The sequence below is a fragment of the Amblyomma maculatum genome, chromosome 3 (genome assembly GCF_055883805.1).
Source record: "Amblyomma maculatum isolate TAMU_Amacu chromosome 3, ASM5588380v1, whole genome shotgun sequence".
Classification (NCBI taxonomy): Eukaryota; Metazoa; Arthropoda; class Arachnida; order Ixodida; family Ixodidae; genus Amblyomma; species Amblyomma maculatum.
In genome coordinates this window covers 40,461,670-40,605,848 of record NC_139346.1, presented here as the reverse complement: position 1 = coordinate 40,605,848, position 144,179 = coordinate 40,461,670, and the positions used below count along the sequence as shown (strand labels likewise).

At 48.5% G+C, this 144,179-nt stretch overlaps 1 pseudogene; it reads left to right on the top strand.

Annotated features, from left to right (window-relative positions):
* The first annotated feature begins 48,531 nt into the window (after positions 1-48,531).
* On the top strand, positions 48,532-125,680 carry LOC146194629 (uncharacterized; annotated as a pseudogene).
* Positions 125,681-144,179: the final 18,499 nt, after the last annotated feature.

The window sequence follows — 144,179 nt, the reverse complement described above, 5'->3', positions numbered from 1 at the left end:
AAAGAACACGAACGCGCAAGTTGGTTGGTTGGTTCATAGGAAGGGAAAGGTGCAGTATCTGTCACACTTGCTCTGTGGACACCTGAACTGCGCCGTAAGGGAAGGGATGAAGGTGGGAGTGAAAGTGGATAGAGAGAAAGGGGAGCCGTAGTGGAGGGCTACGGAGTAATTTCGACCACCTGGGGATCTTCAACGCGCAGGCACAATTCAGTAAAAAAACTAGTGGACAATTTAATGAAGTGCAAGAACTAAGACAAACCATTCAGACACTCAGGGCGGAAAATGCTGAACTGATACAGAAACTTAACGACCTTATAGAAGAGCTCAAAACCCAGAGAACAGGGCAGACCGACACGAACGCGCGAACAGATGAAACTCAGCCAGCCACCATAGGGCGGCAAGAATTCGCAACTGCCATGGCAGCCATGAGCAACTCACTAGCTAATCTTAGTAATCTCATTTCTAACATTCAAGCAGAGGCGGCAAGAGATAGAGAACGCCTAGTACAATTCACGAGCATGAAATCCAGAGGCAAACCCTATAATAGGCCATTGACAGAGCATGGCGAGGCGCCGTAAGAGCTCGGTCAAGTTGGAAACCCTTGAAATATGACAATGAAACTGCCGCGGGATCAGCAAAAAGCGGGGTCTTCTTAAACAACATATCAAAAATTGTACAGTACCGCCAGACATAATCCCCCTACAGGAAACCGGCTGCTCACCCACTCTCCCGGGTTACTCAACATATGAGGGGCAGAGGGAAAGCAAGGTCGCCACTCTGGTTGCCAAAACTATCACCGAAATCAGACACGACATCGTCGGAACGGACATTGACAACGTTCTTATCGAAGTCATTACCCAAAAGAGAAGTCAAGAAAGCATCTTCCTGTTTAACGTATACAGCCCGCCCAGCCAAAAGAACGCTAGCTTCAGCTACCTGCTGGGCAAGGCAGAACAAGCAGCAGGCAAGAGGGGTCTTCTCATCCTTGGGGACTTTAATGGCATAAAAGCTGGGGCTGTGTCAGAGAAACTCCGAAAGGCAAGGATGTAGCCAGAGAAGTTGATCGCAGAAGCCTCAGCCTAATCACAGATCACACCCAGCCAACGCGAGTGGGAAATAGCATCAACCGCGATTCGTGCCCAGACTTAGTGTTCGTCAAAGGAATAAGGCAGGCAAGATGGTAAAACGACGGGGAGACGCTAGGCAGTGATCACTGCATCTTGCGCATCAAGATAGAAACTCTTCCGATCAGGAAAAATTATGGCCAAGCTAGACTCACACAGTGGGAAGCCTATAGAAAGACCAGGGCGGAGTCCGAGAATACAGAGATCAAGGTCATTAAGGATTGGATAGAGGGTATCAAATCCGACTGGGAAAAAGTCACTAAGAAGTTCACTCTCACCAACAAAACGCCCAACGTGGATAAACATCTCTTACACCTCTGCGATGCTAGACGGGGGTTGCTAAAGAGATGGAAAAGGCAGAAGCACAACAGAAAGCTCAAGCTAAAGGTCGCCGAGGTCACAAAACAAGCCGAAGAATATGCGATGGAGCTCTGAAAACGGGACTGGGACCAGAAATGCAACAATCTACAGGGGACTCTAGGTTTGGCCAAGACGTGGGCATTGCTAAGGGCTCTCATAGACCCAACTAAGACCAAATGTGAAAACCATAAGACAATCCAAAGGACCGCGCACCAATTCCAAGGTACAGACCGGGAACTGCTAGAGAACATCAAGCAGCGATACATCGGTGACGAAACGGGCGCCGAATACAGCTCGCCATACACGGGAGAAGCAATCCCACTCTTGACGAACCCATTACTATAGAAGAAGTCCGACACGCTGTTATATCTGCCACAAAAAACACCACCCCAGGCAAGGATGGCATTACCAACGCCATGATTAGGAACTTGGGCGAGAATTCAATCCACAGATTTACTGAATTCATCAACACACACTGGGAGCAGGGGACCATCCCGAAAGACTGGTCTCATGCGGAAATAGTAATGATTCCTAAATCCGGAAAAACTCCCAGCCTGGAAAATCTACGACCCATTTCATTGACGTCATGTTTGGGAAAGGCATACGAAAGAATTGTGCTTTAGAGGTTGCAGACCCACCTGGAGGACAATGACCTCATGCCGCACACTATGTTCGGGTTCCGAAAACATCTATCAACACAGGACATTCTCCTGCAGATCAAGGAGGAGGTGCTTAACATGGTCCCGAAATACGGAGAAAACATCTTGCTCGCGCTCGACCTCAAAGCGGCATTCGACAATGTCAGTCACAGGGCAGTGCTAGACGGGCTCTGCAACTTAGATTGCGGGCAGAGAATACACAGCTACGTGAAAGCCTTCTTGAGTAACAGAACCGCCACCATTGGAATAGGCGGCATCAGGACAGACACCTTCCCGACCGCCCAAAAAGGGAACACCGCAATGCTTAGTGATATCCCCTATGCTCTTTAACATTGTTATGATCGGCTTAGCAAAAAAAACTCGAAGAAATTGAAAAACCCAGACATGCTATCTATGCTGATGACATCACGATCTGGGTGACCAGGGGATCCTTAGGAGAAAAGCAAGACTGTCTGCAGAGAGCAGCAGACGCTGTCAGCGCATACGCTCGACATTGCGGCCTCGAATGTTCTCCGGAGAAATCTGAGGTGCTCGGAGTCCACAGAAGAGAGTACTATCTGCACAACTCCATAGACATCTACATAGGGGAAAAGAAGATCCCGGAAGTGTCGCAAATAAAAATCCTAGGTATGCGGATACAAAGCAACTGCCGTTTAGATCAAACAATCAGGCAGCTAGCAAGTACCACCGCGCAGATCACGCGAATGATAGCAAGAATCTCCAACAGAAGACAGGCATGTCCGAGGACACATGTAGGCTAGTACAGGCACTCGTTTTAAGCCGAATTGTATATGGCGTCCCCTACCAAATTCCGCTCGAACAGGAAAAAGAACAACTGGGGGCAATCTTGAGGAAAGCCTACAAATGCGCTCTTCGACTACCGGTCAACACCTCGACCGAAAAATTCACTGGGAAACTGGGCATAAACAACAGAAAGCAAGAGCACATCGTGGCCCACCTTCTCGCGCAGAAAATGACTCATGCAGACGCAAACGGGAAGGAACACGCTAAATATACTGGGCATGACAGATGCTTGCAGAGAAATAAACAGCACGGGCAGCATACCGAAAGAAATAAGAGAGATCATTAAGGTCAACCCGATTCCGAAAAACATGCATCCGAAAATACACAAGGCCAGAAGAGAGGCAAGATCCGAGGCACACGAAAGAAGCCTCGCAGGGAAAAAAACATATTGCACGTCGACGCGACCACATACAAAGAACAACGCAGAGCGGTAGCCAGTGTGGTTGATCACCAGCTTAAAGAAGTCAACTGCGCCTCGATCAAGAGCAACAACATTCTCGAGGCTGAGGAAGCGGCAATCGCTCTCGCTATCCGCCACCAGGGTGAGGAGGCTACCACAAAAATAATTGCGGACTCGCAAGAAGCATGCAGAAGGTATAGCAGCGGACGCATATCCTCGGTGGCCATCCGCATACTCAAGGCAAGAAAAATCAGCTTTTCGAGATGCTTCATAACGTGGACACCAGGCCATGAGACTGTCAAAGGTAACCAACGTGCCGACGCCAATGCCCGAACATACGCCAACCGGGGGGCGCACAACGACGGGGAACCGGTCGCAGTCACTAGACGCTATGGAGCCATCCTTAAACATCAAAGAGCCTTAAGGATGCTCTATCCACCTCCCCACGAAGACCTCAATAGAGAGCAGTCGGTTGCTTGGAGACAGCTACAGACTAACACATACCCCAATCTGAGTCTACTCAGTAAAATCCACCACACTACATATGAAAATAAATGCCCACTATGCGGAGAACCCAGGTAGCGCAGCAATGGTAGCACCAACACAGGTAGCACCAATGAACACCACATTGAGGGCCCCACGAACGCCGGGAGAATTCCCTTTGTGTAAATAGTTTTTCATTCATTCATTCACGTCGTTGTTCGGCTAGCGCGGTGCAGCGCAGTAGTTGTTCGAGAGTTTCTACCGCGCCACAGCCGTTACAAACATCACTAGTGGCAAGTCAAGTGCCGCATCCGTCGCTCCCCAGGCCACACACATCCAATGCGTGCACGGAGGATCATTGCGCGTTGCAGCCGAGTCAGCGAGCGGCCGCAGACACTGTGAATGCGCTCACCTCTTGCGATGCGTGGGTCGGGGTGCTTCGTCCGGAGGTGATCGTCGATTACCGCACGCACATCCTCCAAAGCGAGTTGCTCGTCGCTAGGAGGGAGTTCATGTGCTGTGGTCGCGAGCTCGTCGGCACGTTCGTTGCCCTCTATGCCGCAGTGTCCGGGGATCCACTGTGCCCGTATAGCGCAGCCACGCGCCGCCAAGTGCTTGAGACCCGCGCGAATCTGACTCAGCAACAATGAGGCGTTGCTCATGGGCATCAAGAAACGAGGCTGTGTGGCGGATGATGGCCTCCACCTCAGGGGTGGATGTGGGCTGGTTGGAGGATTGCCTCTTTAGTGGAGGGCTGCGGGAAGGGGAGGTGGCGCGGGAGGAAGCATTGGAGGAGATGAACATGGGGGCGGGAAGGGGCGGCGGGGTCTTTTGAGTGACAGGTGGTGGGGGCATTGTGGAGAAGGGGTGGGGACTTGGGGTGCCCTAACAATGCCTGCAGCTGTTGTTTTAGCAGGGCAATCTCCCTGTTTTGGGCAGCGACTCGAGGTTTGAGCTCTTCTTTTTTGAAGTCGGGGGTTGTAGGCTGCAAAGGCCGGCTCACCTGGGAAGAAGCCGATTGGGTGTCTTGGCTCGGCAGTGGCGGAAAAGAGATCGAGCGGCTGCGGGGGCTGCGTCCTTGGTGAGTCCGGGAGTTGGACCACTGGCGGGGTCTAGATGGGCGGGAGTCTTCGGTGGAAGGTTTTGATTGCGGTGGGGTGATGACGTTGACTTAAGGCTGGAGTTGGTTGGAGAGGGACCGGTCCGCGCGCACCGAAGGCCACACGGGCGGGATCCCGTGACATGTGTGTCTTGGCACAAGATGCATTTAGGTGTGCAGTTGGGAGGCTCCCGAATCTCGTGCACGGCTCCGCAGCAAGTGCAGCGTCCGGATCTGGGCTGGGTGCATATGTCGGAGCGATGGACGTAGCTCCAACAATTGGTGCAGGCATCGGCCTTTCGGCGGAAAGAGTGGCAGATAAAAAGGCCGCAGTTGAATGCCACGGTGCGGGGTAGTTTTTTTGTGCCGACGAAGGTGGTCAGGATGGACCGCGTGCTTCCCATATGTCTTGCATCGGCAATGGCATAGGTGTTGCTGGGGTTCACTCCTTGAAGGTCTGCTATGATCTCCTCTTGGCTCTGTTTGTCCACGGCGTTGTAGATTACACCGCGGAGAGCGATGTCAGGAGCGGCAACATAGGCGCGCAGGGGGTACGAATTGGTTTCGAGACGCCACTCAGAGGTTCGGACATATAACCGGGTGCGTTGGTCTCAGGGTGAACTGATAGTGAATGAGTTGTGTTGTGTGGGTTGATACGTACGCGATCTTTTGCACGGGCGGTGGCAGAGTAAACTTTGGCGATGGTACAAAATGAGGTCAGGAGGGCTCCATTAGTAGTGGTGCGGTGGTCCAGGCCGCCGCCGGGGCGGAACACGATCTTGTAGTCTTCTTGTGGAAGTCGAGGTACGGGGACATGGTGACGTAATCTGGAAGTCTTCAGTGATGGCAGGGGCGCTATAGCGGACCTGAGGGGGTCGCTTTGAGGAGTAGCGTCTCCTCTAGGGTAGGTCGAACGCTGGGCCTTAACAATTCGGGTCCAGCGGGGGTCGTCGTCAAATTTTTCAGGAGAAGCGCCGACTTGGTTCTCCATGTCGACGTCTTCGAGGCTACAGCAGCTGCGGCGATGGCTCAGCGGCCGCAGGGGCGGCGTGAGACGCAGCTCTGCACTGCGGACGAAGCGGTGCCACGCCGAACGCTAGGCTTAGCTCGGTTGCTTCGTGTCATAGCCTCCTCTAGGAGGCTACGTTCGTGGCGGGTCAAAGATAAGGTCCTAGTCAACCGGCGGTCAGTTGGAGGAAGCCAAATGAGGTGTAAGGTGAATCCTTGCCCCTTCACGGGATTGCTCACAAATATGGGTGAGTATCCGAGGCGAAATATGAAATCCAGGCGCTGAAAAATACGGATCCCATGCGAGGTACGTTCGCACGCGTTCCGAGCTGTCACGCGGTTCCCGACCACCTAGGTATCTTTAACGTGCGCTGACATCGCACAGCACATGGACACCTCTTCGTTTAGCCTCCATTGAAACGCAGCCGCCGAGGTCGGGTTCTAACGCGGGTACTCCGGCACAGTAGTCGGGCGTCTTACCACTGCACGACCCCGGCGGGGTTCTGACTAGCCTAAATTCAATACTACTGTCATCCTTATGCTAGAGAAGGCGAAATAAAGGACCCCTGAAAAGACATTTATGATTGTATTTTGATGCTACAGGTATTTAGAGGTGGTCGTAAGTGAGCATCGAAATTGATTGATTGAATGTCCTTTATTGAATGGGAAGGCTCATGGCCACGGATGGGGATAAAGGGGAGTAGACACCCTATTGAAAAAACCTATTTGCGGTTTTAATAGGTCCTGTATGAAATAATATGGGAGTATGCAGGAGCCGAAATGGGGCATAAAGGACCCATAAAGACGCATTCAGGACTAGTAGGAGGACGCGCAGGATATGCATATAGGTCCTGTTACTCCTTTTCAGACTCCTTTATCTCCTTTATATCACATGTGGGATATATATTAGGAGTTATCGGAGTTGTGAATAGGTCCTGTGTACCATGATACAGGAGTTGGATGGGCTCCTTAATCAGGATTTGTTTATGGAAGTTTGAAAAGGCAAAGTTTGATATACGCATGCGGTGTCCCCGCTAAATTCAATCAAGAATTAAAAACAAGAAAGCCTTTTTCAAATTTGAATGAAATGAACATGAAAGTTTGTTTTACATTTCGATTTCTGCATGCGCTGCTGTGAGCGCATGCGGTAATTACAATCAACAATCGCTGCACGTCTTCCGACCTTATGACGCACGTTCATATCTGTAACTGATGACGAGTCTGCAATACGGAAGTGCAGGGAATAAATTCGCCTTTCCACATGAACGTAAGTATGTTCGAGCATAACTCAAAACACACGTCGCCGCCTACCGAACCATTCATTGATAGCTGCATATCAACAGCGATGCTTATTTAAGGTTTTGCATATTCAAAGGGAGCGAAGGGAAGTAAAATACCGCCGCCGCTGCTCCGCTGGCAGCATGGGAAGTTAAAAGGTCATGTATATGACAAGCGGATCCGTACGAGATATCTCTGTAGTAGAAAGAAAAATGCGCTCTAACACGGCGAAAAAATAGCCGGTACGTAACATATTCGCATATTCTTAGGTTTACGTGCAAAACACTGATACGTTTGAATGACAGATGATATTGCCTATGTGTATTGCGAGAAAAGAAAAAGGTTCAGCGTGTTTACAGGGCAATTACCACTTTTCATTTTATATTTCACTTATCTCCCGTTTTGTTTCCTTTGCTCTACCCCTCAAATCATTTTTTTTTATGCAAGTATATTAAAAAAAAAAATTCTTTGCTACCCAATTCTTGGCCGATCCCCCTCTGTGGGTATGTGCCATAAGTTATTTGGACAACAACAACAACAACAACAGCAATCGTCGAAGGACGACCGCACGTAAGAAAAAGATGCAAAGTGCGAAACAGAAAATCGCAATAGAAAACGACGAATATAAGCATACAAACCATCTGCCGCCGTTGTGTAGTGGTTAGCGTGCTGGGCTGGTATACGGTGTAATCCGTGAGATCATGGTTCGATTCCTGGTGCGGCAAGATTTTTTTTTTCATTTTTTTTATTTACGTGATTTTTTTATTTACCTGAACGTCTTTTTAGCCTGCATCCTCATTTTCCCCACAACGAGGGGCGCTGACCACATTCGACAATGCACATAGCCTGCGACTCCTACTACTCCTTTTACTACTACCACTCCCTCAACTCCCACAACTCCCATGTCCAATAACCCCATATGAATAGGTCCTATATACAGATTTTTTTCAATAGGGCATAATCTTCATTGTTTAGGTCGTCACTCGAATCACATTGCTCTAACCAGGCCACTAAGCGAGCCATACTTGGCAAATATCATCTGTGTGTTAGCATCAGTTTCTAGAAGGGAACGGTAGTTCAGGCGGTAGGGTTCGATCTCGGGGCGTCCAGTAGAAAAAGCAGGGCATTCCCAAAGTAAATGAGATATGCCGCCGCAGGTTAGAGTCGTACAGTGGGGGCACGTAATCATTTTCTCCTTATACTGACGCCAGCGGGCCATAATACTATATTTGAAAAACTCTGAGTGTTATCTATAATTTGGCGTCCGTGCGCTGTGCGATGTCAGCGCACGTTAAAGATTCCCAGGTGGTCGAAATAACTCCGTAACCCTCCACTATGCTCCCCTTTCTGTTTTTCCACTTTCACTCCCACCTTCATTCCTTCCCTTACGGCGCAGTTCAGGTGTCCACAGAGCAAGTGTGACAGATACTGTGCCTTTCCCATCCTGTAAACCAATTATGTATTATTATTTATTTAGCGATAATTTACAAATCATTTTTGAAAATTGCCGCTCGCAGCCGATTAGGGCGACTCACCACCTTGCGTTTTCTACCGCCCAGTCCATGCGACGTCATCGGGGCGTTTTAGTCTTGGCCATGGCCATATGACTCCACCTGCCTGTAATTTCTGCAATTGTATATTTTAAAATAAGCACTCTTTTTTGTTAAAGTAATATTTTTCGTTATAGTTATCATTGTATAATAAAAAGGAAAGAATTTTGCGCACATCACGTTGAAAACCGATCGCTTCCGGCCGACAGAGATCGGTCTGCTCGCAAAAGCACGTGTTGTCCGGATGTCAGTTTTGAAATCTCGGGATCCCAACTGCTGCTTTGTTTCTGGTTCGAAATGAACCACCATTGCTGTGCAGTTGGCTGTAAAGCCGAGGACAGGAAAGATGTCACAATGCGACATCGTGTCCCAACAAAGCAAAGTGTCAAGCGGGAAAGCTTACTCCAACGCTTCGGACTACCATCGTCAGACAAGCGCCAGGAGCTAAAAGTAGTGGCCGCCACTTTTCTCCTGACGCATTCCAGTACAATCCTAGTTTGACGCAGCAAACTGGTCTCAACGTGAGACGTGAACGCCTAAAATCCAACGCGTTGCCGACGCAGTTTCTCTCTAAAATGGAAAGTATTCTGTGTTGCGAGTTATTGTGGAAACACTCGTAGCATGGCTCGGTCTCGCATGGAAGTGCATGAAGCCTAACGCAAGTTTTGCAGGCGCAGATTCCTTGCGTGCAGACCGCGCAGAAAATGTATGAAAGGGAGGTCGCACCTTGTGCGCGTATAAGGAAAACTGCTAAGGAAAGAAAAATAAGATGAAGCGAGCTGCGCACATTGAACAGTCAATTAACATACACTAACGTAGGCGATCACAATAATCGCAGTATAATTTGCCTGGATGATGCAGTGGGTTAGGGCGGTCGACTGCTGTGCCCAAGGGATTGCGGCCGCTTTTCGGCTGAAGCTATAAGAAAGTATTTGTCCAAGTGAACGGGCACTTGCCTCTACTACCGACAACCAGTCGCAAATATGCACCGAGAGGATAATTGTAGAAGAAAAATCGTGCTCAGTTTACTTTTGGTTGGTTGGTTGGTTTGTGGGGTTTAACGTCCCAAAGCAACTCAGGCTATGAGAGACGCCGTAGTGGAGGACTCCGGAAATTTCGACCACCTGGGGTTCTTTCACGTGCGATGTCAGTGCACGTTAAAGAACCCCAGGTGGTCGAAATTTCCGGAGTCCTCCACTACGGCGTCTCTCATAGCCTGAGTTGCTTTGGGACGTTGAACCCCACAAACCAACCAACCAACCAAAAGTAAACTGAGCACGATTTTTCTTCTACAATTATCCTCTCGGTGCATATTTGCGACTGGTTGTCGGTAGTAGAGGCAAGTGCCCGTTCACTTGGACAAATATTTTCTTATATCCAGTGTGGAAAGCGTTATTTTAACTTCACTAAAAAAGCAAGCTCCACTTACTTATGTCCGCACATGTACATGTGCTGTGCGATGTCGCTCAGTGCTGTGAGGCGAATTTGGTGTGTTCAACCCCGTAAAAAAAACCTAGCTTATAATAAATAATAACACAGTACACTTATAAGAAAACAGACCAGCTGTCGCCCCCCACCGCCCTTCAACCATCTAAAGGAATGCTTATTTTGAAGTGCGTCCAGTCTACTCTTGATTTTTGCCTTTTAACACCTCTACATGCATGTCTTTCTCATTCATGGAGCAGAACATTGAAGGGAAAATGGGCTCGTCATGAGATATAATGAAAGGAGCCAACAGGCTGAGTCCAAGCTAAATATAGGTTTCTTTTTTTAACACTTTTGTGGTTGATATTTATCATAATTATTCCTTTAATGATTATAGGGAGAAATATAATTAATACAATTTGTAAAGAAAAATAACATGCGGTATAAAGATTAAAAAAAAAGTCATCCCCTATGTTTACCTTTTCCTTGCCGGCCGTTGGCTCCTTTCATTCTCATTAATGTGCAGAATAATGAAACAGTCATCAGCGCTATGCTGGTTACGCTGAAATTTCCTTTGTTTTCTTAGCATGGCAACCCATCATCACTCGAAGCCCGAAAGACCTCAGCACTACACAGGTTTCCTCTGGACAGGTTAGCAGTGTGATGACGGTAATAATGACTCATGTATACACTTAAATTTACGCTGCATTGATAGCTTTAGAATATGTTGCACACATATATGATGGCTCTATTGCTAGAATTCTACATGAATTAGTACACCTGTTGCTATGTCTTTATGCTTTCATGCAAATATGTGTTCAACCATCGCTTCAGGCACTACTGGAAGTGAAACGAATACCACAGCTGCCCCGCCGGGGTGGTGCAGTGGTAAGACGCCCGACTACTGTGCCGGAGTTCCCGGGTCGAACCCGACCGCGGCGGCTGCGTTTCGATGGAGGCGAAACGAAGTGGCGTCGTGTGCTGTGCGATGTCAGCGCACGTTAAAGATCCCCAGGTGGTCGAAATTACTCCGTAGCCCTCCACTACGGCTCCTCTTTCTCTCTTTCCACTTTCATTCCCACCTTCCTCCCTTCCCTTACGGCGCGGTTCGGGTGTCCACAGAGCAAGTGTGACAGTTACTGCGCCTTTCCCTTCCTGTGAACCAATTTAATACCACAGCTCTTCCTGTACACGTGAGAATATTTTGGGTAGTTCATTTTGTCCAGTGGATAATGCAAGTTTTTTGACACATGTAATGCTTAATTTTCAACCGTACTGAACAGTTTTGCATCATATTGTATGTAATGGCTTTATTGCCCAAGTAAGTAACTAAGCAAATTAGTACAAGTGTTATGTCTTCATGTGCCGCCATGCACATACTTAACCATCGTTCTGGAAGCAATTAAAATGTAGCTCTTCTTGGAGAGTTCAGAATATTTTGGACTTGAAATAGTTAATTTTGTTCAGTTGATAATTCAAGGCTTTTTTGTGCACTGGCGCACCAAAAAGAAAGGAACACACAGCACACTTATTACTTGGAGTAAAATGAGACACATGACGCTCAAATATTGCTGGATTGGTTTATGGAACAGTGTATTGGTATACTGTCCTGCATTGTGTTTTTTGTTTGTGCTGCTAACATGCCTCCAAATTTTACAGAGGCCTTGAAACTCAACCAGCTACAGTTTGTCTATGCAAATTTTTTAGACATCAGTTCTCCCCTTTCAGAATATTTGTGTATGTGTAGCAGGTTGACTACATTGACACATGCCATTCATAAACAACGACGACGAAAAATTGAACGGGTGAATGGGAGAAGACGAGCTAAATCAGCTCTTGATGCATCTGTTTCATGTACCATCCCTAATATCACCATTTTTGGAATGTCCCGTTTCCAGCGATATCAATACCTAGCTGCTACATGCAATGATCCATTGCTGTCTACAGCCGCATCTCATATACTCATGGAAAGTTCGAGCATGTAAATCACGGCAGTGTATTGCACGCTTCGGATTTACGTTCTCGGTCCCGCTTCTGCTCTCCTTCAGTGCGAGTGCGAAAGGATTTGCCTTGCCTCAAATTTGTCAGTACTTACATAACTACATCACAGCTACTGACAGATTCCCTTGCTAATTGCATTCCAAATTTACAAAATTCCAAATTTTAGCTTCATATTTTTTCTTTCAATAACTTTTGCGATCTTAAATCTTATGTTTTTGTTTAGTTGTCAATTACTTTATTACACTAATTCAGTTTGTGTAGGACAGGAGATTTTGGCATTCCACACTGAACCCTGGCCGATCTCCCTTCGTGGTTATGTGCCAAATATCAAGGAAGAAGAAGAAGACGAAGAGAAGACGACGAAGAGAAACTGCTCCACTTTCGTGCTTACCTGACAGGTTGTTGGTGTTCCTCGTGCCTTCTGTGTAACGTTAAGTTACAAATCTGGACGAGACATTGCCGAGTATCGATCCAGTCCTCCATAACCAACCTGTCACTACGGTGCTTACCCCCATACATCAACGCCTCGGCCGCCGCCTACGTGCAAAGTCCCCTGAATTCGGACCCCTTTCGGCCGCTACCAAGACGACGCAGCCTCAGACGGCCGTACAATCTGCTTTAATGATATCTTAGAGCAGGCTTTCCACGCACATCCTGTGTCATGGCGACTTGTTCGAGGACGCCGAGGACTTGCTTGAGACCTACGAGCGAGTCGCTCAGTACAACGGATGTACAGATGAACGTAAGCTCCACAACGTGTACTTCGCTCTTGAAGAGTCTGCACAGACATGGTTTGAAAACCATGAGGTTTCCTTTCCATCCTGGGCAGCATTCTGTCAAAACTTGAAAGCCACTTTTTCTAGTGCTGACCGCCGGGAGCGAGCAGAAGTTGCGCTAGATTCGCGCAGTCAGCGCCAGAACGAGAGCGTGCATATGTTCTTTAAGGACATAGCACGCCTCTTTAAGCGCGCAGACCCGCAAATGCCAGAAGATAAGAAGCTACGTCATCTGATGCGGGTAGCTAAGCAAGAACCTTTCGCGGGACTGGTGCACAGTCCACTGCGCACTGTGGCGGAGTTTCTCAGCGAGGCTGCGACCATGGAGACAACGCTGAAACACCGGGCCCGTCAGTGCAACCGTGACGTGAACATCATTAGGTCCGACGCACCCCCTGTGCATGTCGGCGGCGACATGGCCGCATTACGCAATCTCATCACTTCCGTCGTGAGGGAGGAAGTGCAAGCTCTCCAGATGCCTTGCAGCACATCCTTTCCTTCACTGGCTGACGTCGTCCGGGACGAGGTGCGTATGGCAGCTGAGCAAGTTGCTGACGTTCCCTATCAGCGCGTTCCCCACCAGACTTTTGACTCGAAACCCACCTACGCGTCCGTCCCACGTAAGGCTCCCCCGCCGGACGATAATATCAACGCCGCAGCTCCAGCAATGAAGCCGCAGGGTCCTCGCATGGAGCCTTGCTACTCCCCTCCGCCAATGTACCAGCGACCCCGTAAAAGTCAAGTATGGCGGCCCCGGGACCGTCGGATCATGTGCTATTATTGCGGTGAAGCCAGACAGCTTTACCAGACGTGCCCATACCGCCGCGTCAATGTGCGGTGTTTCACCTCTGAGGACCCCCACCCTCGTAATGGCGAACGGCCTACTGAGATCGCAAGCGACCTTGCTGCGCGACAGTATCCCGTCACGTCCGGTTACCAAAAGCGTCGGTCTACGTCCCTGACAAGCTACCGTTCGACAAATCCCAACTATTCCCGACGCCGATCTTCCAGCCCTCGACGAGCAAACTAATACCAGCGGCCTTCGGAGGCAGGGTCGCTGATGCCGGGAAATTTAAAGATCCTCCGTCATTATCAGCCGACCCGAAGAGATTTCGCTTGTGTCAGGTAGCGACAGCATCCGGCATACTACCTCCGATTTGTGCGTAACGATTGCTGGAGTGGATGTCACCGCGTCACGGGACACTGGTGCCGATTATTCAGTAATGAGCCGCGTTCTCGCCCGAGAATTGAAGACTTCAAGTTTTGACGCATTGGTCCGGTCCGAAAATTCGCACTGCAGGAAGTCACTTTATTGAACTTGCCGGCAAGTGCACAGCGGGGGTCAGCATCCGCGGTTTTGTGTATGTTAGAGAATTCATCGCGCTGCCTGAGTGTTCGAGACTTGATTCTTGGTCTAGACTTCCTGCAGACCAACACGCTGTCATCGACCTGAAAGAAGCGCGTATTTTTTTCGACGAAGCGAGCTGTGGCGCGCATTGAAAAAGAGGATCCGGGTCTGAACGTTTTGCGTATCTCGACGATGACGTAAGGGTTCCGGCACGTTCTAGTGTGTTGGTTCTTCTAAAGCATGATTTGTTCCACGATTACGAGGGCATCGCGGATGGGTACCTTCCGCTACTACTCGAGAAAGAATTAGCCGTTGCTCGAGGACTCGTACAACTCCAGAACAGTTGTGCTACTGTCCTCCTGACAAATTTTGCTAAGGAGATGCGGCATCTCGCCAAGAACACGGCTGTTGCCGTCCTCCACGATGTTACTGCCTTGCCTCATTTATGCACAGCGGGGCGAACCCTAAAGAAGAGCCCGCACCTTGTCATGCTCTGCAAACCGTTAAAATTAGCCCCGACTTGAGGCCCGATGAGAGGAATCTTCTCTCGGCTCTTCTGAGCGAGTTCGCAGACTGCTTCGCCACAGGCTATAAGATCGGTCGTATTCCTATCGCCAAGCACCGCTTCTTCACCGATGAAATCACGTTACCGGCATGCCAGGGCCCGTACCGGGTTTCTCCTAAGGAACGTGAGGCCATTAAAGCGCAAGTGGATGAAATGTTTGCGGACGACGTGATCCAGCCTTCGACGAGCCCATGGGCGTCGCCAGTGGTCCTTGTCAAAAAGAAAGATGGCACCTTGAGATTCTGTGTGGATTACCGAAAGCTAAATAACGTGACCAAAAAGGACATCTATCCGCTGCCCAGGACTGATGATGCCCTCGACCGACTACGCGACGCCAGGTACTTCTCCTCATTATACCTCAAAAGCGCATACTGGCAAAACTAGGTGTATCAAAGAGACCGCGAAAAGGCTGCATTTGTGACGCCCGACGGCCTATTCGAGTTTAAGGTGCTTCCGTTTGGTCTTTGCTCTGCACCGGCCACGTTCCAACGTATGATGGAAACGGTTGTATCAGGTCTGAAGTGGCAGTCGTGCTTGGTGTACTTAGATTATGTTCTTCTCTCGCGTACTTTCGAGTAACACTTGGACCGGTTGCACATCGTGCTTCAAGCACTCAAAGGAGCGCAACTAACGATCAAGCCTGAGAAATGCCACTTCGCTTTCAAGGAACTACGCTTTCTCGGCCATGTCAGTACACAAGGCGTTCTCCCTGATTCCGAGAAGACTGCCGCAGTGTCAAATTTTCCACGCCCCGCCGACAAAAAGGTACTTTGGCGATTTTTAGGTATTTGTTCTTACTACCGACGCTTCGTCCAACATTTTTCTAAGATAGCTGAACCTCTGACAGAACTAACCAGAGAAAACTTCCCCTTCCTGTGGGGAGGCGATCAAGAACAAGCCTTTCCAGGAGCTGAGAAGCCGCCTACTGAGACCCCTAATATTCGCCCATTTCGATGAAGACGCCGCAACCGACGTACATACTGATGCAAGCAACATTGGCGTCGGGGCGGTACCCATTCAGTGGAAAGGCGGAGTGAACGGGTTGTCGCTTACGCGAGCCGAACACTCTCACGATCGGAGGCGAACTATTCTACAACGGAGGAGTGTCTTGCGGTAATCTGGGCCATCAGCAAGTTTCGACCATATTCGTATAGACGACACTTCCGTATTGTCAGCGAACATCATTCTTTGTGCTGGCTGGCAAGCCCTTAAGACCCGCCTAGACGCTTGGCTCGTTGGTGCCTCTGTCTTCAAGAGTAGGACGTTACTGTTGTTTATAAGTCGGGAGATAAACACCAAGATGCGCATTGCTTGTCACGCGCGCCATTGGACTCCCCTCCAGTGGAAAATGCCGACGAATTTCCCTTTATTGGAGCCATTACCCAATCCCATATGGCTGACCTTCAACTCTAGGACCCGGAGCTGGCGCTGCTCATTGATTACATGGAAGAACGCGGTGGTAGAGTACCGCTTGTTTTTCGTCGTGGCTTGCAGTCATACGCTTTACGAAGTGGAGCTCTCTACAAGCGAAATTTCGAAAGATCAAAAGAAACATTTCAACTCGTAGTACCTACGCACCTACGGCCTACATCTTCAGTGCTTGTCATGACGAAACATCCGCCGGCCACATGGCAGTTAGTCGTATGCTTGCAAAGAATTCGGGAGAAATACTATAGGCCTAAAATATTACCTTCAGTACGATCTTACGTTAAAACCTGCCGTGACTGTCAACGCCGAAAGACCGCGCGTGAAACCAGCTGGATTTCTTCAGCCGATCGCTCCACTGAAAACTCCTTTCCAACAAGTGGGGATGAATCTTCTTGGTCCTTTCCCGAAATCAACTAAAGGAAAGCGTTGTATTGTTGTCGCGACAGACTACTTGACCCGGTATGCTGAGACCGCGTCACTGACAAATGGAACTGCCACCGAAGTAGCAGAGTTTTTTGTCCAAAACATCGCGTTGCGTCATGGCGCTCCGGCTGTTAGCATTACAGACCGCGGGGCAGCTTTTACGGCCCGCCTGACTAAGACTGTGCTGAACCTTACACACACTAGCCATAGACGGGCCACGGCATACCACCAGCAAACTAATGGGTTGGTGGAAGTGCTAAACAGAACTGTGGCCGACATTCTGTCTATGTACGTGGATACAGAGCATAAGACCTGGGATCAAATTCTCTCATATACCACGTTCGCATATAATACGGCACTTCATGAGACGACGCGGCTCACTCCCTTCGAGCTTGTCTTCGGCCGTCGAGTGACCACTCCCCTGGATACAATGCTGCCCGTATACACCGACAACGAACATGAGCTTGACCTGGACGTCGCTAGATTTACTCAGCAGGAGCAAGAAGCGCAGCAGCTGGCAAAGGCAGCGCATATACCTATAACAGCAACTAGACGCTGACCGTTACAAGAAGGGACGGCGCTTCGTTGCCTACCAGCCTGGAGACTATGTCTGGATCTGGACGCCCGTTCGTTATCGTGGGCTGTCTAAAAAATTCCTGCGCCGTTAATTCGGCCCATACCGTGTCCTCCTCCGCCTCAGCGACGTTACTTACGAAGTTCAATCCGCAACCCAAGACCCCTCAAGCCGCAGACGACGCAAATTCACTGATGATGTACACGTCGTCCGGATGAAACTATACCACGGCCGTCCGGCTGACTAATCTTGAGGTTGATGGCACTCAGTTTTGTGTTGTGATATCCCGTACCAACCTAGCATACCATCTGTCAGCTCATAGCATCGAGCAGCACCTTCAGCATCGAGGCGATGCTGCCAAGAAGGGGGGCACTGACACATGCCATTCATAGACGACGATGATGTAGAATAGAACGGGTGATTGGGAGAAGACAACAAAGCGAAACTGTGCTCCGCTTTCGTGCTTCCTGACTGGTTGTTGGTGTTCCTCGGTGCCAGAGTGCCTTCTGTGTAACGTTACTTTACAATATTTGCTTTTTGTTAAGGGAAGTTCACTCTATACAGCACCTGAAATTGAAAGCACGAAAGTTTTCAGATCTGCAACCATCATTATAATTATGAATATCTGTCTGTAGGAAGCATCGCAAGAGCGAAGCAGAGGAAGCAGCTATCGCCCTCGCCATTGCCAGCAGACCGGCCCTTTTCATATTTAGCGACTCTAAGACCTCAATCCGCAACTTTGGAAAGGGTAGAATCTCTTCCTCTTCGCCTAATATCCTTAAGCACTCCTCCCTCCCTTCACGATCTATCCAGCTCTTCTGGGTTCCGGCTCACGCGGGGCACCCTGGAAATGAGGCGGCAAATTCTATCGCTCGCGAGATGACCGACCGAGCTGGCCTCTTCCACCCCGGGATGGACATGCGTGGCTCCATCCTCACCGTTCATTACATCGCCCTCCACTACCGCCACTCCCGATTATCCCTCCCTCCCCCTCACAAGTCCCTCTCTAAAATCGAACAGAATACGTGGCCACATTTACAGGCCCACACTTTCCTCTCCCCTGGACGTCTTGCCCTTATTCATCCTGGTGCCTTTTCGCCCCAATTCACGCTTTGCAGCTCTCCCCGAGCAGACTATGATCACATTCTTTACTCTTGTCCGGCGCATTTTCCCCCTGCCTCCTGGCAAATAAACAGCCCGCCGCTGTGGGAAGCTGCTTTGGCCAACTCGGAGCCGCATATTCAAAAGCGGCTTACGACCTGGGCAACGGTAGTCGCCGCCAAGCGTGACGTGGAGGCCACGACCAGCAGCCGGAAGGCAACCCACTGAACGGCGGCAACATAATTGTATTTATTTTTTTGGCCTTCACTGAATAACGTTTGTACCACCTCCAGTTACTCGCACGCCTACTGTAGCACCACAGTCAATGTGGGAGTGCCGCTGTGTTGTTAAGTCATTATTCATAAAGTTGTAGTAGTGTTGCGAAATTGTGTTAAAGGGAGCTATATGATGGACTACATTAAACGTAGATGGGGGGGGGGGGGGGGGGGGCTTGCCAACAATTCTAAATATATAAAAATTTTTCCAGGTACACAGGTGTCCATTAGACTGTAAATTCTAGTCAGCACAAAGGTTCAAACAGAGAAGCCTTATACCAGAGACGTCGAGGTAGAGGCCGACCAGGGAGCCTGTACAAGTAGAAAAACATACCTAGCTGCAACGGTACTTTCATTTTTTTTTCGTTTCATTTTATTACCCTCAAGCGCATACGCATTACAGAGGGGAGTGGTACATCATATATGATAGAAAGCATATAACACTAAATGAACAAAACATAACAAAGGCTAAACGAACAAGGGAATACAGAACAACGAAAACAATCTTACAATAAAGAAAGTAATGCAAGTGGAATAAATTGAAAACAATCATAAGCGGGGAGAAAACAGCATTATACAGTGAAAAGAACGGCAATGGGAGCAAACAAGCATGAAACAGCAAAAACTGAAATAAGATTATAGTCAGGAAAAAATAGCGTCACGAATCAGCTTCAAGATATTGCATTAGTGATGAGAATGAATCTTGATCTTGGACTAATTCGATATCGGGCGGAAGGCGATCCCACTCTACTGACATACGAGGTGGAAAGAAATGAAAAAGGGCATTGGTATTGCAAGTTATGGCATTTACTTTGTAAGCATGATCGACGCGGGAGGAGCGATACGATGGCTGCGAAATGAAAGTATGCCTCAATTCGTTGTGATGAGAAATTTTGTGAAAAAGGCTAAGACGTGAAATTCTTCTTCTACGCTCGAGAGATGGAAAAGATAGCGTTAGTTTCATTGAAGTTACTCTGCTAGTGCGACTGTATTTGGAAAGAATAAAACGCGCCGAATTTTTTTGAACCATCGCGAGTGAGGATTTCAAGTTCGTGAAACCGGGATCCCAGATTGCAGAAGCATGAACGTACCAATGCGTTGTACATAGTCATTTTAGTCGAAACAGGTGCCTTCGAAATGTTACGGCGCATATACCCAAGCATGCGGTTACTGTTTTTAATAATGTAATCAATATGTTGCTTCCAGCTGAGGTCATTAGTGATATGCACACCCAAATATTTGTACGAAGTAACAGTATCTAAAGGAGTGCTATTCAATACTCAAGCAGGGGTGATATTAGTGCACGACACTCGCATAGCTTTACATTTTTTAACATTTAGGTCCATACACCATGTGCTGCACCATTTAGTTATATTATTGAGGTCAGATTGTAAAGCAGAAACATCGGTGGGTTCAGCAATCTAACGATAAATAACACAGTCTTCGGCAAATAAGTGGATTGGGCAAGTCACACAGTTAGGAATGTCATTATATAAACTAAAAAAAGAAGGGGGGCCAAAACGGACCCTTGTGGTACACCTGACGTAATAGGTGTTGACGGTGAATTATTGTTGTTAGCAAAGACATGCTGTGCTCGACCGATAAGGAAAAATTCTACCCAGGTAAGAAGATGTCCGTCAATATTAAGGCACTTCAGTTTAAGTAGTAAACGACGATGATTTATTTTGTCAAATGCCTTAGAAAAATCCAAGAAAGTCAGTAAGGGTTAGCATGGAGTTTGTAAAACAAAGTAGCTGTGTCTCGCATGAGTATGATTTCCTGAAGCCATGTTGCGCTGGATTGAAAAAAAAGTTCGAGTCAAGAAAACTAGCTAGGTGTGAGCAAATTACATGTTCAAGAATTTTACATGGCATGCAAGTAAGAGAAAGGGGGCGATAATTAAGGGCAAATTGCTTGTTACCGTATTTATGAAAAGGAATCACCTTCACCTGCTTCCTATGTACAGGAAGAGCACCAGTATCTAAAGATTGTTGAAATATTTTTCCAAAAGGGCAGAGAAGTACATGTTTGTTTCTTCAATGAATATTTCATTTATATTGTCAACACCAGAGGAACATGAATGTTTTTGTGTGCTTTGCAATCCCGTCGGCATCTATTGACATTGGATGCATAATCGCATAGCCCGAAAACTGATGCATAATCGTAAGCCTAATATGTTCAGTGTGAACATAATGTCACGTAGTGGTAACAAGGCCGTACACGCCAAAAGAAGACACAGGCGTAATGGTACTGAAATTGACCTTTATTGGGGCTGACTTGCGCCCGCAAAAGAACTAAACAACTCGGCGGCGGCGATAGCAACAAACGTGGTCGTCGGTTGTCGAACAAAGAATGCCCGTCACACTCGTCAACGCTCAATTTAAAGGCTGCTCAGAACAATCTAGATAACATCGCAAACATCTACCAGCACAAGCTGGAACATTGTAGAAAGACACACGAGTGGCCGGAATCTTCGAGACAGATCTCGGTGCATCTTGCGCTACAACGAAACCGATAAAGGTGTGACACGCGACATCGAGCATTAACAAAGAATACAGAACTGATACGCGATCCAGAATCAGAGTGATAAGGCCGTGTGGCGGCGGCTGTTAAAAAAAAACAAATACAGTTTTGAAGGTTTCGCGGCATTACTCCCCCCTTAAAAAACATCGCCTCGATGTTCCAAAACAAAGCAACTTAAACATAAACACTGCGACGTTTAAACACCACACATTCTTTAACGCTTGTAATAAGGCTTCAGTCGTACAACATGTACAATTTCTGGGCGTGCGCGTCGCTGTTGTGATGCTGACGTACCGTCGGGAATGACTTCATGGTCCAGTGGTCCGACGCGGCGAATGATTTTAGGCATGGACTTCCTAAATGAAAATAGGGCTATCATCGACCTCCAATCCAAGTTCATACAGCTCTCTGCAGACAAAGCCATACCAGCTACGACGACTTCGACGCAACACGTCGCTCTAAACGTCCTCGACGGAGAATTGACTGTGCCGCCCCGATCAAGCGTCGCCGTCAGCGTAGGTAGCACAGACATCGAAACCGCTGAAGGCATCGTCGAAGGAAATATTCATTTGCTCTTGGAACGAGGTATCGGCATCGCAAGAGGCATCGCGAAATTCCGGAGAGGACAAGCTCAGGTGCTGGTAACAAACTTCACTGAAGAATACCGGCATCTCAACAAGGGCACGACCATCGTTTTTCTCGACGAATTAGCGGACCTCAAAGACGCATTCGCCCTTCACGACCAACCACTGGAAGACGCACCGGACCAATTCCGTCAGCCCACATTTGACATCAACCCTGAATTGACCCACAGCAGGAAAAACCAGATTCGCAGTCTTCTTCGAAGCTACAGGGAGTGCTTCTCGTCATCATCGAACGTACGACAAACACCACTGGCCAAGCACCGCATTATAACGGACGAACACGACCTACCTCTGCGCCAAAGCCCTTATCGTGTATCGCCGCTAGAACGGCAGGCCATTCGCGATCAAGTTGAGGAAATGCTGCGTGATGACGTTATCCAGCCATCGAACAGCCCCTGGGCGGCACCAGTCGTTTTGGTCAAGAAGAAAAACAGCACACTTCGCTTCTGCGTTGATTACCGCCGCTTGAATAGCATAACGAAGAAGGAAGTGTACCCGCTTCCCCGCATCGACGACTCTCGATCGGCCCTGCAATGCAAGGTACTTCTCATCGATGGACCTGAAGAGCGGATATTGGCTAATTGAGCTCGAGGAAAGAGATCGCGAGAAAACCGCATTCATCACACCGGACGGCCTTTATGAGTTCAAGGTGTTGCCATTTGGCCTCTGCTCCGCACCAGCCACGTTTCAACGAGTAATGGACACAGTCCTGGCAGGCTTACAGTGGCAAATTTGTTTGGTATATTTGGACGACATTGTTGTCTTCTCGTCAAATTTTGAAGACCACCTAAATCGACTGCAGACAGTGCTGGAAGCCATCAAGTCATCGGTACTAACGCTAAAAGCAGAGAAGTGCCACTCGGGCTACCAAGAACTGCGGTTCCTAGGTCACATCGTTAGTAAAGATGGTGTTCGCCCAGCACCTCCACCAGATGTCACGTAGTGATGACAAGGCCGTACACGCCAAAAGAAGACACAGGCGTGATGGTACTGAAATTGATCTTTATTGGGGCTGACTTGCGCCAGCAAAAGAACTAAACAACTCGGCGGCGGCGATAGCAACAAACGTGGTCGTCGGTCGTCGAACAAAGAATGCCTGTCACACTCGTCAACGCTCAATTTAAAGGCTGCTCAGAACAATCTAGATAACATCGCAAACAGCTACCAGCACAAGCTGGAACATTGTAGAAAGACACACGAGTGGCCGGAATCTTCGGGACAGATCTCGGTGCATCTTGCGCTTCAACGAAACTGATAAAGATGTGACAGCGACATCGAGCATTAACAAACAAAGAATACAGAACTGATACGCGATCCAGAATCAGAGTGATAAGGCCGTGTGGCGGCGGCTGTTAAAAAAACAACAAATACAGTTTTGAAGGTTTCGCGGCAATATTGTTTAAAATCGATGCGCACTCTTTCCTAGGCACAGGTAAGAAATCTAAGTAAAGAAGTCTCTGAGTTGCTCTGGGAGTTAGTTACGATGTTCAAAAATTTGATAGGGTTATTTGTGAGCAAGGATGGTAGAGTGTATTTCAAAAAAGTAGATTTTGCAGAAGCGACAGCTTGAGAGTAGGTGTGAGATGCATTAGTGTATGCCTGCCAGCGTGCGGCCGTCTGCTGCAGTTTTGCTGCCCGAAATAAGCGTCTTTTTTTTTTTCGAAAGTCGATTTAAGTACGGATTATGCCATGGCGATTGTCTATGTATTGTTAGTATTTTCTTGGGAATGTAAGCCTCAGTTAAATATGAAATTTTATTGACGAATAGGTCCCAGTTCTCTTGGACAGAACGATGTTCAATTCACTAAGATAGCTATCAAGGAAGAGTGAAAGTTCTCTATTTATCTCTTTAAAGTTTGCCTTTTTGTAATCAAATATAATCGTAGCTGAAGACGCGGTAAAGTTTAGGTAGAAATGAAGTAAAGAATGATCACTTAGTCCCGGCATGAAAATTATTGGGCCTATCATATCAAGGTTACTGGTGAGGATCAGATCAAGAATGTTAGCAGAACACGCGTTGGGCCATCAACAACCTGATCAAAATTGAAAAGGGAGCACATATCGAGAAAAGCTTGACAATTCGAAGAATACGGTGTGCAGGTAGGCGGTGTCGATGTCCAGTTTATTGACGGATAATTGAAATCGCCTAGAAGAAATACCGGGGATGCTGGATAACGAAGGACGACTGTGTTAACCGCGTCATGCAATTTATTCACGAATGTGATGTCGGCATTAGGTGGGCGATAACAGACGCCAGTGATGTGTACTTCACTGTTTGAAATCACGCCGCACCAGAAAAATTCTATGTTGCGTGAAACATTAATTTTGAACGACGTTAGACTAGTAGAAACTGAGAGCAGGGCTCCACTCCCTGGTCTTCCATCTCTGTCACAACGGTAGACATTGAAAGGCTTGGTGTGAGTAAAAATTTTGCTGTCGCTTACACGAACATTTAACCAAGTTTCACTGAGCGCCACCAGGTCGGCATCGCACGAATTGATAGCTGCGTTTATATCATCTCGTTTGCCTAAAATGCTCCGGATATTAGTATAAAGAACCGATATAGGGCGCCGATAGCCACTACCGCTGGCTAATTGTTATGAAAGATGACGCGTGGGACTTGAACTCGAAATGTCTCCCATCGCGCATGCGCGAGCAGCATTGGATGAAGTGGGTCGAACGCATGCAGATGAATCATCGACTGGGCTGAAGAAGAATGATAGCGCAGCCGGGGCAGCTCATTTACACTGACTGTTCTAGGGTCATAAATATATTGACTTTTATTTACAGTTAGTTTGTCGCAGCGAAGCCTTAAGGATGGTGATCAAGGCATTGATTTTGCGAAAGCAGTTAACGTTTTGCCAGCTAGCCTAGTTGCTGCACAATGGTGTGCAGAAACTAAAATGTCATTTGTTTTCAGCTCATCACGATGTGACATTACTTCTTCTTTCGCTTTAAAGTGCGAAAAGTTTATTATCACTGAAGGGAAGTTTTCTTGAACAAAAGGGCCACCAAGGCGGTGGCCCTTTGTCTATTTTGTCCGGTTTAAATTCGGACCCAAAATTGGATGAAAACAAACTAATACATTTTTTTCTGTGTCATTCCACGTTTCATTGCTATCAGGGACGCCATAAAATATTATATTATTTCTGCGAGATCCGTCTTCCATATTATTGATGCGGAAAAGAAGCGCATTATTCTGTTGCGTCGTCACTAATGGTGTCGTTTGTTAACTGAAGTTCTCCTTCGAGACTGCTAACAATGCTGACTTTTGTTTCAACAGAAGCGAGTTGAGTATCAATATTAAACAGCCGCTTTGGTAAACATTCTTGATTGGCTTTTATGTCATTATCAGCCTGCGTCAACATGGCTTGAGCCTCCACTGATGCCTCACAGGCGGTTCTAATAAAGGACAACGCAGCCATGACTTCATTATGACGATGGGCGCACGACGTGCCGTCTTCATCAGCTACCTGAGTCTTCCGCTCTGTACTTTGCTTGCGATTAGGCCCGGGGTTTAGCTCAACGTCACCCGAGCATTGCAACAACATACGCAACACCTCTTTGCAGTAACAACACACGTCATAGAGCCCATAGAGCACGGAAGCAGCAGTAAAAAACGATTTGTTGTTTTCCTAGCATGTAGAGAACACGATTGACCAACCTGGATAACGTGAAGACGACGATCGTTAGCCATGTGCTCTACCGTGCTGCTTCCATGCCCACTGACGTGTCGCGGCTGGCTGTTGGCTTTTAAGGCGTGCGTGGATGATGTTCCTGTTTATGCGGCTGAACCGATGAACAATGATTCCGATCCGACGAAGGCAGTGCCTGGGCTCGAAGAAAGGTCGCACTCCTGAACACGGCATGGCTGCAGGCAGGTAGCGACGTACGGGTCCGGTGCACTTCTGGCCAGGCATGGTAGAAGCCAAGCCAAAACGTGTCGCGGCTGGCTGTTGGCTTTTAAGGCAGGCGTGGATGCTGTTCCTGTTGATGCGGCTGAATCGATGAACAAGGATTCCGATCCAACGAAGGCAGCGCCTGGGTTCGAAGAAAGGTTGCACTCCTGAACACGGCATGGCTGCAGGCAGGTAGCGACGTACGGGTCCGGTCCACTTGTGGCCAGGCATGGTAGAAGCCAAGCCAAAACCTGGATAACGTGAAGACGACGATCGTTAGCCATGGGCTCTACCGTGCTGCTTCCATGCCCACTTGATCCGCTACCACCTGCACCAGGGCACTTTCAACATCCTCGTGGCTCAGCACCCATCCCGATGGAAGTGGAAGACTGTGTGCACTGAAGACGACAAGCCCCTAACTGCAGATAGGGACGTCAGTTATGTGCTGCAGTCTGATGCCAGCTTCTGTAGGTATTGGTGTTTCAACTTCAACTGAGTTTCATTATTTAAAACCAAAAGCCTCAGTTGCAGACAGTCATATTATAGTGCATTATACTGCAACTGTACTTGGGTTGCACTTTTTCAAGCTAGCTATGACAAAGAAATGTCTAGTAGAAGAGTACAAGTATTCAAAATTTCTAAGTTTCGTTCATGACCAGCATAAAAGCGGGTGTCAAACGAAGGGAGAGAAGCATGCTACATTTTTACTGTGGCTTTAACTTTCCTTGTCCCTGTTCATATTGTTTCTACTTTGAAATGGATGTCACCCAACTTTCCATCTACTGCAGCAGGATGCATTAGTGATGTTCACAATTTTTTCAGCCAAATTAGATGCAACCTTGAGCTCTCAAATACCATGCAGTTGCACGAACAATGTTGCAAAGTTCACAAAAAGCCCTCGCTAGCTTCGTTCTTAAAGTGTTACAAAGTCGGGATCAAGACTGCACTGCCGCATGGTGCATGGGATGGAGGGCGTGGTTGTAGTATGGGGAGTGTAGTTTTGCAAGTTGTTAACAAACAAGCACGAACACGGTGGTGACATAGCATCTATGTCATAACCTTTTTCCTGGTTCTTAGGAGCGTGCATATTGGGATGTGAAGAATTGATGCAAGATGCAGAAGGAGCCATTACGTCTTCTTTCCTGTAGTGTTCAGCACGTTCCTGGCGGGCCAAAAAGCAGAAGACGGTGTTGAAATATATCGGAAATAGGCCATTACATACTCGTTATGTTAATAAGAACAAAACGCAAAGCTGGGAGCTTGATTAGCCAGGGGTCTATACCGGCTATGGTAGTTTCATTGGGAAGTGCTTGGTACATGTTCCTGTGGTCTGGTATTTACTGCTATCCCTAGATGCACGTTAAAACAGAACTGCTTTCAGCCACTTTTCTGTATATGGTGGCTAAACCAGGCAAGAAAGTGTCATTTCTGCAATGTTCATTGGGCAAAAAAAGACAGAACGCGACGAGATACATAGACGTGACAGCTATGCTAAGTCACCAATGTGTCACTTGTTCACTCATTCAAACCCTGTGACACAGTCCATTCAAGTTACAGCGTTCATAACTCTCATATATGACTTGACATGATTAAGGATGTGGTAATGCTCACACTGGGTCAACAGATATTGCTTTGTTGACTCTTTAGAGGCCATGCCTCATACATACCTTGAACACCACTCGTCTTGGACGTGATGTTAAGATATGCACAGTTGCTCAAGGTAGCAAAGTTCAATTTTTTGTATATTAAGGTCATCCTATGTCTGCCTAGTGTACATTAGTGCTGTCTTTAGAGCTACTACTGAGCCGTCACTTGCACTTTGCTGTCTGATTTTGCAAAAATATTTGAGCAAGTCACTATGATGTACAAACATGTTTGATTCTGTTGTGAAAAAAATATTGGTTGCATAGACCTAAAGTGTACCTAACTTGACAAGCCATTTTTCTGTTTCCTGTTGATACAACGAAAAAAGCTGTATACCTACTAATAACTTTGACAGCAGCTTTATTTAGCGCAGCATTTTACAGCCAAGACATTCCAAGATAAATATCTACGGCTGCCACATATTAGTTCATAATATTACCAATCACATGGCACAAATCACTGAAGTCACTGAACTTTTTTATCAGCGACCATCAAGATGAAATAGGTCAGTCAGGGATTGAGGAACTTCTCTGCAAGGAGCGAAAATTCCTTGTGTTCGAGGGTTGCCTGCGGCAGCTTCTTCAGAGCTGGACAATGTGCGGGCCAACAATAACTGTTCACTTCAACATGTAGGGAGCCTTCTCACTGTGAAGGGGACATGCTCACTGCAGCATTCTTTCCTTTGAAAAGGCCGAACACAGGTGGGAGGAAAGGATGCAGGAAACGCCCTCCTGACGGCGGGCATCTTATTCTCTTGCTGCGGTATAACTTCAATTCTTCGGTTCCTGCAATCCGTCGGAGTGTGAAGCTTCACAGAGAGGACCTACTACAACTACCGACAGGGCATATGCTACCAGCCATAAATGAGGTTTGATGATAAGGAATATCTCATACAACACTCAAGTCATAGTGTATGTCAATTACTCCATAACTAGATTTCGCATCCTTTCATGATAACAACAAAAGCTACGATGCAACATTTAAACATATACAATGCAGCACATATGCAACAGCAGTGACATTGCAGTGCAATGTACATACATGCTGTGGCACATGTCTGTTGCCTTTGGCTATATGTTAATAGACCAGCTGCATGCTCTAGTACTGAAGAAATCATTTTTGCAATAATTTTTAGTAAATGTGCTGCAAGAAAAGTGAAAAACAATGCAGACTTGAAATCTGCCCCCCTCATCCTTATATGCAGTAAGGAAACCACATCACCACAACTTTGCAGCCTCTAAATTGAACAGGTCCTTCATTGCAGCTTTTTCAGCAAAGGCAAGCAGAACGTGCTGGTAAGCTTGTAGGCACAACAACAGGCCTCGCAGGAGATGGTCGCTACAGCGCAAAGTATATGACTTACAGTGTACTAGTCGGGCAGAATGGAGCCATTTTGCACACTGCACATGTTCAAGTCGCTGAGGTAAGCCCGAGTCAGAATAATATAATGATTCTTTATCAAATCAATTCTATGCTTCAATTTCCTACCCTGCTTCAATTGCTAAAGTGATGCCACACACTACACTTCAGCCAATAATTAAGAGAAAGTGCAAGGCCAGTGAACAAGGATGAGAAACTCAAACGGCATAGAACTGGTTTGGAATCGTCACAATTTCTAACCATTTTTATAATGTGGTAACTACTGTTGACTTGCGCAGTCACCAGAGGTACCAAACAATGTTTCGAAGGAGAAACAATGCGCGATCAAGTGCTTGGCCGCAGTGGCAGATATGGGAATGGGCATTTCTTCACTGACCACAGGTACCATCGAATGTTCTTGAACATGCTAGTCTTCATTACAATAATATATATGTCACTATCATTTCATGAAGTATTTAGTATGATTTATGGAGTCCAATAAAGCAAAACAACTCTATGGGTATAAGGGCCGCCATACTAAAGAGTCCAGTATAATTTCGACTCCCTGGTTTATTTAATGTGCCCTGAAGTTACATAAATGATTTGCATTTATCCTCCACCGAAACAAGGCAGCTGCAGTAGCGAGTGAACACGGGTCTCCTGGCTGTGTAAGTTGCAAGACTTAAGCCAGCAGAATAAACATTTAGCTTTTCTTATTCGAGCAGATACATAATAACCGGCCCAACTTATAGCTGTGATTACCCAAATAGTCTGATTAAGATTAATGTACCATCACTAAGAAGTGCTGTGTTTACCTCTGCTCTTACCATTTGAAAAGGCCTTACAGAGTTCCTTTTCTTCTTTTTTTTTCTTAGACCAGCACCCAGCTATCAGGTGGTACAGCAGAACAAGCAGACCAGGCATGAATCACTGGTTCGATGTCGGGTTAAAGGTAAGGAACCATATTTACCCCTTTCCTTGAGAAGCTTGTAAGCATCTCTTCCCTTGTGAAATGTGCGTCTCAAGAAGACACTGCTTGCCGCCAGCCGCAAGCATGCGATTCGTACAAGATGGATTCAGTGTAGCATACATCACCTCTACTATGTGGATCGATTGGGAAAGGGGAACAAGGATGTGGTGATCAACATATGGTGAAGCTAGTTAAATCATGTATGTAACAAGCAGCGCGGACATGATGGTCTTTACAAGTAGTGCCTACATAAGCCACGTTAGGACAGAAAATGGCTGCAACAAAGTATGTAGCACTTCAGATCCTATATAGAATTTCTACACAGCCCTTTTCGCATGACAGTGGTGGGACTGGCGATGAACCTCTAGTAGCAGGCTGTGTGTCTCTTTCTAAGCACACACCAGGTGAATAAGACTGTCATGTCTGTGCACATTAGTCGGTAGGCAGCTTGCGAATATTTAGTGACAGCCTCGGCCATCTTGCGTTCTCAGCCCTAGGTAGCTGGAATAGTATTTTAGGGCAGCCGTGGTGCAATTTCATCAAAACCTGCAATAAGCTCCGGCAGGCACCCATGATTAGCTTCCGTATGAAAAAGGAAGGGTTTGGAGAAAAATTCAGTTCTGCTAGTACCCGAAACGAGGAACATGTTCACAGTTCGTGACGCGCCTACAGACCTTCCTAGACACATGAGCTGTCGGACACAAAGAAAGAGTACGCAGATCTCTAACCTGATTCTAAAGGAACAGTTCATGTCTACCTGCACCACTCCGCTACAAATATTTTTAAAGAACAGGACACATCCTTCGCGGAAACAGTAGCAAGGGCAGAAACGTATGTGGAGGCCCATGCCTGGTCAAACTTGGGAAAGCGAAGCCCCCCGAAAGACAAGGCAGAAAACGTCCAAGACTACCGAAAGAGAGCAAACTGTTTCAATCATCGGACACGAACAGACGTGATGAAAACAAATAGTTTATTTATGCGCGCACGGGACATCGCCCCGAAAATTTCCGGGCCGCCACCTCTGACAGATTGGGACCGCCCAAGAAATGCCACAAATGCGGCAAGCCAGGTCATCTCAGCTGGATATGCTGGGCAAATGGGGCCTCAAGACAGTAAAAAGGAAAATCTGGAGTCGGCTGCAATATGCATTGAGAACGGATAATTAGAACTTAAGTATGGAGGGAAGATCCCCGTTATCAGTGCTGCTTTAACCAGTAAAGAATACTCAGCCACGGAATACGTACCTGTCGTGGTCGGCATGATTGGGGGCCGGGCAGTTCGAGTCCTGAGATACACAGGCAGTAACAAGGTGGTGATAAGGAAGGACTTGGTATGGAAGGAAGATATCATTGATACGAAGTCTCCAGTTTATTTACTTAACCGCTCGGTCCTAATGCTCCCAGAAGCTTGGGTCGATGTCGACACTCGTACTTTAAGGTACAATTTCTCGCTAAGTGCATAGAGAGTTTATGATTTGGTGCTGGGAAATGGGGAAGGTGCTAGAGCAGTAGACGACCCCGATCCAATCTGACACAAGACAAAAGAAAGCGATACTATTAAGTCCACTGAAGTAAATGATGGAGAGTTAGCGCCTGACAGCGAAAGCACCGCACCCATTTCGGATTCCACTGAAGCTTGCCCAGTAATGACAAGAGTACAGGCGTGCAAGGATAAAAAAGTTGAAAAAGCCTGAAGTCCTGTGTATGCAGCAAAGATTTGGTTTCAGAGCAGGGGCATGACGTGACGTTACACTTGTGCTTCAATCACGTGTGAGTGTCATAAGCGAACAAGGAAAAGGGTAGTCACGAGTTTATCACTGCTAACGGTATCCTTCAGAGGAAATACGTCACCGAGTCCGGCAGAGAGTGCACTCAAGTTGTTGTTGCCCAATAGTACAGATCGGCTATTCTCAAGTTGGCACACTATGGGTTGATGGAAGGCCACCAAGGCGTGAAAAAACTATCCTGAAGCTGCAGAAAGAATTCTTCTGGCCTGCAATGCAGACTGACGCTAAGCGTTTCGTTGCCTCTTGCGATCTTTGACAATGCACCACTCCGAAGGGTTAAACCACACGAGCTCTTTTGGTCCGAGTTCCCGTCATTGAGGCCCCGTTTCAGAGAGTGGCGGTCGACATTGCCCAGTCAACCCGCAATCCGCTCAAGAAATCGGTAGATCCTGACCATGGTGGACTATTCCACTCGGTACCCTGATGCAGTCGCACTTCCTAGCATCGAAACAAAAAGGGTAGCCGAAGCTCTTGTCGAAATGTTTCCCCGTTTAAAAGTGCCCAGACAGATCCTCAGTGACAGGGACATTATTTTACGTCCGAAGTGATGAAAAAGGTTAGTCATTTGTTGTCAGTAAAACAGCTGCATACCTCTCCTTACCACCTGATAGCGAATGGCCTAGTCGAATGGTTTAACGGCAGGCTTAGACAAATGCTGAAGCGCATGTGTTACAAGAGACCGACAGATTGAGATCGCTACCTGGCTCCGCTCCTGTTCGCATAGAGGGAAGTACCCCAAGAAAGCCTCGGCTTTTCCCCATTCGAACTCTTATATGGGCAAAATGTGCATTGACCTCTGGCTGTACTTAGAGAGCCTTGGACTGCAACCATCTCTGATAAGTTGTGAACTACGTACGAGTATATCCTTGATCTACACGACACACTGGAACATACCAGTTAACTTGCCCACGATGGGCATAGAGTGCGCAGGAGAGAGTTACAGCCATTACTACGACATCAAGAGCTGCAAGTGCTCACTCAGACCGGGAGAGCAGGTTCTTATTCTCCTTGCCACCGAGAAAAATAAGCTGCTAATGCAATGGAAGGGGCCTTTTTCGCTCATCAGCCGTAGGTTGATGTCGACTATGAAGTGGATTTGGGGAATGTCATTAAAATATTCCATATCAACATGCTAAAAAACACCAGCAAAGGAAATAACCGATTACATAAGCCGGCTGGAATAGGCGTTCAGCTTGCACTACTGATTAGTAGCATTTTGTTTTGATTGACGTAATGAAATTGTACGTGATGTGCTTGTATATTTGTGCTTAATTTTTACTTGATTGTTATCAATGATAAGTGACTTGTGACATGTGCTCAGGACAACACTGCCAAACTAGCGTGCTGTGGTGCTGTTCCGGTTCTGATCAGTGTGTAATTGGTGCGCGTCATGGACCGTAGTCAGTGGCGAATGATCTTTAGTGCATCGGACGACGGACCCAATCCACCGCATCCCTCTGCGGGGCGTACTAACATCCTTATCGGCGCTTGTGGGTGTCTAGAATATTGCGAGACAATATTTTTCAATGGGAAGGGGGAGTCTAACAAGCTCCCTAACTTATATAGAGCGCAACTTACAAGATCTCCCCTCTCCTATGAGCATGCTTCGACATGACGCAGCGACCGTCCAGCGCGCCTCCTTGCCAGTCGGGCCGCAGCGCAACTATCCGAGAATATAAACAGGCAGACCGCAGCACGCCACGGCAGTGCAGTGAGTGCACTCTGAGAAAATTCAGTCTTCCGAGTCTCTCTCGCGGCCGCTCGATTTGTAAAGTGTATTTTTTATTTTCACGGAGCCCACGATCAACTTATCGCCCCCCCCCCCCCCCCCCCCCACCCCATTGTGGACTGCCACCGCTACCGATCAAGTCTGCGACTATGACACCTCACCAGACAAAAAGGCCGTGAGAATCCCTTTTTACCACAGAATTGTCAGTTAATTGAATATTGTTTTAGCCTTTGTTGAAACCTTGATCTGGCTTAGTATTTTAAGCTGCGTTTCTGTGTAACTCTTGCCCTTACTTACTATCTCCGGAATACTTGCTTTGCTATTTTCTAGTTTTCTTTATCGCAGTGTTCATTGTCGGTTTTTTCTCTTGTCATTTAGCGAGTCGTCTTTCTATCACTGTCCTGTTGCGGCATTTTATTCCTTTTTTTGCAGTATAATTTGAACTACTACCTATAAATATTTTCATGGTGTGTTAAAAAAGTGAATTTCATGAATTTATTCCTCGATCACACACCGATACACGTAATCGTAAAGGGGATCCCGCGCATCTCTTGATAGTAATGGAGGGGGAGGATTTGTGACAATATAGAACAGACCAAACTGCAGGGCAGGTATTATATACGCTAAAAAGTACAAACTCAGGCTGAGCTGAGAGTAGTGTGTATTTACTGTCAACAAGGGCACATGCAGATGCAGATGACAGAACCAATAGAGATGCGAATGCTCCAGAAAATGTCAATAAGCTGCAAGAATTCATGGGATTTGTCAACTTCAAAAAAAATTCGCGGCACAACCTGCATCCTCAAGTGCAGTGAACAAAACTGCCTCTCCCCTCCCGCCCCTCTTCGCCCTCAGTAGACATTGCGCGAATGCCCTCAATCCTGCTTAGGTGCAGTAATGTGAAAGTACTGAGAATTACGTCGCACTGGATAAATTGGCCCAAAATTACGCTAGTAAACCTCGGCCGCAATAGTCCAGATGGCGTACGTGTATGCCATATTTACACAGGTTAAAAAAAGGAGTGGTGCAGATGGAACTTTATGAAGATGACGATGTTGGCCACATAGCTGAGCAGTATGTTGTAGTTTGAACTTCATGAAGCGAACAACGTTTACTCTACAGCACGAGGGAGTGTTGAAAAATGTGTTGCTCGTACCGTCGACGGGGAATGCTTCAGCCCCGGCAATCAAAGCAGAAGCCAGTGGAGGCCATGCCTTGACGTGGAGACCGCTGGAACAATCACAGGTGCAGCCAACCACCACACACCCACGTAGCTGGTCGGAACATTCTGCCCCAGGGCAGGCGACCTCTTCCCCTTCTATAAGTGCTTCCTTCTTCTTTCTCCCCTCCTTGCCAAATTTCATCGTAGCCTTTTTCTTTAAAGCTGTAAATTCTTCAGTTCCGTTCTTTCTTCCCTGTGCTCTGTTCTATATTGCATCTTGCTTTCCTGTGACAATCCTGCATAAATGACTAAAATGTAAACACAAAACTGGAAGAAGCGACCATGAAAAAAACTCGCAAAGCAGGACACATGCTGATACAAAAGCTACAGAACAAACTAGAAACATATTCACAGATATCAAAGACGGAAAATAACAATCCATACTATCGACAAAGTTCAGGCACCAGGCTCCAAAAATTGCAAAGAGAATAAGTTAAAAGCATCCTCATTAACAGTGCTAAATGAATGAATTATGAAAGAGGCTCTCAATTCCGGAGCACAAGCTACTCGCGGTTCGACAAGGTGTAGAGGCCGCCAAGATCCAGGGAATTTTGGCAAGCATCTGAACCGCAATCTCACCTGCCCCAAGGCGCCTCGTCTTTAGAGGGGACCACCTGTCGTAGAACGAAAAAACTTTTCTGTCGGATAATAACGTTGGTTCACTCACTCACTCGTGAAAGAAGCTCCTCGCTCTGTAAGGCGCTAGAGGGATAATTATTAGCACAGGCAACGACAAAGTCTCCCATCCCTAACTAGTGATTCCTTCGGGACAGGCCACAAAATGAGAAGCAATGGCTACCGCAGCTGGCAGAATTCGGGTACATATATTCATTGCCGAAAGGAGAGCGGTGTAATACACAGTTAGGTACAGCTGATAATCAAGGAATAAGGAATTATGTCCAGGCACGACGGCTAGTGATAGCCGAGACAGTTAAAGTAAGGCTTTTAGAGCATTCGCTCTACTGCTCTCATGCACAAACCTCAGAGTGAATGCAATGTTGATTTTGAACACCTCACGCTGTTCAACAAACATGGTCATATTTGTAGCTGAGGCACGGCAGCACCATGCTATCGCCACAGTCTATCATACCTCGTTATAAAACTGCCACACACTCTTGCACTATACAATAAACACTGCCTCCATGAATATCTAACTGCAAGACAATTTCGTGCGCTTCAATGATCATCGTCTTCATGTTTTATCTACTCCTTCTTCATTAAAGGGCAACTCCGGGGGTTTTTTGACATTCGAATATTGTAGTGAAACTTTTACCACAGGTTCTTCTCTCCGTCCTGACGCATTCTACAAAATGTGAGTGCCGTACGATAATCCGTTCACGCGAAATACGGCTTTAAAATATGCCGTTTTCATGGCTTAAGTTGAGAGTATTTCTGCGGGCAACACTGAGTTTCTGACGTCACAAACAGTATACAGGCGTTAATGTCTACTTCCCGCGTGATTATGAAATTGTGAGGTTTATATTTAACGACCTCAGACATTTTATGCAGTGCGTCATGATTTCCATACTTTATTTTCACCATCCAACGCACGTACGAGTGTTTTTCTAATACTGAGTGTGACGTCACCATTTCGTCAAATGTGACGTCGTTTCTGGCCGTGAAATCAGTTTCGGTTTCGATTTGCTGTTTTTCTTTTTTAAAAATACTTCTAATTGGAATTTTGGAAAACGGTTTTTTGTGTTGGAGTCAGGACGTGCCGAGGAATGTAATTCAATTAAAAACACAAAATGATGAAAAAACCACCGGAGTTGCCCTTTAAGCCTACGGAAATATACCATGCACATACGCCACCTCGCTAAAGACGGAGGGTGCAACCTTGCCAGACAGGCTGCCGAGACCATCGAACCAAGAGCACCCAGACTAGCTAATTGCCAAAAAGCTTAGCAGGAGCGCAAGCAAGCCAAGATCGAAGCGGCAGCAACTTTGTCTTCAGCCGATGGCTAACGATAATGAAATTTGGTTCAAGGACGCTTGAACCTCCACAACGTTTTGAAAATATACAGCACTGCCCCGACACTTTGGCAAACACACCTCAAAGGGATCAAATACCACGGCCGCTTGGAGTTAAATGTGACATTGTACAAGCGTATTGGGATATTAATTATTTCAAATTAATAATTCACATCAGCAAACACAGAAACAAGGGGTGTGGTTTGATCTCTGTTTCTCCTGTATTACTCCGCTGCCTGAATAGATGTATTCTGCGATTTGCTGTGATGCATTCACTGCTAGGAGTATCAGTAAACAAAGCTTTAAGCACTCATTTCATTGTACCAAAATTGATCACTGAGACCCTCAATATCAATTAAAACACAGAATTCTTGTGCTGCCTCGGCACAAGCATTATGTGTTTTGATTTTAATTTTTTCTACAAAAGCCTATGCCAAATGAATAAATGCTAATGGAAGACGCTTTGAAGCATGTGCCCAAGCAGACTTGGCGATGCTCAGCGCTGTCCTTCGTTCTAGCGCCTTGTTTTTAGTTGTGTTTTTTTACAAGGAATTGAACTTCCTTCCCAGGCTTTATTTTTCACCAGCTAACAGTTCTACACCTTTCTTGCTTACACATCTACAAGTTCTGGCACTTTAGAGGAATGAGATGTCTGTTCTTAAACAGTTCCACAAAACAAACATTGCACAAAGTACATAAAATGGCGTTCATAAAACAGCATTCTCTATTTGTCCACCCTAAAAATAAACGATGCACCACTCTATGCAGTGCACCTGGCACACGTAATAAAGTTTAGAAGTCAGCATGCAGTGAAGCGACAATCACTAAAGATTAAAGGGCAGGGTGCCTTAATCCCACTTAGCTCGCGGACGGACATTCACGCCGAACCCAGCAAGAGACGCAAGCTAGCAGCACCACCCTGTTGCCTTCACGCAGCCTGCCCCAAATTCACTGGTAAACAAGCGGTAGACTAGGAAGCGGTGCTGCCTGAAAATATCATGCTTTGAAGGAAGGGGATCCCACACATAAAAAATGCGAATCTGTCACCAGACGCTCCCGCACTACCTACTTGTTCACATCTCTGTCTCTATCGATTTTCGGTGCCTCCTCCTCTAGTGCAGTGTGCACAGCCAGAAGGACCTCGGGCGTTAGGCACACGCTTTGGAATGCTGGGTGGACCGTGATGCAGCCCCCAGCCTGTTGGCACACCACCAGCACCAACGGCTCGATGCGGCAGCACACATCTTCAGGTGTGGGCTTGCTTTCGCAGCGGCCGCAGCGGCACCTGCGTATAAGTAAAATGTGAAGAGGCCTCGAAGAAAACGTGAAACCTCGTTTTGTGAAATAAAAAATTTGTAAAAATTGCGAACGTTTACGTTACTTCCTCATTCGAAATTTGAGCGCAGCTCATCAGCTGTTCCACTTTTTTCGATTCGAACAACACATATATGTACAATTACAGAGAACTTTTTGTTTTAATTTTTCACAGCTACTCCTTCAAGAAAAACTCCACTAACAGTTCTTGGCTGTCATGAAAGAAGCTTTGTGGCCAGAAAAATAAAGAGAGCAATTAAGTTGTTTGGAAGTAGCGGGTGGTGGTGGCGGTGGTGGTGAAAACGTTTATTGTATATCTGGAGGTTTGACGCGGAGCCTTAAGGGCCTCGGCCTTACAATACTGGGTGGAGACCCTAGTCAGGGACCCCAGTGGAAGTTGCCGCCGCCCGCGCACACCGCGTTAAGGCCCTTTGGGCCTGTATGTCGCAGAAGCCGCGAAGGGTCGCCTCCCAGTCCTCCCGGGAAGGGTTAGGGATAGGGGGAAGGGATGGGTTTCGTTGGCAGGCCCACGGCCGCTCGATGGAAGCGCACTAGGTGCGGCCTGCTACGTCGCCCGAAACCGGCGGGAGGCGCCTACTTCCCGTCGCCGCCGCCGCGGCGCCACCGTTCGGGGACAGCCGCATTATATGAAATAGCACCCTACACATAGCTATATAAAGCCCCTCTTTACTGAAGCCTTACGAACGTGCCCTATAGGAGTATAGTGTGCCTGACTTGTGATCTAAGGGTCCCACTTTCAATTCCCATTTCACCCTTACATCTTATTGACCCTCTCTGATTTGGCAGCTCCTGCCACGTTGAACATGTATGTGTTCTCATTGCGCCAAAGGTGTCTGACCATATCACCAACGAACGTGCCTCTGACCAGAGAGGTATTTTTCCAACTGTCCGCTGACAGAGCGGGCGCCGGATTTTCTGTGGAACGGGGCTTTTCAGTTTATCGCACCGGCTCAAACAGTCTCAAGAGTATAAACAAATGTTGTATGCACAGGATTATTTGCCTGCAAGGCCACTCAGACTAGCGCGGCAAAATATAAAACAAATTCTATGCTTATATAAAAAAAAACGCTTCGTACCGTTTTCGATATGTCCTCGCAGCATAACCTGCGAGAAAAGCTTCTGGTGCTACCTCATCATGTTCATCTGCTTCACAACAAATCGGTAAAAATCGTAGTTCACTGGCCAGCTTTATGGTAACTAAATAGGTTAAACAACGTGACGGGTACACAGGAAAAAGAGGACGACACAACTAGCGCGGTTGTGCTGCCTCTTCTCCTATGTTCCCGTCACGTTGTTTGTATTGTTAACCTATAATTTATCACCAACAAGTCCAATCTGCTGTCCCTTGTAGCAAATTCAATGGCAGCTGATAGGGCATTATGCTCCAGCATCTGGACTTTTAACCTCAGCGCTGCTTTCATTTCAAAGTAAGCGAGTGCATTTCCACTCCTGGCTACTGCCTTTGTCTGAAGCGAGCTCAGCAGATAAAATTTGAGGGTCTCTTAGATGTCTCTTAAGCGGAGGACGGCGAAAGCCTACCCTTGTCTTATCGTTTGCCTCTCATCGTTTGCCACAGTTCATTTCAAGTCGTCGTTTGATATATTGGTCGTTTCTCAGTCATGAAGCGTCTGCCTGCGTAGTCATTGTAGCCCTTACCATTCATAACTAAGAAGGCTACTCATTTAGAATCAGCAGTGAAGGTCCTTTCACATATTGGTAATTTCATAGTCATTAGCAGTAATGATGAGTCATGCCTAGCTATTTAGTCATCACCACTCATCGCTAAGCACTTGTACTCATTTCTAATCAATTGTGGTCATTACATGCCATAGTTTGATATACTGGCCATTACAAATAATTTTAGTCATTATTACCCATTATTAGTCGTTAGCACTAGTCATTACCTCTATCAATGTCTATAACTTTTATTGATTACCTATCACCATCAATAATTTTCATTCTTAATCTCCCTCTTTGCACGTCCGCTTTTGCGACAGACACACCTGTGCACAGATGCGACGCACAGATTACAGCCACAGCTTCTGCGCACAAATTTTCGCTCCATGAGCCTAGATTGGCTTTCGCCTTAAAAAACAAACGCATCCCGTCTAAACGTTAACGTGTTTGCACACGCGCACACAGAAAAAGTTTGCGTTTACCACGCAGACACGAGGCGAACGCGTCCAGAAAGGAAGCAAACCGCGCGCTCAGAGCCGGCGACCCCGGCGGCAACGTGTCCCCGAACGGTGGCGCCCTCAGCAGAAATAGCGGGCGCAACTGTAAACTCCCCAAGGACGCGCTTGCCCATTGACGGCGGCGCGACGCAGCAGGCCGCACCCAGTGCGCTTGCATCGAGCGGCCGTGGTAGGCCCATACCATGTGGTAGGTGTCAGCCACCTCCCCACAGTACTGACACTGGCCAGTGAATTGGGAGTCAAAATATTTGAGTACTGCACGCACAGCATTGTGTTAGTGAAGAGGCGCAGGAGCAGCCTCTTGTTCGTATTTCCTAACCCTTTGCTGGGGTTAGGGTATTTGCGATGCGAGTTTTGATAAAAAATTACAATATCTTTGAATGTGTAGGCCGGATTGGAATCAATGTCGTCAGCTGAAGCCGCTAGCAAGTGAAGAGAACGCGAGTCTGCGTTTGGGCTTGGGATGCACGCACCACGATCCGCTGATAGCGAGCCGGCATTTCGGCAACCGAAGAGCACCCTCGCCGCGATGTAGGAAGAAAGGGGGGGGGGGGGGTGTATAAGTAGCGGTGAACAGAGAAGCGCGTGCAGCAATCAGATAACACGCGCAGTCAGCGCCACGCTGCAAGAGGGGGAAGATATGGGGGGCTGAAAGGGGGTGGAGCTGATTATGAGGCAATTATGAGGCGTCGCATATGAGGCGTCGCATAAGGCAATTCACGCCCTCTACTGCGGAGCAACAAATGAATTAGATTTTACTTCTTGCGAAATGGTCAAATCGCCTGCAATGAAAAGAAAAGAAACGAACACGGGCTGCGGGTTTGCTGCTTATCATGCGCGGCCATATAGCCAAACGTTTCTGTCGAGCTTTCTCATACTCGAGAGCAACACGCAGACGGCTCAGCGAACGCAGCCAGAGGCAGGGATTTCTGCGTACGCGAGCAACGTATACGCAGTAGGCAAGAATCGTGATGCGTATGACGCATGCGCAGCAAGCAGCACGCAGGCCGCCTACGTACGCAAGGGATCTGCGTATACTTACGTACGCAGTACTAAAACTCTCTAATAACTTATGTGCCATAGCGCGCGCGCCACGGAACGCACAATAGTAGACTGTCGTCTCCGTCGCCACCAGGTGAGTGAGGCGGGTCAGCCGATGACATGCTGCTGTCACTGCTGTCGTCGCTGTCCAGCAGATCACGAAACGGGGTATATTCACATGGATCAAAGTCCATCTCGGCGGCGGTTTCGTGCAGCCTCGCTTCGAGCTCAGGATTCATGTAACCCATGGCGACCGACGCTCGAACGGCAAATATGAGGGGAACAAAATGGGAGCACCGCCGGAAGCAAACAAACCGAGCGTCAGTGGCGTCACTTCGTGGTGCATCATGGGCCTTCCCGAACATTTTTTTTTTTTTTGGCGGGCTCAACGGCCTATTTGAGTTGAGAGGTAGAGCGACGGGAGAGGAGGAGCGTCATTTTTAATATGGAATAATTATGTTGTTAAATAAGTTAGCCTAAAAATATTTCGTTGTGTTGACTAGTGAAGGCAAACCGATCAATCGTGTGGTTTTTCTAAGCAAGGCGTCAAGCTTTTCGTGGGCCCTATAGGATGCGCTATTCACGATCTTGTTCCCGCCTCCCTTATATCGTTCACTCTATTCTAATTATATGGGGCATGATGTGTTAAAAAGGGTGCGCGAAATTCCGATCTCGCCTTCTACCGAAACGTCTTTCTTTAAACTTCATGCCGAGGTGTTGCCTGTTAAAGTGTGCCTTCAGAAAAAAAAATATTTTCGTTTCTATTGTTAATTGCCGGTTATCTGACACACCTGAGACCATCCAACACGGTTTTATTGCGTGCAAAGATGCAATATTATTTTGGAACGTTCTGCAAAGAACATTGAAGAAAGACTTTATTTTGAATTCCCACAGTGTGCGTTACTTGATAACCACCGAACATGACCACGAACCCTTTGACAGGATTTTCCTCCTTGGACTGCACGACCTGTGGAAAACGCGTATGTTGGATCGGAATGCTGAACCTCTAGTCTCCCCCGCTTCTCATTTCGGCCAGAGGGTGCACCAGCTTAGAGACACTTACAAAGATAGTGCCTATCAACCGGACTGGTTGCCATTGTTGATGTGTTGTCTTTCCTTGCCACCATTTTAGTGAGGTTGTGCTAAGTCGTGTTCTAGTTGTGTGGTGTTGTGTTGTATGTTCAAATTGGACTTTTCGCCTACAGGCTGATTACTCTGTAAATAATATATATAACGGTAGGCTGAATTTAAAAGCATGTAATAAATACCATGCTGGAAAAAAAATCCCTGGCGTGGTTAAGATGGTTAAATCACTCGGCTGGGGATCTGAGGGACGGAGGTTCGATTCCCGATAAAGAGCATTTTTTTTATCAGGAGACCATAGCTCCTCTTCCCGGTGTAGCAGCGGCCACCCGAGGGCTCGCTTTGGTTTTCAGAGTATTGCTTTCGCAACAAAAACCCTCATCCACCTGCAATCGAGCTCCTAACCCGCAGACAAAATCTGAAATCGACATGGCTGTACGGGACAGGCTATGGATACCTCCGCTGCCAAAAAACATGCATGCCGAACACCATGCGGAGCGTTGGGAAAAATGAGCTCAAATTCTCAGTAAGAAATTTATCCGCTTGCCGCCGGAGGAAGTAGCCTTTGTGGATGCTGCCGGAGGGGCAAGCCCCTTTAATGGTTGCAGCGGTAACGAATGGGTCGGGTAGACCGATCACCGCGGTCATCCTGAAAACTAGGTCTCCTGAGGCAGCTGAGGAAGTGGCTGTAGCTCTAGCCTGCGCCCAGACAAAGGCGCGCAATCTGCGACAGAACAACTGCCATGCGAAATTACAGTCGAGGGTTGATTGCTTCCCATGCAATTCGAATATTACAGCAATCACCAATCTCGCGAACTATACAGCTGATTTGGACTCCAACGCACACTGGCGTTCCCGGCAACGAATCCGCCCATGCCATGGCTTGAGGGCTCTACCGCCTAGCCGGCGGCAGAGAGGGTGGGCTTGGAGCGGGGAGCATAGAGTGTGTCAAATCTTACACAGAAATTCTGCAGCATTATAGACTCAGTAGACGGGTGGCTGCTGCGCCAGCCCCTACCCTAAATTGCAGGCAGGCCGTCGCCTGGCGTCGCCTTCAGACTGGGACATTCCCACACCCGCTCCTGGTGAGCCATATGCTCCCAGCAGAAAGATCTGAATTCTGTGAAAACTGTGACTCGAGAGGGACCTTCGAACACATCCTCTGGGACTGCCCCTTTTCTCCCAGGAGGGGTCTAAATCTGACGCCGCAAATCTGGGAGACCATGCTGCGTTGCTCGGACCCTGGGCTCCAGCTAGCCTCCATCCAGCTGGCCTGGGACGCCGCCGGCCAACAACGTCTGCCGGCCTGCGTCTGAGGCGGGGCACCCGCCATCCATTCCAAGCGACGGAGGGCCGGAGCCTCTTCATCCGCTGGAATAAATAAAACGTTCTGCTCTCTCTCCGATCACCCGCCTAGGGCGCTAACCGACTACGCCACGCTGGGCACAAAAGAAACATATCTTAATTTTTCTTACATAGCGTTCCTGCGGTCTCCTTGGGAGAGTAATGGGCGTGGCGCTAACGGATACGCCCATACAGTAAATATAGTTACTCTAAAGGGAAAGCGGTTGTCACCCGTTAATACTTAAGGGGATTATTAACGACGCGCCCTTAACGGTGCGCACACTCCCAGACACCCTTAGAGTCGTTAATAATTAGAGAGTATTAATAAAGATGCGCCCTTAATGGTGCGCGCACTCCCAGAAACCCTTAGAGTGAAGGGGGTAGCTGTAGCAGTCGCAAAGGAGATGCCCTCGACCTGCGTGGCAAGCTCAGCCGGAATTCAACTACCTTTTAATGACAGAAGGGGGTGGCCGTTTGGTGCCCAGTGGTCGCCGGTTGAAGCCAGAGTAAGGGTTCGGAGTCAGAAGAAACAAACAAAACAAAGTTTATGCACAGCAAGAGACGATACAAAAGAATACACAGGAACACTTGAAATGCACCGACGAGAGGTTCACAGAATACAAACGATAAGCATGCAACTACAGAATGATTCAATAGCACAGAGGCTTTACAACACAAAACAAACACGAGAGAGTCACATAAACAAACACCAAATTGTTCACCGGGCACTGTTGCAGTCCGACGCCTCGAGAGTCAGATTGTGGCCGCCATACAAGACGAGCGCCTCTCCCTCGCTGGTCCGTGGGCTTGCCAGCAGCGGATGATCGCCGGCAGTCCAGTCGAAACACTGGCGAACACGCCGCAACCATTTGCTGACTGACTGACTGACCGACTGACTGACTGCCTGACTGACCGACTGACTGACCGACTGACTGACTGACTGACTGCACAAGCGGCGCGGCCGCAATAAATAGGGCGCGCTGCGTCTGTCTGTTAAGGCGCGCTAAGGCTAGCGCGCACACACACTTAGCTTCGCTGGTTATAGCCCTCCCTTTTCCTCCCGTCGAACCGCGCGTCGTCATTGGCCACGACCCGTAGAACATTCTGGAAGGCTCTGGCGTGTTCCAGACTGATGATTCACCGTCATCCCCGGGCAATGAGAAAGAGGGTGACGGCGACGCGTACAAATTTACGTGCTCTCTCGCGCGGGGAAGGAGGCCTTTTCTCGAACTTTGTGGACGAATCCATGCGGCGCCGCGGGGGCCTCGCGGCGCGCCGGCTTGATAAAAATGTGCGCTGATTTCATGACAGCGGTCCATACAGCCAATGCACTGAAGGGGCGAACGCGTGACTTCTGCCATCATCAAACTCTTTTGAGGTTAGAAGTTGGCAACGGGGATGTTTGGCAGATGGCGGTGTTCAGGTAGCTTACGTCTGCTGTAGAGTAGCGGCAGTAAGAAAAAAAAACAAAATAATCGCGTCTGGAACATTTCTGATGGTGTGTTCTGTCGCGTATCTACTGTTACACCTTATAGGTGTCAAGCTTCTTCTGCGTTATTTTAAACCCACCCAGCGCTGCGATTTTACTCGCTTCACATCTATATGCTTTGTCGAGAACACACGCATCTCCCCTGTTCCCGATTGCCTCAAAAAACGTCGGCATTTGACTTTGGCACGAGACGACGAACACCATATAGATAGAAAAACATTCCAACGGATTCCACAGCAGTGGCCCTGCCTGGCCTATTCTGGAGGGCCAGTGCTGTATACAGAAAATGTCTAAGGTTGCTCCAACGTGTGTTTACTTTTCACTGTGTTTGTCAGTGCTCTTTCATAAATGGCAGTTGAGAATGTTGCGAGTAGAACAGCGTATTCTGGTTGAACTTAGATTGTGGTAAACCCGTAGCACCGAACGACATTTCCAGCGGTTGCTTAATGAAATTATAGAAAAAACTGTTCATTTTTCATAGTGTAGTTTGTTAAGGATATTTACGTCCGCATGCCTTGCACTTCATAGCTCGCGCATAGTTCTCGTTGTGGAAGGAAAACCTGTCATGAAATCTGCAAATATAATTGCATTGTGGCGCGTTTTCCCACATATTCGTGACATGATATGCAGGATCTTTTCGAGATTTTGCCTTACACATAAGGCATGAATACTGCGCTACTTGATAGACAGAGACAAGTGAAAGACGACACACTCTTTCGTCTTTCACTTGTCTGTCTATCAAGTAGCGCGGTATTCCTCAGTAGGACCAACCAACTGGCCTCCGTGTTTGCATTGAAGCCATGAAAGTTCCAGCAACATGCAAGGGAGCTTAAGCGGCTCTTACGAACGCCTTGTTTTAAATGTTTGAAGCGAAGCGACACAGAAAAATTGAAACATCAAACCGAATCTAAAAGAGCTTCTGCTCGCGAACATTATTCGCAATCGTCCTAAATAAACTTCGTATGCCCCAAGAGGCGAAAAGCCCGTGTGCTGTGCGATCTCAGTGCAGGTTAAAGAACCCCAGATTGTCGCAATTTCCGGAGTCCTCCACTACGGCGTCTCTCATAGCCTGAGTCACATTGGGACGTTAAACCCCACAAACCGAACCAAACCAAAGCCTAGACAGGCACTCCAGTGGCGTTTGCCGCAGCCCGGGAGCGCTGCTTTAAGACCTGGTCCTGTAGGGTGCAGCAGCCGGACAGGGTCGCCTCCCTGCTCTCTCGGGTGGTATTGGAGAAAGGGGCAAATATGAGTTTTTCTGGCAGGCCCACACAATGTGGTATGTACCAGACATCTCCCCACAGTATGACCACAGCCCGTCAAATTGTGGATCAAAACGTTTTTTAGCCGGACACAACATTGTATTGGTGAGCAGACTTAGGAGCCCCCGCTCGTTAGCCTTCCCCAGTCCTTTGTACGCGGTAGGAAGAGTTTGGTGCGTGGATTTGTAACATTCGCATATTTCGTTAAATTTGTAAGCTGGGCTGAAATCACAATCCTGGTCCGCGTCGAGTCCCTTCGAGCCGCACGAGAGATGCCAGCGCGGCGGAATAGTTGGCGATCGCGCTCGCTTGCGTTGGTATCAAGGCCACGACGATTTTAAGTGATAGAAAAACTGCAGTGATGAATTTTGGGAAAGCAAGAATCTTGGAAGAAGTCATACGCACCCTTGAGGCGAGGCCAATACAATGTAACACAGAAATAATATGAATTCTTGGAAGAAGCCAAACGCACCCTCGAGGCGAGGCCAATACAATGCAACATAGAGATAATATGGATTCTAGCGCACGAGTGTGTTGCGGGAAATGAGGCTGCAAACGAGCTTTCTCGAGCTCTCTATCACCGGGCAGCCCTAGAGGAGCCCTCTCGAATATACATGAAAAATAGTTTGATTTCTACAGCGAGATCACGGATCATTATAAACTGAGCAGGAAGGTCTATCCGCCACCCGACCATTCCCTAGGAAATGAGGAGGCAATTTCTTGAAGAAGAATGCAAGGGGGAAATCATATAAGCCCCTTCGGGATATACATGACAATCTCTGAAGAGGAGAAAGACCAATGTTGCATAACGTGCGGGGAGAGGGGCCCTCTCGACCATGTAATTTGATAATGTGCTGGCAGCCCGGGTGCCGAGCATGTATAAAAGATAGAGAAGCCTGGGAGATTTGCTGCGGAGCGTGAACCCCGCTCAACAGCAACAAGCCATGCGCCTGGCGCCTCCGACTGTATTTTCAATGTATTTTCATCAGACCTTGGGTTGCAAGGCTCCTGAGTAGGGCATCCTTAGGGCTGCGTGCCTGGATTTCCAGAAAGCAGTTTCATTTCAGTGGAAATAAGTCTTGATGATGATTTTGGTACATCGTGCGCCCCTTGTCGAACAAAACCACCATTTCATTGAACGCATTAAAGTTCAACGGCGTTCTATAATTCGACTACAGGAAAGGAAAGGCGCGCTATCCGTTACTCTCAGAATCTCGCTATTATTCTCCCTGTAAACAAGGGGAATTACGAAGAGCGTTTCACGATCCGAGGAGGAAGAAGTAGTCGTTCTGGGCGGCTGTGCCTGAAAAATGTGAAAATGCTACTGGAAGATTTGCGTGTTAGCGCTGATCTGTCTGAATTATATTTTTTCTTCTTATTATTATTTTTAGTAATTTACAATTTTATTCCTTTTTTCCATTGCTTTCTATTACATCGCCTCAAAATTTCAAGTTATTTCAGCAACACTAGCTCCTAATAATGTCGATTTGACTGTATGATATATCATACAGTCAAATCGACATTATCAAAAATATTATGTCACCTACAACGAATTCTGGCCAATCCCCCACTGTGGGTATGTGCCATTACAACGAGGGAGAAGAAGAAGAATGTGGCTTGCTGAAAACAGCGCATCGGCCGTTGGCCGATGTCTTTCGACTTCTCAGGATACTACAGACACGTACAAAGGTGTCCTTCCACGCCTGCCCGCCGGTAATATTGTCCTTAATACCGTTTTCCTGCATGCCGACCTTAAATGTCGCGCGTACAGAACACCTGACTTTCGAGACGCACTCGCACAGATTTTGGACCTCCGGGAAAACCAGGTGTGGATGGTTACCTGCGAGAGTAGTTCTTCAAAGCAGAAGCTAATTAACAAAGCAGAATTCACTGTGAAAGAACTTTGGTGCATGGTGTTCGAGAAGAGACAAAGAATGTCAAGGTTAGGCTCCTTTTGCTTTCCCGCTATATGGAGCACCTGAGGATTGTGGAAGCTTTCGAGACTTATGGAACGATTCAATCTGTGGAGCTTGAAAAGTGGCGGTGCCCAGGGATGGAGCATATAGAAACAGCGAACCGTAAAATATCCCTCATGCTCAAGGACGGAGTGTCAGCAAGTACAATTCCTCAAACTCCTAATGTTTATGGGGTGCAGGCATTACTACTTATCCCAGGGAGACCTGCACTGTGTCTTCGATGCAGCCAGGTTGGACATGTACGACGTCAGTGCCGAATGCCTCGATGCACCCAGTGCCGGCGTATTGACCATGCTTTGGAGAACTGTCTTGAGTTATGCTGACAGGCTGTGTCAAGGCCAGTGGTCACAAGAAGATGACGTGGCGTCAAAACATATCATGGATGAGTCAGATGTTGTCGATGTGACCGGTGAGCGAAGTTGTGAGCCTGAAATTGATGGGGACCAGAAGCCTTCTGCACCTCACATCAACACAGAAGAATCTGCAGCGACCGGCCATCTAGAATCAGCGTCTCCAGAGCCAAAACCGACGCACACCAGCCCGCCTGTGAGTCCCACTCAGAGTGCTGTTCTTGCTGCTCTTGTGCACGAGCGGTGGTTTGGAATGGATACTGCGGGGAGCTGGGCCTTCCGTGCGCTGCCCGTGGCCTCGAGGAAGAGACAATGCTCGACCATCTCCGTTTATTTCTGGAGAGAACCTGCTCTACTCAACTGTACAATAATGAGGGCGCTTAGTCCGTTTAGAGAGGGAGTGTGAAATAGAGTGACATAAAGTACAAAACACATACACACGGCTGCTTCCAAAGGTCCGACGTAGTCGCCGTTTGTCTTTCGGCGAACTGTCACCGTAATGCCGACACAGGCACGCAGCAGTTCACAGAAAACAGAGACGTCCCGCCAAAGGCTTCAAAGGGACCGCGGAGAACGCGCAGCTCAACGAGCGGTCATCCCTGCTTGCTACCGGAAACATAATTCTTGTGTTCGCTCTTTTCCTCCAGCGCGTCGCGGGTCTCCACGGCGTCTTGTCCATGCGCTTCGCGGTCCCTCCTTCCCGTCGTGGCTGCGTCGAGCGCCTTCTTGAAAGCCAGGGGAGTCGCTCCGATCACAACTCCTCCCCTGCCTGGGACTCGCTCTCGGAAGGATGCGGTCGGCACCATCTGCAGAGGCGACGTGAAGCGACGTTGTAGCTAGGAGTTGGCTCGGGTGCCCCCGTCTCGAACCGGAGTTTTCGCTTCTCCACGATCATTTTGCTGACACTGTTGAGTAGCTGCAGCAATTTCAAGTACTCGCAAGAAAACAACCGGCAAGTGTCAAACTCTCTCTCCGAGACCCACCAGGCTCTTTTGGCTAAACATAAATATTAAGTGACAGGCGATAGAAAAAATCCTGCCCCATCCACACTGATCTTGGGCTCAGTCTTCACACCTAATAGACACACGTGAAAAGAAATAAATATATTGAAGAGGGGTTTATTGGGGGTTATTCGGAGGACTGGCGAAGATCTTGAATGTCGGCGAAGATCTTGAATGTCCGACGTCAATGAGCGCGCCAGCTGACGGCACTGCTCAGCATTACGGGCAACAGCAGAAAGAGAAGTGTACTCTGAACTGTCAGGGTTATAAGGAAGTATGGTGTCCAGTAGACAAGAAGGCTCACGACCGTATAGGAGAAAGAATGGGGAAAATCCAGTCGTTGCCTGAGACGCTGTGTTATAGGCATAGGTGATGTCCGGAAGCACCTCATCCCAATTAGACGCGTCACAAGAAACGTACATGGCTAGCATGTCACCAAGCGTTCGGTTAAACCTTCCTGTCAGGCCGTTGGTTTGAGGATGGTAAGCTGTCGGGGTTCGATGTATTGTTTGGCAAGCTTCGAACAGCTCGTTGACCACTTGAGATAGGAAGACGCAGCCGCGGTCACTGCGAAGTTCACGAGGAGCCCCGTGACGTAGAACGAAGTGACGCATGATGAAGGAGGCGACGTCAGGAGCACCAGCCGTAGGCAGAGCTGCAGTCCCCGCGTAGCGGCTGAGGTGATACATGGCGAATATTATCCAGCGGTTGCCTGATGTCGAAGATGGAAGCGGGCCATAGAGGTCGATGCCGACACTATCAAAGGGTCGCGCTGGACAAGGCAATGGTTGTAATGGGCCAGCGGAGGGGCGCGGAGACGACTTCCGCTGCTGACAAGCAGTACAGGACCGAATATAGCGGCGGACAAAGTTATACATCCCCCGCCAGTAGTACCGCTGGCGAAGACGCTAGTATGTCTTCAACAGGCCAGCATGTGCGCTTTGCGGGTCGGCATGGTGATGGGCACAAATTTCTGTGCGAAGATGGCGGGGAATGACCAAGAGCCATTTCTGACCATCCGGGCGATAGCTATTGCGATACACCAGACTACCCCGGATCGTAAAATGTGAAGCTTGGCGACGAAGGGCGCGCGGCAATGAAGACGTTGAGGAAGCGGTGAGGACGTCTAGGAGCGATGATATCCAGGGATCCCGGTGTTGTTCAAAAGGCAGGTCGTCGGAAGAGAGGGCTGCAACGGAGGGTTCGCATATCGAGTGCGAGGGTGCAAAAGGCAGCGGCGAGCAGGACAAGGCGTCAGCGTCGGAGTGTTTGCGCCCCGATCGATATGTCACTTCAAAGTCTTGAAGGCGAAGAACCCAGCGGCCGAGGCGCCCAGAAGGGTCTTTCAGGGAAGCCAACCAGCAGAAGGAATGGTGGTCGGTGATGACGTTGAAGCGGCGGCCTTATAAGTAAGGGCAAAACTTTGTTAAGGCCCACACGATTGCAATACACTCCTTTTCTGTGACGGTGTAGTTAGATTCAGCTTTCGTTAGCGCTCGGCTAGCGTAAGCAACCATATATTCGGGAAAGCCTTGCTTGCGTTGAGCGAGGACAGCATCGAGGCCGATGCCGCTGGCGTCAGTGTGCACTTCTGTAGGAGCGCATGGGTCGTAATGGCGGAGAATGGGCGGTGAAGTTAGCTGACGTCGGAGCGTAGGAAAGCATCGTCGCAGAGTGTGGTCCATGTAGACAAGTCGGCGGGACCATTCAACAATTTTGTAAGCGGTGCAATGATGGTAGCGAAATTGCGGATAAAACGACGAAAATATGAGCATAGGCCGACGAAGCTGCGCAGCTCTTTAACAGACGTCGGATTCGGAAATTCAGTGACCGCATGTAGTTTGTCCGGATCGGGCAGGACGCCATCTTTGGACACGACATGACCCAGTATTGTCAGCCTGCGGGCGCCAAAATGACATTTCTTCAGGTTAAGTTGGAGACTGGTGCCAGTGAGACAGCTCAAGATTTGGCGCAAGCGCACGAGGTGCGTCGGAAAATCGGGAGAGAAAACGACGATGTCATCCAAATAACAAAGACAAATGTTCCATTTGAGGCCGCGTAATATGTTGTCTATCATTCGCTCAAACGTAGCAGGAGCGTTGCAAAGACCAAACGGCATCACAGTGAACTCATGTAATCCATCAGTGGTAACAAAGACTGTCTTGGGTCGGTCAGACTTAGCCATAGGGACTTGCCAATAGCCAGAACGCAGGTCCGAGGACGAAACGAACTAGGCTCCTTGTAAGCAATCGATGGTGTCGTCAATGCGGGGTAGTGGATATACGTTTTTACAAGCAATTTTGTTAAGACGGCGGTAGTCAAAGAAAAATCTTATGGAGTCATCCTTCTTTTTCACAAGCACCACGGGAGCGACCACGGACTAGATGAAGGCTGATTTACACCACGTTGTAGCATGTCATCGACTTGGACAGCCATAACACGGCGCTCCGTAGGTGAAACACGGTAAGGGCGCTGGCTAAGAGGGGCATGACTGCCGGTGTCGATGTGGTGAACAACCTCGGTCGCACGGCCGAAGGAAATCGTCTGAGCATCAGACAAAGAACGGAACTGGTTTAGCAAACAGTTGTTCACGGTGAGTCGGGTCGAGGTCAGTGGCCACAGATGATTGGAAAAGTTTACAACTTGATATATCGGAAGACTCAGTAATCGGCGTTACGGAGGCTACGTGGGCACTCTGTGGTAGATACCCATCAACCTCAAACGGCGAGATGAGGTCAGCAACTTCAATATGACCAAGGCATTCTCCACGAAGTAGCGGGAGCACAGCGGTGGAGGCAGTCGCAACAACTATGTCACCGGCACCGCAGTTAGTATCAAAGATAGCAGAGAGAAGAAGGAGGTGACGGCGAGAAGCGAACTTGGGAGAAGGCGCAAAAAGAACAGTCGCCTCGAAAGAAAATGGTACACACACGGAAACAATCACAGCACAGTTGGGCGGAATGTCGGTGTCGTCGGCGACAACTTTGGTGCAAGAAAAAAGACAGCGAATGGTCAAGAACCGCATCACAGAGCGCAAAGAAGGCGACGTGGGCGCGGGTACAGTCAACAGCATTGTGGCGGGAAAGGAAATCCCAGCCAAGAATTAAGTCACGCGAGCATGACGCAAGCACTAAAAACTTGACGACGTACAAGACGTCCGCGATAACTACACGCCCTGTGCAAGCAGCAGACGGACGAACGGAATCGGCGCTGGCGGTGCGAAGAGAAAGTCCAGAAGGCGGGGTGATGACTTTATGAAGCGAGCGGCAAGAACTTTCGCTAATAACTGACAGAGTGGTCCCGGTATTAACGAGTGCAAGGGCACGAATACCATCGACAAACACTTCGAGAATTTTCGGTGGAGACAGACGAGGACTTGTGGTAGGCGAAATGTGCGCTGTTCGTGCCCCAGGAACTGCGGCTGCTAGTTTTCCGAGCCTTGTGTCACGCTGCTACGCCGCATGAGCGACAAGGACCGACGGCGAGGGGACGACGAGCGGTGCAATGGAATATTCTGGCGGCCCGATGAGCTGTGCGGCTGCCCTGGAGATATCCCCGAAGGTGGGCGCAAAGTGTCGTACCGATAATTGCTGTCAGCCATAGTGCGTGCAGGGGCAGAACGCAGAGTACGACGGCACAGGCGGGCGAAGTGGCCTGGAATACCGCAGGCATAGCAGATAGGCCGGTTGTCATTCGTGCGCAAGGATTGTAGGGAGGCGTCATTGATAGGTACCGTGGAGCGACAGTCGGTGGCGCCATAGTCGGCAAGTACGCAAACGGCTGTGGCGGCGGAGGGCAGGCGGTCACTTCTGCATATGTGGGAGGCATTTGTACTGGTACAGGTAGAGGCGGCACGACCACAGGGGGGCTGTAACTCAATGGTGCAGCAAGAGGTGTGGGCTGCAGTGGAACAGGGTCGACACGCTTGCATAAATTAACGACGTCTTCAATGTAGCTTGTGAAGTTTCCCCTTCATGCTCAACTCGTACGCTCAGGGCTTCTCCAGCCCGTAGTTTCCGAACTGTGGGACGACCGAAAACGTCCGTGAACTTTGCCTTGAAGTTGGCACAAGTTGGCATGTCGGCCTCATGATTTCGATACCAGAGGATAGCAACGCCACTCAGGTAGAAGATGACGTTGTTGATTTTCATGTGGTCATCCCAGTTGTTAGGACGACTCACCCGCTCGTACGAGGCCAACCAACCGAAGCGGTGGCCTTGTGTTAGAGCATCCACCTCGCATTCGGGAGGTACCGGGTTCTATGCCTGGTGCCGTCAGTTACCCACCAGTTTTTAAATGGGTACAAGCTTTCCCCCGGCCTGGTGCTCGGCTCTTCTGGGGTGAAATGCTTGGGAAAAGGGGTCAAAAAAGGGCCACAAAGGAACCGAAGCGTTGGCCTTGTGGTAGAGCCTCGCATTCGGGAGGTACGGGGTTCGATCCCCAGTGCCGCCGGGTACCCACCGGTTTCCAATGGGTACAAGATTTCCTCCCGGCCTGGCGCTCGGCTCTTCTGGGATGAAATGCTTGGGAAAAGGGGCCATAAACCAAAATGTTGGTTCAAGAAGAAAAAAAAGGGCCACATAATGGGCTTTTGCCGCGCGAGGTGGACTTATTGTTGTCCGATGGCGGAACTTATCGCTGCTACATTGGCGCAACTATTTGGGCCGTGACCCCAAGAAGAGTTTAGCTCGCCAAACAGTATCCCCGGGCTTACATGGGATCGCCCAGGCCGAGCCCCTTCCCAAGAGCTAAGTCCCACAAAATGGCGGACACCCACGCCGGGGACCGCTCTTGTCCTAGTTAACGTCTGGTCATCATCGAGCTGAAAACGAATCCTGCAGCTCTCCCAGCGCGCGTGGCGGTCTTGTCAACTACTGCCACCGCGTTGGTCGTGTTGTGGGTCGCACCCACGTGCTCGGGCAGGCGGGATCGCAACACCCGCGGTGCACTCCCATGACGTGCACCCCTGCCAGACGCCTTCGCGCCCCCGACTTCGGTAACTCTCTTCGTGCTGCGCTCCACGCGAGAGCCTGATTCTACCAAATTTTGTTAAGCGTCTTGGATTGGACGCCGGCCCCGTTGCAAAACTCTTTGGGACCTACCGCCTACGTACCGGAAGCGCGAGTCGAGGCTTCATCCTCCACCCCTCTGGTCTCACAGCGGTACTACTGACAGACTCTCAAAGGGCGCTTGCACCAGTTCTGCTTTCGCTTCGTCTTCACTGTCTTAGCCTGCTGAGCCGCCCGCAGGCCTCAGTGTTTCCCGGGACGTCCCTGGCGTACGCCGGAGGGGGAGTGAAGACAGTCTCTAATAGCGCCCCCATGCCTCCTCGTGGGCTGGGTTACACAGGATTGCCCCTACCCCTGAGGACATTAGTCAGCGGGGATTCCCCTGTGGCGTCCTTACATAGAGACTTAGCCGCCTAAGCCCATCCCTAGGCTGCACCGGCGGGTGAACAGACTCTTATTTCCCGCTACGAGGAGTGGTCACCTCCAACTCCAGCGGCTTCTACCCTGGATTACAGGGAATTAGGAGCTCCCCAGCCTTATCCCAAGTCCCGTTTATCAATAGGGTACATCATCGGTAAAGGCTGTCATTTTCGGTGGGCCCCACCGTAGCAGTTCCTAAGCCCGAGAATCCACCCTACTTTAGTGGGATAGACGTCTTCAGAGTGCACAAGGCTCCGAGGTTCCAGTCGGCCGTCTGAGCATTCACCGGCGTGGCCTCTCTCGATTACAGGAGCGCGCCATTGCTCCCAGCCTTATTTCTCAGGGCTTCATTGCCATGGTTGCACCCCTTTAGGTTACAGGAGGACGCAGCCCCTCCCAGTGACCAACCAGAAGTCAATCCACCCATCATCGGAAAAACTGCCTTAGTTTGCTCGATGACAAATGAATGCCACAAGGCTGACCTGTCCCTCTTCATCAGGTCACAGCTGAGTCCTCTCCGCTTCCGCGGAGGGCTCTCGGGTGTCTGCTCACCCGTGTTGTAGTCCCGCTCCCGCCCCCCAGAAGCTTGGATTTATGGGCCCTCGTCAGACATGAGCCTGGCTATGGGAGGAGACATATGCAACACTTCTCCGTCCCGCTCGTACGAGGCCAACCAATCTTCAACGTCCTGGTCACCCTGCCCGCTGAAAACTGCGGGATCTCGCTGCCGAATGGTACCGGAGCATGAGATGGACTGCGAAGGGGCTGCCACTGGCTGTTGGCCTTCCTCGTTTGTCGCCATAGGTATCGTACGGCTGCGGAGCTCCACGGTGATCGTTTAAGGGTCGTACCTTGGCACGTTCCACCAAATGAAGAGGGGTTTATTGGGGGTTATTCGGGGGACTGGAGACGGCGACCGGTGACACAAGGCGATCGTAGAGCGAGGCACAATATCGTCCGAACAAGTCGGTCCGAGCTCTCAGTGAGCGCGCCAGCTGATCGGCGTCTTCATCGTCGTTAGCTTCGGCGCTGTATCATTTTCCTTACAATATATATATACGTATGGACCTTGGAATGCATAGCATGTGTCCTGGGTTCCCCTTCCCGTCTTTTGCCCTAGCACGTTCACGCAAGCCTCTCCAAACAAACCCCTCAGCTCAAAAACAGCGACTTAAGCCATGGGCGTTTGTATTCTTGCTGTCTTTTTAGAGCGCAGCTCTGTGGCGTCCGTTCCTGGGTTTCGCGTCGGCGTCGGCGTCGGCGTCGGCCTCGTAACCAGCTCCGCCCCCCTTTCATCCCCCCAGCGCTAGCAGCGACCGACTGATACCGCTGGATGCCGCTGACGCTGCTAGAGAGTCAAGATAACGTGACTGCATAGAACACCGTCGCCGCCATGCAGAAAGAGGAGGGGAGGGTCCCCCCCCCCTGTTCCTGTGTGGCGGATAGGGTGCTCTTCAGTTGCCGACGCGCCGGTTATTTCACGTAGGCCCCGGCACGTCGACGAATACGTGACCACCTTCCCACGGCTAGACCTGGTTCTTGGCGCTGCGGAAGCGAGGGTATCATATTGTTTGCGTCGGCATCGGCGGCGTTGTCCCTGAAACCAACTCCGCAGCTGGGGTTGACTCACTATCGGCGTCAGCAGCATCAGTCAGTCGCTGCTATCTCTTTCCTCGTCCCTTTATCGCGTTGTCCGCTTGCTGCGCGCGCTTCTGCCCCTATCGTTTGCCCCTGGGTGTACACGCCGCCCCCCTCCCCCCTCTTCCGGCGAGTCTCCAGTTGTCAAAGCGCCGGCTCGAACTTAATTCCTTTCTTCGCTCCTCCTCCAATGCAACCCCTGTGAGGTGGTAATCAGAGAGCCAGACCGGTGGCGGCGGATCTGTATATGTGCACCGCCCGAGCCGAAATTGCCGCTTCCGTTCGCCACTGCGAAATTATCTGCCAGTTCTTTGCTGCTGCTGCTGCTGCTGCTGCTGCTGCTGCTGCTGCTGCTGCTGCTGCTGCTGCTGCTGCTGCTGCTGCTGCTGCTGCTGCTGCTGCTTGCTGCTGCTGCTGCTGCTTGCTGCTGCTGCTGCTGCTGCTTGCTGCTGCTGCTTGCTGCTGCTGCTGCTGCTGCTGCTGCTGCTGCTGCTGCTGCTGCTGCTGCTGCTGCTGCTGCTGCTGCTGCTGCTGCTGCTGCTGCTGCTGCTGCTGCTGCTGCTGCTGCTGCTGCTGCTGCTGCTGCTGCTGCTGCTGCTGCTGCTGCTGCTGCTGCTGCTGCTGCTGCTGCTGCTGCTGCTGCTGCTGCTGCTGCTGCTGCTGCTGCTGCTGCTGCTGCTGCTGCTGCTGCTGCTGCTGCTGCTGCTGCTGCTGCTGCTGCTGCTGCTGCTGCTGCTGCTGCTGCTGCTGCTGCTGCTGCTGCTGCTGCTGCTGCTGCTGCTGCTGCTGCTGCTGCTGCTGCTGCTGCTGCTGCTGCTGCTGCTGCTGCTGCTGCTGCTGCTGCTGGTGCTGCTGCTGCTGCTGGTGCTGCTGCTGCTGGTGCTGCTGCTGCTGGTGCTGCTGCTGCTGGTGCTGCTGCTGCTGCTGCTGCTGCTGCTGCTGCTGCTGCTGCTGCTGCTGCTGCTGCTGCTGCTGCTGCTGCTGCTGCTGCTGCTGCTGCTGCTGCTGCTGCTGCTGCTGCTGCTGCTGCTGCTGCTGCTGCTGCTGCTGCTGCTGCTGCTGCTGCTGCTGCTGCTGCTGCTGCTGCTGCTGCTGCTGCTGCTGCTGCTGCTGCTGCTGCTGCTGCTGCTGCTGCTGCTGCTGCTGCTGCTGCTGCTGCTGCTGCTGCTGCTGCTGCTGCTGCTGCTGCTGCTGCTGCTGCTGCTGCTAAACGAGCTGCCAGAGCAGAGGCCCAGCGGCGAGTCGAACATATATCAGTCTATTTCTCCGACCACAAAGCTTCCTTCATGACTGTGAAGAACTGTTAGTGGAGTCTTTGTTAAAAGAATACGTGTGAACAATAAAAAAAAAATTCTGTGATTGCGCAGACATGTGTTGCTCGATTTCTTTGCCTCAATCTATCAAAAAGGTGAAACAGCTTATTTGCTGCGCTCAAATTTCGCATTAGGAAGTAACGTAATGGTCGGTAATTTTTTGTATCGCATCTCGAACGGGAATTGCTGCAGCACCAGGCTCCAGCGAAGGAGACGCCCGTTTGTGCCTCACATATTTTTCAACCACGCTAATGGGTAATGGTCTGTTTCTACTATGAACCTCGAACCTGAGACATAGCAAATACGTTTCTGGATCGCTCACACCTTACAGTCGCATTCCTTTTCGGAATCCGCCTTTTGCGCAAATTCTATGCGCATGCGTAAAGGCCCAGCGGCGACTGATGGAAACATATTGGACGGCATCGACGGCGTTTCTCTTCGCCGGCAGTTCACTGGAGCTGGTGGCACGGTGACCGTCGCAGGCTTGGCAAAGCGATGCCAACCAGATCTGCCGCTTACAGTTGCCCCTCTCGAGGCGTGCGGGAATGAAAGATGCGGTTTTTCAGGTTCCCTTCGGCGAGCCGCGACCAGCAACGACGTGAAGCTTTAATTAGGGCGACCAAGCGTCAAGATGTGAAAGGGTGACCTCAGCAACCGACTGCGTACTTTCGACTGTGCGAAAAACACTTCGTTACAGGTATGTACGCTATGTGCGCTAGATGTCATAATCGCTCGCGAACGGCGGTGCATCACAATAAACACCGTATTTTTTTTTCTTGTTAGTCAGGCGGCAGTCGAGATAAAACACGCTAAATATTACGGTCTAGCGCTCATAGCCGCCTTGCGCTACCCGGCCCCTTCGCACTTAAAAAAAAAACAACATACATCGCGATCAGGCCCCGTCGCTCATAAACCAAACAAGCACCCAAACAAGTCACAAAAAAACATGGTAAATATTACGGTCTAGCGCACACAGTCGCCTCTGATACCTGCGCTATCTGGCCCTTTCACACACAAAGAAAACAAACTGCAAAATACATCGCCATCAGGCCCCGTCGCACATAAAGCTAACACGCACAGAACAAATTCTCATTGCAGCTGTCACTGGTGCGTTACAGGCCGGTTGCGAACTCCAGTCGGTACTTTTAATCATGGCTATTTCCTTTAGATGCATACATACGTGTAGTGTCTGTGTTTTGCCGCTCGGAGCATATGACGCACTTGACAATCTTGCACGACGCACAGTGGTATTTTTCTTTTTTTTTAGCACACAAGCTCGTCTTCGTTCTGTCCAAAGCATTCGGGTTTCGATGTACGCAATCAGCTGCACTTAGGGAGCTTGAAAGTCGTCGCCCTAGACTAAACCTCCCGACAGCACGGAAACCGCCGGGCACAAATGAGTCTCCTGGAGGGTTCATGCTCGTTCACTTGCGGAATGGAGCGCTGTGGACGTAAACAGCGTTGGTTCCTGACCAACATGCGCGTCCGATGCGTAGGAGATGAGCATGTGTCACTATGCAGTCATTGATTCGCAGAAATCGCTGCGGAGGCAGAAAGGTTGTGGAGCTTTTCACAACAGAATGACAATTCTCTGTGCATTGAGAACCTTTTTACCACGGCGACAACACCCGTTCTGAGGGCAGAAACCGGCTACAGCGCTGAATCATCCATTGCCAGAATAATGCCGGGCGTTTCCTGCAGGTGTGCATTCTGGCCGGGACCATGCCCTGTTCACGGGATGTGCCTCTGCCGAGCTTCGTAGGTGAAATCCTATAGCTGCACGCATTTAGATGACGCGGGGAGGAAGCGACACCCATTGCACCATGCCGGCGCCGCGGTGACCGCGTTGTGCTCGGTAACACAAGACACCCCTTTTAGGTGTGACACTCATCATATACTGTTAGCCCCTCACCTAGATCGCGGTCGTACATGCCTTGTGTGGACCCGCGTCACCACCCAAACGCTTCATTTACAGCGGGTATATTCTTAACCCCGCGCATATGCGCCGCTCGGAAGTCACAGGAGACGATTCTATCCAGCTCAGCATCAGCGAACCCCTGGCTGTTCTTCCCTTTGAAATCCCTTACTTTTTCTCTCTGTCTCCGTGCTCTCCTTTCATTTTTTTTACAATAAAATTAGCTCTGTCGTGAATCTGCACGCTGAGAGAATCTAATTCTGTCCTGTCGAACACAGCCCGCGCCATGGCCCGCGCTACTCGCTCTTACAATACGAATACAGTATATGCATGCGTTATGAATGGATTGTGAAAACGCTAAAACATTTCCCCATACTCCGTGAGCATGGACCTGCAATCACTGTTACTACTTTCCGCCCCGAAAGCAAAAAAAAAAGGGGGAGCTTTCGCTGTATACCTGCGTTGGCTTGGCCATATCACATGGCGTGCTTTCGTGTCGTCTGCTACACTGCCGTCCAATGTGTTTCCCACCGCTTCCCGCGTGAAGGCGCCACATCATCCCGCAAAAGGCGAATTGCTGTATGCCTCCTCTCTGGTAGTGAGCTTTCAGCTGACATAGAGGACTGGGTGTTCATGTCCCTCGTCATCTTTCTGACACAACACAGCGCCCATGCCTCTGTTGCTTCCGTCGCACTGCATGTTAAATTATTTAGAGTAGTCGGGGGACCTTAGAATCGGGCCACTAACAAACGCTTGCTTTAGCGATTGAAGCGCATTCTCTTTAGTGCTGTGCCAAACGATGCACTCTGGCTTGCCCTTACGCAGAGCGTCGGTCAGAGGACTCGCGAGTTGCAAGTAATGATCTATGTACTGGCGTTAATATCCGACAAGCCCTAAACATGCCCTGACCGCTGCATTGTGGCTGGTCGTGGATAGGAAGATATGGCCTGCAATACAATCTCGGAACGCCGGCAAAGACCATTTCCTACCTCATGACCCAAATAGCTTATTTCCTGACGAGGGATTTGACATTTTTCAGGCTTTATTGTGAGTCCGGCCTCGTGTAACCTGACAAAAACGTCTCTCAAATGCTGCACGTGTTCTTCACAACTGTCCGAAAATAATGCCACGGCTATGCAGCGAATCAGTTGGATGATCTGTTGACTTTGTCTATTGAGAGTCTTTATGACTACTCCGTGCGCACCATGGGAGTGAAGAACTAGACTAGAACACGGATTTTGGGTACTAGCGGGTTCGAATGGGCATCTAACTTGAGTGAGATAGGACTGAATCTTATTGCTTAGGGCGGTAGATAAAGAGTTCTGATTTTGAAGGGAAACAATTTAGACCATGTTCCCTTATTTAAGTGTCGATGGTGTTGAGAGCGAATTGTAGGTGTCCCTCTATTTCGGCATCACTGCTGCGGTTAGCCGAGACGGTGATGAAGTCGGCGTAGAAGCTGTATTGAATGTCGGGGATCTGAGCAAGTTTTTCTTCTAGGTGAAGAATTGCTATGTTGCCTAGTATGGGGAAGGACGACGGCCTGGGGCGTACCTCGTGAACCTAGCGTGATGTATGAAGGCAGTGGTCGCCAAAGGTAAGTGTGGCAATGCGCCGGCTGAGGAAATCTCGGACGTAATTATACAATCTGGCACTGACTCGCGGGGTTGTACGATTCTGAAGGATTGCTGTATGTGCAACATTAGCAAAGGCTTTGGTAAGAGTGCGATAAGAAGTGAACTGTTCGAACAAAATCCTAGAGCGTTCCTCGCCTTCAGGGCCGGCGCATATCATGTTACTTTTGACGCGTGCAAATCTTCAGATGCCCTGATGTATAATTCATAAATATATAGCTGTGGCTTAGCTTGGCTAAGCCAGGATATGCATTACGAAAGCTGAGGCATAGATTGGTTAGCCTCTGTTACTTGAATACATGTTCAGGTTAATATGGTTGCCTGGCTAGGTATCTTAGGCTCTTCGTCTTGGCCTGTTTTCATTCCAACGCATAATAAGCCTGGCATAAGCCTTTCCTATTCGCTTTCCATACCTCCAAACACGGCGGTTGTTGTTGCGACTGTAGAGACCGGCCGCCGCCCCCGACGGACGTACGCTTCCGAGCTCCGCCAGCTAAGCCTCCCGAGTGAGTCTTGGTCGGACGGCCACACATTTATTCCTATATTTTTTCTCCTTTTCGTCGTAGCTCTCGGTACTTTACATCATTCTGTAGATATTTACTTTCCGCAAAGCACCGTATAGTTTTTATTTCAATCCCATCATTAATAACTAAATTACGGCTTAAAAACTGGAAAACGCAACAAACGTTCTTTAAAATCTTCCAATTTTTTCTTAACCTGCCGCTCCGTACAACTAACACCCAGGACTTAAACAAACACACCTACATAAGCGCTAGGGTTCCCCCTCCAACTCTTCCGCATGCCCAACGCTGACAAACAAGCGCCACACACTTAAATACGCCATTAATTGAAACATTCATTAATAAAATCAAATTGAAATAATTACCTTTAAATCGGCACCGCCTGTTAACTAACACCATCACTAGATTCCCCTCCGCATCCTCATTCCAACGACATCCTCATTAACCTTCTCAACTAAGTAATAACCAAGATATTAACTAAAACCTCAAATTCCTTTGTCTTTTACCTCCACGTGCTTACCTAAATTTTAAACTAATAAATATACAGCGTTCATAACCACAATCCTTAAAGTACAACTCCTTCCGAACAAACCAACACTAAACTCGCACAAATCCCCCCCCGCACAAACCAAATCTACACTATTTATTCGGAGAGCCACATACCCCCAAGTGTGTAGCTATCTTCCAAACCCACAATTCCTCAGCTTTCCTAACCACATACACTCAAAATACACTCCGTTCCGAAAAAAACAACACTTAATTCGCACAAATCCACCCAAGCAATCCAAAACTGCACTATTTTAACCTAAATCTTCAATTTCGGACTTAGCCCCAAACCAACACATTCGAGCCTCCTCTCCCACGAGGTTAGATGATTCGTCCCTAACTCTCTCAAACCACAATAACTGCACTCCTCTCTTTCTCCCGACTTAAACACCCAGCAATCAAACACTACTTTCACTTAATTCCTCCCGACCTAAACAACACCCTGGAACCAAACAGTACTTTCACTTAAATTTCATTTCCGACGTTTTACTCAAGATCTTAAAATTGGACTTTGTCACTTTCAACATCCCGACCGGCCTACTTTTTTTTTCTCTCTCTTTAGAGAACAACTTACCCTCCTAATCCAAACTGCCCACCCGTATTCTAGCCTCTTACCACTATCTCGCTCTTACTCAGTGAATTCACATTTTTGTGTTTGTGTGATTTTTGTCACTGTTGTTGCTGTTGTGTTGTTTTTGAGTGTCGGAGAGTCCATCATCCATTTTATTAAGACCCAAATATAGGTTACAACCTATCTACCAAAACTGCATGCACCTTATCTATTCCAATTTAGCACTGAGGGAAATACACAATAGTAAAAGAAATGCAGTGGGACATGTCCCATTATACAGTTCTCGCAAACAAAAAGGGCGCCAAAGCAAAAATCCCTCCTCGGAGACGGCTCGCACACTGGCACGCACCGGTAGCCAGGCACCGAGTAAACAAAAACCCAACCATGGGAACAACCCTCTGAGCACCTCCGATAGCTCATCGAGCTCAGAACAGAACTCGGATCAGTCCGAAGATGAGGAGGAGATGCCAAACAATCCTCCCACACGGGAAAATATCCCAGCAAAGGCACCAGGCCCAGAGGAGGGGGCGACAGTAGCAGAGGGAAAAGAGGAAACGACCGCCATCCTACAGAACAACGACCTAGAATTTATGCAGGCCATCGCAGCAGACCAGGGTCACGCACTTTCCACAGCACTAGCAAACTCCTTGAGCCTTTTAACAATGTAAAAACTACATTCGTTTCGGCTGCATTCAAGAACGCACAGCACACGGGCTCCCTTAGGGTCCTCAGGGAGATCAAGGCTCCTCCTCCCCCACCACAGACCTTCAGGCAATGAGAGCCCAAAGCTCGTTCAAAAGAAACCCCCCCCCCCCCCCCCCAAACTAACACCCTATTCATACAGGATAAATCACCCAATGGCACAAAGCCAACAGCCATTGCCACGTTCCTCCAAAAAAACTACGATCCAGTTGAGTACGGACTGACAGATGTGGAGATGCGGGTCAGCGGGTACAGGCTGGTGGTCAGCTGCACCAGCGAGGATGGATTAAAGAAGCTCAAGACTGCTCTTGAGAACAACCTGAGAGCTCACGAGCTTACAACTCACCAGCCAGCCCTATGGAGGCCAACGTTTAAGATAGTCGGCCTCCCCAAGAAGATGGAGAGGGAGGAAATCGTCCCAGAACTGAAAATGTACAACCGCCTCCTCACAGACGAGGACGGACTCTACATCACTGCAGAGTACGTCAACCCCAGCGGAAGGAGGGTCTTCATCCTGGCCACTAACATAAACACATACCACCGCCTGAAGGAGACACAGCTGGTTAGGATGGGGTGGACCTCCTTCTCCATATACATAAACCACAACACCCCACTTTGCACACAGTGCGCCAACTACGCACACGTGGCAAAGCACTGCCGCAACAGAGACCGCGCATGCACCATATGTGCGCAGCGCCATCATAAAGACGAGTGCCGCAGCGACACAGCCAGGTGTAGAGCATACGCGGTCTCTGGTTGCCATGATCCTGAACACCCCATGGGCAGCAGAACCTGCAACACCCTCCGACAATTTCACGCAAAGCAAGAAGCCCTCTAGCAGTAAGCCAAGAACAACCACCTCTGAGCCATAGTCATTAATCTGGACTTGTCCCCGCAACCTAACAGACACACACAACACTCCACCACAGTCATAGACCAAAACACACACTCTCAACACAAAGCACTACCTCTGAAAATAATACAAGCAAATCTGGCACATGCCTCAAAAGCCAATGAACTACTACACGTATACCAAAAGCAACACTTTCACGGCATCTCACTCATCCAGGAACCATACTATCACAACAACAAGATCACGTCATTCCCTTTCAAAGACAAAATTATTGCATTTGACCAATCACCAAAAACTGCAATCATAATACACAATAAAAGTATTCAGGTCTTCCCAACCAAAGTCACAAAAACACTAATAACTGCAAGAATTACATGGCACGAACCACAACTCCTACTGATAAATATCTATGCCCCACCAAACGATGATATTGAAACACACATCTCACTACTTGAACAACTCATCCCACACAACGAACACACTATCATAGCAGTTGACTTCAATTCGAAAAATCTAGCATGGGGAGGCCCAATTAGCGATGAAAGAGGGGATACTCTAATTGAATTTTTTAACACAATAAACTTCACAATCCTTAAACAACCCAATAGCCCCCCCCCCCCCCCCCACATTCGAAACATTCAATGGACGCAGCTGGATCGACAAAACTGCAACAACACCGAGCACACAACAAACCCACATAAATGATTGGGAGGTCCTCAATTATGAAAACTCCAGTGACCATAAATACATACTATTCAAACTATTTAAGGGCAAAGAATCACCTCAAAAAAGACTCACGCAAAATGGCACACACAAAATACTCCAAACCCTTAAAGACGACACATGGCTGAGGGAGACCGCCAACACCCCAATCACAACGATTACACACTCGAACACATAATCAATCACCTATACAAAAAAATACAAAAACTAACCAAACAATTCGAAAAACAGTGAACAACGAACACACCCAAAACCCCTGGTGGACAAAAGAACTTGAAATCGAAACGAAAAAAGTAAGGGCTATGCGAAGACGATACCAAAACGCCCCAGATACACTTAGAGAGGAATTCAAAACAAAATACGCAACATCGCTCAAAACATATCAGGAAAACATCTCCAACACCAGAAACAAATTCTGGAAAGAATACTGCAGCAAAGTGTATAAACCAATTTACACTTCCCTACAAAATAGCCGCCAACAAAATTAAGAAAACAAGTCAACATCCCATCAATCAGGAAACCCGATGGCACGGAAACAAAAACACTAGAAGAATCAGTAATTCTTATCTTCAAATCACTCTTCTCAACACCACAGACAACAATACCAGGTACAGCAAAACAATCACCGGAACCTCCACAACACACAAGAAACATGCACCCTACCTTCCAAAATGACATACCATTCACAGAAATAGAAGTAGACACAACCATTAGCGCACTTAAACATATAGAACCAGGTGCAGATAATTAAACAACACCATTTATCCAGTCGCTATATGACCACCACAAACAACCCTTCATTAACGTCTTCAATGCATGCCTCTCATTAGGACACTTCCTAACTCATTGGAAAGAATCTAAGGTCATACTGTTCCCCAAAAAAGAATTCTCACATAAAAACCCAATACCAAATCAATTTAGACCAATAGCACCTAACTCCATATTGGGAAAATTCTAGGCACCCTTCCTAAAAACTGCATTTACCACTTTCTTTACAAAAAAAACCTCTTCCCGTCCAACAAATTTGGTTTTACATACAATGTTTCTGCAACACTCGCACTCCAATCTTTCTTTAACAACATCAAAGAAAACAAATCCAAAATCTACATAACTATCATTATCTCCTTGGACATCAAAAACGCCTTCAATCTCATTCAAAAATCCCACATAACTAAATTCCTTCTACAAAATAACTGCCCACCTAATCTCAACAAAAATGTATCTGAGACCCTCACAGATAGATCAATTTCATTTTCCACAGGAAGCACAAGCATCATACGCAAAATCCTACAAGGTTCCCCACAAGGATCCCTCCTTAGCCCACTACTATGGAACATAACAATTACCGACCTACTCAATACCACCACACCACAACACACACAAATACAAGCATTTGCAGATGGCATTACAATTGCAATACACGGACACACAAGAACAGTACTCGAACAACGAGCCGCACACGTTCTAGACATTGTTGAACGCTGGGCAGATGCAAAACAAATCCAATTCAGCCCTCAGAAAAGAAATTTCTAATAATTGGCAATAAATACCAAACCAGGCCACCAAAAATTAAATTTGACGGGCGAACACTAACACACAAAACAACTCTTAAAATACTAGGCATAACATTCGACTCCATACTCTCATTTCTACCACACCTAAACGACATACAACAAAAAGTCTCCACAATCACTACAAACATTGCTAGATTCACAGGACCCACATGGGGCATGACACCATCGCAACTCAGAGATATCTACATCCGCGCAACAGAAAGACATAATTTATTCCGCCCCAATTTGGTACACACCTAGCTCAATAATTCTAAGAAAACTACAAACAATTCAAAGAATTCCACTCACCAAAGTAACAAAAGCATTACGAACAGTACCAAATTCGGTCCTCCCAATCCTCTCAAGCATACCCCCATACACCTCACCATTGAACGGGAGAACACACTCTACAACATTCTACACAACAACAAGCTATACCAAAACGAAGAGCTCCTGATCTCCTCGGACAACATAGCACACAAGACAGACATTCGGCTCACACATCCTGCAATATTAAGCACAACTACAGCACACAAATCCCAACTTCCGCGCCCTATACATATACACTGACGGCTCACGCTCTGAAATCGGAACCGGCTCAGCAATAGCAATTTTAAATTCTAAACACCAACTAATGGAAGCAAAACAATTGAAGCTACCGAATTACGCATCTAACTTTTAAGGCTAAGCCAATGCCATCATACAGGCAATATGCTGTGCAAACAACACCCATCACACAACAATAGCTATCCTCACAGACAGCTTATAAACACTGAAAGGCCTAAAAAATCCAACAAACCCCAACCCACTCAACCACAATATCAAATCAACCCTCCAACAAGCATTCAAAACCACAATATCACACTACACTATGTCAAAGCCCACACCGAAATAATTGGCAACGAAATAGCAGACGAAGCAGCAAAGGAGCCAACCAAACATGGCACACAACTCCACACCCCAATCACAAAACAATATGTCAAAACAACACTCCGTGCACAGATGCACAAAAAATGGACAACTCACTGGCATACAACAGGCATAAACACGAGCACATACAACTGGAAATGAAAAAGTAATCAAGAAATCCCACACACGTAAATCCACTTACAGGAGGAGGAGCCCAATAAATGAACTGCACTGTCTAAACAAAGCTAATCCCCAATCTAAGCCAGCATCCGACTCCTGAGGAACGAGCGTGGATGTGGGGCTCAGGGGGCCACTAATGCCATATTTCCCTATCAATCACCTCATGTCCATCCTCTCCCCCCCCCCCTTTTATTTTTTTCTCGTCACCCCTTTATTATTGTTTTTTTTTCTTTTTCTTTTTTTTTCTTTCTTTCTATTTGCTCTCGTTTTCTATTGTCTCTCGTTTTCTATTCTCCTTTTTTCTATTACTCTTAATAAAGGAAGGGAGGAAAACAGAAAAAGGGAATCTTTTTTCTCTAATTGTTTTTTTTTTTCTTCTTTCTCTCCCCGTTTTTCCCCTCTTACCCGAGCCTTCGCCATCTAATTAGCCATCCAAAGGCACACAATGACAAAAAAGCCACCCATATCCTCCTCCCCCAAAAGAAAAAGAAAGAAAGGGAAAGGGAAGAAAAATAAAAGGGGAAAAACTACTATGATCTCTCCTAGCTGTGAGAGAGGACTACCCCTAGGCCCAACAAACCCACAAGGCATGGCAAGGCCAAAGGCCAACAGCCATGCACTCAGTGAGGCCCCCGGACCAGTATGATCAGGCACAATGCCTCCGCAACACCCAACCTCGAACCACCAGAGCGGGTTACCCTTGATGGGCCCCGCAAGTGGCACAGAGTCAGTAGTAGCACACCGACATCTGTGCGGCGCACTCAGCGCATACAACCAGCGCGAGTGCAGGGGCTAACCCAGTTAGGTCATCCTGCTGAGCAGTGCTGCTATCTGCCGGCCTTTAATACAACATCAGGCTCGGCAATGGCAATGGCCATTTCACTGTACTCTGTACACTGGCTCACCTACAGGATAGCAGACGGGTGAGCTCGCACAAGCAACATCCGGAAAGACGAGGGTGGTCAGTCGCTCACCGAAGCGGCTCCCGGGCGGAGGCGCGTAACCACGCCCGCAACCTACCAGAACTTACATTCTACTAGATCGTCAAGGCTGGGGGTCCCTCCAACCAACCACCAACAAAATTGAAACACAAGAGTGGGAGGAGGAAGCATGAATTGGCAGCAACACCAACGGGGGTCATTGGGGCGGAGGTCAGCTTCCGCACTCTCGGACTCGACTCCTTGCATGGGGACACGGATAACGTCCCTATAATTTAAAAAAAGAAAGAAAAGGAGGAAAAGGGAAAAAGAAAAAGAGGGAGAGGGGAGAACGTGGGAGTGGGAGGAAGGAAGGAAACTAATTACCTAGGTAAACTATAACCAACAACTCTCTAGCCACATAAAAGTACCAATTCAACACAACCTCCCCTTTCAAAAAAAAATTATTTATTTATTTATTCATATAATTACTAGTTTTTACTGTTCTATTTTTTTCTCCTTCCGCGTTCTCTCCTTTCGTCCTATTGTTCTCTAACTCTCTCTTTCTCACCCTCACACATCTCCATCATATTCAACGGTATGCCCAAGCAGCGGGCCTTCACCTCGCCTTGCCCTAATTCCTCCAACAAAACCCAGTCTTCCCCGGGACCACGAGGCTCAGAACCACCAACAAATCAGAAAGAAAAAGGGAGGGTGGGGAACTGGGGGGAAGGGTGTGTGGACGAGAGGAGGGGAAAATCACCTGGGAACAAAATTAAGGGGTTGGGGGCCTCTAATCTAATCTGTACCAAGAATTCACAGGTACCCAAGCCATCCACCAACCATCTCCGCAAGGAACAACATCCTGACAATACAAGCCTAGTATCACCAGCCCCCTCCTTACAGCAAAAACTTGGCCTCTTCGACGACCCTGCTCCGACCCGGAAAACCATATAAATAAACAAATGTTATCAGCAAGAAGCATGTAAAACGCGCCACAATCGCAGTGGAACCATCTAGTGAAATAAAACCGCTATGACTGGCCCGTTCCCGTGGCGGCGGCTGGGCTGGACAGTAGATTAAAATTTTTTTTTAGAAACAAATTTTCTTTATTGGAGCAATGCCTATTCATTTTTCTTACTATTGGTTTAAGCCCGTCATACCTAGTGGCACGGGCAGAGGCACATTATTTGGGGGGGGGGGGGGGGGATAGCCTCACCATAATACATGTCTCTATATGTAGGGACAACGCAACGTAAATGCACGGGCCTGCTAGTGGCTCTGTAGATGAGCCACCTCCGTTGCCTCCACCTGTAGATGAGCCACCTCCGCCGCTGTTGTGGCTGTAGGAAGAAGGAAAGGAAAATGCATGCGCCTGCTACAGGCTCAGTAGCTGAGCCACCTCCGCGCTGCGTAGTGCAGACAGAAGAGACTCCCCTGATGGGGCTGGGGCAGGTAGGTAACCGCGGCTTGCGGCGGAGGCTGGCCTGCCACCGAATTTCTATCTGTTGTAGGCCGTCATTACATCCGCCACCGCTTCGGTGGTGAACGACGGCTGTTGTTGAGGCGCGCGTCTTTCTTTCCCTCTTCCTTTTCTTTCTTCTCTATTTTCTCTGCTGTCTGCACAAGGCAGCGGAGGCGGCTCAGCTACAGAGTCAGTAGCAGGCACGTGCATTTTCTTTTCCTTCTTCCTACAGCCACAACAACAACAACAGACAGAATAGAGAAAGTAAAAGTAAAAGAAGAGAAAGACGCGCGCCGCAACAACCGTCGTTCTCCACATAAGCGGTGGCGGTCGCAATGACGGCCTACAACAGATACAAATTTGGTGGCTGGCTAGCCCCCGCCGCAAGCGGTGTTCGCCTACCGTCCAAGCCCCGTAGGGCCAGCAACAACCACCCTTCACCACCTCCTCTCCTCCTCCTCCGCTGCCTCTGTTGTGGCTGTAGGAAGAATAAAAAGAAAATGCACGGGCCTGCTACTGGCTCTGTAGCTGAGCCACCTCCGCAGCCTGATTGATTTATAGGAAGGGAAAGGCGCGGTAACTGTCTCTCTTGTTTTCTGTGGACACACCAACCGCACCGTAAGGGAAGGAAGGAAGAAAGGTGGGAGTGAAAAAAGAGAAAAAGAGCAGCCGTAGGGGAGGGCTACGGAGTAATTTCGACCACCTGGGAATTTTAACGTGCGCTGACATGGCACAGCACAACACCCTCTTGACTAAGGCCCTTCCATGGAGGCCGTGACGTCACGCCAGTTGCCCTCGCCACCCCGGACGCTGCTTTCGGCCGCCTGGCGTTCGCGTTGAATCTCCCGCGGCTGCTTGTCAAGGTGCGCGTTTGTTGCGTTTTTTGCGTTCGGTAATTAATAAAGGAGCTTGACTAACACTCGAGTTTATTTTTTTTTGCACCACCGATGCATGCACCGCCAATGTCTAAGGTTGCTTTTAGACTTGTGAACAGCGTCCTGAAATACAGTCGCAAATGCTTTTATACAAATATTTTTATTGACAGGAAGGATTGGAAGCGGCCAATTTCATTTCTTGCTTGACGTCTTCATTTTTGTGTCCCCAGGTTTGTTTTTTTTTTGCGCTGCACTTTAAATATGATCGTTTCTCATTTTACAAAAGTTGTTCACAGTAACATTTGTTGTGGCACGCACTACATGCCGCACTAGAGTTTCTGGTGTGTGATCACTTTTACAGGTTTGCAAGGCGGCATCTCGCAGAAATGAAATGCCTACGGGGCTAGCCTGCCACCGGATTTGTATCTTGTAGGCAGTCGTTTTACCGCCACCGCTTCGGTGGTGGACAACGGCATGACCCTCCGGGGCTGGGACTGGTTCAAGTAAGCTGCGCAGTTCGGGTAAATAAGTGGTACGGCATTGGACACCAGATGAAACCTGTCACTGTCAAAGTCTTTCCTGTTGCTGCATCAATGTGTGATAGCTGCTTCATTAGGTCTTTCTCTTGGAAGTGAAGTTAACAAACTCGCGCAAAGTATGAAAAATATGTAGTCACTTATTGCCGGTATATGGACACACTATTACATAATTTGCGTGTTATTAAGCAGTCCAGCACAGTACTGCATACTTCTGTTCAATGTCCCTGACCTGGTCAAATTGACTAAGACTGCCAGTCGTTTCATGTCAAACATTATTTAAGCACTACATGACCTTCTGGTGGAGCACGTGAGACATGGGGAGTACGGCATGAACTTCAGTTTCTCACCATGGAATGCATGCTGGGTGTGAAATACTTCCGCGGGATAACTCTAATCCACGATTCATTTCTTGGAAGAAGGCAGTGGAGCAGGTAACAACACACAATATAAGAAGCACACAAAAACACGAGGACAACGCTTCATTCCTGCTGGCATCCTTTCGAAACGCGAGTTCACGCACCTTGAGACCAGTGTCATAGTTCCCGCGACACACAGGAACACACCACCACCCCATGTTACGTCACGTCAAGTGTTGTCTTCTGCGCAACGCCATATCCTCGTTTCAAGCACCGGTGACGCTGGTCACACTTCAATGTTTTGCACGTACTGGTACATGCAAAAATACATGCACACGATGGAAAGCACACGTGAGCGTGGGAAAGCAACCCAAAAATAACGTCAACGCGGAGCTGTGCAGCACCAAACCTAATCAAGAGAGTACGCAGCGACGACTAAAAAGCAGATATGCTGCGTTTCGATGGAGGCGAAACGAAGTGGCGTCCGTGTGCTGTGCGATGTCAGCGCACGTTAAAGATCCCCAGGTGGTCGAAATTACTCCGTAGCCCTCCATTATGGCTCCTCTTTCTCTCTATCCCCTTTCACTCCCACCCTCATCCCTTCCCTTACGGCGCGGTTCAGGTGTCCACAGAGCAAGTGTGACTGATACTGCGCCTTTCCCTTCCTATGAACCAACCAACCAACCAACCAGTTGCTCAAACATTTTCTCTCGAACCTTTTTCCGAGAACGTTCAGAGAAAGCCTTTATTGGCTCATACTGTCGAACAAAGCTATCCGGGCGAGCGGTGCACCTGGTTGGCCGACAGAGAAGTGACACCACCAGCCACCAAAATCGAAGCGACCAGCCAGAAGTCTCATTTTGTCTAGCGTTCCTGCCATCTGCAATTCCACACGAACGCGCGCCAAAGAACGTCACGCGGCAGGAGCGATGGTGTACCGTCCAAACGCCAAAGGTGTTGGCAGAAAAGGACAACTAGCGTGACGTAGACGCTGGGGAGAGGAGGATGTGAGCAGGCCTTGTAAAAGTCGGGAAGGTGTTGGCACAGCACACGGAGGCCCCTTCACTTCGCCTCCATCGAAACGCAGCCACCGAGGTCAGGTTCGAACCCGGGTACTCAGGCACAGTAGTTGGGCGTCTTACCCTTGCACCACCCCGGCGGAGCTCATACTGTGGTCGCCAAAGCCTGTCCACGCGAGCGGCGCACCTGACTGGTCGACAACGAAAGGAAGTCACCAGCAGCCAAATTCCAAGCGACGGACCAGAGCTCTCATCTTGTCCAGCGTTCCTGCCATCTGCAATCCCACAGTTGAACGCACGCCAAGGAACGCTACTCGACAGAAGCGATGGTGCACCGTCCAAACACACCCTTGGCAGGCCCCGCCGCGATGGCGCAGTGGTTAGGGCGCTCAGCTACTGTGCCCAAGAACACGCGATTGAATTCCTGCCTCGGCGGCCGCTTTTTGGTCGCGGCGAAAGGCTAGGCGCCCGTGTGCTTTGAGATGTCAGCGTACGTTAAAGAACCCCCGGTGGTCGATTGATTGATTGAATGTCCTTTATTGAATGGGAAGGCTCATGGCCATTTCCGGAGTCTTCGGCCGCTTTTCGATTGAGGCAAAAGGCAAGGCGCCCGTGTGCTGTGCGATGTCAGTGCACGTCAAAGAACCCCAGGTGGTCGAAATCTCTGGAGTCGTTCACTACGGCGTCTCTCATAGCCTGAGTTGCTTTGGGACGTTAAACCCCACAAACCAAACCAAACCACTACTCGTCTCTCATAGCCTAAGTAGCTTTGGAACGTTAAACCCCAAAACCAAACCAAAACCAAGCACACTTGGTGGAGAAAGTGCGACAGATACTGCGCCTTTCCTTACCTCTAAACAAACTACAACCATATGTAGCACTGCAACGAACGCCGATAAAAGGCAAACGAGAGGCAAATGATAGAAGAACGGTAGGATTTCTTCATTCACCTCTTAACAGACGCAGAAGAGGCAGAAAACTCCACGAGTGCCCGCACGAACAGCCCGCCAAGACGGCGATTGTGTGTTGATTCCCTTTTCGAGGGCAGACGCTCCGGGCAGGCTTCGCGCACTTGCGCGGGAACACACACTCTCCTTGTGAAATTCTGGCCAGTTTGAGAACTGCCGCTTAAAATCCCTGGACCCTGACCTGAAGCTCCGCCTTCCACCTGGCCTACCCCGACGCGAAGAATTTTTTCTGTGCCGCCTGTGGGTTGGTGTAGCACTCACAAACATGTATTCTTTTATGATAGGCATGGCAAACAGCCCTACATGCACTAACTGTGGATGCGACGAGTACGAGGCCACATTCTTTCTGAGTGCCCGATATACAGTGAGGAAAGGCAGTGTCTGTGCCGTTCGCTGGAGCATCTAGATGGACGCCCATATAGTGAAACTAAGATTTTAGGTCCCTGGCCACGGCGATCGTCTGCGGTGGGCCTCCCAGACACTGCTCCGCTTTAGGAGAAGCACAGACCTAATCTAAAGAGTACAAGTTTCCTATGACATATCTGTAACGTGATGTGATGTTGGATGTCTGTTATGTGACGGTATTAGCTTCAACTATCCCTCTCTCACAACTTTTATATCCACTCATCCCCTTCCCCCAGTGCAGGGTAGCAACCGGTTGCTTTAACTGGTTAACCTTCCTACCTTTCCTCCTCATCTTCCTCCTCCTCCTCCACGAGTGCCGTCAGCCGAATATCATATGAGACCCTCTAATGTTTTATACCGGATGCATGCGAGGGCTCTGCCCTGATTGGGCTGGTGCAGGTGGGTCACCGCTGCTTGCGGCGGGGCTGGCCTGGCACCGAATTTTTATCTGTTGTAGGCCGTCATTGCACACGCCACCGCTGGTGGTGGACGACGGGCGTTGTTGCGGCGCGCGCCTTCCTTTCCCTCTTGCTTTTCTTCCTTCTCTATATTCTCTTCTATCTGCACGAGGCAGCGGAGGTGGCTCCGCTACAGAGCCAGTAGCAGGCCTGTGCATTTTAACGCGTAATTCCGTCTTCTCAACGGTAGGGTCCCGCAACTTCTTTCTCGTCACTGGTTGGCTCTGAGCGGGTTAAACGGCAATTGTTACTGAGAGATGTGTCTGAACGTAACCTAAAGGTAACATACACTCACTAAAGGCATGAAATGATTAGGCTTTAAATGTGCTTTTATTTCATTTTTAGAATATTTCCACTATCTGTCGCCAGGTGACGCTGCTCAGAGGACCTTACCGTTGAGAGAACGGAATCTACCGCAAGCGGCTGTCACCTACCAGTCCCAGTCCCGTAGAGCCAGGAGAAGCCATCACCAGTGGAGCAGAAAGTGTCTGTTGTAGTTGTTGTGGCTGTAGGAAGAATGAAAAGAAAAATTTGGAGGACGCTTAAGCTTCGCCTTCAAGAGTGGAGCGCGATAGAGGTATTGCACCTCGTTGAGAAAACCTATTAAACGCAAGGGTATTGGCGCATCCTCGCACCGGTACCCGCGCGGCCCGAAGGGGAGAAGCGGGTGAGCGAAGATAGTGATCTAAAGAAAGGAAAGACGCTTGATTCTACAACCCGTGAGGGTGCACGGCGAAGCGTCAGGGGCGAGTGGCGCGCCACGTGTCGGGGCAGCGCCGCACATTGCGAGGAGGGGTTCTTCTGTGTTTGCCGCAAGATGGCTCTGCATGTGCGCAGAGCGCAGAAGAAATGTACCGGAAACGTACTTCGCTACTCGTGTAGCTGCGACTTCTGTAAGTAACATGCTCATAATTGCCGATACACACCGCAGTATAACGTTCTACGCCACGTTTCTAAGGCAGCACCGCATTCACTAGAAGCGCTTTTGTACCGCTTTCAAGCATCGAACTCGTGGCTGAGTGCTAGCGTCTCCGTCTCACACTCCGGAGACCCTGGTTGGATTCCCACCCAGCCCATCTTGGAAGTTGATTTTTATGTATGAAGTGCATGCCGGGATTTATCGCTCACGGCCAACGCCGCCGATGACACCGGCTTTTCTGCGACACGAGCTCCTTAACACTACCGCGTTAAAATGGCGTGATTCCGTTCTCTCAACGGATAGGGTCCTCTGAGCAGCGTCACCTGGCGACAGATAGTGGAGATATTCTAAAAATGAAATAAAAGCACATTTAAAGCCTGCCGTACTGTTTATCTGTTATAGGCAGTCATTGCAACCGCTATTTCGGTGGTGGGCGACGGCTGTTGCCACCCGCGTCTTTCACCCCTCTTCATTTTTTTCTTCACTATTTTCTCTTTTGTCCGCATGAGGCAGCAGAGGAGAGCCAGTAGTAGGCCCGTGCATATTCTTTTCTTTCTTCCTTCAGTCGCAACAACAAAAACAACTCCACTTGGTTAGGTTGTTGTGTAAAGTTTCAATGCACTACCTAGCGCATCTTCAAGTTTTGGTGCCCCTCGTGACAAAAAAAAACTGAAATTCATTTATAGGAAGGGAAAGGCGCGGAAACTGCCTCCCTTGTTTTTTGTGTACACCTCAACTGCGCCGTAAGGAAAAGGAGAAAGGTAGGAGTGAAAGTGGAAAGAGAGAAGGAGGAGCGGTAGTGGAGGGCTACGGAGTAATTTCGACCACGCGGGGATCTTTAACGAGCGCTCACATCGCACAGCACACGGACGCCTCCTCGTTTCGTCCCTCGTGACAAGGTTTGCATTGCCCATGAGCGTGCCGCCGCGGAGGGCTGACCGGGTGTATCAGAAAGCATCTGCCAGTACCGCGTTGCCCCGCCGGGGTGGTACAGTGGTAAGACGCCCGACTACTGTCCGGAGTTCCCGGGTTCGAACCCGACCACGGCGGCTGCGTTTCGATGGAGGCGAATCGAAGTGGCGTCCGCGTGCTGTGCGATGTCAGCGCACGTTAAAGATCCCCAGGTGGTCAAAATTATTCCGTAGTCCTTCCCTTTCTCTCCTTCCACTTTCACTCCCACCTTCATCCCTTCCCTTACGACGCGGTTCAGGTGTCCACATAGGAAGTGTGACAGATACTGCGTCTTTCCCTTCCTGTGAACCAATTATCTATCTATCTATCGGCACAGCGTTCTAGACAGATTCCACTATTATTACCTTTCGTTAGAGTGAACTAGAAGAAGAGAGTGCCTCAAACGCCTATGCCGCCTTAGTATCAAAATTGAAGCCATAAAATGTCATTTCCGCTTAGAGCGCTGTGATCGTTAGACCTCACTAGATGCAACTTTAAGGATGCACTGCCTGGCTATTGGTATAACTTTATTGCTTTTTTTTAATTGGTATAACGGTTAGAACACCTACCATGCACACAGAAGACAGAGGTTCGACGCTGGCTTTGTTACATTAGTTTCATTTTATTGCTATATATTTTGCGTGAAACCGTTTAGCGCAGAGCTGAAGATAAATCGTGATGTGTCCGCATTCATTCGCTGAGAAAAAAATAAAAGAATGACCCACGTAACCGAAAATCATGCGGGGCCACCTGAGGACTGGAACAAGCGTCATGCCCTCAACGTAGCCTCCGGGATCTGTGCATCCGCCAAGACGCCAATTTCAAAGAAGTCATCTTCGAAATGCCTCCTATTATTGCTCAAGCAACATGTGAAGCTGGAAAAATAGAGCAAATGGGGATCAATGAACTATCATTTGACTTGCTTGCCCATGGCAGAGAATTTGGGTCTGCTTGTCGTCTGTTTTTTTTCACCGCTCTATTCTCAGAACTCATACGAAGTTTTTGAAGTTTAGCTTCAAAAACATTGAAAACACTACCTTACCTTTTTTCCATAAACAGGCGGCGGAATTGCAGCGAGCGGTCAAAGGGGTACCTTTCGCTAGCTTTCACTGCCTCCTCAAACCGGGACATACGACATGTAGATGCAAATTCTCTGCAGTGACAGTCATATAGATAAGTCATAATAAAGAAAAAAGTCTTTATTGATCCACTATTGCTGTAGTTTGAAGTTTCACAAGTTGCAAGAGCAATAACGGTACGCAGCTTGCAGACCACAAACTTCTTCGAAATTGGCGCCTTGGCGGGGCCGCAGGTCCCGGAGGCTACGCTGAGGGCGTGAAGCTTGCATCAGTCGCAAGATGTCCTCGCATGAGAGTCATTCATTTCTTTTTTTTCGCAGCAAGGTACTGACGACACATCGCGGCTTATCGTACTCAATTTTACACCAGCCAATAAAAAAAATTTGAAACAATTTTACTGAGAATCGAACCAGTGTAACTCGAGCACTGGTTCGATGCCATTCTTTTTTAAATTGCATACAGGAACCCTCCCAGTCAAAACATGGATGGAAGAAAATGGCCTTTTTGTACCTTGGGGCTCAAACTGTCTACTATGTAGGAAACCGGAAACAGTTGAGCTCGTGTTCCTGGATTGTTGGGATGCGGTGTTTTACTGGGATGTGTTACAAAGGATACTTAAAAAAGACCTGCCATTGACGCCACGTGGAATTCGGTACTTGACAACTGTTAATGATGATTTTCAGTATGACCTCATCATGCTATTGGGCCTTCACAGTATTTGGAGGAGTAGGATGGCTTATAGACACTGTGATCTCGATGCACGATCTGTATGTGATTATTTTGTTGAACAACTGTACTGCCCAGCTTTTCCCTTCAGTCTCTAAAAAGACACCTAGTAACGGCTAACGATCGCAGCGCTTCAAGCGGAAATGACCTTTTTTGGCTTCACTTTCAGGCTTTCAAATGAGGCACTCTCTTCTTCTAGTTCACTCTACTTTCGTTAAGTTGCTATGCACCAAGCCCGTCCAAGTTTTGTTCTCCCTTGTGTGCTGCCCGGAGGGTTGACCGGGTATAGAAAGCGCCTGCCGATACTGCGTTCGAGGCAGATTCCACTATTATTGCCTTTCATCAAGTTGCTATGCACCGTCAAGTCCGTCTTCAAATTTTGTTGTCCCTCGTAACCAGGTTTGCATTGCGCATGCGCGTGCCGCAGTGGAGGGTTGACCGGGTGTAGCAGAAAGCGTCTGCCGGCACAGCTTTCTAGTTGTAGGCAGATTTCACTATTATTACCTTTCGTCAAGCTGCTATGCACCATCTAGCCCGTCTTCAAGATTTGTTGTCCCTCGTAACTAGGTTTCCATTGCCCATGCGCGTGCTGCCGCGCAGGGCTGACCGGCTGGAGCAGAAAGCATACGCCGGCACAGCGTTCTAGGCAAATCCCACTGTTATGCCGGGAGAATGCGATGCCAGCAGACACTTTGTTCCACTCGGTCAGCCCTCCATGACGGCACGCGCATGCGCAATGCTAACCTGGTTATAAGGGACATAACCTGAGGACGAGATATGGTGCATAGAAACTTGACGAAAGGTAATAGCGCAGAAGAAGACATACACTGGAGAGAGGATGACACAGGACACAACGCCGGCGGTGACGCAGCAAAACGCAGGAAACTGAAGCCAAAGAGCAACGTTTGAAAATTTTCTACAGTAGGATAGAGCAAGGAAAAGTTTGATTTGGTTTGGTTTATGGGGATCAAGCAGATTTTCGGAAACGGTACTCTACTATAGATCATATCCATACCATCAATCAGGTGATAGAAAAATGCTCGGTATATAACCAGCTCTTCTACATAGCATTCACTGATTACGAAAAAGCATTTGACTCAGTTGAAACCTCAGCGGTGATGCAGGCATTGCGAAATCAGGAGGTAGACGAGCCGTACGTGAAAGTGCTGGAAGATATATATAGTGGCTGCACAGCAACCATAGTTCTGCATAAAGAAAATAACAAAATTCCCATAAAGAAAGGCGTTAGGCAAGGAGAAACAATCTCCTCCGTACTATTCACAGCTTGTTTAGAGGAAGTATTCAGAGACTTGGAATGGGAGCAGTTAGGGATAAGGGTAGATGGAGAATACCTCAGTAATCTGCGATTTGCTGATGACATTGCCTTGCTAAGCAACTCGGGGGATGAACTGTAAATAATGATTGATGACCTAGACAGGAAACGTAGAAAGGTAGGCTTGAAAATCAATATGCAGAAGACTAAGGTAATGTTCAACAGCCTCGGAAAGGAACAGCAGTTTACATTAGGTAGCGAAGTACTGGAAGTAGTAGGCGAATATGTGTACTATAGGACAGGTAGTAACCGCAGATCCGGACCATGAAAAGGAAATAACAAGAAGAATATGATTGGGATGGAGCGATTTGGCAAGCACTCACAGATTATGACTAGCAGCTTACCGGTATCGCTAAAGAGGAAAGTATATAACAGTTGCTTCTTACCTGTACTCACCTATGTGGCTGAAACGTGGAGGCTAACCAAGAGAGTTCTACTTACGTTGAGGACAACCCAGAGGGCTATGGAACGAAAAATGGCAGGGGTAACATTAAGACATAGGAAGCATGCAGAGTGGGTCAGAGAAATGACTCAGGTTACCGACATTCTAGTGGAAATTAAGAAGAAGAAATGGGCATAGGCAGGACATGTAGTACGAAGATAGGATAACCTATGGTCGCTTAGGGTTACAAACTGGATTCCAAGGGAAGGAAAGCGTAGCAGGGGGCGGCAGAAAGTTAGGTGGGCGGATGAGGTTAAGTTCACAGGGGTCAAGTGGATGCAGCCAGCACAGAACCTGGTTAAGTGGAGAAATATGGGAGAGGCCTTCGCCTTGCAGTGGGTATAGTCAGGCTGGCGATGATGATGATGATGGTGGTGGTGGTTTATGGGGTTTTACGTTCCAAAGCTACTCAGAGTATGATAGACGGCGTAGTGGTGGACTCCGGAAATTTCGACTACCTGGGGCTCTTTAAAGTGCACTGATTGCACACCAAAAGTCGCCTTGCTTTTCGCCTCCATCGAAAAGTGGCCGCCGAGGACGGAATTCGATCTCGAATCCTTGGAAACAGTAGTCGAGCGCCGTAACCACTGCGCCACCCCGGCGTGGCAGTGTAAGGAAAAGTGTGCAAGTGACAAAATTGTTTACATATTTATTAGGTAAATTAGTTCAGCTCAGTCGTTCAGTCGTTTCAGACTCTTCGTGACCCTATTGACCATATCACGCCACGCTTTCCCGTCTCACTATCTTCCTAACATCACATTTCATCTCCAGCGCCTCGCATTGCGCATGCGCGTGATGCCGCGGAGGGCTGTCCGGGTGTAGCAGAAAGTGTCTGCCGGCACAGGTAAATAATTAGAGGCAAACAGAAAATAATTTGTTTACAGAAAAGGAAATGCGCAGTCTGTCACACCTGTTCTGTAGAAACCTTAACCGATTGATTTACAGGAAGGGAAAGGCGCGGTAAATGTCTCACTTGTTTTCTGTGGACACCTCCACCGTGGTGTAAGGGAAGGGAGGAAGGTAGGAGTGAAAGTTGAATCAGAGAAAGAGGAGCCGTAGTGGAGGGCTAGGGAATAATTTTCACCAGATGGGGGCCTTTAACGAGCGCTGACATCGCACAGCACACGGACGCCTCTTCGTTTCGCCTCCATCGAAACGCAGCCGCGCCGTAAAGGAAGGGAGTAAAAGCAGAGAGAGGGAAAGGGGTGCCGTAGTGGAGGGCTGTGTAGTTATTTCGACCGTCGACCGACATAGGGTGCCTCGGTGCGCGCATTTCCTGACATCGCAAAGCACACGAACGCCTCTTCGTTTCGCCTCCGTCGAAATGAAGAGGCGGTTTACAGAAAACATTTACAGAAAAGGAATGACCCACTATGTGTCATTTGGGTAGAGTAACTTTTGGTATGAAATATGTGCGAAAAACAAAACTAATTGACATACATGTATTGCACGATTTTTTCCCTCAGTCTGTCGAAGAACTGAAAACGTTGAGCTGCGTCCAAGATTCGCATTAGGCAGTAACGTAATCGCCAGCATTTTTTATATTAGGGGAACACGACCTACAGCGGCAGCAGACAGAGGCAGAATGGAGTGGCTCTATGAGATGCTCATGGCGAGAACCCCCGATTCGCATCTTCTTTTATCCTCTTGTTACTCTAAAGCTGGGTGGCCCCACTCAAGAAGGAAATGAGCCTCTGGTTATGTAGACAGGCGTCCCAATCTTATGGTGTCTTGGGCTGAGGCGCATTGCCCCCCGCGCCGGTGTGCTGAAACCGACGTCAAAAACGGCACGAGTAGACCGCCCCTGTGTGCTCCTGTAGAACGTGAGAAGCACACGGAGTGCCGTCGTTGTTTCTGCCTATTAGCCTCCGAGACCCTTGACTGTCTCGGAGGCCATCCTATGTTCCTACAAGTACTGATGCAAAATTACCCGTTAATGGGCTCTTATAGCACTGCAGTTTGAATGTAGACACACAGTGCTGAAAAACAATCGATAAACTACCGGTACTACCTATACATTACTGACAATAGCGCCAGCTGCACTACTGATAGTAAATTTCATGTGATAATGTACTTGATAGTATTTGGTGCCATTTATAATATTAATTACCGATAACCCTATCTGTGAATAACAAGGCAGTTATTTTACCGGTATTGCCAACGCGTTTGCGATAGCCGACAACGAAAAGTAATCATAGGTAACGAAATATATTTTGCCAAATTGTTTTATTTTGCAATAACATTTCCCGCAATAAAACTATAATACATTCATGCCAAGAGTCTCATAGGAATGAGTGCCTCGACATTTTACGCCGGTTCAGATATCAGGCCGTGCGTCCTTCGTGGGCTTGTGCAGTGTACTTCTGTAGAGCTCTATGAGTCTCTGTAAAACACCCACCACATCATGTATAACATGGACTTGCCAGGTATTTACGTACCGCGTGCGCTGCCCGCATAACGCCATCGGCCTTTCGCTGCTCGGGGAGCAGCTCCTGTTATGGGGGGAGGCGGCGTCTTCCTGTGGAGTCGCCCACTCCATGGCCAGGTGCTGCTCGTGTCGTTTGTCCATTTCGGCCAGCATGGCGACCACGTCGTCCTGCTCCCTATGTAGTTTGTCGGACATCCGGCACGCCGCCAACCGCACCGCCATCGTAGTCCGCAGCGTCCAAATCGCGCTCACCACCGCCGTCGACAGTGTCATCATCGTAAGGCGCGTAACTATTTTGCACCCATTCGTGCTCCCGCTGCTCCTGTAGCTGCTCCTGGGTCTGGATATGGTCCCAAGAATGCCAACCTTGCTGGGTAACAAAGCAGGAGTCGGCGCAGGATGCGTACAAGTCATACCCGTCGAAGGGCATTAAATGCCGCAACGCAAAGCAGCCATTCCTGGTTTTGCACTTCCATCCAGGGCACGAACGAGCTCATCTGGTGCTGCAATACGGACGCATCGGCAGAACGGCCGCGGTACAGGATGTGGTCGTCTTCATGATGCAGCTGCAGTTGCGGCGAACATGTCATTGCCGATCTCACTGTCACTGGCGCAGCGAAGGCCGCGCAGTAAATACCCGGGGCGACCACAACCGTTAGAGCTGCGTCAGAAGTCGGAGAGCTTGTGCAGAGCGACATTAGATGGTTGTCGCGATATTCCTCCAGCTGCGGCTGCTGCTGCGATGGCTGTGCGCAACTTATGAAATTGTCCCGGCCCATAAGCTGGGCGAAGCCGTGAGGAGCCGTCAACGGGAGCGGCTCACCGTCGCTTCCTGCCATGGGGCCACTGCTTTGGCGTTCCACGGCGGCGATGAGCAGCATGTAGTCTGGCAAGAGCAGTTGGATATGCCACCGTCTGCAACGCCCTGGCTGGATGGCTGCCGCTGCAGCCGCTGCGTCCGATGCTACTGTCGCGAGGCACTGGGAGGAAAAATTCGATAGTCTTACTGTCACGCGACGCACCTGCCGGGCGGTAACGCTTCGTTGCCCGCGCAGCACGAGCTGTTGCATCCTCTTCGTGCTTGATACATCGCACATACCCACGTGGAGAGAGCGGGCTGTGTTAAGTGTGGACAGCCAAATCTACTGCACATACCGCTTTGCTGGCACGCTTATCACTGTGACGAGTGCTTCGTGAATTTTATAATAATACCCACAGTCTCATCAACATCTAATTCGCACGGAAAATATTCAAAAAGCCCCTCGCCTACAGAGCGGTTGACATTTCCACCACGATGTGGATGGTCTATCTAGTTTTGGGCCGGACAAACGAATCTTTACGATAACGCCACATCATACTACGGACTTAAGAAGTTAAAAGAATTAGCAGGGGCTTAGCTCAGCTTTAGCAGGATATACGTAGCGTTAGCTGAGGTTTATCTGGTTATTTCTAGATATCCCAGAGCATTTAGCATTGTTATGTTCGTTCTTCTTACGCTCAACCATATATTTCCAGGCAAATACTTCAGCATCCGTTGAGTTAAGCTTCTCCGCTGTCTTATTTGTGCCGCTGAGCGGCAATTCGCTCTCCTTCTCGATCGTTATACCTCATTGTTGTTGTTGCGGTTGTAGGAAGGAAACGAAATTGCAAGGGCCTGTTATTGTGGCTGTAGGAAGAAGGAAAAGCAAATGCACAGGCTTGCTACTGGCTGTGTAGCTGAGCCACCTCCGCTGCCTCGTGCGGACAGAAGAGAAATCAGAGAAGAAAGGAAAAAGAATAGGGAGAGAATGACGCGCGCCGCAACAACAGCCGTCGCCCACCACCGAATACAGTTGCGGCTGCAATGATGGCCTACAACAGATATAATTCGGTGGCTGGGTAGCTCTCTGCAAGCGACGTTGACCTACCGTCCCAGCCCCGTAAGGCCAGGAACAGCCACCCTCTATATTACACTGTTATTGTGGCTGTAGGATGAAGGAAAAGAAAATGTACGGGTCTTTGCTGGCTCTGTAGCTGAGCCACCTTCGCTGCCTAGTGCAAACAGAAGAAAGTAGAGAATAAAGGAATATTAACTTTGCCTTAGCTGTAGTTACGTCTAGGAGATTGCGAAAGCAAGTGAAGCGGTCTCCAATGGAATACGACACCAGGTGCTATGGTGTGTCGATGCGCGCGCCCTTGAAGGGTTGAGACAACTCCGCCATATTTTGGCCCACCCTTCTCATAGCGCTTCAGGAGCGTACCTGTTATCTGCAATCCCAATCTTGAACGCAGGCCAAGCAACGCTACGCGACAGGAGCGATGGCGTACCACTCTAACGCACAGTTCACGGGGAAAGTGTGAGATACTGCGCCTTCCTTCCAGAAGTCTCCTGCCATCGTTCTTGCCAGGGCTAAACGGGCAAGTGCAGTGGCTTTGTCCAGCCGGGTCCCGAACTTGGGACTCCACTCATGCAAAGGGCCCTTTTTGGCTTTCACTAACTTTTTTTCCATTAAAGCTTTCACCACCACCTCTAGACTACAAATGAATCCTCATAGCGCGGCAGTTAAAAAATAATCAAATAAGAGTTTCGGCATTAGCTCCAGCACCATGCATACAAGAATGGAGTTCAATCTCCCTTCCTTAAAACAATAATGGCTTCAGGCTACCGCGTACAGCAAAAAAAAAAGTACTTTCGTCGCCGCAATGGTAGCTCATTCTAGCTATAATAGACCAGCGTATTGAAAGCTATTGATGCCTGGTTGATTCGAAATATGCCTTGTTTGGAGAGCATTAATCATGTCTTATTAATGCGACATAATTAATGCGAGAGCATTACTTATGTTCCCAGATTTCTGTCCGCAGACCGTGTCCGCAGAACGTGTCTGCAAAATCGTGTCCGCAGAAGTTGTAATTGAGCCATGCTAGCGGTTAATGAGTGGTGTAAATCGATAGACCGTGACGTGATGTTGTTGCAAAAAAAATAATTAGGCCAACAGTTAATTAGGTAATTAATTAGAATAACTGCTTTACAGGAAAGGAAAGGCGCAGTATCTACCACACGTTTTCTGTGGACACCTGAACCGCGCGTAAGGAAAGGGAGGAAGGTGACAGTGAAAGCGGAAAACGAGAAAGGGAAGCCCTAGTGGATATGACTTCAACAATGTGACGTCACGCAAGTGGAAGTAGAGCCACAAAAAGAGCATATGAAGGGATTGGCGCGCAATTTGAAAGTACCAAAAACTAAAAGGGTAGGTGGTAACAACTTTTATTGCCACAAAATGAAAGGAATTATTTCGGGCTGGGGCGAGTCTAGGGTGGCCTCCAGTCGGGAGCGGCCTCTTGAGCTAGCGTGACGAGGGCCAGTTGCGCAGTTTTTCTTGGGCTGGCCAACAGATTGTCCCATTCCTCCACTGAGGGAGCTGGCAAGAGTGTCTTTGGAGGCGGATTGCTGGCGCATTCCCACAGTATATGGTCTTGAGTGGCCTGCGTCCCGTCACCGCAGTGCCGGCATGCAGGGTTGAATTCTCCGTTCGTAGTTAACGATAATTGTTAGGGGCTAAGAATGGCCTTTGTTTGTAGGCGTCTGAGTGTCGTGGCTTGCGCCCGGTCGAGGTCGTGGTGAGGGGCGGGGTTCGTGCATCTTAGCTCGCGATAAAAGTTTGTTATCTCCGCGTATGTGCGCGACGCCTCGACAGGCCCGTCCGTTCCCGATAGATCTCCCGTCTCCCGGTTGGTTAAGCCTCGGACTAGACGGTCGACCCCTTCGTTTCCGGAGTTACCCGCGTGAGTCGGAACCCATACGAGATTGATGTTGTGATTGAGAGATCGGTTGCGTAGAATTCGCGCCGCGAGTGCGCTTACAGAATTTTTGGCGGAATTTTGGACGGCGCTCTTTGAGTCGCTTAGAATAGTTTTGGTGCGGGGATCCGCGATGGCCAGTGCGATAGTTACTTCCTCTGCCTCGCAAATGGAGCTAGCATGAAATGTTATGGCGTTAGTGAAGGTTGACTTTGGAGTGGCCATGCATGCCGCGTATGCTCCGTTTTTTATGTGTTGAGCTGCATCCACGTACACTGCTTGTGGATCGTCCTCGTACTGTTTCTCAAGGGTCTGTGCCCTTGTCTTCCTGCGGGCATCATGTCTGCCTGGTAGCATGTTTTTGGCTATTGGTTTAACAACTAGTCTACTAGTTATGTCAGCCGATAAATGGGATGTTGCGCACACCTCCTCAGTAGGGTGTATGTGGAGCTTGTCGAGAATTACGCGTCCCGCAAGGCTGCATGATAAGCGGGTCACTTGTGCTGTCTTATTGGCTTCAATTAGTTGAGATGGCGTGTTAAAAAATCCCAGCTGCAGTAGTCGATCTGAGTTAGCGTATACTGGCAAGCCAAGGGCCGCTTTGTATGCAGTTCCAATTATGCTATTAAGTGCATCTTCCTCCCTACGACGCAAATGATAGTACGGGCAATCGTATATTATTCTGCTTATCATAAAGGCTTGAATAATGCTGCATAGGTCGGCTTCTCTCATACCCCTGCGACGTGTGGCAATGCGTCTCACCAGCCCACCTATCTGGTGCGCCGTGACGCGTAGCCGGCGTATAGCTTCTGTGTTCTGCGTATTATTCTGAATCAACATTCCGAGAACTCTGATCGTGGCTACAGGGGTATCGGATGGTTGTCAGTGTGTAACTGGATAGGTTCTCGAGAATCTGGTTCTGCCTGTGAAGCTTGTTTGTTCCTTATAACTAATAGTTCTGATTTAGCCGGTGAACAGGTAAGGCCGTTTTCCTGCACATAAGACTGTACCGTGTCGATAGCTCGTTGTAATGACTCTGTAATATCTCCATCGAAGCCAGAATTGGTCCATATGGTGATGTCGTCGGCGTATATGGAATGATGTATGTGTGGGATATCATCTAACAGACGCGGGAGGCCGCTCATAACGATGTTGAAGAGAAAAGGTGAAAGTACGGCGCCTTGCGGTGTTCCTCTCGTCCCTAGTGTAATTTTGTCGCTAGCTTTGGCAACGAAATGGAGCGTAGCCGTACGCGCGTTTAGGAAGGCAGCGATGTAGTCGTATGACCGTCTGCCTACGTTTAACTGTGAGAGGTGAGTGAGGATGGAAGCGTGTGACACATTGTCGAAGGCCTTACTCACATCGAGTCCCAGGATGGTTCGCGTGGCTCTTATGTCATTTGTATCTAGAATGTCTTGTTGAATTTGACACATAATGTCCTGAGTCGAAAGACCTGCTCGAAACCCAATCATGGACGCGGGAAACGTGCCTTCCGCAACGGTGTGCATAAGGAGCCTGTTTAAGACAACCTGTTCCATTACCTTCCCGAGACATGACGTTAGCGAGATTGGGCGGAGGTTCCCCATCTCGAGTCTTTTGTCCGGTTTAGGTATGAAAATGATTTTAGCATGCTTCCATTCCTCAGGGACGCTGTCCTCTCTCCAGTACCTGTTGAAGAACTGACTGGTCCTCTAAATTGCGCAACATCTTATTGGTGATGCAATCTTCCCCCGGTGCCGACGTGGTGTTAATTTGGTTAAGAGCAGCCCTAATCTCTGCTACGGTAAAGACGCTATCCATGCGAGCATTATCCAATCCAGAGTACCCATCTGGCGTGGGTATATCCTCGGAGGTGTTAATGTATTTATCTTTTAATGTGGTCATGAGCTCTTCGTCGGTGCCTTAGAAAGATTGCGAGATCCAATGTAGGTTCTTGTGGGAATCGGCCTTAGTTCTCGTAGGATCCAGTAAATGTCTAAGTAAAAACCACGTGTTCTTGATGCCCAGTGGCCCATTAAGGCGGTCGCAAGTCTGGTGCCACTGTTCTCGGCTAAGTTCCCACGAGTAAGCCTCGATTTGCTTTTCAAGCCGAGTTAGCCGAATTTGTAAACGTCGGTAGTGCTTATTTTTACGCCATCGAGCATGGATACTTCCTTGTGCTTCAATCATGTGCACTAGCTTAGCGTCCCGGCTGGGACTGCTGTCCTCCAGGGTAACAGTTTTAGAAGTGTTTGCGGCATCTTGCAACAGACGCCCCGTCCATTGTCTTAAATCTACTATACCTTCCGCTGGCCTTTGCGAGCGGACATATCTAAAGGCGTCCCAGTTCGTGTGCTTCACTTCCTGGCGACGCATTTTACAATGCGTGGCTCGCAAAGTGGTACATAGTACATAGTGGTCGCTTCCTATGTTTGTATTTAGGTTTTCCCATCACGCATCGGGGATATTTCTGGCAAAGGTAAGGTCAGGGCACGTATCCCTGGTTACACTGTTACCAATGCACGTAGGTTTATCAGGGTCGACGAGTAAGGTATGCCCTAGCGCCCGGGCTGTCTCCCATAAGTTAGTTCTATTTCTACTGTTAACTGAGTAGCCCCATTCTGCATGGGGTGCGTTAAAGTCTCCAACAGTCACCAATATTCCATTATGAGCGGCTACATGCGCCTTACGGAAGTGTGTGGCTGTCTATTTTCGTGGTGTTGTCTTTAGGTGGGCTATATACGTTTAGAATGTAAAGGGGAGATTGTGTTCGTTTGTTCGGCAGGATTTGTATAAATGTATGACAGACCTCCGGTGTTTCCAAATCTAGTTGGTTTGCAGTTTGATTACGCTGTACAAGTGTAGCTGTTATCGGCGGGCACTCAGCCGACACTTTCTAATTGTATGCTGTATATCCTGCAAGATTTACTTCTGTATTCGTCTCTTGAAGTGCTATGTCTACCCGTCTGTTTGTTTGGGCCAAAACTGCATATTCCAGAGCCTTGCACTTGGCTCGGAATCCCCGGCAGTTCCATTGCCACACTATAACAGGTGTACTAGCCATCGCGTATCGGGTAAGGTTCCGCTCGAGCGGGTTGCAATACGCTGGGTAAGAGAATGCTGCTGGGGGACGGACGCGCCGACGCACCATCAGCTGGGCGTGAGAATGCAGTGTTGGCGGGAGGCAAAGAGCCTGCATTTGGCGTTGGAGATATCATCAGATTGCTGGGGGATGCTAGTGCGTTAACCCTGGTTGTAAGCGTGTCGAGTTTAGCTAGGACAGTTTCGAAAGCAGTTGGAAACTTTTCCATTGTGTCAGTTACTTTGTTAAGCTGTGGTATTAGTTTCTGGATAGTTTCCTCCACCTTGGCTAGTTTGGTCTATTTTTGCAAATCTCTCTTCATAATTACTCGCTAAGTCATCTGTATCTGGCCGAGGTACCAAAGGTGCCTTTCTTTTGTTACATCGGTTTTGATCTACTTCCATGTCCTCATAGCGGCTGACTTCAACGCGAGCGCAAGCCACAGACGACTTTTCATTTTTTGATTGCGCATTTTCAGTGTGTAGCTGTTTGATTTTTGCCCTAGACTGAGCTAACGGTTGTTGCAGTTGTCGGACTAACTCTGCCAGCTCCCTTACCTGTGGGTCGGGTGCTCGGCGTTGCTTGTCGTCTGTAAGTGGCGTCTTCCATGCCGAATGTTGGCAGGTCTTCCTTCTTCTCCGGAGTTGGAGTTGATCCGCGAGCTGCGTCTCTGGGACGACGACCTGCTCCTATCTCTCTGCTCCCACTTCGTCCACGTAAAGGGGGAAAAGAGACATCTCTTGGTTCCTGCGGCTGAAATGGTTGGCTTGTGGCGGGGTCAGTTGGGGGACTGCTGCTTTGTTGTGGCGGGAAGGATTCATCCCTTGGGGGTGGTTGTTGGTGGCTGGTTCTCGGGGACGGGACTGGCGGCCGCTTGGCGAACTGCCTGGGTCAGTGGCAGTGTCCGTGGGGGATTGTGATGATTTGAGCCTGTGGCTAGACACGAAGCGGTATTTGCAGCTTCTGCTGCCTGTTGGATGTGAGCCTTTGCAGACGATGCACATGGCGTGACAGGTAGGTGGTTGGCCGGCTGGTGGGGAGTCGTGAGCGACGCCGCAGCGGCGGCAAGTAGGTATTCGTGGTTGGGTGCACACGTCCGCTCGGTGACCCAGCTTGCGACAGTTGAAGCCCGACTCCGGGCGAGACTTCAAAGGGAAGACTTCGAAAGTAAACCCCAAGTACCGCACGTATCGGGGCAGCTCGGTGTTGGCGAACGTAACGACGAAGTGCTGCGTCTTGCCCATACGACGCGCAGCAACAATAGGGAGATCGGGATTACGAGCGCGGAGCTCAGCCAGGATCTCGGCATCGTTTTCGTAACTGTAGGCTCGGTACAAAATCCCCCGTACGGAATTGTCCGGGGCTGGGGCGTAGGCGGCAACGGGGACTACTGTTTTGTCGATGGTGATGGGGCCGATCTTGGCGTAAGACACTGCACGGGCATTGTCAGGCGTTCTCACTGTGATGGTGTTGTTAGTGGGGTGTATGCGGACTTGGTCGGCAGTAACCGCTAGGCGGTGGTCGACGTTGGCGGCTGCGTAGATAGCAAGTGCAAGTCGTGCGGGGCCTACGGTGTGGAGGTTCAGTGTGCCCTGTGGACGGAGGACGATCTTAAGGTGTTCTGAGGGCAGGCGGGGCAGAGGACGCTTTTTGGTCAAAGGTGGACGGCGTCCGCGTGGCCGCGGATTCGGTGGAGTCGATGTCGTGGCTGGCGTCTGGGCCTCGGCAGGTTGTTTCTGGGGCGGTTATGGTCTTCGGTACCGGCGTTGCATCTCGAACGCCGTCCATGAGCCATCGGATAACTCCGCGGCAGTAATATCGGTGCCTTCCACAGTGTAAGGCATAGTCAAGGCGGTGTTGGGCTTGGCGGGACGCGACGTGGCCACCGCCGCTGCGCGCGAACGCATAGGTTAACAAGAGGAGAAATAATATGACGTAGATGATGTGACGTCACGAAACCGGAAGTAGGGCCGAAAGAGGGCACAGGAAGGGATTGACGCTCAATTTGAAACTAAAGACTAAAATGAGCAAACAGGAGGTGAATTAAGCAACTAAAAACAACCAGAAGCAGCCAACAGCAGCATCCGTGCTTTCGAATTACTCCAATGCAGATTCTGCAGTGCTCTTTATTTTGTTTATTTCATTCTCCTCTCTTCTTTATTAAACATGACTGATGATGATGATGATAAACTTTTTATTTACACCCAAAGAAGGGGAACCAGCCGAAAGACTGGTTGCACTGCCTAGAGAAGGTCAGCAGTGATCCCTTGGGACTCTGCAGCCTTCAATGAGCGCAAAATGAGCTGGCGCTGTTGGGCGGGCTCGGTGGTACGCAGGAGGGACTCCCACGCATCCATTGTAGCTGTATTGTCTGCGTTGTGTCGTGTACATGTCCACACCATGTGAATGAATGTGGCCGGTTGTGAGCAGTGTTTGCAGCTAGGTGCAAGAAGATTTGGGAAAATATGCTATATAGCCATGGGTCGGGAAAGGTTCCTGTTTGTATTTTGCGCCAATGGACGGCCTCGCGCCGGGATAGTTCCATGTGTGCAGGGGGTATAGACACCGTTCGAGCCGATAATGCTGGATGATGTCCGTGTATGTAACAAGGCGTTAATGAGTGCCTTGGGGAGTGTCAGAGGAAGCGGCAGGCTGAGGAGGGTGCTCCGTCCGGTAGCTGAGTTCTCGGGCTAGAGCATGCGCCTGTGCGTTCCCGCTGACCGCCTCATGAGCTGGGGTCCATATGAGAAGACGAGGTGTAGTCGGAAGGGGAGAGATCGGAGGATAGTGTGTGCCTGTCGGGATATCCGACCTGCATCGAAGTTACGAATTGCCTTTTGGGAATCTCTAACGACTACTTTGGTGGAGGGGTCGGTCAGAGCTACCGCGATGGCAACCTCTTCTGCGGTGGCAGCAGTTGCGGCGTTGAGGATGCTGCAGGCGTTGTGCCAATTTCGGTGCGGTGCCAATGCAACCGCAACCATAGCGGGGCGACGGGGGTGGTGGGAGGCATCTGTGTACGTAACGTCGGGGCGACCGGTAAAACGTTTGTGGAGTTGCCGGGTTCGGTCGGCTCTGCGCTCTGTATGATACTCTGGATGCATACGTCTGGGAAGCGGAGGTATACGAAGACTGAGTCTCTGCTCAGGCGTGAGGTCCATATACGTAGAAGTCGCCCTCAGAGGAGTGATTCCTACCTGGCTCAGTACTGCACGGCCCACATGTGTCAGCGAGAGGCGCTCATATTGGGAAGTTAGAGTCGCTTCAATCAGCTCGTCGACTGTGCTGGAGATCCCGAGGGTCATCAGTTTGGTGGTGGAAGTGGACATGGGTAGACCCAATGCTGTCTTGTATGTCTTGCGCAGTGATGCATCCAGTCGTTCCCGATCTGTTCGCGTGAGGCGAAGGTAAGGGGCAACTGCGGCACAGTAGTCGGACGTCTTACCACTTCACCACCCCGGCGGGGCTCTTGTAGGGCTAACTGATTTAGTTATAGGAAGGGAAAGGCACAGTAACTGTCTCACTTGTTTTTCTGTGGACACCGCAACCGCGCCGTAAGGGAAGGGAGGAAGATGGGAGTGAAGGTGGAAAGAGAGAAAGAGGAGCCGTAGTGGAGGGCTACGGAGTACTTTCGACCACCTGGGGATCTTTAACGTGCGCTGACATCGCACAGCACACGACGCCTCTTCGTTTCGCCTCCATCGAAACGCAGCCGCCGAGGTCGGGTTCGAACCCGGCGACTCCAGCACAGTAGTCGGGCGTCTTACCACTGCACCACCCCGGCGGGGCCGCCTCTCTTGTAGGGGCTCTCGTTGTATACAAGCTAGATGGGGAGGAGGTGGTTGTTAGGTAGCGGCGCTGAGAGCGGTGCCACCAAGGCGGAAATCCACCTTTTGCGGAAGGATGTGGCGCCATCATCCGGGAAGCGGTGGGATACCCATTGGATGGCAATGTAGCAGACCACACGAAAGCGTACCGTCCGAAATGGCCACGCCAACGCAGGTAGAAAACGATAGCTCCCTCTTTTGTTTTCGCCTTCCGGGCGGAAAGTAGTAGCAGTGATTGCAGTTTCATGTTCACGCAGTTAGGGGGAATGTTTCAGCGTTTCTACAATCCACTCATGATGTTTTCACAATACTATATTCGTATTATAAGAGCGAGTAGCGCAGGCCATGGCACGGGTTTGCTTTCGACGTGACAGAATGAGACTCTCTCAGCGTGCACACTCAAGACCGACTTGAATGTATTGTAAAAAAATCACTAGGAGAGCGCAGAGACATAGAGGGAGTGGGGGGGGGGGGGGGGTTTCAAAGCGCAAAGCAGTTCGGGATTTGTTGATGCTGCAGGGCTAGGTGGAATCGTCTACTGTGACTTGCGAGGGGAGCATATGCGCGGGGCGTCTTGAGTTAACGAGCACAACGTGGTCACCACGGCACCGGCATGGTACAGTGGGCTTCGCTTCCTCCTCGAGTCATCTACAAGCGTGCAGCTATAGGATTTCATCTATGAAGCTCGGCAGAGAGGCACTTATCCACACCTCCTGAACAGAGCATTGTCCCGGCCGCGTATTGCCAAATAATATGCCGTTGGCGCACTGGAGCAGACGACGTTCTGAGCGAGTTAAAGTGCGATTGTTGCTGAATGGTCTCTAGGAACGCAGCCTAAAGGTAACATAACTCACTGTAAACGGCGATTGCTACTGAAAGTTGTCTCTGAACGCAACCTAAAGGTAACATACACTCATTGACGCAGGGAATGATAATGGGAAATTAAATTGCTTAGTGTAACTGTTGTCATGCTGATTTTTGCCGAACGTCTCTCTGACCGCAACCTAAAGGTAACATACACTCTCTGAAGGCAGGATATAATTGTGGTGAAGGCTACTGCAAAAACAAATATTCAGAAAAAAATCCCAACATAGGAGTCGAACAGATGTTTCAGTGGCATCAGTGCATAGATGGGTGATGTTGATCCATTGCGCCACGAATTTTTTTCTTCTTTATTGCCGACTTGGACATGCAAAACAAGACGGTGAACAATAAAACGTGCCAGCACACTTTCGCGTGACACGGCGGGTTAAAACTTTTCAGTTTTACCAAACTGTCAAGCACATGAATCCATTGTGGCTGCTCGGGGAGTGTCATATGCACTTCCCTGAACCGCACAACACTGTGTATGAAATGTTCTCGTACAGGATTGACTTGTATATCTGCCTTGGTAAACTGCATTCTGGTTTTCCACAAGCTGTGGAGGTATTAGGAAAAGGTAAAACTCGTATGCCATATGCATCTAGAGGTAGCTCTTTTTTTAAAGTTCTCTGAAGCACATCCCAGAAAAAAATGGCATCCCAACAGTCCAAAAACACGTGTTCTATCGTCTCTGGTCTGTTACACAAGAAACAGTTTGTTGACCAAGGGACGAACTGGCCTTTAGGGTGCCTCCATATTTTGACTGATAATGTGCTAGTGTGGAGTTTAAAGAAAAATGATTTGACTGGTGGTGATATTGCCATCTTCTTAACTCTCTTGAGTACATCATCTCCTGGGCCTGGACAGTGCGACAAACGGTATATCGGTGCGGGAAGCATTGTGTCCACTAGGTCCGCATACAATTGTTTCCGCTTAACATTGCACAAATACTCCATGGAAAAGCGCACATGCAGCAATCTGTACGCGAGCACCACTTCTCGCAAGTACCCTCTTACTGTACCACCTACATTGAGACACGAACTGACAAGAAAATTAGGAAGCAGTCGACCAAGCCGAACTTGGATTACTGTTCTGAGGAAGACATCATTTTGGTCACGAAGATACATGAAACGCGAGACAACTTGTCGCAAAAATAAATGGGCCAGACCAAGCCCTCCTGTTTGTACGGAAACAAATTTGTTCGGCTCGTCCTTTCCCAGGTCGACGCCCAAATGAAAACGGCAAAAACACGGTGAAGTTTTTGTATGTTTGTCCTCGAAGCACTGAGCACATTCATCACGTACCACACTTTAGCAGTAAGGAACAGATTACATATAATGGCACGCGAGAACATGGATAACAGCCTTCCTTGCCACACATCACTTATTTCCTTTGCCTTCGATGCTTGGTCATGCCAGTACGGATCTGGGTCCCGGTAAGAATCAAGGGGCACTCCTAGATACAATGCTGGAGTGGTTGACCAGCGCATCCGAGAATAGTGTTCCGGTGTGACCTCCCAGCTACCATGCCAGAAACCGCAGCTTTTTTTCCAGTTTATCTGGTCACCTGTGCAGCTGCAAAAATTCTGTACTACATTCGTCACCTCACAAATACTTTCTCTATTTGCACAAAAGACAGCGATGTCGTCGGCATAAGCCAGGATTTTCACATGCACTGATTGTAGCGTGAATCCCGTTATGCATTCATTATTCCGGATGGCCAAGCAAAGCGGTTCAAGGTAGGCTGCGAATAACAATCAGTGAGTTCTCCATTCACAACAATCCGTGTGGTACAGTTTTTGTATGCCATTCTAACGCCCTTTAATATTATGCTCTGTTTGCCGTATTAGATCATGAAAATGCCGGCCATTGCGCAACGAAAACGGCGGAACGGTGGCCTTTAAATACGTTGTTATTTGTTTTAGACAATATGCACACTATTTGTCACCAGGTGGCGCTGCTCAGAGGAATTGCAAAGCGTCGGCTGCTCGAGTGCTTCTATGGGATATGGTTTGCTAATACGCCAGCCTGTAACACACCAGTGATAGCTGCAATGAGGATTCGTTCGGTGCCTGTTTGCTTTATGTGCGACGGGGCCTGATGGCGATGTATTTTGTCTTTTGTTTTCGTTATGTGCGAAATCGCCAGATAGCGTATATATCACAGACGGCTGTGTGCGCTAGACCGTAATATTTCCCATGTTTTCACGTGACTGCCGCCTGACTAACAAAAAATATATACGGCGTTTGTTGTGATGCACATCCCTTCGCAAGCCTCATGACCAGCTCAACCATTCGGCTCGCGAACGACGGTGCACCATAAAAAACACCGTATGTTTTTTCTTGTTAGTCAGGCGGCAGTCGCGATAAAATATGCTAAATATTGCGGTCTAGCGCACATGGCCACCTTGCGCTACCTGTTCCCTTCCCACATAAAGAAAACAAACGACACGATACATCGCAATCAGGCCCCGTCGCTCATACACCAAACACCGACCTAACAAATCCTCATTGCGGCTATCACTGTCGGGTTACAAGCTTGGTGCTAACTCCAGTAGGTATTTTCATCATGCACAGTTCCTCTGGCTGCATACATATCTGTAACGAAGTGTTTTTCGCACGGTCGAGAGTACGCAGTAGGTTGCTCAGGTCGCCCATTCAAATCGTGACGCTTGATAGCCCTAATTCAAGCTTCACGTCGTTCTTGGTTGCGGCTCACCGAAGGGAACCTCAAAACCGCGTCTTGCACCCCGGCACGCCTCGAGAGTGGCAACCGTACGCGGCCGACGTGGTTGGCATCGCTTTGCCAAGCCTGCGATGGCGGCCACCGTGCCGCCAGCCCCCGTGCACTGGCTGCGACGAGAAACGCCGTCGACGCCGTTCAATATGTTTCCATCAATCGCCGCTGGGACTTCGCGCATGCGCATAGAACTCGCGCAAAAAGTGAATTTATGCCACTGCGAAATTGCCTCGCCGCCAATGTGGCTTTCATTATAAAAGTATGTGGTTCGCCATGGCACAGAGCGTCAAGGAAAGGTGAGCCCTACTGTGGGCGCTGTAAAAGAGAACTAGTAAATAATAACATAATTGTCGGCGTCGGCGTTGTCCCTCGAACCAGCTCCGCAGCAAGAATGAGAACGGGGTATCATAGCACACAGCTTCAAGGAAAGGTTTGCATGACTTTGTCGCAGCTGTAGAAGAGGAAGAAGCTGGTATATTGGAAAGGAGGAGGAGGGGGAGGATAAACATTTAATATTTTTTAAGGTCAGGCAGGCAGAAGCTTCCGCGCTAGATGGCATTGAGCCCTTGAGGTCTGGCGACCTGGGTTGCACGCTCGATGAGCCAGAGTTGAATTCCCGGGTCCGAGCTGAGCATAGCGGCCTCGCATTGCTCGCAGGTGGGGAGATAGGTTAGAGTACGGCGTGTATATTGCACGCATTTGTTCTCAAATCTAGTCGCTTACGCCCATCCATACCCTGCATTATATTGGAAAAAAACACCGACGATTACTCTACTGCCTAATGCAAAATTTGAACGCAGTTCTTGAGCTTTTCGACTGACTGAGGGGAAAAATTCGGACAAGATACTTATGTACAAGTACAGACAACTTTTTATTTTTCACACATATGACTTCTTCAAGAAAAGCTTCACTAGAGGATCATAATATTGTTACGAGTGGAAAGCACGCACCGATGGGTAACAGCACTCTGAAATCAATTTGCACCGCATAGCTGCACAACTGAACACTGAGCGTCGTCTTCGTCCACACGCCTAGACATTTCTTCCTTCGCTTGCTGATTGCCATCATGGGACACCACATAACTACATAAACGCGTACGTGGCCTGCGCTGCAACGGGAAAGGAGGCGGTGGCACTAGTTGGAGTAACTGCACCCAGCGGCAGACGAAGAAATTAACGCTGCAGTCATGGGTAGAAAGTAATAAGATACTCGGAGGATTTCACAACGGCTTTAGAAATGGTAGGCGCTTAGATGATAGCCTGTTCGTGCTTATCCAATGCATCGAAATATCTAGAGTGGAAAATAGACCTTTGTATTTGGCCTTCCTGGACATAAACGGGGCGTACGACAACGTAAACAGGGAACTCCTGTGGAACATACTAAAAGAAGAAAGTATCGGTTATGAGATAATAGAGTTCCTACAGGAAATATACCGGGATAACGAAGTAGAAATTACGCGGGAAGGGATAAGAAGTACGGAAGATGTCAAAGTATGCAAAGGATTAAGACAAGGCTGTCCTCTATCACCCCTGCTGTTCATGCTTTATATGATAAACTTGGAGCGGAAGATACAAGACCGTAACCTAGGTTTCAACCTGTCATATAGTTTAGGTGGAAAAGCGGTAGAGCAGCGCCTCCCCGGTTTGATGTATGCAGACGATATTGTGCTGGTAGCTGAGAGTCTGGAAGAATGGCACACTCTAGTTAAGTATTTCGAAGGCGAAGGGGACGCTCTACGCTTTAGCTTTAGCGCAGTTAAGTCGAGTCTGATGATTTTCAACGGCTCAACTGTTCAGAGTCTTAAAATACAAGGCCATCAAATAACCAGAGTAGCAGAATACAAATATCTGGGGGTATGGGTAAAAGAAGGATTGGCATACATTGGAAAGCGTGAGCAATCTCTTAAGGCCAAAGGACGAAGGAATGCCGGGATAATGAAGCATAGGGCATTGTGGGGATACAACAGGTATGAGGTTTTGAGGGGTATTTGGAAAGGAATTATGGTGCCCGGACTTACTTTCTGAAATGCGGTTTTGTACCTAAAATCAGAGGTACAGTCGACACTAGAAATAAATAAATCAGAGAGCCGTTGGACGATTAGCACTAGGTGCCCACGGCAAAACCACAAATGAGGCGGTACAGGAAGATATGGGCTGGGCATCTTTCGAAGTACGGGAAGCGCAGAGTAAAATATTATATCAGGAATGCCTGAGGAAATTGGACAGTAACAGATGGGCAGCTAAAGTATTTAAATACCTGTACTTAAAAAGAGTTTGACTCAAAAGGGAGAAAACGAACTAGGAACCTAACTAGTAAGTATGATAGTCACAAGTACGGATAAATAAAGAGCATTAAGCAACAGGTGAAAAACACCGAAGGTAAAAATTGGGTAAATTCGATGGAGAAGAAACAGAGTGTGGAATTATACCGAAAAATGCAGATCAGGAAGGAAGCTTTCTTTGATAACTCAAGAGGCAGTGCTCTACTTTTTGAAGCTAGATCAGGGTGCCTTAGAACACGCAGCTACCAAAAGAAATTTAACAATGAAGATGACGCATATGCTGTATGTGGTAACTCCAGTGAAACAATTCACCATATTGTACTCGAATGTAATGGTATCCACCCGGAAGTTGATGCAGGCGCAGTAACTGTTCCTGAAGCTCTGTGGTTTAGAGATACCAGTGGCCGGATGAATAAACCGGCGGTGGAAACTAGCAAAAAACGACTGGAAGATTGGTGGCTTAAAAGCAGAGAAGTGGCATAATGGCAGTAATGTAGAAACAAAAATTCAATAAACAGAATGATGGTACAGTTAACCAAAACAATATTCAGGATGTAGGGAGAAAAATGAGAATGATAGCTGCTGCTACCACCCTGTTTAAAAGGGGACGCTACTATACTCCATCCATCCATCCATCCATCCATCCATCCATCCATCCATCCATCCATCCATCCATCCATCCATCCATCCATCCATCCATCCATCCATCCATCCATCCATCCATCCATCCATCCATCCATCCATCCATCCATCCATCCATCAAGTGTTCCGCAGCAGCTTGGCGCAAACTATGCGCAAACTATGGCGCAAACTTGCGCTCGAACCACAGTCGAGCTTCCAGCTTTAAAATGCCACGGGCAAGACGGTAGCCTACAATTTCACGATTGTTAAAGTCCTAATCATATGAGGCCCACATGCGTAAAGTTAGGCAGCGACTACCTGCTGTGGTTCCGCGTTTTTTTGTGTGTTTGTGTGTGTCAATGTGTATATACATGCTGTGCATTTGCCAGTTCATTCACTCGCTAAACACATTATTTAAGAGTTTGGCGACTTACATAAACATCCATCGCATGAATGAATGCTAGAAAGGGTTCTAAACACAGTATATACGAGTGTGGCGACTTACATAAACATCCATCGCATGAATGTAATGCAAGAAATGGTTCCGCCACTAGCCACAAGATTATTGCTTACTTGGATGCATGTCACGATAGCTATTTTTTTTCTGGCATGGTCTTAAAGCAGCCTTGAAAGATCGTAAGCGCGCAAGTTCGATAGAGGTGAAGGGTAATCGTGGCACGTTCAGGCACCTCTGCCGTCATATGAGTATATGCGAGGTATTCCGCATTGATCCCGTTAAAAACGGATCAGCCTATACGATCGATTGATAGAAGCTATTACCTCGTTTGTAAACTACGTGGCCCGCCATAGCATAAATGTGAGCAATTATCACGCGAGTTGCACCTTATTTCTTGTTTTCACTTGTTTGCATATGCTAGACTGGGTGCAGTGCTTTTATTTTAAATTTTTATTCCTATGCCTATGCACGGAGAGGGCCAAGACGAGCAAGTGGGTTAATTCAAACGAATTATGATTAGACTATAGAATAATGGCAGACCTTACACACTAGTTAGCAATTTTTCATTAACTTTCAATGATAGGCGAAACTTATGATAACATTTCTGGCACTAATCCTCCGCCGGTTGTAATGATACTAGTGACTTTCTGAACAAAAGTACGAGGCAAACACTGCGAGAAATTTAAAAAAGACATGTTTCTTTATCTACAAACCTCATGAGGTGGACAAAGAGAAAAACAATATGGGCAAGCACAATCAAGAAGTACACACAAACATTTCATTATTTACAAAGTTCAATCACCACATAGGATGAATACTTGCGTAGTTTTGTATTCGCAAAGATAAAACTCGTCAGACTAAACACGCAGCTCCTATCTTGCTCAGCAGTTGTTTTTTTCCGGTAAGCTGCTTGATCAATTACTGTTTTTCCTTCGTTGATTAGCGGTAGCCTAAGCAACTTTTCTGATTATCGTCGTTGTTCCAGTGGCATGGTCCTTCCTTACTGCACAAAGCTAGAAGAGAGCACCTCTCGAAGTAAGCAACATAAGCTAGCGGCATGTATACGCTACACATGGAATGTAGCGATATACGCTCCACTGGAATTTGTTATATTTGCAAGCAAGCGCAGTCTTATGAATAAAAATGGGGAGGAAAACGAATGTCTCCTCAGTTCACTAAACTGTAACAAGCAACAAGACCTTGCAGATAAGAAACATGCATGCCTTTTACCACTCGACCATACGCTCGTAACGTTGATTGACTGCCAGCTTCACGAGTGACCGTTATATAGGCACTCAAGGACTACCACCTACACGAGGTAGTCTTGACGAGTAACTGTTTCACAAGCAAAGAAACTATCTACACGAGCACAATGCGGAAATTCTAAGTAGAACGGCACGCATTATCTGAATTCGCAGCAAGAACATCAACACACCGCTTCTGTAGTAAACACGACACTTAAATTGTGAAACATTTAGGACACACCTTGCGGTCAGTCTTTGCTGGAAAAGCAGCTAAAAATGAAAGGCTACGTGACAAGCTCGTAACAAATTTTTCGTCAATGTACACGCGCAAAAAACGAGAGAACCGCCAGCAGAGATACGTCGCGAGCGGGCTGGACGATGCATCGACGCATAGGCGCGCACTGCGGTCTGGTGGAGCCTGGAGGAACTGACAAACTTACAACATTTGGCTGGGGCGCGCGTCGATTGGAACGGCCGGAGATTAACGCGCGCGGGGGTAATCTTGGAGGCCATGAACGGCTGAAGCAAAAACGCTCGCCTCCCGAGAGGGGCGTTACCGCGCCTTTTACTGGCCCCGCACCGCTGCCTCCGTGCTGCTGAGGGCAGTCGGAACAAAGTATCTACAGCGCGTTGCACAATTAGAGGCGCGATGTAGAATGCTTCTCCCAGCTATACCGTGGAATCCTCGCCGTTCAAATTTTGCACAGAAAGGGCATTTTGTCGCTAGTGTTTTTTAATACCAAATTTGTTCGGGGAACTTGCCTGATTCGATCAAAAGAAGTCACATGTTTCCATGTTATGCGGCGGCGACGACGCCGGACGAGCCGCTGCCCCAGCGATGGCACTGGTGGCGCCACCTCATGCTGCTTACAACAACTCTGTAGCAGAAAAAGAGCGGGCGAATGTTTTGGCAGAAGTTTTGAGTTGTTGTAAGCAGCATGAGGTGACGCCACCAGTACCATTGTTGGGGCAGTGGCTCATCTGGCGTTGTCGCCGCCGCATAAGATGGGAACATCTGACTTCTTTTGATCGAATCAGGCAAGTACCCCAAACATAATGTGGTATTAAAAAATACTAGCAACAAAATACCATTTCTGTGCAAAATTTTAACTGCGAGGATTCCGCGGTTTAGCTGGGAGAAGCATTCTACATCGTGCCTCTAACTGTGCAACACCCTATAGTAACGTTGGTCGGAACGGACGCGGCATGCTTACGCAGCCTGCTTGCGGACTCGGCCTGCCTACACGACCTGTGGACGCGGTCTGCGGGCAGAAATTTGTGTTCATAGAGAAATATTGCTTTAACACTGATAAAAAGTGCTGTGTAATCCGCATTGAGTGGCACGATGTTTGCGCTGGGCTGTCGGAGCGGTTACCCGGGCGCTCCTAATGCGTCTTTGTTCGCCGCTCCTACAGAAGATGACCTCAGGAAAAAGTGGGAGCGCAATCTTCAAGGGAGTACAAACTACTGACACAATCTTCAGCGGTCTGCGAGCGCCATTTTGAGCCCAAATGCATATTTTGGGACTACGTGCACGTGGTAAACGTCTCTGCACTGCGACTTCCTCTTGGAAAACCCTCTCTGGCACCTGGTGCGGTGCGTATACACCCCTGCCTGATTGTCCCTCTTACCTTTCTGTGCGAAGCAACGTCATGCACATGCTGCAATTGCCGGAATTTGGGTTGGGAATATTTTAAATCCTGGGTAAAAGTTAGTCAAGTGCGTTTCGGAGGCCGCTGAACCGTTTCAAAAAGAAATTTGCATATGTTCATGAGCGCGTAAGTGCGCGGACAGATGAATCGCGTGGGTAGTTGACCATATGCGCACTTATAGTGAACTAGAATATTGTTCGCAGGTAAACAAATGTAGCCTGAGAGGTGCACGTAAACAACTGACAGCCAGCAACAAATCAAGCATTTCGCACAGCCCGTTTATGGTAGAAGACAACACAGAATGACGCGATTTTTCATCACTTCTGAACTTTTCAAAAAGCCAAGGTGCGAAATAATGCTTAGATACAAATCAAACGGCATCCAGGATTATTTACTAAAGAAGCATAAATGCACCACCATGGGGCAACGACACAGAAAAACACGCACAAGTGTCTGAGACAGCATCAATGCCGCCGTTAGAAGAAATTGCAGTGGCGCCATCTCGTGGTTTCTACGCCAAGGAGCACGCCTGCGCCACGGCCGGTCTCGAGGGAGAGCGCGCCTCTCTTCTTTTACGGCCTCACCAATGGGGTCTGTTTCCACCGCCCGCCGAGCCTCGGTGGGGTCGCCACCGCCCCACTGCGGCGCCTCTGCTACCGCCGTTCACGCGCAAAGGGAACGCGCTCTCGCTCTTCGCTCCGCCCGCCTCAGTTGCAACCGGCAGGTCCGACATTTCACCCCTTATGGAGTTTTCCGCTAGGGGGCCAACCGAGCCGGTCACGACTCGCATGGGGCTCCGCTTTCTGCCCCTTCTTGTGCCATTTCTCCACCGATCTGCACAATTCCTGTCACCAGGCAAGCAACGTGAGTGTTACCGCTTCACTCTGAGCCATAGTTCATCGCCATCAGAGCAGAAGTAGTCTCACAAAAGCAACAACAAGCCGGCGCCGTGAGGCGGCCGCGCTAAATCTACCATCAGGCCTAGCTCGGCGTAGTCGAAGAATAGAAATAGAGCCCCCATCATGGCATACAGTGTGCAAGGAGAAGCCGTTAGCAAGGATATTTTCGAAGAACCGGACTGGCAAGAAGTAATTCGTTACCGGAAGTCGAAAAACGCTGGCGTCCAAAATCAAACCACGAAGAACGCGGATCCAGGACAACAGCAGGAGACGGCGGGCATGAAGACGCAGCGTCCCCTTTCTCTGTACCCCAGACGTCCTCTCCCACGACTACCGGAGAACGATTATAAAATCATCTATAGGCCAATGGGAGGCGTCGACATTGGCAAATACTCCGAAAGGACTATCAAGCATGCAATCATCACAACTGCAGGCATACCTACGCAAGACATTGACAAAGATTCGGCAAGAACGCATCAAGTCAAGAACATCTTCACGATCTCCACCCAGAGTCAGGACAACGCACTGAAGTACGTGCAAGTTAAGAAAATCCAGATCGAAGACAAAGAAATCAACATGTCCTCCTACATCGCCCCACCTGATCGTGCGGTACAGGGCATAATATACAGAGCCTACGAGAACGAATCTCCGAGAGAAATGATCGCAGAACTGAGGAAAAGAAACCCGAACGTACCCATAGTTCAAGCCAGAAACATGGGTAAAACCTCGAAATCAATCTTAATCCATTTTGACTCAGAAGAATTACCCGAAAGCATCATTTACTTCGGAATACTGTTCCCAGTGATTCCGTTTGTACCCAAAGTCGAAGCATGTACTAACTGCAGAAGGGTCGGACACCGTAGAGACGTATGCCCGAAGCCCTGGAAGAATATCTGCCCCTATTGCGGAGAACCGCATTCGATGGAAACAAAATGCACCCCGGTCTGCATCATCTGCGGCGGAAAACATCAAACCGGAGATCGCGAGTGTAAGAAAAGATTCGAAAGGAATCCAAGACACTACTGGAACAGGAAAGAAAGGCAATCCAGATCCACTGCCAAGAGCGACACGAAGTCACCGAGGGACCGTTCAGATTCGTTCCCACCTCTGGACCGAAACGGATCAACTAGCAACAGAGGCCGCAGCAACAGCAGCAGCAGCAGCCACCGCGAAAGGACGCCAACCCCGGGGGCAAGCATCCTCAAACAGGTGAGCTGGGCAAATACGGCCTCCCACAGTCAGTCAAACCAAAACCTAGCGCAAGAGCTGCAGGTCCTCCATTCTAAATTTAATGAACTTTCAAAGAAAATGAGCATAATTGAAACAGAAAATAAACGACTGAAAAAAGAAAATGACGATCTTAGGAACGCTATGCAACAAAAAGGAAAGGCGTATCAAAACACAAACGCGTCAGAGGAAACGATCACTCCAGTTCCCACTACGGAACAAGAGGGTCCAAACCCTAGAAAGAAACGAGCAGTAGCTGGTCACCAGGCCACTCTCGCGGAAACTGTTGAACAACCCACACTTCAGAGTAGTCAGCGCTCTGAGAAACTAGAGGCAGTAACAAATAACCGCTTTGAAAAGTTAGAAGTAATACTCGAGTCCATAATAACCACGCAAAAAGACTTCAACCAAAAATTCGCCATTATAGACAACATCTTGCAAGATATTCTCCTAAGAATTCCCCCAAAGGTTCAGGGGCAAACACCAGAGCTACAACAACCTCATGGCCCCGCCTAACTATATAAGGGTATGGCAGTGGAACTGCCGATCATTTCTCAAAAAGAAAGGCGAGTTACTTCTTCACATGCAAAAGACAGAGAAAACGCCAGATATTATCGCACTACAAGAATGCAGGTGCGATCGACCGAAGTTGCCGGGCTTTAGGGTCTTCAAGCCGCTCCACGTCCAAAAGGACCCGTATACTGCCACGCTAGTCCACAGAAATTTAGCGGTCATAAACCACGAGCTCGAAAACGTCGATATTGACTGCATACTGCTAGAAATTATCCCTTCGAAAAGGAACAAGGCGCCTTTATTCGTGCTTAATCTATACAGTAACCCAAGAGCTGGCTATCCACCAATTCAAACAGTCATCGTTCAAGCCCTAAACATAGCCAAACACAACCCCTTAATCGTGGTGGGAGACTTTAATGCTCCCCATGTAGAATGGGGGCATGCGAAGACCACAGCTAAAGGGAGATCCTTAATGAACCTCCTCCAGCAACGAGGTTTCACACAATATACAGATCCCCTACAGCCTACTAGGATTGGAAACAGCGTCAACAGAGACACGTGTCCGGACATTACGGCCGGAAAAAACCTACCGAATGTTAGATGGTCTAACACTAGGCAAAATTTAGGAAGTGACCACTACATAATCGAATCCGAAATTCAGATTGGAAATTTCAAAGGTCGACCTAAAAAGCATAAAATCACAGATTGGGACAAATTCAGAGAGCATAGGAATAACTACGATTCTGATTCTATAAGTGACATCCAGGAATGGACATCCAATCTCCTAAAGGATGTAGGCACGGCCACGACAGAAATAGAAAATGAACTCGAAGTAAGTAACATTGACAATCGCTTACTTCACATGTGGGAAGCTAGGCACAGTATGGAAAAGAGATGGGCTATGCAAAAACACAACAAAAGGCTTAGGGTCAAAATCGCCAACCTAAACAAGGAAATTCAAGATCACGCGTCCCAGTTGGCTCAGCAACAGTGGCATCAAATATGCGACAACTTTAATGGAAACATGGGTACGCGAGATGCGTGGAATTTACTGCGACATCTTCTTGATCCCGAACCCAGCAAAGGAGTTAAGAAGCAGGAAATACAAAGAATCCTTCACGTTAATGACCTCACGAACGAAGAAATCGTTAACGCTCTTAAGGCTCGCTATTTCAACATCTCTCGTGACAGAGAACCCCTTCCGGAATATAAAGGCAACCCGAATCCTCAAATCCGCACGCCCGCGGCACCCGGCGCGGATGGGGTCACAAATACTATGCTGAGAAACCTAGATGAAAAATCCATTTCCCAACTTACCAACTTCGCCAACGAATGTTGGAATAAAGGATCCTTACCGGAAACTTGGAAGCACGCCAAGGTAACCTTTATTCCGAAACCAGGGAAAAAACTTTCAATAGAAAACCTGAGACCGATATCTCTCACCTCGTGCCTAGGTAAATTATTCGAACACGTAGCCCTGGCAAGGCTTCAGTCGTACATGGACGAGTGGGATCTGTACCCTCATACTATGTTGGGATTCAGACCCCTTTTATCCACACAGGACACAATGTTAAGGATTAAGCACGAAATCTTGGCACCTGAGATGAATAACAGGTTAAGAGCCATATTAGCTCTTGACCTTACAAAAGCCTTCGATAATGTGAACCACAAAGCTATTATGGATGCCCTATCCGAGCTGCAGGTGGGCGCCAGGATGTATAATTATATCAAAGCCTTCTTAACAGGTAGGACAGCAGAAATTCAATTAGGATCTATACATTCCAACAAATTCCAACTAGGGGACAGGGGCACGCCGCAAGGCTCAGTACTGTCCCCATTTCTCTTTAATATCACTTTAATAAATTTGGCACGCAAATTGGAACAAATCCCAGATCTAGAACACTCTTTCTATGCCGACGATATTACTCTATGGACAACGAAGGGTCACGCCGGCACAATTGAGGACACGCTGCAGCAAGCAGCAGATGCGGTAGTGGAGGAGATGGATAAAATTGGCTTGGAATGCTCATCTCAAAAATCGGAACTTTTAGTCATTAAACCAAAACGATATAAAAAAACATTAACACAAACATCAACATATACATGGATGGTTTCACTATCCCGAGAGTAGAAAAGTTACGCATACTGGGTATGCACATTCAATCAAATGGCAAAAACACGGATTTAATCCAAAAACTCCGAACGGTAAGTAATCAAACATCTCGCCTAATTCGGAGGATATCAAACAAAGAAAGAGGGATGAAAGAAAAAGAGACACTAAAACTTGTGCAAGCATTCGTTCTCAGCCGCATTATATATTCCACGCCCTACTTATTCCTACAGGCCAAGGAAAGAGAAGCGATCGATTCCATTATTCGGCAGTCCTTCAAAACAGCACTCGGTCTTCCCATTTGCACGGCTACCGAGAAACTCATGCAATTGGGGATACATAACACACTAGAAGAAATGATCGAAGCACACCTCACGGCGCAGTACGAGCGATTGACCGCAACATCGACCGGAAGACAGATACTGCAAAAGACCGACATACACTACGAGGGCAGACACTCACAGGTAACGTCGGTTCCCCGTCCAATACACAAAATACTGGTAGTCCCTCCACTACCTAAGAACATGCACCCGGAGTTTCACCTGCAGCGTCGGGTAGCAAGAGCCCAATCATTAGAGAAATACTATTCCAGTCTACCAAATACGACATATGTGGACGCAGCAGAATACGGGAATAAGAGAGCCTATGCCCTGGCACTAGTCGATCACAAGTATCGCTTACAAAATTCAGCGACGATAAACGAAGTACGAACGCCAGAGGAGGCAGAAGAGGCGGCTGTAGCTCTGGCGATTGTCACGACGGACTCTAAATACATTTTTAGCGACTCAAAAACAGCCATTAGAAATTTCGCAAAAGGTAGAATCCATCAACCAGCAGCCAAAATTTTCAATTTTTTTGATTACTCTAAAAACGCACGTTCGATTAAAATTTTGTGGGTCCCCGCACACGCGGGTCATCCTGAAAACGAGGCGGCGCACCAGTATGCCCGAGGATTCGTCGTAGGCCGGGAGGTGCGTTACCCCGAACTAAGATCAGCTCGCGAGAGAGACCCTACGTACAGAGGAATTACGACTTGGTATAAAAACAGCAGACTGAAATATCCGGAGCCCCACTATACACTCAACAAATCACAACAAACACTACTTAGAAAACTTCAAACAAATACGTGCTTCAATCCGTATAAGCTAGCACAATGGTATCCAGGCGAATACAGCCCCTCATGTTCACTTTGCGGTGACCAGAGGGCAGACCTCGAACACATCATGTTTAAATGTGAAAGCATGCATCCGCCGGAGGGCCTGCAGATTACCAATTCTGAACAGTGGGAGGCCGCATTGCTTAGCTCTGATCCAAGCCGGCAAAACGCAATCACGGCTTGGGCCAAGGAGGTCGTCGAGCGCCATCGAGCGATGACCACCCCTGGGGCGGCTTGAGGAGAAGCGAACTCCCACGAAGAAAGAACTTTCCAAATTCTCCTCAATAAAGTTTCCTCCTCCTCCTCCCCTTATGGTTTATACAAAGAAGCCGTAATCAGCGTCTGAAATCTATCGTGTACGAGGAATAAAATATAGTCAACACCGCTCACGCGCGCGCGCGCCTTCGTCAGTGCGGCCGAGCACGGTCGAATAAAGCTGGTACACTTCAACATTTTTTGCCCCTAACTTTTGTACAGAAATAAATTTATCTGGCTATGCAGCGTTCCTTCGAAAGCTGTAAGCAGGTGTAGCGCAACCTGACGTGAGTGCATGGCAAACTGTTGGCTGGAGATTCTGTCAACCGGTTCTGTTTTCGTTTAGAGCAAAAGAGGCACCGACAAAAATTCATGGCGCGTTTCAGATTCAAAATAAGAAACAAAATTTACGCATATAGTTCAAATTTCAGTTGTCTAGTGGAGTGAGCTGTCCTAGTTTTGTTCAAAACAAATCAGTCGGCTGAAAGGCAAAATGTGTATATGTAATCTCGTGACAGACGCACGTACGTGTATAACAGACGTAGTCGGTTTTATACTAGATAAACAACAACTTTTAATTAAGAGAATGGGCATGAACATTTATGCCTAATTGAAAAGAGCGGCAAACAATAAAAAATTGTCCTTCAAAGTAATGCATTGTACTACATATTCATCAATTCATCAAAACGTGACCTGCGGCTAGAAAATTCAGTCTCAATCTTCCTGGCCGGTTTGTTCATATAGGGAGCTGGCCTGTAATTCCTGTCTCTCACTTTCTTGGCATAATTGACAAGAAAGATTCTGATAAACTTTTCAGATATCAAAGAAGCGAACCTTATAGGCTGTTGTTAATTGCTTCAGGGCAACTCAGCAACGGCGAATTCTCAATTGCGCTGCTTGAATCAGGATTTGAAGTATTACGAGAGCACTTGTGAGTGGTAGATGCACAAGTATTTTTTTTTAAAGAAAACCTTGTCCAATAGGGCGATAAACTCTGGTTTCGGATAATGCAGTCCACTAGAATTCTTGTCCTCGTAGAAGAGTGTACATGGGGCTGCTTCTTTCGCTAGTTTCAAGAAAGATAGCGCAGCGTCACTCTCGAGGTAACTGATTAACTTATCAATGCATCCATCGAAGTAAGCTAAACCGGAATATGTGACAGTAATGGGTAACAGAAGATGCCACCACAATTCCGTCATTTCCTCGGTTACTGATAGTGGCCGCGAGCAGAAATAATTTCTTCGGCATCGACGAAAACTGCCTTTCCTTTGCTACAAGATGAAACGTCCGTCTAGATATTGTTGTCAAGTGTCGCTGTTACGGCCGCAGCATTTAGCATGTCGTTCTCTCCGCACATCAGCCTTACTTTCCCTAAGAGAGCCTCAATGCCATTGTTGAGTTTCCTGATGAGGACAGAGTCGACATCTTTCCCTAGGAGGTATTCTACCACTTGTACAGTAGACTCGCGATGAACTGCATTTCTTGAAATGTTTCTTCAGTGAAAGTTTCCTTCTTTAAGGCTTTAGAAGTTTTTGGATGCTTTCGATATAGCAAGTGAACTCGTTTGTCAGCCATTGCAATCGAATATCACCAGCTGCGCCCTTTATTAGCCTCCTTTTACCGCTTTTAGCACAAGTGGTGTCATGAATATCAAGCCATTTCTTTATTGTTTTCATAATGAGCATAATATCATGTAAAATTTCATTAAAACAGCATTTATTTGCAAAATAAAGTGTTAATTAAATATAGCACATTTGCTAATATATAAATTATTATAACATTGAAAACTCAACCTTACACTCTTTACTTTGACTGTTATACTAATGCTTTATATCATGCAAGCATTATGCAACTTACATTACAGTTTTATGAAATTATTTTCATCTTCGGTGCTATGTATGGATGGTTTCGCATTTAGCGCTTAAAGACGGTTTTGCTGTTGCAGACGAGTTGCTGTAATGTTAGCGTTGAAGAAGCTTCGAAGTGATCATTTTTTTTTCTTTTTTTTTGCTATTCTTGTGCACGCTCGGGAATATTCGGATTAAAATGGACAAAAGTAGCTACCATGCCGCAATGTATGTCATATGCTTGCCAAACGTTTGCTAAGCGACAGTGTTTTCATATAAAGACTCGGTTCACGTGTGTAGTACGCTGACGACATCCCGCTGCAGTATCTACCTTCCTTGTTCTTTCATTCCGGGGCTGCACTCACCACGAAACAAGCGAGCGACAGCGCGAAACCATGCAAAAGCTTCCCGCCGCCGCTGAAGCGGATGCGGAGCGAACAGTTAAAGCTCATCAAGGGACTTTACGAACAGTGAGCAGGTCGCGCTCCTTGCGGTGGCGGAGAGCGTGACTCAAGGAGAAAAGTTCCTATTATTCACGCGGCGATTGAGAAGGCAGTAAGAAAGAGCACGCGCTCTCCCTCGAGACCGCCCGTGCCTGCGCCTCTCCGTTCGCACCACTAGGACAATAGTTCTACGCTCCACGGTCGAGCGGCGGCGGTAGTCGGTCACGTGACTACTGACGTCATACCAGAGCGAGAGACGGGAGACCAAGTCTGCCCTTCAGCGCGCCCCAGCTACGCTCCACGGCCGGTCGATCACCTGCGAACGGCGGCAAGCGATTGACGTCATACAAGTTGCAAGAGCTTGCAGGCCCTGCTGCGGTTCATTGGGCTACAGAAAGAAGAATCTGTGAATGAATAATAAAATCTGGAAACGTCTAAAAATACAATAATAATAATAATATTAATAGTTGCTTCACAGGAAAGGAACGAGCAGTATCTCTCACACTTGTTTTCTGTGGATACCTGAGCCGCGCCGTAAGGTAAGGAAGGAAGGCACGAGTTCAAATGAAAAGAGAGAAAGAGGAGGGCTACGAGTATTTTCGCCACGTAAGAATCTAACGTGCGCTGACATCGCACAGCACACGGACGCCTCTCCGTTTCGCCTTCATCGAAACCCAGCCGCCGCGGTCGGGTTCGACCCCGGGTACTCCGGCACAGTAGTCGGGCGTCTTACCACTGAACAACCCGGCGGGGCTCACAAAATATGCCTTTCATTTCGTGGGTACACAGGAGATTAGCAATGTGCACCACCACAAGCGAAACACTGCGCAGCCAAGCGGACATTGCTTTCGCAATTTGTAGGCTTAACTGAAGCTAAGCCACATCTAATTTTAATCTGTTGCAGGCCGTCATTGCACCCGCCACCGCTTCGGTGGTGGACGACGGCTGTTGCGCCGCGCGTCTTCCTCTCTCTCTCTTCTTTTTCTTTCTTCTCTATTTCTTTTTCTGTCCGCACCAGGCAGCGGAGGTAGCTCAGCTACAGAGCCCCGTGCATTTTTTTCCCTATTTCCTAAGGCCACAACAACCTCCTAAGTGGTGGCTGGGTGCAATGACGGTATAAAACAGATACGAATTCGGTGGCAGGCTAGCCCCCACCGCAAGCGGCGTTGATCTACCAGTCCCAGTCCCGTAGGGCAAGAAATAGCCACCCTTCACTTTTGTGGCTGTAGCAAGAAAAGGAAAATGCACAAGGCCTGCTACTGGCTATGTAGCTGAGCCATATGATTGATTTACTGATTGATTTATCGGAAGAGAAAGGCGTGGTAGCTGTCTCACTTGTTTATTGTGGACACCGCAACCGCGCCGTAAGGGAAGGGAAGGGAGGAAGATGGGAGTGAAAGTGGAAAGAGAGAATGAGGAGCCGTAGTGGAGGGCTACGGAGTAATTTCGACCACCTGGGGATCTTTAACGTGCGCTGACATCGCACAGCACACGACGCCACATCTTATCGCCTCCATCGAAACGCAGCCGCCGAGGTCGGGTTCGAACCCGGGTACTCCGGCACAGTAGTCGGGCGTCTTACCACTGCACCACCCCGGCGGGGCCGCTGAACCACCTCCTCTGCCTTGTGCGGACAGAAGAGGAAATAGACAAAAAAAAAAATGGAGAGAAAGACGCGCGCCGCAACAGCCGTCGTCCACCACCACCGAAGCAGTGGCGGGTGCAATGACGGCCTACAACAGATAAATTGTATTGTTTCTTTTGTTTTTCCTGAATCAGTGCCTGTGTCCGCTGCCGCTGCCCTCAGACTGGGTTTAAGGCCCTTCAAGTTGCCGTGTGCAACTTTTTCCTTAAATCCCCCAAAAATTGTATGTTTATGGAAATAAAGGCAATTCAATTCAATGAAAAAATCTGTGGCAGGCTAGCCCTCGCCGCAAGCGGCGGTGACCTACCTGTCCCAGCCCCACCATTGGAAGGATCACTCCTCACCCTTCACTACCCACCACCTCTTTACTCATACTATGGCTCTGGGACAGGTAGGTCACCGCCGCTTGCGGCGGGGGCTATCCTGGCCGAATGTTTATCTGTTGTAGGCAGTCACTGCACCCGCCACCGCTTCTGTGGTGGACGACGGCTGTTGTTGTGGCGCGCATCTTTATTTCACTCTGCCTTTCCTTTCTTTTCTATTTTCTCTTCTGTCCGCACGAGGCAGCGGAGGTGGCTCAGCTACAGAGCCAGTAGCAGGCCCGTGCATTTTCTTTTCCTTCTTCCTACAGCCACAAAACAACAGCGGTCGCCAAAAGCTGTAAGCGCGAGCGGCGCATCTGACTGGTCGACAGCGAAGTGAAGTGACCAGCAGCCAAATTTTTCTTTCTTTTTTTTACTTATTTCTGTTTAAAAAAATGAAACAGCTGCAAAAGGCGGTTAGGCCTGACGGGGTCAGTTCCCCATACAGTTCGCAGCAGCGCGCAATGCGAAAGACAAACGATAAAAGAGCATTACAGCAAACGTGGCAATTAAACATACTGGAGTAAACCGTAAACAAAGAAACGGTGTACACTATACACTCAAAACGAAACAGCATATGGCACACAAAACACGCGAAAAAATTGTACAGTAACCTAACATGATAAAAATTTGCATTTGCCAAATACAAAACCACACTAGAACAATTATTCTACTGCAGAGAGTATCAACTGCTTTGTTACGTCTCTTTTAAATCTGCGTTTAGAGAGATGGAACATTGAACATAGGGATGGGTTTTTGAGAATAGTTGGAATCTGGGTAATTAAGCTTCTGTTTACCGTAATTTGTCCTTGTTTTGGGGACGAGGTTTCTGTGTTGCCTGAGAGGGTATTTAGTTGGAAACTGGTTAGGAGAGACGGAGAAAAGCCTATTGCTATGGATAACTTGTGACAAGCGATATGTGTAGACTCGGTTAGTTTTAGTAGACTATGTTTTTGTTAAATAGGTGATGTTGGTAAGTGTTCCGGTCTACCATGATAGCCCTCAAAAGCCCGAAGTGCCCTTTTTTTGCAGTATCAAAAAACTTCTGATAATTGCTATGTGTTGTGGTGCCCCACACCAGTGCACAGTAAGATAACTTAGAAAAAAAAATAGAGCATAATACATAGAGACTTTTAATGGAACAGGTAAAAGGTCACTGGTCCTGCAAAGACAGCCAACAGTTCTAAGGTCTGTGACAAGTTTAGAAATTATGTGTATTCCAGGATAAGTGTTCATTGAACCAGACACCGAGAAACTTCTGAGTGGTTACCTGCTGTATGTGTTTCTCAGCATACCTTATATCAAGTGAGTAATGGATTGGGACGTTGATAGGTCTTTCGAAGCGACCTTTTTTTTGTTTCTTTCTTCATGCTTGTGCTTTATTGTATTGAAAGCATTGCCATTCCGCACGGCTGCTGCTGCCAATAAACGGATTTTAGGACCTGTCAAGCTGTTTCCGCAGCTTTTTTCCTCGAACCTGTTCCGTTCACAACTGTACTTTGGAAACGAAAATAAAGCACTTATTTACTTACTAACCAGAGGACTCATCTTGTCTAGCGCTCCTGCCTTCTAATATATTGTAGCGTGTGCAACAGCAGCCGCTAGGCGCATGCTCATCGAGAGTCTCGTGCGCGGACTCGAAGTGGCCCCGTGGCGTTCGATGAGAAGAAGCTGAAGTCGGCTGCTGTCACTCGGTGCTCTGGACTTGCTCTCCTGTGCCTGCTAGATCAACCCCCTATTAAAAACCAATCCTCTGTTTACGGGCCTAAACGGCTACGTGACAATATATATAATTGGTTCACAGGAAGGGAAAGGCGCAGTATCTGTCACACTTGTAGCTGTGGACACTTGAACCGCGCCGTAAGGGAAGGTAGGAAGGTCGGAGAGAAAGTGAAAAGGGAGTAAGGGGAGCCGTAGTGGAGGGCTACGGAGTAATTTCGATCACCTGGCGAGCTTTACCTTCCGCTGACATCGCACAACACACGGACGCCTCTTCGTTTGGCTCCATCGAAACGCAGCCGCCGAGGTCGGGTTCGAACCCAGGTACTCCGGCACAGTAGTCGGGCGTCTTACCACTGCACCACCCCGGCGGGGCGCCACCCCGGCTCTTCCTTCAGTCGTCAGGAGGCATCTCAACCCCGCCACCCCGGCTCTTCCTTCAGTCGCAACAACGAGAGAGAGAGCGATAGATAACTTTTACTTGCCCAACAGAGTGACTATCTCGCTCTGAGGGGGTTAGACTGGGAAGGTGGGACAGTTGCCTTAGTTGCAGGCCGATAGTTCTTGGACTCCGGCGGCACCTTCGGCAAGTCGAACAATTTCTCTTTAGGCTCTTGGGTCTGAGCTTCGCAGAAGGGTCTCCAAGGTGTGTTTAGTTATATTTTAGTCCTGCCTGGTGAATTTGCACATTACCATATTATCTGATCTAGTGATCCCCTTTCCTTACATTATGAACATAGGTGTGATCGTATTTCTGGCCATATATGGTTGACAAGAGCTGGGTTCGGGTACCTTTTTGTCTTTAGCTTTCTTCATGCTACCTCTTCCTCTTTGCCTAACGTAGGGTCTGGTGGTGGTAGTAGCCTCCGGAGGAGCCATATTGAAGGGCTACGGAATAATTTCGACCACCTAAAATCTTTAAAGTGCGCTGGAACCGCACAGCACAAAGATGCCTCTTCGTTTCGCCTCCATCGAAACGCAGCCGCCGAGGTCGGGTTCTATCCCGCGCACTCCGGCACAGTGGTCGGGCGTCTTACCCCTGCGGCGGGGCAGCCGAACGTGTGAAGCACACGGAGAGTGCCGTCGTTGTTTCTGCCGTCTTATCTGCATAGCCTCCGAGACCATTGACTGTGTCGCAGGGCATTCTATGTTCCTACAAATGGTGTTAAGAGCTACTGCCAACTAGAGACGTCGGCGCATGCTGCGAAATGTTGCGATTGCGGTGGTGTTGATTTTCAGAAGCTGCAACTGTGCTATTCTTACCGGTTTCTATCTGTACGCTGCACAGTGCGCACATTGTAGACCTTCAGCTGCGCACGCGTCGTCGGCCGGTGGCTGTGTAATGGCAGTGTACATTGCACTTCTAATATGTTCATCATTTTCATACTATATGCCCGACTCATATGTTTCCTCTCTTGTTCGCTTCACCCCGCCAGGATGGCGCAGTGGTTGCGGCGCTCGACTACTGTTCCCAAGGACGCGGGATCGAATCCCGGCCCCGGCGGCCGCTTTTCAATGGAGGCGAAAACCAAGGCGCACGTGTCCTCTGCGATGTCTGTGCACGTTAAAGAACTCCAGGTGGTCGAAATTTCCGGAGTCCTCCAGTACGGCGTCTCTCATAACCTGAGTCGCTTTGGGACGTTAAACCCCAGAAACCAAACCAACCAAACTCTTCGTCGAAGCTCGCTATCGGCCGCTGTAGAGCAAATACGTATACAATAACAGCGTCGTCTGCTAGCGCGCGGTACGCTCCCCCCGTCGGTCCCCACGGTGGCAAGGTGCCGCACACTCGTGTCGTGCTCGCTCCAACCAAATGTACGGCACTGCACGAGTAGCGACCAGCCGAACGTGGGGCAGCGCATAAGTGCGCAGAAACCACAAGTGCCGTCAGCCGAAGACACCATTAGACAAAGGCTCTCATGGTACCTATTCAACGCCGTGCCTACTGCAAGTACTGACGCAAAATTACCTGTTATTTGGCTATTATAGTACCGCAGTTTGACTGTAGAAACACAGTGCTGAAAAACAATCAATAAACTACCGGTACTACCTATATATTACTGATAGTAGCGCCAGCTGCAGTACTGATAGTAAACTTCATGTGAACATGTACTTGATAGTATTTTTGGTGCCATTTATAGCATTAATTACAGATAACCCTATCGTTATTGCTGTGAATGAAAGGCAGTTATTTTATCGGTATTGCCAATGCGTTTGCGATAGCCGACAACGAAAACTAATCATAGGTAACGAAATATATTTTGCCAAATTGTTTTATTTTGCAATAAAATTTCGCGGAATAAATTTATAATACATTCATACCAAGAGTCTCATAGAAATGAATGCCTCGACATTTTATGGCGGTTCAGATATCAGGCCGTGCGTCCTTCGTGGGCTTGTGCAGTGTACTTCTGTAGTGCTCTATGAGCCTCTGTACAACACCCACCACACCATGTATAACATGGACTTGCCAAGTATTTACGCCCCGAGGGCGCTGCCCGCATGACGCCGTCGGCCTTTCGCTGCTCGGGGCGCAGCTCCTGTTATGGTGGAAGGCGGCGTCTCCCTGTTGAAGCGCCCACTCCATGGCCAGGTGCTGTTCGTGTCGTTTGTCCATTTCGGCCAGTATGGCGACCACGTCGTCCTACTCCTTATGTAGTACTTCGGTCATCCGGCATGCCTCTAACTGCACCGCCACCGTACTCCGCAGCGTCAAAATCGCCCTCACCAACGCCGCCGACAGTGTCACCATTGTGAGGCGCGTAACTATTTTACGCCTGTCGTGCTGCCGTTGCTCCTGTCGTTGCTCCTGGGTCTGGAACTGGTCACAAGAACGCCATCCTTGCGGAGTAACAAAGCAGGAGTCGGCGCAGGATGCGTAGACGCCATACCCGTCGAAGGGCCTGAATTGCCGCAGCGCGAAGTAGCCATTCCTAGTTCGCACTTCCATCCAGGGCACGAAAGAGCTCGTCTGGACGCATCGACAGAACGGCAGCGGTACAGGATGTGGTCGTCTTCATGATGCAGCTGCAGTTGCGGCGAACATACTGTCATCGCCTATCTCACTGTCACTGGCGCAGCGAAGGCCGCGTAGCAGATGCCCGGGGCGACCACAACCGTGAGAGCTGCGTCCGAATTCGGAGAGCTTGTGCAGAGCGACATTAGATGCTTGTCGCGATATTCCTCTAGTTGCGGCTGCTGCTGCGATGGCTTTGCGCAACTTATGCGCTTGTCTCGGTCCATAAGCTGGGCGAAGCCGTGAAGAGCCGTCAGCGGGATCGGCTCGCCATCGCTTCCTGCCATGAGGCCACTGGTCTGGCGTCCCACGCTGGTGATGGGCAGCATGTAGTCGGGCAAGAGCAGCTGGATATGCCACCTTCTGCAACGCCCCCGCTGCACTGGTGCTGCTACAGCCACTATGTTTGATCCTACGGTCGCAATACACTGGGAGGAAAGCTCCGATAGTCTTACTGTCACGCGCCCGCACCTACCGGCGGTAACGCGCCGATGCCCGTGCAGCACGAGCTGTCGCATTCTCTTCTTCCTTGATAAATCGCACATACCCACGAGGAGAGAGTGGGCGGCGTTAATTGTGGACAGCCAAATCTACTGCACATAACTCTTTGCTGGCACGCTTATCACTGTGACGAATGCTTTCTTGGTGAATTTTATGATGATACCCTTAGTCTCATAAACATCTAATTTGCACGAAAAACATTCACAACGTCCCTCGCCGGCAGAGCGGTTGACATTTCCACCACGATGTAGATGGTGTATCTAGTTTCGCGCCGGACAGAGGATTCTTTACGATAACGCCACATCATACTACGGACGTAAGAAGTTAAAAAATTAGCAGTGGCTTAGCTCGGCTATGGAAGGATATACATAGCGTTAGCTGAGGTTCAGCTGGTTATTCCTAGATATCCCAGCACGTTTAGCATTGTTATGTTTGTTCTTCATACGCTCAACCATCAATTGCCAGGGAAATACTTCAGCATCCGATGAGTTAAGCTTCTCCACTCTCTTATGCCGCTGAGCAGCAATACGCTCTCCTTCTCGATCGTTACACCACACACTTGTGGTTGTTGTTGTGGCTGTAGGAAGAAGGAAAAGAAAATGCACGTTCCTGCTACTGGCCCTGTAGCTGAGCCACCTCCGCTGCCTCGTGCGGACAGAAGAGAAAATAGAGGAGAAAAGAAAAAGAAGAGGGAGAGAATGACGCGCGCTGCAAAAACAGCCATCGTCAACCACCGAAGCAGTGGATGGTGCAATGACGGCCTACAACCGATAAAATTCCGGGGCTGGCTAGTCCCCGCCGCAAGCGATGCTGACCTACCGTCCCAGCCCCGTAGGGCCAGGAACTGCCACCCTTCACCACTTCTTCCACTCCACACAAGAGCGCGAGGGGCGCAGATGCACGAATTCAGATTTCTGCGGTGAGCATTGGAGACCACAGCCGCGGGCATAGCGGTCCACTATGCTAGTAGCCGTTTGCAGATTGGTCTCCATGTCCCTCAGACGCCCTTGCGTGGCCTAAAGGGAGATGTCGTCGGCGTACAGTGCGTGTTGCACCCCTTCGACCGCACCGAACAGAGCAGATAAGCGCATCAATGCAACGATGAATAGCAGAGAGGACAGCACTGCACCTTGCGGAGTACCCCTCGTGTCGAGCAAAAAGGTCCGTGTTCTTGATCCTGTATTCGGATATAAGTCTGTCTGTGAGAAATTGTTTGATGTAGTTGAAAGTGTTCGTACCACAGTGCGTTTGACTCAAGTGCGTGAGTATGACCTCGTGTGTTGCATTGTCGAACGCCCCTTTGAGATCCAGGGCGAGGACAATTTTGTCGTTTCTTGTGCATGTGATGGGGTTCAGTATTTCGCGGTCGAGTGTGAGCAGGACATCCTGTGCGGATCTGTGTGGGCGAAATCCGAACATGGTGTCCGCGAAAGTGTTGTGTTGTCCAAGGTACTCAGACAGCCGATCCCGCACCATTGTCTCCATCAATTTGCCCACACTCGAGGTGAGAGAGATGAGTCGGAGGTTGTCCGTGTCGACTGGTTTCCCGGCTTTGGGAATAAAGGTGACGAGAGCCGTCTTCCATTCAATGGGAAGGGGGGTTTCCCCTGTCCAGATCGCATTGATATAGTCAAGAAGGCACTGGTGTGCCGTGTCAGGGAGGTTCGCCAGGAGTTTGACGGTGACGGTGACGGCGCAGTGCCTTTCTTCATTTTGGCCAGACGGGCCAAAATGATCGTGGAGCCGGAATGGGTTATCCAACTCCGATCTGACCTTGCAAAGCGGTCCCACTCAAGAAGCTAAGCAAATCAGAGTTCTCTGACTCTTTATACACAACCAGAGACGATGCGACAGAATACTCGCCAAGCTCCGGCAGGTGGCGGACCAGGTGGGCCGCATGGTCCGCCGGGTTTCCAACAAGTGCGGTGGGTTACGCTGCAAGGACGCCTTGCGGCTGGCGAACGCATTCGTGACCAGTCGAATCTTGTATTCGACTCCCTACCTCCACCTGCGGAAACAGGAGGCGAATACACGAAGTTATCCTCCGTAAAATCATGAAACGAGCACTGGACCTCCCGCTCTTCACCTCTACCAGCCGTCTCATGGCGCTGGGTGTGGTGAATACTTTTAAGGAGCTTCGGGAGGCCCACCTCACTAATCAGCACACGCGTCTAACAAAGACAGAGTCGGGTCGCCATCTTCTTGCCCGACTTCAAATACAACACACCCAACTCACAGAGGAGAGATGTCGCATTCCCGAAAAATGGAGACGCGCCCTCCATGTGCGGCCTCTCCCCGCCAACATGTCCAAAGAGAACCATAATGGTCGGGTTCTGGAGCGGGCGGAAGCCTTAGACCGCCATTATGGAAGCAAATCAGGAGTTTTCTATGTGGATGCCTCCCGCCCGAACCCTAGGGGTTGGTACACAGCCGCGATCATCCACAAGGGCAAAACAGTAGATGTCCTTACGTTCAAGGCCCAGTCACCAACCCACGCAGAAGAGGTTGCCATCGCCCTCGCATTCTCTGACTCCTCCTCCAAATACATCATAACCGACTCGCGAGGGGCTTGTCGGAACGTCCAGCAAGGGTGGACTGCTCCCCGAGCTTATCGCATATACCAAAATTGTAGTCCAGATTCGGATCCCGCGTACCGATCTCTCGTTTGGGCTCCAGGTCACCAAGGTCTCCAAAAGAATGAGGCAGCCGACGCCGCTGCCCGCGACCTCCTACTCCGGGCATTTCCCACGGGACTCGACGCGGACCAGGATTTTGATTTCAGCCCGGTTTACAATATTAAAGAAATGTCTGAATATTGCATATCCACGCACCACACCCTTCCCACCCCGTGCAAAGGGCTGGGGAAGGCTAACGAGCGGGTGCTCCTGCGCCTGCTCACGAATACAATGGTGTGCCCGGCTACTCTAAAACATTTTGATCTCCGCAATTCGACGGGCTGTGCTCGCACTGTGGGGAGGTGTTCGACACCTACCACATGGTGTGGGCCTGTAAGAAAACCCCATCTTTGCCCCCTATCCCAAACCCCACCCGAGAGAATTGGGAGGCGACCCTGTCCGGCTGCTGCACCCTAGAGGCCCAAAAGGTGTTTACGCAGCGCGCCATGGCTGCGGTAGACGCCAATGTAGTGCCTATCTATTCATCCCACCTAGTGTATATACCTGTATGTAGTATAATGAATGTTTTCACCACCACCACCACTCCACACAAAGGGTGGTGACCTACCTATCCCAGTCCCATCAGGGCCAGGACTAGCCACCCTCCTCTCTGCTCATGTCAGTGCACGTTAAAGATTCCGGATCCCGAGGTGGTTGAAATTACTCCGGAGCCCTCGACTGCAGTCCCATCAGGGCCAGGACTAACCACCCTCCTCTCTGCTCATGCCAGTGCACGTTAAAGATTCCGGATCCCGAGGTGGTTGAAATTACTCCGGAGCCCTCGACTGCGGCACCCCGTTCTCTCTTTGCGCTATCACTCCGAACTTTCTGCCTTCCCTTACGGCACGTTTCAGGTGTCCACAGAATGCTTGACAGACTGCATCTTTCCTTTCGTGAACCAATTATGATCATACGAAGGAGCCTCATATGTTCGAGTGGATGCCATTGAATTGTGGACATCTACACCTAATCATGTTTTCATATTTCTTTTCTTCTTATTGTACATTGGTTTATAAGAATGGAAATGCGCAGTATGTCTAACTTTCAAGGTTGTTCAAGGGGCTCACCGAAATGAAGCAGTGGAAGGAAAAATATTGCCCAGCCAAAACACACTGGCTGCTGAAGATGTGGCGATTGCCCTAGCTGTAACACAGACTACCTGAAAATACATTTTTAGATTCACAGACAGCATTTCGCAATTACCTAAGGGGCAGTATTGTACCGCTAGCAAATAATATCCTGCAAGAAAGTTACATCATGGCTACCAACCCATGCATAAACCCTTAGTATGGGTACCAGGTCACCGGGGCATCTCAGGGAACGAGCCTCAGCCCGAGAATTTCTCCGGGCACGCAATACGGATCTCGTGGAACCTCCTACCCCATTGGTAACTTACATTGAAATGCTTCAGCAAATAAGAATATCTCGCCGGGTCTACCCTAAACAGGCAAAGGCACAAATTAAATAGCTGGAGGTACACCTCCGCAAGCTACAGCCCAACACTTCCCACGAAGACTACACGCAATAGATTCAGAGTCATTTGTCTCACAATGCAAATTCTGAGAGGCGAAGGCGGATTTGTGCCATATGGTGTGGGCATGCCAGAGAAATCAGACTATTGCTATTGATAACCAGGCAACGCAGGGGGGGGGGGGAGGAGGCAGCTATCACCAGCTCGGAAGCAAGGAGTCAAAAAGATTCGTCGAAATAGCGCGGACAGCCGCCTACGCCTATGGGGTTCTGGACTGAGGACTCCAACCGCATTTACAACCTCCTACACATTTCCATTAAAATATTTTACCGCCTACACCAGAGAGGAGTAGGGTGGCTGCTCCTGGCCCTACGGGCTGGGACTAGTAGTTGACCGCCGCTTACGGGAGGGGCTAGCCTGCCACCAGATTTTCATCTGTTGACTGACTGACTGAAAAATTAGCTGTGGCTTAGCTAAGGTTAAGCCTGGATATACGTAGCGAAAATCTAGGTGAAATCAAACATTCCGCCACATCGTTTATCGCCGGTAAACCGGGAGGCATGGGTGGATAGCGACGCCCATTTGTAACACTATAAAGGAATGTTCTGTTTCAATAAACACCACTTCAATGTCGCGCACTTCCTAGGCCACGACTCCACTCAACTCGATAGATGCCAAATTCAACGTCTCGCGCATACTGTCACCAGAGTCAAGTCTCTCAGGTGCCATAGTCTCTCACACACATCACAAACATCGCCAAACGGGTTGTTCACAAAGTCCGACATAAGCATTCTGGGTGTACTCGCGCTTTCACCGAGTCTTAACACGCGTTAGGTGTAGCGATGAGTCTTGGAATTGTCTTCCATGTTTTCCTTATTCTGCTGCTCCACCTCCTCACTTCGGTCACTACCACTAGCACAGCGGTGGCCATAGCACGTCGTTCGGCTACATAGCGACATCTTTTCGCGAGGAGTTCCTCGCGTTGTGCTGGCATTTCAGATGCACGTTTCGCATTGGGCGCGTTATGCCAGCATACTCCGAGCTCCGAGGGGGAGTACTCGAGAGCAGAGCTCAGTCGTAGGGCAACTTAACGGCCATTTGATTCCCGTGAACGTATGAGCGCACCACCTGACGTTTCTTTCATTTGCGTTTCCGGAATTATTTCGCGCGCATTTTGATCATAGCAGCAGTCAAACGCAAGTTGCTTCAATTCTTGCTAGAAGACGATGAACTTGACGCCCGTAGGCGCAGGCAGCAGCAGCAGCAGCAGCAGTTTACCTTCATGCTACGAGCTGCCCGTGTTACCATTCAAGGTAAGATTCCACTGCTCTATAGGATTACATTAACTTTCTGCTATCTCCGTATGAAGACCACAGAATCGCCGAGAGGAGCTTCCGGGGCATTGAAGGCTACGCACTCAACGTAGTACCTCGGTACACAGACATGCAGTTCAAGGAGAATTTCCGCATGACCCGAAGCACCTTCGAGGTAAACGACGCGGTATATTTTGTTGTGCAGCGCTAAAGGACGTATTTTGTTGCTGCTGAAATTCATTATAGCCCTATATATGCTCATATCTTAGGCTGGAGCAGAAACCACTGGACATTCAAAACTTTATGGTTGCCATGCAGGTGCTGCTGAGAATCACACAAGAGTGGCGCATCATGGAGAGGGCACCTCATATACCTCTGCAAAGTAAAGTGTTGATGACATTGTGGTTGCTGGGCAACCAGGAATGGTCTCGTGGAGTTGTAGATAAATTTGGCATCAACAAGGCCTTGCTGTTTTAAAATCGCATTATAGAGCTTTCAGCGCGTGCTCCAAACGAACTCATCCGTTGGCCTGCAAACCTGCAAGACGTTGTTCGGGAATTTGCTACAAAATGGCGCTTTCCAGGCGTTGGACGGATTCCACATTGTAATAAAGGCCCCAGAAAAAGAGCAAGATGCTTACTACAACAGGAAGGATTTCCACTCAGTCATCTTGCAGGGTTGCTGCGACAGCAATGCCAGAGTGTTCGCCACATCTGGCCTGGAAGAGATAGTAGGCCACTTTTATCACCTAAGTGACTGTGCTTTTCCCCTGTCAGTGGGTCTCATGCGGCCGTACAGAAACAATGGCCACTTGTCAACACAGGAGGTCAAGTTCAATGAAACGCTAGGAGCAGCAAGGTCAGGAATTTAGCGAGCTTTTGCTCAGCCGAAAAGAAAATTCAGAAAGCTTAGGTACCTTGACCTGAAACCCACTGTGAGAATGAGCAACTATATTGTGGCATCGTGCCTCTTTCACAACGTAATCCTTCGATACAAAGACACATTCGGTGACGAAGACAGCACCATGGAGGAAGAGAGTGATGCAGATCCGCCTCTTGATGATGAGGACCCGGAGCCCGCGCACAGCCACGCTGCAATGAAGAGGGTTTCAATAATAGGCTTCCTGTGCAGAAAGTAGTGTTAAGGTTTACAATAGGCAGGGCACTTGCAGTCCCGAAATACTATTCATGCAAGATGCATTACACGTACAAGCCCTATGTGGTGAAATTATTGATTGTATACATGAGTTGATACTTTTTGGCCAGAAGAACTCTCACTGGCAATAAAATGCTGAACAGAGTGTCTGGGTGTTTTTTTTTCTGAAAAAAAAACTAAAGTGGGCGGTACTAGCTTGTACCACGATCACAGACTAGAATAAAAACTGAGAACTTGCAAAGTATTCAAACCGGAAACTCATACAAAACGAACAAAGTTTTTGCCCCAACATGACACACAAAAAGGACATCACAAATCTCACTTCTGCTTATCCAGTGCTTATACAGGCGTATCGGCATGCCCAGTGTAAGCCTCTGCATCTTTAATTCTAGCTGGTAGCCTGCCATGAGTGTAAGTTCAGCAGAATTTTCTTGAATACAGATGCCAGTGTTCGACAATGCTTCGCATTTGGTTTGCTTTTCTGGCGCGGAACACCATCATTTCTTCAGTTATTTTCGCAGTGCACATTTTCTTCTGTTGTCGGTGGTTCATTGATGCTGCATGGTGTGGCCCCAGCTAAGGCGCAGGCAGCTAAGGTGGAGGGCTGTGGGAGCTGCTTGATGCCACTGGATCCTGGTCACCATCATCGTCATCATCATCAGCCTTACTACACCCACGGCAGGGAAAAGCCATCTCTTATAATCCCCCAAATAACCCGGTCCTGTGCTAGCTGTATCCACTGCGAACTTGTTAACCGCATCCGCCCACCTAACTTTCTGCCTCCCCCTGCTACGCTTTCCTTCCCGTAGACTCTAATTTGTTACCCTAAGTGACCATCGGTTACACTTTCCTCGCGCTACATGTCCTGCCCATGCACATTTATTCTTGACTTCCACTAGAATGTCAGCGACTTGAGTTATTTCTCTGACCCACTCTGCACGTTTCCTATCTCTTAACGTTATCCCTACCATTTTTCTTTCCATGCCTGGTACTCTATTTTATTTGCAAGTAAGTCATCCATCATCTGAAAAAATGGCCGCTCATTTCTCTTTCTCCTACTCTTCTTGTGCTGGCGGTGCTTGTCATACGTGCGTTTCAGACCTTTCAACTTCATTTTACAGTCCGCAGCAGTTCGCGTGTACTCGTGCTTGCACATTTCTTCACTAATTTGTTTCGAAATGTCTTTGCTATTTCTTTTTCTATCAATCTAATTCGTGTTTATAGCTCTCATAAGATGAAATCAAGAGAAGAATCTCGGCATGTCCCCAAATTGAACTTTCGTTTGGGAGACCTACAGCATAACAGAGAGCTAGAGCTAAAGCTCCCAGATAAAAGATTAGAAATAGAGAATGAAATCTGTTTCAATTAAACGAAAAGAGGCATTCCTCACTGTTGTAGGCATGGTCGTAGTAATCACTTTCAGCAGTCTAGAGGGAAAACTGGTCCTCTATAAAAGTCATTCAGTCATGGTGTACGTCCGCTTACACCAGGACCCATTTATGAAAATATTCTGTTTGACGCTAAAAAAGTGAAAAAAAAGAAGAGGTCTTCGTCGCCCTGTGTGTCAAAAATAGTAGCAATAGCTACCTCCAATAACCGCCTGTGTCGCGAGTACAGCGAGAAATTAACCCGGCAAAAAGTTAAAATTCATATGTCACAATTTCCATCATGATGAAATTGAAAATCATGAAATAAACAACTTTCATATATTCTAATATAACCTCAAGGACCATGCTGTTGCAAGCGCGCTGGCAAGAACGAGTGATTGCGTGCAGCAAATAGAACGTTTGAGTAGGCGAGTGGGAAGTACCGATTTCACGAATATCTGAACACGCTTTGTAAGTACTTTTGCTAGTGCGGCGACGTATAACACACCGCGCTCGGTAACGTGCCATAAATTTAGCTACAGCCTTACAATAAACTCGCTGCGCTACGCCAGCAACGCAAGGCAAAAACAAGAATTTAGATTTTCACCGCAAGGTTCCCGCAGTTGTCGCTCGTAACTGCTCGTCTCTGGAAACAAACACAACACTCTTGATGGCCCAAGGAACGAAACAAGGCATTCAAAACATATGCACACCTGGGCCGTCGCATTGAGCGGTTTCCGCGTAGACATCCGACCCTGTTCCCGCTACATCTTCCCACAGCTCAAGTAAGTCATGCCCTACAGTAGCAGCAGCCGTATCAAGTCCGAACCCTGCAAATGCACCAACGATTAAAACGAGGTCCCTGACGAACTAGCAACACTTTGCGTACCTGTGTACGACGAGCCCAGACCGCGTAGCCATATGCCGTAACCGCGAAAGGCGCAAAAAAGAAAGTAATTTCATAGTAGCCGGATAGACATCACGTCGCCAGACGCTAAAGAAGACCCGCGCTCCCACACACCATTGTCGAAGACGGAGCGCAAGAGCCCGCTCTACTACGGAAGTCAGTTGTTGTTTACCTTACTTGGAGCGCACTCTGACGACTCGAGCGTGCTCTAGTCGTTTAACTTAACGCACCGGTCTTTCCCCCGTTGTTCGGCGGCCAGCTCCCAGGCGACTACCTCTGGATCGGAAGAACTCAATTTCTCAGCTCTTCTGCGTCGTAAGCAGCAGCCGCACTCTCCTTGGCTTCCAGGTCGAACGCGCCCGCCAGTTGTTGCGACTTAAAGGAGTATAGACACTAATTTTTGAAGCGTCGGAGGGAATACGATTGCTTTTTTGGTTATACAAAGAGGCTCCCCAAGAAATCCCAACCTTGCACGTTGCCGCAAAGATATTTCAATTTGATTTTAAAGCCAAGCGAGGCAAGTACTCCGTTTTTCAAAACCCATTGCCAGCGACATCTCTGTGACGAAAACGTGTACATAGGTAAACAACATGACGTCATCAAACAACTGTGGCATGGAATCGGCAAAGCAAAGAGCAGTGACGACATATGGTCGTACTCGAACAGCGGCGGCGGCACCGCCGCCGGTTCCGGCCGTGCTCTGAGAAAGTACTACACTTCTCGCTTTACTCGATTGCTTCTTCGTTGGTGCATGTTACAATTACCTCACCGGTGTACGTATGGAGACTGTCTGCTATACTCGGGCCCCAGCAGCATGCCTGCACAAGTGCAGGGCTTTCAGCAACGGTGCTTCTCGATGGCGCGCCGGGAACGAACTGCCGCTGCTCCTCGCCTACCCAAGACGTCGCTAGCCCTAGCTAGTTTCACATCGAAGCGCCAGCGAACAGCGCATCGGAACGGACTAACGTTGTAATAAAAGTCGGACTTTAGCACCGCTTTACTGGCAAGTCCATCTCGTAAAATATTTTCTTCCTTTGCACGACACCTTCAGCAGCGGAGCTAGCAGACGTCAAGTGCGTCGCACCGGGAAGCAGCTGTAGGAAAAAAGGTTCGCTTGTATCACTGTAAATACTTATAGCAGGACCTCAGTATTAGCCGAGCTATCTTTGCAAATTAATAGTGACTTATAGTCCTGTGAACAAATAGTAAGAGAATGAACAGCCATCCGCGATATACTAGATACCGGTAGCGGATGCTATGAGGCCGCTATGACTTGGGAGCCGATCGCAGCGGCCACCCCTTTACTATGGCCTCCGAAATCACCCCCGCGCGGAAGTGATCTCGGGGGCCATGCCTTTACGCACCCAGATTGCCTTGACTGTGCCAGATGGCGCCACATGCTTGGACGGCGGTACGCAGGCCCGCCGCGTCTGTACCACGGTGGAAGAATTCTTCCATCGTGGTCTGGACCAATCAGCACGTGAGCAGGCGTGAGCACGGGAGCCATCGGGAGAGCTTACGGGTTAGGGTGACTGATCGCGTCATTACTGAAACATTTATTTAGAACACCAGCTTGGCTCACAGCGCTGGACAACCGGACTGATAAAGCAGCATCTTCACGGTGATCAGTTCTTTTGTTTAACATTCCTACCAGATGACATTTCCTGCGCCGCAGCGCGTCAACCTACCAAGCATTCGTGGCTGCTGCTGATTCCTGCTTCGTCGCTTGTGTCGCAGGCGAGCGGGTCGGGATCAGTGCCCAGCAATGCCAGTAACGTCAGCCCTATCGGGCGAAACAACACCGCAGAACTCATTCTGTTACTCTGAAATGCTGCTCGGCGATGATAATTTCTTGCCCCGCCGGGGTGGTGCAGTGGTAAGACGCCCGACTACTGTGCCGGAGTTCCCGGGTTCGAACCCGACCACGGCGGCTGCGTTTCGATGGAGGCGAAACGAAGAGGCGTCGTGTGCTGTGCGATGTCAGCGCACGTTAAAGATCCCCAGGTGGTCGAAATTACTCCGTAGCCCTCCACTACGGCTCCCCTTTCTCTCTATCCACTTTCATTCCCTCCTTCCTCCCTTCCCTTACGGCGCGGTTCGGGTGTCCACAGAGCAAGTGTGACAGTTACTGCGCCTTTCCCTTCCTGTGAACCAATTTAAAAAATGATAATTTCTGGCACGAGCGACCTAAAGCAGACGAAAAACGCGACCCGAATGCGTAATCAGATTTTGTGTTTACGCGTTCTCGTACCTTTGACGTCATCGCGCGCTCGTGCCCGGAGAGATCGAAACCGAAACTTGTCCTGGTAAATGCCCTGATAATAAATTAATTGATCTGTGCTCAGACTTTTTCGGTTGCAGTCCCCCTGTTTTCGACCATTGTAAATCGATTAAAGCGAAAATACCGAAACAGATAACCAGGCCACTGCTTTCAAGCGTCGTTGCGTCCGACCCGGCCCTTCCATGAAGCTAGGCAGCAGGCCATGCGAAGCATCACCTCCGCGTCCCACTGTGCATATATCGCTTGGCTTCGATAAGCGCCTGCATCCGAAGCAATGACGCTTTGAAAGCAGTGACCGTGTTATAGCTAGAAGTGGATCACCCTGACTTTTTTTTTATTTATAGGAAGGGAAAGGCACGGTAACTGTCTCACTTGTTTTCTGTGGACGCCTCAACCACGCCGTAAGCGAAGGGAGGAAGGTGGGAGCGAAAGTGGAAAGAGAGACAGAGGAGCCGTACTGAAGGGCTGCGGAGTAATTTCGACCACCTGGAGATCTTTAACGTGCACTGACATCGCACAGCACACGGACGCCTCTTCGTTTCGCCCCCATCGAAACGCAGCCGCCGAGGTCGGGTTCGAACCCGGGTACTCCAGCACAGTAGTCGGGCGTCTTACCACTGCACTACCCCGGCGGGGCAGAAAATAGTGAAGAAAGAAAAAATGAAAGATTGCTTAGCTCTGCTATGCCTGGATATACGTAGCGAAAATCAGTGACCGCCTCAGGATCAGAAGAAGTTAATTTCTCCAGTCTTCTGCGCCGTTCGCCAGCAGCTAAACTCTCCTTGGCTTCCATATCGAGTGCGTCTACGTTCACCGGCGTTCTGTAATTCGTTTACAAAAAAGGAAAGGCGCTGCATCTGTCACCCCCAAAAGGCAGGAAATGTAGCGCACTCGTTCCCGCTTGGTCCTCATAGCTGATGGCGGATGGGTGACGTCACATGCTCTGTGGTGTGACGTTCGAGGAAGCGCCAAATGACAGGCGCCGGCGGCTGAGGCCGTGAAGAGTGCTTGTAACCTCACCTGACCTCAGCCTGCGGGGCCCTCCTGACCCGCTCCCCGGCCTGCGTGCCGGGGACGGGAGATGAGGGGCTCCTTTTCGTTGGAAATAAAGTTTTCATTCATTCATTACAGGCGCTGCGCGGACACAGGGATGAAACACCCGGCGGTGTCAGCTTCGTATATGCGTGTTCTTGTTAAGAACTTTACTTTTCCTCGGATGTAGGAGGTCCCCTACTCCCCGCCCCCGGCACGCAGGCCTATGGGACAGAGGCCGGGGCCTCCGCGACAAAAGACAGGCGAAGAGACTGTTTCTTCGCGGCTTCAGCCGCCATTTGGAGAGCTTGCTGCTGGCTGGCGGGGGTCTCGCTCCGCAGTAGCAGTTCCCAAGCTTCTTTATATTAAGCTTTCCTTTGCGCCCGAAGAATCAAGACATTGCCGGACTATATGATCGCGTACCCCTTTCTCAGCAGGTTTCGCATTTTTCGCCCACCTTTTCCTCCACTTGCTTGTGCTCCTAGTGACGTCACCACCAGTCAAGACGTCATAACCGAATGTGATGTTATCACTTCCGGTTACTATACATGACAGGATGTGACGTCATGATTGTGCGTCGTGATAACGTCATATCCGGTCATGACATCACGTCCTATGATGTCCACATGTGACTGCTATGGACGACTCGAAGGATCTAACATTTACTAATGGTTACTGATAGTTAGCAATGACTTGCTCTCTCTGAGCACTAGGTAATGTCTAATTAGTGTTTGTTAAGCACCCCTTAACTAGTAAGTGGTGGTTAGTGATAGTTACAATGACCTCCAAACGCATGGGTTCCTATGGGCATCTACAACGCCGGCGGAGCTTTTACTATCGGGTAGTGATAGTTAAACATGACTTGCAGTTTCTGAGTACTATGTTAATGTCTGATTAGTATTAGTTAAACAGCCCTTAACTAGTAAGTAATGGTTAGTGATAGTTATGATGACCTCCAAATGCATGGGTTTCTATCCTCCTCCTCCTCCTCCTCATCATCATCATCGTCATCATCATCAGCCTGACTATACCCACTGCAGGGCGAAAGCTTCTCCCGTATTCTCTTTACACTTTCACTGCCACCTTCCTCCCTTCCCTAACGGCGCGGTTGAGTTGTCCACAGAAAACAAGTGAGACAGTTACCGCACCTTTCCCTTCCTATAAATCAATCAATCAGGCAGCGGAGGTGGCTCAGCTACAGAGCCAGTACCAATCCCGCGAATTATCTTTTCCTTCTTCCTACAGCCACAACACGCACATGTGCATCGTAGGAGTGGGACCTGCATGATATAAGTCATGGCTGCAGGCACACGCTGGCAGGTGCTCTTACTTTTGCACGAAATAGTGTAAGAACGTATGTATAGAAGTAATACATATAATTATGTTTGGTAATAGTAAGTATTAAGTGCCGATGTTTCGAGGTTTCTGTCAGCAGTTTGCGTGAGCATTATATCGCTTTCGAGCGACGTAGAGCGAAACCAATGGCAGCATCTGAAAGAGCATAAAAAAATAAGCTGTGTGCTGCATTAGGTGAAGTGAGGATGGAAATAAGTAGAGCCAACGTCAATCAAATAATAAAGTAGCCACGCAGAGTAATGGCGACGTCAAACGGTGTCACGTGGTACTCAACATCCGGTGGCGTTTGCGGAACATCCGATGGAGGGAGATTTGAAATGTTTGAAATTGAACGAACGAGGAAATGCGGGACTTGCGTGCACAAATGGGCGGGAATGGTTAGAAAGTATGCAACGAAAAGTAATCAACCAACTGCATTCCGGAAAATTACAGGAGCACTGCGGAATATTCAGCGGTAACATGCTAAAGCCTGAGCGTTGCTGAGGCACACAGTGCATCGCGCGCCTCTTGTCGAACACAACTAGCGCTCCGTTGAACGCATAAATATTCTTCGGGGTTGGTAAGCTCATGGAATACATGGCATCGCCTTAACGAGCAGGCTGCGGCGGCGGATTTGTTTGATGAGCGGCAGACGGGCTTTCGCGGAATGCGGTGCACTTCGGATTCCGTCTCCGATGTTGTCAGCACGCTCGAGCACGCGAAAGCAGTGCGGCAGGTTGCGTTGCTTCTACTGCTGGACGTGTCGGGCGCGTTTGATAACGTCGGCCGCGCTCCCATTCTCGCGACGATTGAGAAGGGTGGTGTGGGCGGACGCTTGCCACAATACGTTCGGAGCTTTTTCCAGGCCCGCTCCATGCGCGTTCGCGTGGAGGGTGCTCTCTCGGCGCATCGCCCAGTCGGGCTAGGCGTGTCGCAGGGCTCTGTCTTGTACCTTTTCTGTTCAATGTGGTGATGTTGGTGGTGCCGGGCTGCCTGAGTGCAGGTGGCTGGCATCATGTGTACATCTCCATATACGCAGATGACATTGCTCTGTGGTGCCTGGGCCGCCGGGCGAGACAGCACGGATGCGCGCGTGCCTGCAGGCAGCTCTGACGGCGGTGAGCGACTGTTTGCACGGCCTAGGTCTCTCGCTCAGCGCACACAAGTCCGTCGCAATGACCTGTGTTCCGAGCTCGCGCAAGCGACCACCACCGCTCACACTGGACGGGACCCTCCTGCCGTGGCGACGTTCGGTGCGGTACTTGGGGTTGGACACAGACCAGCGGCTTTCATTCCCACCCGCGGCGACCAAGGCCTGTCTGCAGATGAAGAGAACCACCGCCGCTGTACACAGGCTCACTGCTCGAGGCCAGGGCATCTCCCAGCAAGCTGCATTACGGCTGTATAACTCCGCGGCTCTAGGGGCAATACTCTACGCGCTACCGCTGGTCACACAGCGCAAGCCATACTGGAAGAAGCTGGAGGTCGAGCATCGCAAGGCGCTCCACATTAGCCTCGGCCTTCCTCAGAACTTTCAATGCGCAGCTACTTTAGCCGAGGCAGGCGCGTGGCCTTTACAACTTCAGGCCACGCGGCGGGCGCTCCGACACATCGATCGCCTACAGCGCGCAGAGGACGGGGGCCCTCTATTTCATCTGTTGCGACATCATCGCCACTTGCGCATGGGAGCGGCGCTGCTCGAGTACGAGCAGCTCACCAATTCAACGCCCCCCTACGACCTCTTCTCGCCCTGGCCCGCTGCTACGGAGTTGCAGCGAAAAATTGTCGGAATCGCGAGGAAACGCACCACACCGCTCTGTGCACTGCAGCACCTGACCAGAGTCGTGATCTACGAGGAACTCCAACACCACCTCCTCCTTTAAGGCCGCTGTACGGTTGCTTTTTAGACCCGTTCCGCACGCATGCGGCCGCACCGAGACGACCGGTTCGGAGGGGCATACAATAGCGCACACCCGCATCCTTCGTCCGCAGAAAAGTTGACTCAATCTCAACTTTTTGCCCGCACGTGCTGATCAGCAAGGCGACCGGATTGCAGCTATTGGTCGCGCTGTAGGCGACGTCTCCGGCTCCTCCTCCTCGATCTCGCCAGGCCAACATGGCCGCCAACGGTGTGAAGCGAAGCGACGAGCGAAGCGTAAATGGTAGTTGCTCTGCCGCAAAAACCAATATACTTAGCGCGCATTGCTAATACTAGTGTTCCTATCGACTGTGATTTCCCCTCAAGTCGGATCATATGCGCCACTGTTATCTGCGCTGAGCTGAAGGCAGTGATCTTCCAACCGGCGAAGTTGTACTAGTCCGCGCCGGTGTCACGATGTGTTTGTGATTATCGCTAGCCGCGAGGATCTTCACGGCCGACAGCCAGCAACAGTAGTTCACGGTGATTTTCATGCGCACGAATCGGCTCCTCAGCGCATCGAAAAGTGTCCGTGCATGTGTTGCGAAAGTGTTTACGACTTGAGCGACTGCCACCTAGCAAGGAAGAGGACTGTCCATGTTTGCAAAGTTCGTCACACACTGCTTTTTCCTAATGCTGAAATTAACTTGGTGACAGCTAGTCTGGCACCCGTTCCGCTGGTCGCAGTGACCGCAACAGAAACGAGCACACGACGTTGTTTCCGCGATGTGTCGATCGCCTGTGTTGATCGCGGTCCATGTATGTGTTGCGCTTGCCGAGCCCTTCCCGTGCGAGCGCCGAGCCCTTCGACGACGTTAGCTGCACGGCGTTCGGGCTACTATGTCACTATATTCCGCGGTTTGCGCTTTGTGCTGATATGGGTGCTCGACGGCACTGTGCAAACTGTGAAAATATCGTGTACTTTCACGGCAGCTGTCACTTTGATAGTACCTTCCTGTTTATTTTTATTTCCTGCTAGCTATGTGCACCTATGTCTGCAATAAGTATCTGCGCGATGAATCGGTCGACTGAACACTTCTGTATGTGATCGGCTAAACACTTTATCACCACATCAGGTCTTAAAAAAAACATTTAGACGCGATGCCAAAAAAAAAGTACAGTATGGCGGGAGGTTATGGTTATGAAAAAAAGGCACACCATATGCAACTGTGGTGTACCTTTGGTGTACCTAAGGCATGTTGAGCATGAAAACATATTTGGTTAAAAAGAAAGAAAGCAATTGAAGAAATTATTGTAATTACAGTGTGCTTTCTTCCTCCATAACTTGGGTGAGTTAAGTTCATTGGACAACTGCTTAGACAAATGATGTATACAGGCTTTATACTGACATGATGCTGTTATGGAGTTGCACACATTACATCCCATACTTGTTGCATTGACAGCTCTACTCTCGCCAGACTGCATGCCAACTCAGTTTCATTGGTATTAAGTATCTATTCAGCTGCATTTCTTTGCTAAGGGGTACCAATTGAGATATTTCGGATGGCATCAAAATCAGATGTTGTCGATGCTCATGTCCGTGCCTATTTGCTGCTCTCATGTTGCTGTGAAGCCTATGATTACTTTCCTACTGAGTGATATCAATGATGTACGTGTGTGAACCTTACAACAATGTAGGATGCATTACAGATTTTTTTTAGTCCTTGTTACATTTGCTGCTCGCCTAAACTTTTTTGCACCTTGCAAAGTGATCAACTGGGTTTTCTCACATATCAGTTTACACTTGCTGTATGGCCACCACTGTGTATGGTCTCATACCAAATTTGCAAAGATTAATTACCTTATCTTTTCATCGTGTGTTAAGCATTATCACATGGGTATTGGTTCTGTAATGCTGATGTTGATCCACTATGAAAGCTCTGGGGCATGGATGTAACACCTGACTTGTTGACACTGAGGTCACATGTAACTTAACCTGAATTCATTCCTTTTCTGCTTGGATTGGATATGCTGCTTGCATTCACAGATTCACTACTGTGCTTTGCATCTATGTAGAGTGTTACCTTAGCTTTACAGGATAAGGTCATAACAGAATGGTTACAATCTAAGCGGGCAGCTTAATTCATTTTGTGCAATGACTAGCAAATGAGCTGCCAAGCCTTGCAGTGGTGACTAACTGCTAACTATTTCAACATAAGAAAGAGTGATTTGGGAAGCAGAGTGTGTGAGCTGAAGGTCTCAGTGTGCTTCACAATTCATGAATTCACAAAAATATTGTACACAGTGCAATGAACGGTATGATGGCAGTTTCACAGAGTAGCAGCCATGTAATTCAGTCTGTTTTACTTTCCTACGCAAATACAAAGAGCCTTAGAAGCCCTCACACACTATAATATAAACCTCGGTACCACAGTGGCAGTTTTGTTTGCAAGCATTGCTGTGCTTATTAATGAAAAATACATCGGTCAAAAAAATACATTTTAACGAGGTGTAGCTGTATATGTGAACTTATTTCTTTTTTAGTTACAGTAATGACACAAACAGCCAGGCTGTGTGTTTTTAAACTGTGGGACTCAAGAAGGTCATTTCTCTTTGGAAAGTGTCCAAGATAGTTACAACACTGTGTTTCATGGAACAAAACTTTGTTCAGCGGAAAATATGTCGACTTAACTTGCTCTTAAAACTTTTACACAACACATTAAAATGGGTCTTGTGGAGCTGGCAAAAACACTGCTAAAGGACAAGAACAGTAGGAAAGGATAGATGCAATTGTGCTATGTAGCAATTCTTGTTCTCCTTGTTTCTTCACGCAGTTTCCTCTTTTCTTTTCCCACAAGCTATCCCCACAGTGCACTGGGATCAAGCCCTTTAGAATTTACTTAAAGTCGCGACAGGAGAAAGTGCAGGAAGCAGTGTGTATGTGTACTTGTAATGCACATTATACTTAGCCATCTCATATACATTGGCCACAAAGTCTCCGCTGGGGTGGCGCAGTGATTGCGGCGCTCGACTGCTGTTCCCAAGGTTGCGGGATCGAATCCCGGCCTGGGCAGCCGCTTTTGGATGGAGGCGAAAGGAAAGGCACCCGTGTGCTGGGCGATATCAGTGCACGTTACAGAACCCCAGGTGGTCTCAATTTCCGGAGCCCTCCTCTACGGCATCTCTTATAGCCCAAATTGCTTCGTGGCGTTAAACACCACAAACCAAATCAAACCATGGGCCTCAAAGTGCTGCTTATTCTCATCATGATCCCAGAAGCATGCTCCCCCTTCCAATACAAAGCATATGATAAGAGACTACAAGATAGCTTCCACCATATCAGTTAAAACCACAGCTTCGTCACGACTGTTTCATTTGAAGCTGACCACAAGATATGGCAGCAAACCATGCATACCAAGTATCCGGGCTAAATTTAATCAAACCTTAAATTAAGTAGAGTGGTCTAGGCTAGTGAAACCAACCGAGAACTATTCAGAGTTGATTGCCCTAGTCTCCAGTGGCTTTCCATTTGCCATGGTTTTTCTGCAGGTAGTAAAAACTAATAGAGACTTATTTATTAGCCCCAGGAGCAAAGCATTAGTTCTAAAGTTGTAGATAGTGCTGAAAAACAGCTACCCGCAATGTTTGCTTCATGGTATGATTTCCATAGCTGGCTTCCAAATCGAGCTACCATATGACTAGCTGCTCACACATATCTCTCACCCACATCATGCAAAGTCACACCATGGAAAGCACTTCAGACAAAAGCCGATTTCATTGTCTGAGCCACGTTTTGGGACATTGAAGAGGAATTGCTGTCATGCAGATACTTTATTTATTGAATTTGTTGCCGTTCAAGACAGAGAAAAAAAAAGCAAAATAGAAGGCCTCTTTGTGCAAACATTTATGTCAGCTGTTTTGGAAGACAGTTTACTACTCGCTTATTGATACTAAGTGTTCTTGAAGCCAATAATTGAAATGTTAACTATATAGCCTTAATCATTATAAGGTTAAACAATGAAACTCCAGCCTAGGCCAGGCAACTCTCAACAACCCGCAGCTGGATTAATTCACTGGGCTAGGGCACATCGATTTTCTGAAAGCTAGGACACCTGGTATATAACACACTGCAGAGGATCCTTTTTAGTTGTTTTAATGTCATAGCCACCTTCTGTTTTAAGTACATCACACAATATGCTAAGTACTGATTTCAGGAACTGTAAGATTAAAATAATGAGTTTTATTGCACAAACATTTCTCAAATTAAAATAAATTACATTCACCCAACATCAATGCTTTCATAAAGCACCAGCACAAAGAGAGCCCTGTGGAACAAACATGTAGTAACATGGCAAACTGCAGCTAATGTAAATACTTGGCGTCCTGGGCCCTATTTACCCTGGCATCCTATCCCCACATAGCAATCGCCAATAGCTCTACATGTTTCGTGCCGAAATCCTCATGCTTTAGCTTGCATGTTACAGCACTGAACTGCATCGAAGAAATCAATCGGTTGTGAGTGAGCTGTTTTTCTCTTCAGGCAATGCCTTGAGTCTCCATTTGCTTTTCACACATCTGTCCCATAATTCATTTTAATTCTCTTTTAGGGGAATGTGGTGGAAGGCAAAAGAGAGCTTGCATTTGTTTGAGGCTAATCATTAGTAGATCCTCTTCCATAATTGTTATCTTTCCCGTGTTGCGCTAATTCAGGCTCCACTAATTTTTTTTAGCCTTTTTTCATATTGTATACATGCCCAAACCGTCATATCATTCCTTTTAATGTTTCTTTCAGCATTCATGACTTTAACGCCTGGTGAATGTTGCCATTGCAGATTCTCGTCTTTTATCCTCACTGCACACATATACCTTGGCATCAAAGGGACCGGTGCGTGCTACTTTTGCAACCAATAGCTCTTTATTGGGCTGACTTGCGCCCACAAAACAATAAAGCAAAACTGCGTCATCAATAGTAGCAATCGTGCTCATCGGTCATCGAACCATAAATGCACGTTCATTCGACAGTGCTCAGTTTAAATTGGGCGTAGAGACATCTAAATAAATCAGCGAAGGCATACTAGAAACGTCAGAAAAGTGGACAGACGATGCGGCGGCAGCTACGAACCGTGCGAGCAAAGGCCAATTCAAATTTACTGTTGTGGCCATGTAAGCACTCAAGAACTCTACTGAAGCGCTACTTATTTTGTAGCTGACAAGACCCCATGAGCACAACAAAAACCACGCCATAGTGATCCCGAGGCAAGCGAACTGTGCCTAGGTGAGAAGTGATTCGGGAGCCAGACAGTGTGATTGGAGGGATTCAGTGTGCCTCACAGTTCATGGGTTCACAAAAATATTGTCCACAGTGGAACGGTATGATGGCAGTTTCACAGAGTAACAGCCAATGTGATTCATTCTGTTTTACTTTCCTACTGAAACAAAAGAGCCTTGAAAGACCTCACACTCTACAATATTAACCTCGCTACCACAGTGCCGATTTTATTTGCAAGCATTGCCGTGCATATTAATGAAGAATACATGGGTCACAGGGCTCCAATAGGCTCTTGTTTATTGTCCAAGTACCAAACTTCCATGTCAATGAAGTGTAAAGGCATTGCAAGGCTCATCTGCAGAAAATGTTTTTGTAATATGAGTCGTACATGTCAATACTATTAAAAGGGTCCATATTAACGAGGCATTGCTGTATATGTTAACCTATTTATTTTTTAGTCATGGTAATGACACAAGCAGCAAGGCTGTGTGTTTTTAAACTGTGGGACTCAAGAAGGACATTTCTGTCTGGAAAGTGTGTGCAAGATAATTACAACACTATGTTTCATAGAACAAAAATTTGATGAGTGGGAAATATGTCGGCCTAAACTGCTGTTAAAACTTTTAACATTAAAATGGGTTTTGTGGAGCTTGAAAAAACACTGCTAAAGGACAGGGACAGTAGGAAAGAATAAATGCCATTGTACTAGGTAGCAATTCTTGTTCTTGTTTCTTCATGCAGTTTCCTCTTTTCTTTTTCCGAAAGCTATCCCAACAGTGCACTCGGATCAAGCTTTTTAGAGTTTATGCAAAATGGCAAAAGGACAAAGTACAGGAAGCATGCGTATGTGTACTTGTTATGATACACACTGTAGTTACCCACTTCATATACATTGCCCTCAAAGTGCTGCTTATTCTCATCATGACCTCAAAAGCATGCACGCCCTTCCAATACAAAGCTCCTTATAAGAGACTACACGACTATTTGAGCATTGCATATGACACACGTCATTTATATTTATACTGACTCTACTTATGTAGTCTCAATGCATTACCAACCAGCATAAAGAATATATTACATTGGCAGTTAAGGATGGCACTTCATTTCATATTGAGCACAATGTATAGTCTCAATGCATTACCAACCTGTATAAAGAATGTGTTGCATTGGCAATCAAAGATGGCACTTCGTTTCATATTGGGCACCATATATGTTGTGCAGTAGATTTCTAGAGATAGCTTGGATCCATGTAACAGCAATGACAAATGCAATATACATTCTTCACATCACAGAAGAGGCATATTGAGCAAAATTCTAAACAGTAATGTTGATGAAGGCAGTTTTTGAGGCCTCTCTCTCTAGAGTTGAAGCAGATGCCGGAAGCAAAGGTTCTGTCGTAGATGAAAAGGTTGCAAAATTACTGCTAGTTTGTTCAGGAGAACATTGTTACATGTTGTATGTGTTTCTAATGTTCAATGTGACCAAAGTGGACATCTGTTTTCCTTGCATAGCAACTTTAAAGCTACACCTCAAGTAATTATGACCTGGCAGAGCATGACACGGTCCACGACATACAGAACATGTAATATAATATGTGCGGAGTAATCAATCTTTTGCATATCACGTGGTGGCAGCCCCAGGGTTTGGTTCTTCATATATTCATATATTCATATATAATCATTTTTATATTTAGCTTACAATATTATAGCTTGAATAATAGTGTTCTGCTTCCAAGCTCTTTATATCTTGATTTGAAAAATGACCAGTGGAATATTTTACTTGCTAGAAGGCTTCAGGGGGGGGGGGGGGGGGGCATCTCATTTAGCTTCCACAGCCGCATCACGACTGTTTCACTTGAAGCTGGCCCCAAGAGGAAAACTTACCCGTCTTTATGCCAGCAAAACATGCATACCAAGTATCCCTGCTGAATGTAATCAAACTTTAAATTAGGTAGAGTGGTCTAAGCTTGTGAAACCAACAAAGAACTATTCAGAGTTGATTGCCCTAGTCTCCAGTGACTTTTAATTTGCCGTGGTTTTTCTGCAGTTAGCAAAAACTAATTAGTTACTTCTTTATTTATTGGCCCCAAGAGCAAAGCATCAGTTCTAAAGTTGTAGATGGTGTTGAAAAACAGCTACCCACAATTTTTGCATCATGGTATGATTTCCATAGATTTATTCACTGCCTTCCAAATCGAGCTATCATGTGACTAGCTGCTCACACATATCTCTCACCCACATTATGTATAGCCACACCATGGAGAGCATTCTGACAAAAGCTGGTTTTGTTCTCTGAGCCATGTTTTGGGACATTGAAGTGAAATTGCTGTGATGCAGACGCATCCTTTATTGGGCGTGTTGCCATTTAAGATAATGAAAAAAAAATTCAAAATAGAAGGCACCTTGGTGCAAACATTTCTGTCAGCTGTTTTGGAAGACAGTTTACTACTTGCTTATAGATACTAATTGTTCTTGAAGCAAATAGTTTAAATGTTAACTATATAGCCTTAATCATTATAGGGCTAAACAATGAAACACCAGCCTAGGCCAGGCAACTCTCAACAGCCCGCAGCTGGATTAATGCACTGGGCTAGGGCACATCGATATTCTGAAAGCTAGGACACCTGGTATATAACACACTGCATGGTCTTTGTTTTTGTTTAGATGTTTTAATGTCACAGCCACCTTCTCTTTTAAGTACATAACACAATATGCTAGGATCTGGTTTCTGGAACTCTATGGTTAAAAGAATGTATTCTATTGCACACATCAATGCTTTCATAAAGCTTCAGGACTAAGAGAGCCCTTTGGAACATGTTTCATGCGGAAATCAATCAGTTGTGAGTGAGCTGTTTTTCTCTTCAGGTAATGCCGTTGAGTCTCCATTTCCTTTTCACACCTGTGTCCCATACTTCATTTTAATTTTCCTTTAGGAGGATGGGGTGGGAGTCGTAAGAAAGCTTGCATTTGTTCATACTAGAGGCTATTCAATGTTAGATCCTATTCCATAATTGGTATCTTTCCTGGGTTGCGCTAGTTCAGTCTTCCTACATTTTTTTAGCTGTATGCTGGAACCGTCGACCATATCATTCCTTTTTGAATGTTTCTTTCAGCATTTGTGATTTTAACGCCTAGTGAATGTCGGCATAGCAGATTCTCGTTTTTTATCCCTACTGCACACATATACATTGGCATATATATATCTTTACTGGGCTGATGTGGCCCACAAAACAAAACGGCTTCATCAATAGTAGCAATCGTGCTCATCGGTCGTCGAACTATGAATGCACGTTCATTCGACAGTGCTCAATTTAAATTCGGCGTAGAAACATCTAAAGAGATCAGCGAAGGCATACTAGAAAAGTCAGAAAAATGGACAGGCGATGCGCGGCTACGAACCGTGCGAGCAAAGGACAATTCAAATTTACAGTGGTGCCATGTAAGCACTCAAGAACTGTAGTGAAGCGCTACTCATTTGGCAGCTGACGAGAGGCAATAATCACAGAAACAAGCACGCCATGGTGATCCTGAGGCAAGCGAATAGCGCCGAGGTGCCGAAATCGATAGCACCCCACAACACGGTTGCGCGCCAGCTTTGAATGTCATTTGAGGGAGCATGCTATTAGACCGAAGGCGATGCCCGGGAGCGCCAATCGGGACGCTAGAACCGTCCGGGTGAACGGCAGTCAGCAAAACGATTGTACAACACCCCTTCCGCACCACGTCTGCAAGCGGACAGAAAACGTGCGCCCGCACACGTGCGGAGCGGGTCTAAAAAGCAACCGTACAGAGGCCTTTACACCGACGGCTCCGTGGTTAGAGATAGTTTCTCGCTAGCAGCGGCGGCTACCATCCCCGCCCTGCAACTGCACAGACAGCTGCACCTGTCATACCTGGGTTCTTCCACCACGGCGGAGCTGCTGGGCCTAAGCCTAGGCCTGGATCTACTGCTTGAACTGACTCCGCCGCCATCCAGGTGTGCCGTGCTATGTGACTCCCGCGCTGCCCTCAGCGTCTTCGAAACACTGGCCGGGGAACTCCGCTGCTGTGTCAGATTCGCGCGCGTCTCGATCGCTTGGCGGAGCGCTGCTGCGCTATACGGACACAGTGGATCCCCGGGCACTGCGGCATAGAGGGCAACGAACGTGCCGACGAGCTCGCGACCGCAGCACATGAACTCCCTCCTAGCGACGAGCAACTCGCTTTGGAAGACGTGCATGCGGTAATCGATGACCACCTCCGGGCGCAGCACCCCGACCTACGCATCGCGAGAGGTGAGCGCATTCACAGTGTCAGCGGCCGCTCGCTGACTCGGCTGCATCGCGCAACGATTCTCCGTGCACGCATCGGATGTATGTGGCCTGGGGAACGACAGATGCACCACGGACTTGCCACCAGTGACGTGTGTGACGGCTGCGGCGTGGTAGAAACTCT